Consider the following 116,152-nt stretch of genomic DNA (forward strand, 5'->3'; position numbering starts at 1 on the left):
GGGTTTGAGATCCCATGTACACCTAAATTAGCCTTATTAGGTGACATGTCTGACATCTCTCCTGATAAGAGAAGCAAGGTGCGGATCATCAAATTGTCCATGATTGCTGGTAACAAGTGTATTGCCATGATGCTGTGGAAGAGTGCTGACTCCCCCCCCTTGTCTATGTGGCTTAGTGAAATCTCTTCGTACATGGCATCAGAGAAAATAATGTTCAATATTAAGAAAATCTCTTATCTCCCAGAGGGCCTTCGACTCCAGCAGCTCCCTGGTTTGACCTTGGTCAAGGAATTTGTTTTGGCTGAACTGACTGGCAACAATTTCTCCCAGCCACGTCACTTTAAATTTGATTTGAGTAGAGTGAAATATAACTCTATTGATTTGAGTGGAGTGAGTTTTAACAACACATCTCTTTGATAAATGCTGGTCTGGGTTTAGGCAATACTTAGGACGGATTACATAGAAGGTGTGAGGGCTGATGGAACTCTGTTCGGCACTCCCCCGTTGGGAGGCCCAACAATCAGCTCACGCACCTGAGAGTGGTTGGCAATCAGCTCGTCGGGGGAGACTACTAGTACTGCTGATTGCCTTCCACTCTTTGCCAGGTCGTTCTGTATGCTACCATCTACTGCCGTTTCCTGGAGTGGGACATCGTCTTCGCTCTCTATACTTCCATGGGAGGATCCCTATGTTCTCACTCCAGATGTCGTGCCATCTATGGAGTCCTGTTCGGGGTACCCAGCAAAGCCCTGGACAGGCTCCAGTGTGTTCAGAACTCAGCTGCCAGGGTTCTCACTCACACCAAGCCCTGGCAGCACATCACCCCCACCCTCATCCACCTCCACTGGCTCCCAGTCAAGTTCCGCATCACTTTCAAACTCCTGCTCCTCACCTACAAGTCCCTCCATGACCTCGCCCCCCGATACATAGATTAGATTAGATTAGATAGGTACTTTATTGATCCCCTTGGGGAAATTCCAGTGACATACACATACAGCTCATCGTCTCATTAACAACATCATATCACAATCATTACATTTTTACAGTAACAACGGCACAACATAAATTCAAACAGGCATGTACATTTGTTGACACATGTCGACTACAGAATGCCTGAGACACCATATGCGATTGTCGGCTGCAGCAACACCGGGGTGTCGTTGTGCCAGGCGGGAGGGAGGGAGGAAAGATTGTCCAGAAACCACAGTTGCAGCAACGGGAGGGGCAGGGATTTATGACACTAACTACCATCAGCTGGGGGATAGGACTTTGGTGACGAGACAGTCTTAGGCTCCCCCGCTCCAGCACACGTACTAGTCGGCTGCCGTCATAGGCGCCAGGCGTACACACGGGAGGGGGGATTGGGTATAGGGATTGGGGGTGGGGGGGCCACTTGCCACTCTTATCTCCCAGAGGGCCTTCGACTCCAGCAGCTCCCTGGTTCGACCTTGGTCCAGGAATTTGTTTTGGCTGAACTGACTGGCAACAATTTCTCCCAGCCACGTCACTTTAAATTTGATTTGAGTAGAGTGAAATATAACTCTACATAACTATGCATTAGTCCAAGTGTCCAAGTGTCTTAATCAGTTAATTTTGGTAGGTCCTGTGCACGGTAAACAGATCCAAAATCTTCTTATTGCAGCCCAAAAGCTTCGATAATCCAAAAATGACCACGTCTTCAAGTTGATAGCCCGATTATGATGTCCCAAGAGGCAGAGAGGGTTAGCCTTATTCTGCTTTTCTTTTTTTTTTTTTTTATCCACTTTTTCTCCCATTTTCTATATTTTCTCCCATCCCAATTTCGTATCATCCAATTCAACCCTCCCCTGTCACGGACGCTGTTTCTTGCCTCCCACAAGCCGGCTGCAATGTGGACTAAGTCATACATAGCACAAGTCCCCTCCAGTACTTGAGGTAACAGCAGTCGCATCTTTTCACCTGCGCAGCTCGATCTCTCAGTGGCGAGGAGTAACGCGTGGGAGGCTCACGCTGCCCCCGACACTTCCTGATTCTACTGCGCAGGCGCACCAACCGACCTGTAGGAGTCGCTGTCCACAACGCCCGATCCCCACCCATCAGTTTCCCACCCCCTAATACGGCCAATGTGTATTAGTACGGACGACCAGCTAAACTGAAAGCAAATGTGGAGCGCTGGGCTCGAACTGACGAGCCCAGCGTCTCCAGCATTTCGTGGCGAGTGCCTTGCCCACTACGCCACGTAGCCGCCCTGCCTTATTCTGCTTCTTGATGAAAGTATGCAATCCACTGATTAGATCCATTTCGAGTTGATTTGAGTATAGTCCAGCAACCGGCACGAAACACAGAGCATAGCAGCGTCGGGCTTCATGGAGCAGTAGAGGCGGCAATAGGAACGGCCTTGAGGAGCCTGGGGAGAGGAGAGAAATGCGACTGTCTCTGGGAAGGGCTGGGAGGCTAGAAAAAGTTCTAATCTCCTCCACCAGCACACTCCATCCTGGAACCTACGGTCCTCTGATCTAGGTCTCCTCTCCATCCCTCACACCAGGTTACGGACTTTCGGGGACAGAGCCTTCAGCGTGGCGTCCCCTACCCTCTGGAACTCTCTCCCCCCCGAAATCCGCAACGCCCCAACCCTGGACACCTTCAAAACTGCTCTTAAAACACACCTCTTCACCAAGGCTTTTCCCCATCAGTTAGTTTAGATTAGATTAGGTCCATTATCCATTATCCCTTACCTGCCCTCATCCCCTTTTTTCCCCCTACTTCCATAGCCCTATTTTTTTTGTCCTGATTGTGAAGCGACCTTGGGTTCTATGAAAGGCGCTATAGAAATTTGATCTATTATTATTATTATCTACATTGCTACCATCTACTGCCGCATCTCCGGCGTGAGACGGCGTGCCATCTACATCCTACCACCTACTGCCGTGTCCCTGTGTGAGACGTCGGTGTCGTTTTCCTGCTGAGACGTTTTCATGTTCCTGTGGATACTCCCTGTGTAATTCCTGCTTCCGTGCTGTCCTCGTTTTTTTTTACTTCCCTGTCGGCACCTTTGCCTGGTGAGTCTCTTGACTACCTAGCCCTTTCCGTGGTGTCCTGGATGTTTTTCGTTCGCCCTTAAAAGGGACAGCGCTGCATTTTTGTTGTTCATGGACTCTAGTGTATTTCACCCTTAAAGGGTCAGTGTTGCTTTTTTCCCTGTGAAATAAATAATGCCCTGTTTTTGGCTAACTCTCATACCTGTCTTGTGTTGTGCTATTGGGGTCGCTATACAAACCGCAACAGTACGACCTGGCCAAGTCGACAACCCCAGCCGGCACAGACAGTGTATGAGAGAGCCCCTGCAGCTAACCAGGCTTCCACAGCTAGTCCAGCCCCGTCTGCTAGCTTAGCCCCTGCAGCTAACCAGGCTTCCACAGCTAGTCCAGCCCCGTCTGCTAGCTTAGCCCTTGCAGCTAACCAGGCTTCCACAGCTAGTCCAGCCCCGTCTGCTAGCTTAGCCCCTGCAGCTAACCCCATGGTTTCAACAGCTAGTCCAGCCCCGTCTGCTAGCTTAGCTCCGGCAGCTAGCGCAGCCTCTATGCTAATGTAGCGTTACAGCTAGCATAGGCCCTGTAGCTAGCATGCCCAGATAGCTACCCTGTTCCCCACTGCTAGGACTGCCCCTTCAGCTAGCAAGGTCAGTTTCCCTGGAGCCGCCCTGCCAGCTATTCCCTTGTTCCCCACTGCTAGGACTGCCCCTTCAGCTAGCAAGGTCAGTTTTCCTGGAGCCGCCCTGTCGGCTAATCCCTTGTTCCCCACTGCTAGGACTGCCCCTTCAGCTAGCAAGGTCAGTTTCCCTGGTGCCTCTCTGATTTCGCCAGGTGGCTCCCGTGGAGGGGGGGGTACTGTGAGGGCTGATGGAACTCTGTTCGGCACTCCCCCGTTGGGAGGCCCAACAATCAGCTCACGCACCTGAGAGTGGTTGGCAATCAGATCGTTGGGAGACTACTAGTACTACTGATTGCCTTCCACTCTTTGCCAGGTCGCTCTGTACGCTACCATCTACCGCCGTTTCCTGGAGTGGGACATCGTCTTCGCTCTCTATACTTCCACGGGAGGATCCCTATGTTCTCACCCCAGACGTCATGCAATCTACATTGCTACCATCTACTGCCGCGTCTCCGGCGTGAGACGTTGTGCCATCTACATCCTACCACCTACTGCCGTGTCTCCGGTGTGAGATGTCGGCGTCGTTTTCCTGCTGGGACGTTTTCATGTTCCTGTGGATACTCCCTGTGTAATCCCCGCTTCCGTGCGGTCCTCGTTTTTTCAAGTTCCCTGTCGGCACCTTTGCCTGGTGAGTCTCTTGACTACCTGAACATTTCCGTGGTGTCCTGGATGTTTTTCGTTCGCCCTTAAAAGTGACATCGCTCCATTTTTGTTGTTCATGGACTCTAGTGTATTTCACCCTTAAAGGTTGCTTTTTTCCCTGTGAAATAAATAATTCCCTGTTTTTGGCTAACTCTCATACCTGTCTTGTGTTGTGCTATTGGGGTTGTTGTGCTATTGCACTCGCTATACAAACCACAACAGAAGGTTGACGTGTATGTTATTAAGGATGTTCACTTTTGTTTGTCTGAGCAATGAATTGCAATGAATGATAATGTAAATGTCACTATTTGCTTTTTGACAAAAAAACATTACATGTTTATTTGTTTGGTATAGAAGTATGGGCACCTGCTCAGGGCACAGGTGTAGCTGGGCTTACTACTGTATGTACTCAAGGTGTGTAAATTTTTTTAATTTTTTGTTGAGGTCCTAGTCTGGGGGAGGGGGGGGGGCTGGTCTTTTTTTCAGGGGGGGGGGGGGTTAGAGAGGGGAGGGGGTGGTTAAATCTTTTTCAAATTTTCTGTAATTATTAATGAAGCCTTGGGGTGAAGGGGAGGGGAGTGAAAGGGGGTCAGTTTGCAGCATTTTTCTGAATTGATGTTGTCTGATCACTGAAAAAAGGTACAAATACCAATAAACATATTGTTTAAAAAAAAAAAAATTAAGATATTCCTTTATTGATCCCCTTGGATTGAAAGGTCATGCTCATGTTGGGATTCAGACCCGGCGGCATGGGCAGGCATTTGGCCCACTGAGTCAGCTGTGCCCGCCCTGGTAATTCTTTTTATTTTTATTTAATTTTTTTGCCAATCAAATTCGACTATCCAAATCCTTAGTCGGGGACAGCCCTAGTGGGCACTGATGTCAACAACAACACTACTGAAGCTAGCACGGCACTCTGTGAGAATTCGTTTTCTACCCTCAAGAAGTTGAACGTCTTTACAGAACATCGCCTTAGTATGCTTCATCGACGCAAGGCCAATTTAATTCAGTTGGCATTTGAGAAGGACTTAACAAAAAAGTTCAGGAATGAGTGGAGGGACAGTGTTTTAAGAAGATTTCACTCTGTCCCCAAACGCCGCTTGCCGCTCTACTAATGATGGTGAGTAGCCTGTGGAGGAATTTTGTTTGCTTTTTTATGCACCTTATTTTTGTCAGTTCAGTTCAGTTTGTCAGTGAATTCAGAAGTGTTGAATAAATGGAGACTTTTCAAAGATATAGAATAGAATAGAAATGTATTATCCTGAGGGAAATTTTACACTGCAAATCACTCAACATTAAACATTTAGACAGAACAAGTCACGAATAAGAATAACAAATCAAATGGCCTAAGAATAGAATAAAAGGAAATAGAATAAAAATTGAATAAAAGATACCTTAAATAAATACAGTAAAAATATACTGAAGTCTACAGTAGGTGTAATATTGCACAGTGCTGTTTAAAAAGTAAGAGACCAGGAAGATGGTAACTGTCACTCTGTGCTCAGTGATGCAGTGAGGCACAGTGATGCATTGTATAGTCTGATGGCTGTCGGAATGAAGGACTTCCTGTGCCGTTCAGTGCTGCATTTAGGTAGTGTGAGCCTGGCACTGAACATGCTCCTCCTGTCAGCCAAGTCTGTGTATAGGGGTTTTCCCTGATGGCCTGGAGCTTAGCAAGGTTCCTCCTCTCCGCCACCCTCGCTAGGAGTCCAGCTCCACCCCAACCACGCTACTGGCCTTCCTGACCATCTTATCCAGCCTGTTTGTGTCCCCTGCTCTCAGTCCGCTGCCCCAGCAGGTCTGTTATATATATCCGTTCAGTCTGTTTTTGTATAAGTGAATGTTCTTAAGATAGAGAGAAATTAGATTTTCCAATTGCCTCTCTGCTGTTTAGTTCAGCACCGTGGGCAGCGCCAAGCAAGCCACAGCGCCGCTGTCCCAGCTGAAACGTATAAAAGGGAACCTGTGTTGAAAAACCATTGTGCCCCCCCGAGAACATTTTATTCCCCCCCACTAATTTGTTTCTGCAGCCTGGTCTGTTGGGATTCCTCTGGGTGGAAAGAAATCCCAACCTGAGAATGACATAAGAGCAAAATGGCCACCGTGTGAATATGGTCAATAAAAGGGCAAGGCTTTGTACTCACTCTGGGCACATGTCTGAGTGTGATGGATGTAATCACATCGACATACCATCCATCACATCCAAACACTTTCATATTATGTTCAGAGTGAAAACCTGGAACAGTCAGGACACACTCGATCACTGCTTGCGCATAAACTAATTTTCTCACTGTCGGTAATATAATGAAGAAGTTAATGAGCGCAGTGAAGACCAATATGTCTTTCATTTCCTGCACTGACAGCCATTACAGAACATTCAATCCACGTGAAAAGAAATTGTTCTTATTGCCGGAGAAGTTGATACAAGAAATATATCTGCAGAAGGGATAGTACAAGAAAAAGTACCTCAAGAAGGTGTTTGAAGTAAAACCACCAACACATGTTGCTATCAATCTTTATTTTTAATTTTGTATCCACTTTTTCTCCTCTTTTTCAATTTTTCTCCCATCCCAATTTTTGCTGTGCCAATTCTCCCCTGTCTTGAACGTTGCTCGCATATGCCCCCCACTGGCCAGTTGTAGGGAGGATATAGCCTTGCATCACGTGTCCCCTCCGATACACAAGGAGGCAGCCTGTCACATCTTTTTACCTGCCAGCACGGACTCTCATTGGCGAGGTGTAACGTGTGGGAGGCGCACACTACCCCGCCATTTCCTGTCTCTCATGTGTTTAGGCGTCCCCCAACCGACCTGTAGGAGTCGCTGTCCACAACGGCCAGATTACCACCCATCGACTTCCACCCGCTAACTCTGCCAATTGAGTTAGTATGACGGCCGGCCCAAGCCGGAGGCAACGCCGACAGCCGGGTTTCGAACCTGATGTCTCTTGCGTTGGTGACGAGCGCAATGTCCGCTGCGCCACCCAGCCGCCCCTATGTTGCTATCAATCTGAACACATTCACACCAGGGGCGGAGCTAGGGGGTGGCTACTGGGGCTCAAGCCCCGAATGTTTTCTGAAAAGCCCCGAATCTATTTAAAAAAATATAAAAAAAAAATTAAAAACAAGGATTTTTTTTTTTTTTTTTTTTTTGACAATTCATCATTGTTACATGAAAATATGTTTGCACCAGATTTAGCAGAAGCTAATTTCCATCTGTGGTCTATCCAGCTGCTAACTGTATTTGAGTGAGTTAAGTCTTGGTGTCATGGTAGACTCAGACCTAAGCTTTAAATCACAATCAACAAGTTGACAAAAACTTAATTCTTCCACCTTAGAAACATAGCTAAAGTACGGCCATTTATAAATCAAAAGGACGCTGAAAACCAGATCCATGCCTTTATCTCAAGCCAACTCGACTACGGTAATGCACTCCTTACCGGCCTCCCGAAAAAATACGATGATAACTATTTTATTGCAATGCACTATTGCATTATTTTATTCTATTTTACTAACTATTTTATTGCACTGCACTATTTTACTTTGTATCAGTGAATCATAGACGCCTGGCCATAAGAGCATTCGGAGCATCTCTGCTCTCCCACTATTGAACTTGGGGGAGCAAAGGTATGCTCTTGCTCCACCACTTTTTGATCATATGAAAAATATGATATATCCCCCCCCAATATATAAATCTAACCATAACTACGTTATGGTTAACTGAGTTTTATAGTGAAAAGAGCAGCTTTATTGGTCAAGATTGAAGGCTCTATATTGCAGGAAATTGCACGTACAGGTTAATTAAATTTAAAAAAAAAAAGGGGGCACCTATCTGGGCTAAGCCCCGGATCTCCTATAATCCTAAATCCGCCCCTGATTCACACACTGCAAGTCATGATATACACTTTATTGTAAACAAGGGGAACTCTGAAAGGAAGCACCTTGAAAAAGTAGGCGACTGAAGAAAACCTTTTTTTGGACCGTAGTTTGAGTTCGTCTCAGCGAGGCTTGACTCCCTCAATTCACAAAAGGCTTGGAGAAACTTTCTGGGCATCGGCGTTTCTTCGCCGTAGCCACACAAAGCTCCCTGAAGGGAACACGCGGGAGATAACTGCATTGGAGCGAGAACCAACCGAAACAAAAGAACATGAGGTGGAGATTGGTAAGAGAGGGAGAAGCACCACTTCTGTCTTCCAAGGGCAACATAAAATCCCAGCGTGTCTGCTGCACAACAACGCCAACAGGGGTGCAAATTCTCCACACGCTGGAAATCAATTTCACAGAAAGTGCTGAGGACTTGAACAGAGGCGTATCGGAGAGAGACTAAAATACAGCAGCTTGTGTTATATGGATTTGGAATGCAGCAGTCAGCACTTTTTGGGTAGCATCCACAAGCTGGGGGATCCAGTCGAGAGGAGCTTCCCCCATGCCAGCCCTATAGAACCTCTGGCCAGTAGAGAGTAAAAGAGATTGTTCTGGGGTTTACCTCAGATATGCATTTGTGCCACTGTAATTGTTTTGAAAATAATAGTAATAAAAAAACTCTACTTGGTATGGTTTAGTGTGACATAAGCATACTTTATAATCTCTACGTTGACTACCCAACAATAGAAATGCAGCATATGTGCTGTAAAACCTGTGAGCCAAGAGCTATCACTGAATGGACACTGAAAGTTCTGTTTACCAAAGAAGGATATTTTTACTTTTATATTTGTTTGACTATTTCTATCAGGGATTTAGGGAGAGGTTCTGTGTGAGAGGGTATAGTAGGCCTAATTGTCCAATGAGCACTAAACAGTTTTATTAGGCTGCCCCGTGCTGCTAGGCCGAGGAGCCAAGAAACAAAGTCTAAACTGTAAAGGGGTACTATTAAGTAACTACAATTACTTAAACATCTTCTTCACAAACATAGCCACAACACTGGTAAACAAACTACCCTCCCACTCAGGGCATTATGGGGTAGAACACATAGTAGCATACTACAAAAACCTAGGGGTCCACAAAGACGACTTCAAACTTGAAATGGTAACAACCGATGAGGTACTCAAAAAATGTAGCGCCCTCCAACCTAACAAGGCCACTGGCCATGACAACATCCCCTCCAAATTCCTCAGAGACGCAGCAGCCGCCATCACCCCAGTCATCACACACATAATAAACCTCTCTATAAAACAGGGGCACGTCCCCAAGGACTTCAAAATTGCGAGAGTGACCCCTCTACACAAAAAGGGCAGCAAATTAGACCCAGGCAACTACCGCCCTGTTTCTATTCTTACCTCCATCTCGAAAGTCATGGAGAAAATAGTCTACGAACAGGTCGAAAAGTACCTGGCGGAAAAAAATCTAATCTACGAATTCCAATCTGGCTTCAGAACGTCCCACTCCACTGACACATGCCTCCTCTATTTGAACGACCACATCAAACAAGAGGTGGACGCGGGCAAATACTGCGGCATGGTCATGCTGGACCTACAAAAGGCCTTCGACACTGTCAATCACTCCATTCTAATGGACAAGCTAAAAGCAATTGGTTTTGATAGTTTATCAGTGAGCTGGATGCAATCCTACCTGGAGGGGAGAGAACAGATGGTAGAGGTAAACGGTACTCTATCCCCCCCCTCACAGTGAGCTGTGGTGTTCCACAAGGAAGCATACTAGGACCGCTACTCTTCCTAATTTATGCAAATGACATGACGTCAGCCTGTGACTGCAACTTGTTCCTGTTTGCGGACGACTCAGCCCTGCTGGTCTCTGACAAGAACAAATTGCAGGTTGAAAAAACCCTCAGCACGGAACTAGGCAAAATCTGCATAAGGCTCGCTGATAACAAACTATCATTACACATGGGCAAAACAGAGTCCATTCTCTTCAGTTCAAATAACAAACTCAGCAAGACCGACGGATTCTCAGTTACAGTGGGTGACAATATTGTCACAAGGAAAGACGAAATTACCTACCTGGGTTCCATCCTAGAGGCAAATCTTTCCTGTGACAAAATGGCATCCAATGTAATAAAAAAAGTCAACCAACGAACTAGATTCTTGTACCAGATCTCCTCTCTGGTAAACAAGAATACCCTGAAGACTCTGGCAGGAGCACTCATTCAAGGGTACTATGACTATGCGTGCACCTCATGGTACCAAAGCACCTCAAAGGCGCTTAAAACAAAATTACAAACATCACAAAACAAACTGGTCAGACTACTACTTGACAACCTAGGATGGCTTAGAGTAGACGACAGAGTACAGCAACTTGCAATGGGCCTGGTCTACAAGATACACTATACGACCGGGGTGCCCATGTACATGTCAAAATACTTCCCAAAGGTCAGTGAATACCACAACCACTACACCAGAGGAAGCTCAACAAATCATGTTAAACCCAGATTCGGCTCAAACAAGGGACTAAACACGTTTCGCAATTATGCCACAACAATGTGGAACACCCTACCCAAAGCAGTAAAGGAATGTGAATCCATGCCCACATTCAAAACCGCTCTTAAAGAGCACCTACGGGAGGCTGCAATTCGAAACTGGCCACCGTAAATGCCCAAAACCCCCACCACCTCCTAATAGACAGTCTCCTCCCCACCGCATGTATATATTCCCTCCCCGCCGTATGTATATTTCCCTCCCACCCACCCACCCCCTCCTAATGTACAGTCCCCTCCCCATCATATGTATATACTCTGTCAGGATCTAGGGGTAACAGTACTGTATATTTGAATATGTCACAAATGTATCAGTACTAAATACCTATATGTCCCTATGCCATAAATGTCATGTATGTTGTGTATGTCATAAATGTCTATATGAATTGAAAATGGGGGACCCTGATGGAAACAAGACAAACGTCTTTCTCAGGTCTGCATCCCCTTAACAATTGTATGTATTGAGCCGTACTGTATTGTACCCATTCTGCAATCTGTTAAATAAAGTTTTCATTCATTCATTCATACTGTGACAAAACTATTTTGTATTATTATTTATATATATATTATATATATATATTCAATGTAAACGTGACAGTTAGCCAAGAGGCTCATTTACATAGTCCCCCAGACAGGTCAACAACATAATTACAATACAGTTAAAACATTTATAAATAAATAAGCTAACAATAAATAAATAAAAACAGCACATTATAGAGCAACATTAATTAACAGATTGCAGAATGGGTACAATACAGTACAGCTCAATACGAAGAACTGCTAAGAGAGGATGAAGACCAGAAAAAGACTTTCGTCTTGTTTACATAACCATAAATAAGAGTCATCCATTTTCAATTCATCAGGACATTTATGACATACACAAATACGGTACTGTTGATTTGATTTGATATGCTGAAGGAGAGAGAAGTGAAGTCGATATTAATTGAGTGAGGATGATGTGGAACAGATTAATGGGCTATCTGTTGTGTTTTGTTTATTCATTTCTCGTCGGAGAGAGCGACGGCTTTATTATGGGAATGACACGCCCCCTAGTGCACGAGCCACGCTCCTCAAGTTCAATAACTTCGCCTGGCGCGCGAGAGCAACGGTGATGGAATGTGAATGTCCCTCTCTTGCCCCATAATTGTTGATGCCACTCTCACCTTCTTCCGCATGGTGATCACGGCACAACATTCTCTGACTTCTGTCCGCCTGGACTTAAAATGATAAGCACCGAAAGTGTTGTTCTTGAGACCGGAGATCAGCCCTGCATTCGGCTGGAACAGCTCAGCAACACGCACCCGCTGCCAGGCAAGGCGACGCCGACCAGTGACGGCCACTCTCTCTTCGGGGACATCGGCTCTAAAGTGACAACAGCCAACGGGGTGCATGACATTGAGGACAGGATTCTGAGGATCACTGGCTACTATGGCTATTACCCGGGATATTCCAGTCATAGAAGTAAGTACAGCATTATGAAGCCGAACGAAAGCCAAGTGGCTGTTAAAAAATGTAATTTGCTAGGTGGGAGTGTGGTAATGCATGGGCAATTATGCATTGTTCATCATGAATATGGTCTCCCTTACGAATTAATTTACTATTAATTTACTAATTATTTACTCTTTAGATAACCTTTACATTGCAAAGACTCAGCCTTTGGTTTTCAATGATAGTCATAATTGTGTGTATAATGTCTTTGACAATTATGCAGCTGACATCACTGTGGTCAGATTCTCCCTCACATCCTTACTGACATTTATTTTCTTTTTTTATTATTATTGTATTTGCCAGACACAACACCTAACAGATGCAGTAGAGGGAGAGGAGAGAGAGAGAGAGAGAGAGAGAGAGAGAGAGAGAGAGAGAGAGAGAGAGAGAGAGAGAGAGAGAGAGAGAGAGAGAGAGAGAGAGAGAGAGAGAGAGACATACATTCAATATGTACACACAAGTTAACAAAGACATGCAATTATGATGATGTTAGGTGACATGTACAAATTGTGTGGCTATCTTTCCTTGAAGTTGGGCTAATTGTTTGAACTGTGGGCTGATGTCAACTAGATGAGACTGTCCTGCTGGGAAAGTCAACACACACTCAGAGCCATTAGCCTTGTATTGAATAGTACATTGCGGATGTTCACATTTTATACAATAAATTTCATAGACTGCTAATACAGCAGCTCTGTGGAACGCCGTTTAACTGGGGTGTGTGATGCGCCGAGCTTTCTATTGACATGCATAGCTGTGAATAGATAACTGATATGTTATCAGTTTTCATAATACACTGCGTCATATTATAGCACATCATCAACTTGTTTTCAATCTCACACAGGTAATAAGGAGCTCTAGCTATGAAGATGTCATTAGCTGCCCTACGGCACTGCTTTGTCGGAGTCCCAGCTGCACGCAGAGAGAATATCTCTCATCATCATCATCATATCTCTGTATTACACTGATCTTGATTAGTATTCCACTAGTCTCATCTATGCAGACATAGAGATGATGGCTGGGGAATGGGAAATAGGAGCCAGTTCCTGTGCACCAGTCTCACAATTTTGTTAACAGGTTCAAATGCATTACAATTGGTACTTTTCACATCGTCAATATCAGTGACATTATGATGAGGAAAACAATGACCCCCTTGTCGACGGCGTCCACACATGGCTGTGTTAGTGGGGAGGAGGCGGATCTCGTTTCCCTGTAATAACGAGCTGAGGTGTACAGATCCTGTGAGAATAAGGCCTGCCCTACTACTCACACAGCAGCACTGTGGTGACCAGAGGTATTCTCCTCTGTGTTATATAATTGGGCCATTCATCGCATCGTGTCATCGTTCTTTACCAAAGGTAATACAGATCTGGCACTCTCTTTGCATAAATCACAGTAGGGGGAAAAAAAGAGAAAAAAAAATAATAAATTCAGTGGTTCCTCCCTTGGCCTGTTCTGATCCAGACAGTGATGCACCCCAAATGGATTGGACTTGTCACGCGAGCTCCCCGGCGTCTCCCTCAGGCTGTTACATAAAAGTCGGATCTTAAACAAATGACTTGTAAAGTTAATAGCCTCATCTCCAGAGCGAACAGAGCTCTCATCACATCTGGTTGAATAACAGCAGCTCTGCTGAGCTGTTCTAAATACCAAAGGTGATGTGAGGGGTGCACACCCAACCACTATTTTTAATCAAGGCTGGCTTCAGCCGGGGGTTCGTCCTGGATGGGCTGAGAGTGCCTCCCTACGTGCTTCTGTGTAAAAGCCAGAGAGAGGGGAAACAAACCTGGCTCTCATTAGCTCTGCCTTATGTATCAATAGTGTCAGTTTAGGCACTTAATCTGTTTATGTAATCAGACGTTTTGGGGTGAAAAGTATACCCACTGCCACTTGTCTTGATCGGTCTATTGAAAGAATGTTGAGTGGCACCTGGAGCTAGAGAGAGCAGTAATAGGTTCAACAGATTGACCCCAGGGTTTCTCAGCCATCTGCACCATTCATTCACTCTTTGGTGACAGTGTGTAGCAGTGGAAGATGAAGGGATACAATGTCGCCTGTAATGACATTTCAGGTATACGGAGCGAAGGGTAACGGCCACAGCTTCCTTGTTATTACCAGCCACTGTGGTTGCGGGCCTCACAGAGAGGGTTTCTCTGCTACATGGAAGTGTACCATCTGTAAGCTTATGTTTTTATGTCTAGGCATAACACGACAGCAGGAGATACTCTGAACAGCATCCATACATGTCAAAAGATGTGTACATTATGTAAGGGATAATGTATAGCTACGAGGTCAAAATAATTGACCTTCACTGCGTTTAGAACACCTCGGCGAGGCGCCTCGGTATTCTAAACTCCGTGTCGGTCAATTATTTTGCGACAATGACCGAGTATAGCTATACATTATCCCGCTTATTACATGGCTAACTTACTAACAATATACCTAATTCATTTTACACCATCGACAAGACGAGATCAAATGCAGACACAGTTGTTGTGTTCTGTGGCTCCGCGCTGTCATCGCCGGCAGCTTGCACTGATGAGTGCAGCTGTGCATATGCTGAGCAGCTTTCATGACTGCGATCTAAATGCTTGATTGCTCCGGCTGCGAACAGCGGTCATTATTGCTCGGTTGCCCCTGACAGCGGTCAGTTATCGAAAAATAACTGACCGCTGCTATGGGCAACCGAGCGCTATTGACCAATCACAATCAAGCATTTTCGCGAATGTTAAAACGCCATGTAATAATTATATACAACACAACATTGCACCCTTATGCCAGTATAAAGCAATATAAAAACACTGCTGATTAGCTAAACCATCTTCCCTTTACTTCCAGTTATCACTGTGGAGAGACATCCCATCCGGTATTAGGTTTGGGCAATATAACAATATAGATTTGTCTATCTCATGCCTGGATTACCGAATGGGCATACCGGGCAAATGCCCTGGGGCCCAAGACCATCAGGGGCCATCTGATCTGAAAATCGCAGAGAGCCCCAGGTTCATTCTCGTCAACTTCCTGTCTGTTGTTGCTAGGCAACTGCAGTGTGGGGGGAAACTGTCCCGCCTGGTACATTGTGTACGCTTCATTTAGTGGAGAAACGGATCGTTAAAGCGGCAAATTAAAGACAATCAAGCGGAATTTTCTTCAGTCCTTCACAATGCCAAAGAGCTGCTGTGTTACGCGTTGTACTAATGACAAAAAAAAATACCCAAATCTGCAGTTTTATATAATACCAGTCGAGGAATCACAGAGGAAAAAGTGGCTGGCAGCTATCAAGAGAGCACACGTAGATGCAGACGGGAGAGTCGACCAAAGCAGACCCTGGTCCCCCAAGTCAAATTCTACGTATGTCTGCTCTACCCATTTCATAACAGGTGAGAATAAGGAACAAATATGTATATAGTAAATTAAGTTGTATTGGCTGTGAGGCTGTAAACAGCAGATACATGTTAGCTGCTAGCTGATTGATTGATTAGCTAGCAGTCTCTGCTAGCTACTTCGCCATAGTCCATTATCAGTGTAGCCTACATGCCTTTTTCATTTTTACTACTAGTATACTATTTATCAATCACATTCAGTGTTGTTGTCCTTGCTCTAAGGACTTGTTATTGAATAGTCGTATTGCTTGTAATATACATTTCATATGTATATACTCTCTGTCAGGATCTATGGGTAACAGTACTGTATATTTGCATATCATATTATGTCACAAATGTAACAGTACTATATACCTGTATGTCATGTATGTCCCTAAGTATGCCATAAATGTCATGATCTCATGTATGTTGTGTATGTCATAAATGTCACTGTGAATTGAAAATGGGGGACCCTGATGTAAACAAGACAAACGTCTTTCTCTGGTCTGCATCCCCTTAACAATTGTGTGTATTGAGCCGTACTGTATTGTACCCATTCTGCAATCTGTTAATAATGTTTTCATTCATTCATTCAGGTGCAAAGGTCAATGACCAAACACACCCAGACTACATTCCATCTGTATTCCCTTCAACATCACAGTCTACACCATCTACGTCAACGAACATCAGTCGCCATGAGCGGCATGCAAAAAGGAACTCCTCTTCATACCATGGTAAGTGATCATCATCTAGTTTTCAGTTATGTACCAAAATCAATGGGTTCCTAAATTGCAGTTTCTTATTGGTATGGTTTTTATTTCATTTAAAGTGACTCCCCACAAGAGGCCTAAACGTTGCAGCCAAGACATCCAAGTTGAGGAAGCAGCCCAAGTTCAGGAAGCAGCCACACCTCCCATCACCGAGCAGTGTCTGTTTGACGAGATGCAGTCTCTCAGAGAGGAGAGGGATGCAGCCAAGGAGGATGGTGACCAACAGAGAACCAAGGTCCAGTCAAGCTCCTTGACCGCTTCATCTATGGACAGCAACGACACCAAATGCAAGATGATGACAGGTGTTACCTGGCCAGTGCTTCAGCACTTGTTTTCTTACTTGCACACAGAGAAGACAAGGACCACCATTATCTCACCCATAGATCAGCTATTTATCACCCTTGTCAAACTGCGTCACGACATGTCCTTTGACCTCATCTCCCACATCAGAGGTGTGTCAAAAACAGTCATCAAAGTGTTCTGGACCTGGATAGACATGATGCACGTCAAGCTTGACTTCTTGATTAGATGGCAGGACAGGGACCACATATCGCTGCTGTCGGGACAAAACCTCATAACTCCATTTTTTGAATTTTTTTTTTATTATATAAATCAACTCCGTAGATCATCCTCCATATGTGTGTGTGGGTTTTACAAAGTTTAAACAATGGGAAAGCATTAAACCGATCATCTGTCTAAACCTCCTAACTCTATTCACCCTCAAATCTGTGTTAGTTTTTTTCATCTGCTGAAAAGTTGGGTTTTTGGAGTTATGAGGTTTTGTCCCGACAGCAGCGATATTCTCAATCATCCCCCCAGTATTCAAAACAAAGTTTCCTCGTCTCACATCGATCATAGATTGTTTTGAAATGTTCATCGATGCACCCAGAACTCTTAAAGCTCATGCTCAGTGCTATTCCTCCTACAAACGCCACGCCACAGTGAAAGTGTTCATATCGTGCAGCCCAGTGGGTCACATTAACTTTGTGTCCCAGGCCTGGGGAGGCAGAGCCTCAGATATCCACATTGTCAGGGAGTGTGGATTTATAAACCCTGCGCTGCACATGCCCGGGGATCAGATCCTGGCAGACAGGGGTTTCACACTCAAGGATGACTTTGCATCTGTTTGCGGTGCACAACTCATTCTACCCCCATTTACGAGGAACAAGAAGCAGCTGTCTGCAGAGGAGGTGGAGAGAGCCCGGAAAATCTCATCAGTGTGGATCCACATTGAGAGGGTGATTGGACTAGTCAAGAACCGATACACAATACTAAAGGGTCCAGTTCCAATTCGCTGTGTTCAGAGTCTAGCAGGTGAAGCCAATCGTGATCAATACAGCAGCATCGACAAGATCATCCGAGTCTGTGCTGCTTTGGTGAATCTGGGAGACAGCATTGTTCTCAAGGATTAGAGAGACATTTGTGATTGACCTGTGATACAGGACTAGGATTATTATTGCAGATGTTGCAGATGTTTTGCGTTAGATTTTGAGCCAGATTACAATGATTGTGTTACAGCGTGTAGTACATGTTTTGTGTAAATATTGTTATGGTGTAGTAGACTATCTTACAACAAAAAAAACATACACAATAAAATTTAAGTGTAACTAAAATACATTTATTGTCAACATCCATCTCTTCTATGGTACAAAACAAGACAGCAAGAAGGGTACACCTCTATCAGCTGAGTAACAATGTTCATCAAAGTGTTGAGTGCTACAGTCAGGGTTCCCACACATTGCAAAATTAAATTCAAGGACTTTCAAGTACTTTCCTAAGCACAATTCTTCATTTTAAAAGGACATTTAAAAGGATACAATTAACATAAATGCTGTTTTTATAAAACCAATTTCTGACAATTAGTTACACTTTAAATAAAGACATAGAATTTCTTGATTCAGAACAATTTTATGAACAAAACTTCAAAAGCGCTAAAAACTAAATTACAAACATCACAAAACAAACTGGTCAGACTACTGCTTGACCTTACTCAGTCCTAGAACCCACCTCACCCCTGCCCACTTTGACAATCTAGGATGGCTTAGAGTAGACAACAGAGTACAGCAACTTAGTTAGGGTTAGACTTATTTTTATTTTTTCTGCACTCCGGGCAATACCACGTCTTGCTTTTCGGTAGCCTTTTGAGGTTTAGACATCTGGGATGGAACCAGTCATCACAGGTGTCACAGCCAACCATGCTCTCTGATTCTGTTGTTTTACACAAGCAGTAGACTGGAGTGCTTTTGCTGCTGTTGGGTGGGTAACACTGGTACCTGTGCCTCGAGGTTTCTCTGCAGCAGTTCAGGAAACACAAATCCTGTCCAAAGACCCTCAAGGTGCAGCACAAGTTGGTCAGTGAAGGCCTCATTGTGTGCTACTCTAATGCACACAGCATCAATGGGAGACCAGATAAGAAGATCGGCATATGTATGTCTGGTTACGTACATTTGCAGCTGTACCTGGGTGTAGTAGGGGTGTTGAGGCTTTAGTGTAAAGTCCTCAGCCACACCGTAATCTTGTTGGTCTCTGATAGCGCCCAGACCAGCTCTCAGTTTATATGGGCATTTGATCTCCAGGACACCTTGCCCACAACACTCGCAGGAGATCAGGCCATCTGGGGACGCAGCCAGGAAAGGCTTCTCCTTGTCGATGACAAGGCCCGACTTAGTGATCTTATGGCCAGAGTGTGGCCCAGGATGAGTAATAGTGAGCTCACTGGGAGAGAGAGGTGTGTGTGGAGGTGGGGATCCAGACAAAATGTGTGCTAGATACTCTTATGCGTTGTCCTCGTTATCGATGCCATATTTTATGGCTGCGATGTGGTCCAACCTCTTCCTGGTGGGGCTGCAAATGTCTCTGACCACGGACGGAGACATGGACTTTGACAGCCTGAGTTTGTGGCAGGAAGAGGCTGTGCTGCGTCCAACACGCTGCTCATACCACACATTGCTCAGGCGCTGTGTGATCGTGGCCACATTGACATAATGCCAGTCTTCCTCACTGACTGACTTGAGTCGTCTGTATTGGTCGTCACACAGACTCCTCAATCTGTCATCATCTAGAGACCTGTACTCCTCCTTGTACAAGGAGCGTAGAGTCCGTGGAACTTGTGGTTGGGTAGCAACTGGCGTCTGCGCAATGAAGCGTGCCTGGAAATCAGTGAAAGAACACAGGCCCACAGGCTTAGAGGACACTGAAGCCAAGGTGTCCATAAAGGCCTGCTGTTCTCTCTCTGTGGGATTTGGGGGCAGTGGCTTCTTCTCCTTGACGTCCTGCTTACAGGAATCCTTGTAAAAGGCAACATCACAGATCCGTGCTGGCTGGACCGACTTTGTGAAGCACTGATTCCATTGGCAGGATTCATCTGTGCCCACGGTCCTGGTGTAGCCGAGGAGGACGGCGGCCTCCACCTTGAAGAGCAAGGCTGCTACATGGCTGCATGTTTCGCCTAAGCTGAATAAATAATATGAAACCATGTAAGCTCTACGCACAAATCTCATTAAGTTAACAGTCACTCGAGACAAGGACACTAGTATTGGTGCAGCTATATAACATGTATCGATAATTCACAATTTGTGGCAACATTTCTTTTATTATTTTTTTTTTATTTAAAAAATATTATTTTGTATAACTCACCCCGCCATACAGTCACAGTGACCTGCAACCACCTTTCCCGTGCCATCTAAGGCCACCCAAGGATGATGTGGATCATCATTCACTCTGTAGGATGGTCTGACATCTGCCCGCAACAAGGTGCACCTTGTCAGTTTCCGGTGGAACACTGTTTCTACCCAACCAGAGACAAAGAAGCGGTATGCCTCTAAAGACTTATAGTTCTCCATGGCTTCTGATGAGAATACACCTGAAATAACATAAGACATAATGTAACTCTGGCCTGATCAATATTCTTCAGTTTTTTATCTTATCTTATCTCCTATCGGTACTGTTGTCATTATGAATAAAAAATGGGGGACCCTGATCAGCAGCGGAACCTATCAGACCCGGGCCGGGGGGGCGGGGTTACATGACCGGGCCCTTTAAAGCCAATAAAGCTTGACATTATATCGGGAGTCCGGGGTGCCGACGCGCGTCCGGGGTGGTAATCTGACGCTCGTGCATAAAAAGTCTAAGATTACAATTTAAAACAATGTTTGAAAGAAAACTAACCAAAGAAAAAGTGTAATATTTCTACAAAGGGTATAAACGAAATATATACAGATAATGATATAACATGACATAAAGCCAACAAACTACAAGAACAACGTAAACATAGCCTAATAAAATTACTACATTTCTGACACACCATTCACCACGGACCACGAGAGCAGCTCGTGGCGATGTCCCGACTATAGTGCTCTCCTGGGCAGCTTGGTGTAAACTCCTCATCCTTTGCTTGCAGTAGTGTGTTGGGGTGAATTGCCTCAAACATGTTCACAGTTGCATTTAAACTGGTGAATCTTTGGGACAGTTGCTGGATGATTATATCGAGACATGCATTGAAACGTTCACCCGAAAGTTTCTCTCTGCGTCAGTGAGGCGGCTGTCTTCAGAAAGTTCATCAAAGTGACGCTTAACTTTCCTGGCCCTGCGTTGTTTCAAACTGTGTTTGACTTCCCCATTTAGTAGCCAGGGCAAGAGTGGCGGACTTCGCCTCATCAAATTGTCGCCTATAGGCTACTCCACCAAAACACTGATGGCATGTTGCAGTAGAGTAGATGCTTTGAGAATATCCGCGTCTTTTGCAACAAGCGCATCATGGCAAGATGACCAGCGAGTGGGACATAAGCGCTTTAATGTGATACTACACGAAGTAACAACAACCATATCAACATTTACCACAAACTCACGTTTTCTTGTTGACAGAGTGTGTGTTTCGTGATTGTAGCCTACCTGTAAATCTGGCTCACCCCCACTAACGTTATATCTTTTTCTTTGCGTTTTGTCGCTCCACTTTTGTGTTTATAACTGCTCCCGCTCATGCTTAGGCAGTGCTCTGTTGACAAGTGATTGATGATGACGTTCATTTACGTATGATGTTGATGGACGGCTGATGACGATTTACCCAAAATACATTTGGAGATGGAGACAATAGAAGGGATTCACTTGCAATTTTTCATGTTTTAATGTTAAATGTGAGTGTGAAAATAGCAGCACAAGTTCAACTCATATTATAGGCTACGATGCTTTATACCGTAACCTAATATATGACCACAAACGTCACTGCACTCAGTGGCGCGAGGCAGCAGGGCCCGCCTGCGAATATCTCGGGGGCGGAGCCTGCTGCCTCGGCGACGGGCCCCCATTGGGTCCCGACCGTCCCGGGCCCGGGGAGCACCGCCCCTACAGCCCCCCCTGAAGCTCCGCCCCTGACCCTGATGTAAACAAGACGAAAGTCTTTCTCTGGTCTGCATCCCCTTAACAATTGTGTGTATTGAGCTGTACTGTATTGTACCCATTCTGCAATCTGTTAATAAAGTTTTCAATCAATCAATCAATCTTATCTTATCTTATCTTATCGAATCTTACGGGGATGTTTGATCAGGTAGTGGTACACATTTGGGTATTCGAGAGATGGCCAAGTGTTACAACCCCAGTATGTCTAGGGGAAGGGGTGAATAACATAAAAGATGATTGTGTTGTAATTAGTGATAAATGAACCAAAGGATAAATAATTCAATGCCCACAACAAGTTTAGTTTAAAGAAAGTAATATATTGTGCCTTTTATATATATAAACAAAACAGACTAATAGACAATGACAATGGTGGATTTGATACACATAACCAAAGGGGAAAGGGGGGGGGGGAGAAGGGAAAAGGAGCTTGAATGATGCCAAAGGAATAAACTAAGTAAAACAAAACACAACTAACTCAGTAAGGAATATCTTGTCTACCTATATACTAACACAAAGGTCAAATAAAACCTACTACTCACTACCTACACTGACTAACCAAACGTTATGTTCAAAACCTACAATGAGTGGCATCACTCTTACCTAGTGTGTCTAGACAATATTACCACTACGTGTAGCACCAAATGTGTTGGGCCCCTTACCTGCTCCAATTCCCAACCCACACACACACACATACACGTGTACCAAGTTGGCTAAATATATCAGAATCAAACATTCGACCAACAGCATATAGACAAAAAGAAGGGGGGAAACAGGAAGTGCCACATGGGTTTTAAAACAAGAGGAGGGCTTCCGATTGGTCAACTGGTGATTTGCTTGATGGCTGGGATGACTGGCTGGTTTCCAATTAGTGTCCTGATGAAGGACAGGAACCTGGATCAGAGTATAGCAGGTGGAGGGAGTGGGAGAGAGAGAGAGAGAGAGAAAGAGAGAGAAAGAGAGAGAGAGAGAGAGAGAGAGAGAGAGAGAGAAGGAGAGAGAGAGAAAGAGAGAGAAAGAGAGAGAAAGAGAGAAAGAGAGAGAAAGGGGGGGGGCACAAAAGTACAAACAACAGCCACATGCTGGAACGTAACACCCCCGTACACAAAAACAAACCCATTACCCAAAAAATAAAAAGAGTGCGGTTGGTACAACAACCACTCGGGTCGATATGACGATTCGACAGCAACCGGGAACCAGTCGACTGCTAACGAAAAAATTAGTCGACAGAAACAGAACGAGTCGACAGAAACAGGGAACGAGTCGACGGCAAACGGAACAAGTCGACAGCAACAGAGAACTAGTCAGCGGCAACAGAAAACTAGTCAGCGGCAACAGATAACGAGTCGACAACAGAAAAAGAAAGGTAACCCAAACAGTAGACACTGGAGCAAACACACTATTGTTTAGTGGTTTGTCATGAACATCATCAGTAACACCAGAAGCAATCACCTGAACTGAAGCAACTGAGGTGGTTGCTTTTCCCTCTACCTCCTCTGGCTGAGGGTTCCCGCTAAGGTGATACAACTTCAACATGTTAACATGGCAAACACGAGTCTTGCGCTTGCGGTCAGGGGTACTTATCAAAAGGCCTACAACCTTTTCACGAGTCACAGGTAACTGAGGAATACAGCCACTCTTGGTCTGGTCTGTAGAGTTTGGGTGACCTTTGGTCTCTTCCAGTGGTGGGCACCTGGAGACATCAGGGCTAACAGTTAGAATATCATCACTAACAAACAAGGATGTTACCACAGAGTCAGCCAGATTAACCACATCACCCATTTCTTCCCCTTTTCGTAACTGAGCGTGGATGTCCACGCAGGCAGGGAAGGCCTCAGGGAATAACTGACCAAGGTCTAACACAGGACACTGTTCTGGCTGATCCAATACTTCTAGCACTGGCATCACTTTTCCTCCAGCTATGTCATTACCCATAATGAAGGCAACACCTTCGATTGGCAATGCATGACGCACAGCAATATCAAAGAACCCAGAAGCCAAAGCTGACTGGACGTGGACCTTATGCAATGGCACAGGAATGAAACCCATTTCAATTCCCTGCACTATAACACTAGAGCCACAGGACGTTTGGTCAGAAAAGGGCAGAACGTTAGCAAGCAGGAAGGACTGCTTAGCACCAGTATCCCTTAGGATATGAACAGACTTCTGATCACTCGGATTTCCAGTGAGCGAAATTAACCCATCAAAAATGAATGGCTTAAAACTAGGATCTGGTTCGGTGGGCTGACCTGAGGCAGACGGCCTAATTATCTTAACAAAGCCTACCCCTTTTGTCTGGCATGAACTCTGACCTTGCTGTTGTTTACGTTTAAGAATGTGGCAGTCAGCGATGAGATGCCCAGTCTTATGGCAGTAATAACATTCACGGTCGGTTTTTGAGTGGGCAGGTGGCAGTGTCATGTGGATTGATTGCGACACAGGGCCTTCAGGAAGTGACCCTGCAAACCTATCACTACGGGATGGTGTAAAGACAGTTTTGTGAATAAGCGTGAACTCATCCGCAAACACTGCAGCCTGTGACAAAGAAGTTACCTTCTGCTCATTTAAGTAGACCACAATGCGTTCAGACACACAATTCTTAAATTCCTCCAACAGCATCAGTTCTCTAAGAGAGTTGTAGTCCGTAGACTTGTTAGCACTACACCACTTGTCAAAGAGAGTTCCCTTCTCTCTGCCGAACTCAACAAATGTCTGACTTGAGGACTTCTTGTGATTCCTGAATCGTTGCCTATAGGCCTCTGGCACCAACTCATATGCACGGAGAACAACAGACTTCACAATGTCATATTGCAATGAATCATCAATGGACAGAGAAGAAATCACCTCCTGAGCTTTTCCACTCAGTTTACACTGTAACAATAGAGGCCATGCCTCCTTCGGCCACTGAAGGGATGTAGCAATACGCTCAAATGCACTGAAGTAGGCATCTACTTCGGTCTCCCGAAAAGGTGGAACCAGAGATATATTTTTACTTATGTCAAATGACCTAGACAGAATTGATTGAGATGAAGATTGTGCCATCGGAGACTGGAAACCATCTCTTGCATTTTCCAACTCCAGCTGTCGTATTTTAACAGCCGTTTCAGCCTCGATTTCCAGCTTGCGTACTGCTAGCCTGAAATCAATTTGTCGTGCCTCAGCCTTCTCTTGAGCTTCCATGTGAAGCCGAGTCAAGCGAATTTTCATTCGTGCATCAACCACTGAACTGGTTGAGCTAGGAGAGAGCGGGTCAAAGCGTGGTAAGGTAGCATGTGGTTTCACCTCTGCCTTCGCACCCAAGCCAACTGGTGACTTTTGTTGCTCCTCCTGCAACAAAGGAGAACTAACTTCTGTAGTCCCCTCTTCCTCCAAGGCACTAGAACCAGGCTGCTCTGGCAACACAAGTATCTCCATCTCCACCAATTTGTCCAACACCATAGACCTAATCTCTTTTTTAAGCAGAGACCTTGATATCTGGAGACCATAGTGCTTGCCTATCAGTAACAAATCATCCTTTCGGCACTTAACAAAAATTTCAACAGAGGGATTCTGAATAAACTGATCTATGGTAAACTGTGCCATGTCAGCAGTGGACAGCAACAGTACACCAATTACAAAATACCAATAACAGTAGGAAAGAATTAATTATGTGGATCATCACCACAAACAATCATCAAAACCAGGAACCCTTTACAGGAGATCCCGGATGAGCCCCCATTTTATGTTACAACCCCAGTATGTCTAGGGGAAGGGGTGAATAACATAAAAGATGATTGTGTTGTAATTAGTGATAAATGAACCAAAGGATAAATAATTCAATGCCCACAACAAGTTTAGTTTAAAGAAAGTAATATATTGTGCCTTTTATATATATAAACAAAACAGACTAATAGACAATGACAATGGTGGATTTGATACACATAACCAAAGGGGAAAGGGGGGGGGGGAGAAGGGAAAAGGAGCTTGAATGATGCCAAAGGAATAAACTAAGTAAAACAAAACACAACTAACTCAGTAAGGAATATCTTGTCTACCTATATACTAACACAAAGGTCAAATAAAACCTACTACTCACTACCTACACTGACTAACCAAACGTTATGTTCAAAACCTACAATGAGTGGCATCACTCTTACCTAGTGTGTCTAGACAATATTACCACTACGTGTAGCACCAAATGTGTTGGGCCCCTTACCTGCTCCAATTCCCAACCCACACACACACACATACACGTGTACCAAGTTGGCTAAATATATCAGAATCAAACATTCGACCAACAGCATATAGACAAAAAGAAGGGGGGAAACAGGAAGTGCCACATGGGTTTTAAAACAAGAGGAGGGCTTCCGATTGGTCAACTGGTGATTTGCTTGATGGCTGGGATGACTGGCTGGTTTCCAATTAGTGTCCTGATGAAGGACAGGAACCTGGATCAGAGTATAGCAGGTGGAGGGAGTGGGAGAGAGAGAGAGAGAGAGAAAGAGAGAGAAAGAGAGAGAGAGAGAGAGAGAGAGAGAGAGAGAGAAGGAGAGAGAGAGAAAGAGAGAGAAAGAGAGAGAAAGAGAGAAAGAGAGAGAAAGGGGGGGGGCACAAAAGTACAAACAACAGCCACATGCTGGAACGTAACACCAAGTCTTTGGATTGTTCTCCCAGTGGTCTGCAGGTGTCTTGTATGGACAAGATTGTAAGTCAATCAGGGCATGCTTTGACTCATATCTCTTTTTTTCCACAAACATTACAGATCTATTTCGAGTCTAGCACCCGTGACTACATTTGGGATGTGCGTGAGTCTTTTCTACTACGTTGACTCATATCTCGCCTTAGAACTACCAGAAAGGCTTTCAAAATAGTGGAATGCCATGTTGGCCTCAATATTATCAAAACAAATTAAATGAAAGGTTATGAAATTAACAAGAGTGTGCTAAAAACATGTAATAAAAACGGAGCTCCATGCATACATTTGATCAGTTTCTTCCCCCCAAACCAAGATGGCGGTGGTCTCGTGACATCAGAGCGTCTTCGAGACCAATTTCAATTGGTGCTCATGTGCTCATGCAAGTATGATTTTATATGAAAGAGGCCCCTACTGTGTAAAGTACAATGGAACCAATTCTCCAGGCCCTAGAACTGAGTAGGCCTATTCCAGAGCTGGTTTTTGAAAATATTTCTTCCCAGGGGAGCATGCCCCCTGACCACCCTAGATTTGTTTGACCCCTGTAGAACAGAGGGGGCCATAGCATTTCCTTGCCCCAGGGCCCCCTAGTGGCATAATCCGGCTAAGGTCTAGTTTGCTGTGTTATCGTATTGTGGGATTCTTTATATTTTCAATTATGATACACAATTTTCTTGTGTACATGAATGATCAAAGACAAATATTTAGTCAGCTATTTTATCATTTTGAGTGAAAATCTCATTTCTAGTTGCCATACTCCCCATAACCATGCAGTCCAATATGATGTGCATCACTCAAAAGAGATATTTTATGTATGTGTATTAGGGCTGTCAAAATTAATGCTTTAACTTTGGAGATTAATAAAAATTATTTAAAGCATTAAAATAAATTAATCTAGATTAATCTATGGAGTGAAAAATCTTCAATTTTAGCGCTGCGGATATATTAGAAAGAGGTCTAGCTGAGTCAATGTTGATGGTTTTGTTGAACATTTGTATTTCACAGGAGAGAAACTGTATTCAAAGAAAGGTATTAAAATAGTCTTTGAATCTAAATATACTTTCTTTGTGTTGATTTTACATTAATTCAAGATTCAAGATTCAAGATTCAAGAGTTTTAATTGTCACGGCATACAGGTATACAATGAAATGCGGCTGGTCTTGCCCGCGACGATGTGCAATACAGTGGTACAACATATAATAGAATCCAATAAAAATACAGTGGTACAACATATTAATAGAATCCAATAAAACAGTGCAATAAACAGGTACATGGTGTGCCATCTCGGTATCTGTACATTAGTATTTACAGAGCATATAGGACATGCTAGTTAGCTTTAGTAGTGCAATACACTGTTCCTGATGTTATACTACTTTAAGTGGCCTTTCCTCTGGCCATAAGTGTGCGTGTGTGCGTCATGAGTGTTAAAGTGGCTGCTAGTGTGTGAGCGTGCTCAGCGTGCGTGTCGTGTATGTACTTGTGTGTGGATAGTTCAGTTTCTGTGTCTCTCAATGTTCATTGTTCAAGGCTCTGATGGCCTGGGGGAAGAACCATGATTTTACTATCTGTTACAAGCTTCGGTCTTAAGTAGAAAAATGCTATTTTTAATCTAGATTAATCTAGATTAATTACAGAAAATTGTGAGATTAATTAGTTAATTTTTTTAATCTATTGACAGCACTAATATGTATGTATAATATGTGTGTGTGTGTGTGTGTGTGTGTGTGTGTGTGTGTGTGTGTGTGTGTGTGTGCGCGCGCGTGCGTGCATGTGCGTGCGTGTGTGCACGCGTGTGTGTGCATGCATATTATGTGTGTGTGTCTATGTATATATGTGTATTAGGGCTGCACGATTAATCGTTTTTTAATCGAAATCGCGATTTGGAATGATGCAATTATCAAATCGCCAAGCCTGCAATTAAAAAAAAAAAAAAAAAAAAAAAATTATTTAACCAGGAAGTCCCATTGAGATACAAGATCTCCTTTGCAAGGTAGACCTGGCCAAGATGACAGCAATAACATTTGCAATACATCACACAGCAATAAAATGTGCGATACATCACACAAGAACATAATAAATGTGCATGTATACAATACATCACATGTAAACACAAAGCAGAATAGTCTACATGATAGTAAAAGTGTATAATACAGGGTAATACAGTAATTTTGCAGTTGGGACCCGACTACAGAAAGCAGCAACATGCTTCTTGTAAAAAAAAATTTAAAAATATGTTATAATCGCATCGCAAATCGCAATCGCAATATCTGTCAGAATAATCGCAATTAGATTATTTTCCAAAATCGTGCAGCCCTAATGTGTATATTACTTATAAAAGAAAAAGCTAAAGTAACCTACTTGTACTGCATGGTTTGGCTCTAATTCACCATGGGACACAAGAGGAGTCTTGCATGGTTCAATTGAGCACATTTTAATTCAGATATCTTGAGGTGCAGCCCAATCTCAATATGTAAATAAAGTAGGCCTATTAATCGAGCACATAAAAAAGGTACTGTACGTTATGTTATAGCCATAAGTAATATATTGATGTATTTATGAAAATGTAAAATGTACATTTATACAGTAATTAAGTACATATACATATTCAAACTGTTTTAACTTTTAACGTTTTCAGAAAACATTTGAGCTCCCCTGCTGGGGAACGAACCCGGGGAGCTTGCATGGGAGGCAAGTGCCTTTACCTCAAGACTACCAAGACATGCTTTTCTGATAGCCTCGCCCCAAACCCTAACCCTAACCTTAACATAACCATAACCCTAACTTCATATCTTAACCATAATCGTTACGAACACTAAAACTAACCTTAACTGTAACCATAATTATAGTACTGCTGTGTATGTATCTGGGTGGGTGGATTAGGTGAGAGCCCTCACCTGCAACCACAATCATTGTTGGTTCAACTCCCAGTCACAGTGTTTATATATATATATATATATATATTATTTATGGCTATAACATAATGCCTGTGCTCGATTAGTACTTTAATTATGTTTTCTGATGAGACCGTGTTGTGAGGGGAGAAGTCACAAGGGATCCTTTTGAAAATGGCCATGCCCAGGTCGTTTTCCTTCCAGCTAGCTTAAAATAGCTTAATTTGCGAGCAAAATATACCCCCTTTGCCTATGAGCTTGACAGGGCTGGTACCTTTTGATTCCTCGAGATCTCTAGTGTCATAATGATACCAGTATCTTCACGCTAGCTTAAAGAATTAGCCAGCTAGAGTCTTTTAATACGGCTAATCAACCGGCAGGATGTCATATCGATATATATCAATATTGATATATCGGTGATGAGCCAATATCCACAGATAATTTCAGCTGTCCGATATATTGGTCGGGCTCTAGTATCAGTCAAATATAAAAGAAAATCCTCCTGAATATCATGATATTTATTTTTTCCGATATTGCCAAGCTCTATCCGGTATGGAATATCGGGAACTTAATTTCTCAACCACTGACAGAGCTTGTCAACTCTGCACTAGTTTGTTCTGTTTATACACATTCATGAATTGTAAATTGAGAATTAGAAGTCCCTTGAGGCTTGAGCTGTTGCATCATTTTCCATGAAGGACTCTGCGGGATGAGACAAAAAGGGGAGCATGTAAATGGAACAGTAGTCTGATCTTGCCAAGCCTATAGGCTAATGATATATTTAGTAAGATTCTTTTGCCAATTCTGTCATTATTGCCACTTGCCATCTGTGGTGATTTGGAGGATGCCTCTGAGGAGGATCGTGGACTACATTTGGTGATGGAGTCCGAGCTGAAATACACATGGTGACCTATAAGCATTGACAAGTCAACAAGTAGAGATTTGTAACTCTGAATGTGACAAAGGCATCTCCTTATATACTGTAGGTACCACTGGTACCTGCAGTGCGGGTGATACGTGTGTACAGTACAATATACAGTAAAAAAATTGCAGAACGTGGTTAAATCTCAAATTTAAATGAAGCTGACTAAGACCTGAGGATGGGCAATACTATGCGTAGGCGTAGGATCTAGTCTGCCAGTGGCTTTCTGGCAGTAAATGCTTGCTCAGCATCTCTCAGAAGACCATTACAATAATTTGCTGTGTTCCACAGCGGGGAATAGATGATATGGAAATGGCCAATCCTTTCAAGCCCAAAGGTTCCCTACTGGGTAAATTGGTATGGCAAAGAGGAAATGACAGGTACCAGTACTGGCAGCCCCACTCAGCATGCCACCTATGTTGGTCACTGGTCATCTGTGTCACAGACACCTCAGCAACACAGCAGGAGAACAGGAGATGTGGGCTTTAAAGATCCCCTCCACACGTTTGTTTGTTGGTTTTTCCATCATAGATCATAATTTACATTGATATTTTTACATGTTATTTAGCTGACGCTTTTATCCAAAGCGACTTACAAGTTTTACTTTATTGCCAACAGCAATACAATGACAGTACAGTACAAATGACAGTACAGACTAAATAAAATAAAGTAAACATTTACAAATAACTAACCTTGAGATTGGGTCCCTCCTCCAAAACATTCCCGCCTACACAAATATAGCTACACATTTCCCTCTCTATATATACATACCCATAATACACACATGTACATTTCCCTCCATCCTGTCTCAAAGCAGTGTGTCCCAAGCCTACCCAAGATATCTAGTAATTGACCTCCATCTCCTCTCAAAGAGAGGCATCTTCAGCTGTAGCTGGGCTGTCATGTGTTCCATCGTATGTACATGTTTTAACTTTCTGTTTCCATTGAGCAGTCGTAGGTGGCTCAGGTTTCATCCAGTTAATAGTAATAATATTTTTTTTGCAATCATCAATAAGATGTGTAGTATATAGTACTGATCCGTGTCCAACACTCGTTCACTCTGTATTTCTAACAGAAACAACATTGGGTCCATGGGGATGTCTCTTTCCAATATTTTCTCTATTTCCTCTTTTATATCCTTCCAAAACGTCTGTCTTTTTGGGCAGTCCCAGAATATGTGCGTATGATCCCCAACCATACCACATTCCCTCCAGCATTTGTTGGTAGAGTCCTTTTTGAAGACACATGCTGCCAATGGAGTTCTGAAGAATCTCATTTTGACCTTCCAATCAAATTATTTCCATAACTGGCTTCCAATCCCCCTGTGACAGTTAGAACACATGACCTCCCAATCCTCATCCTCCACTATTGTATTCATCTCTAGTTCCCATTTTCTTTAATATGTAGAGTGACATGTCTAGCCTTAGATTTTGGTACATAAGGGATATTTGTTTTCTTGTCAATATCGGGCGTTCACACAGTCGTATAAAACTCCCAAAGAACAGAAGGGGAGACAGTTTCATTGTCATTGAAGGCGAGATATTCCTCCCAGCCTTTACCTATTTCCTTTTGTATTGCTTCATTATTTAATAGTGAGACATTCATTCGCCAGTATTCAAACTGTTTACTTGGTCCTATCTTTATTGTCAAGGTGACAGCTAGGGGCATGGTCTGAGATTGTAATTGGTTCTATGTTGCATGTATTAGCTCTGTATAGGTCTGTTCTTGAAATCAAAAACATGTCCAGTCTAGAGTAACTGCCGTGTACCTGTGACATGAACGTATATTCCTTCTCCCTGGGGTGGGCACAGCGCCAGATATCCATCAGTCCCAGTTCCTCCCTCATTGCCAGCATTCGTTTTTTTGGACCGGGGACCTGTTCCTGCTGGGAGTCTATCTATTCTATATTATTTCTCAAGACACAGTTAAAGTCTCCCCCTATCAAGATAGTACCCTCCGGCCTCCGCTTTATCCGCTACTATGGATGCTATTTTCTTGAAGAAATCTGCATTGTCTTCATTTGGGGCATATATGTTGAGCATTGTTATTTTGGTACCCCCAATAGACCCCATAACCTACCCTCCTCATCCTCAATAGTTTTTTCATGGTTGTAATAGACTGATTTATGGAACAGTATGGCTACTCCCCTTTTTCTCCCATTTTTATAAGAAGCACTATATACCTGATCCACCCATTCTCTTTTCAGCCTCAGATGTTCTTTTTCTGACAAATGTGTTTCTTGGATCATTGCTATAGAGCAGTGTCATTTTTTAAGTTGACTAAGTATTTTTTTTCTCTTTACTGGGCTGCTCAAACCCTTGACATTATAAGTAATACAGTTTAGATCATCCATATGGCATTATCTTCCATTTATTAGCATATATCATTATCTTTCTTATCCAAAGGTATTCAAGTAAGGCAGGGTCAGGTGTATATTTAAGTGACGGTGGCCCATTGTTTCTCTCAAGGTATATCAACAGGTAGAACACATAACATGGAACAAAATAAGTAAGTAAATAAAGTAAAATATACTTCCACATACCCAACTGTTTTTTTCTTATACGTAACATGTTTTTTATTTTTTTTTTATTGTTTATCACTTTAAACCAGTTCCGTTGTCTCTTGGGCGACTTACAAGTTCTGTACGACAAGTCAACAGGAAGGGTACAACTCTTACAGCTGAGTAACAATGTTCATCAATCAGTGCTGAAGCTTGGGTGCTACGGTGTTGAGTGCATAGTAGTAAAGACATATTAGTATAGTAGGAAGAGTGCATGATAGTATAGGTATAATTCATTTTAGATATTGATTGAAGGAGTGTGTTTTTAGTCGACAGTGAATAATATGTGACATTGACCTATTGACATATTCACACTGTTCAGAACCCAACCTGAGCATGACATAATAGCAAAATGGCCACCATGTGAATATATGGTGTACATACATTTACATTTAGTCATTTAGCTGACGCTTTTATCCAAAGCGACTTACAAGTTCTGTACGACAAGCCATCAGGAAGAGCACAACTCTATCAGCTGAGTAACAATGTTCATCAAAGTGTTGAGTGCTACAGTGTAGGTTAGTTTATTAGGACAAGTGCATGACAGTATGGTTAGTTAGGGTTAGATTTTTTTTTTTTTTTTTTTTTTAATTCAGATAATGGTTGAAGAAGTGAGTCTTTAGTCGACGGCGAAAGATTGGACGTGTTTCGGCTGTCCTAACTGGGGTGGGTAGTTCATTCCACCATTGTGGGGCAAGGACTGAGAATAGGCGACTTCTCTTTGATGACCCTCCCGGAGCTTGGATAGGAGTAGGTCTGAGGCGGCCAGAAGATGCAGAGCGTAGGGGTCTTGAGGGTGTGTAGTTAGAGACCATTGACCGGAGGTAGATGGGAGCGGTTCCCTTTGTGCACGGTATGCTAGGTCAAGGGCCTTGAAGCGGATTCGTGCAGCAATGGGGAGCCAGTGCAGGTCCCTAAGAAGTGGGGTGACATGGGCCGACTTGGTGTACTAAGTACTCTCTACCTTGAGGATTAAGTACTGTTGAAGTAGGGCTGCACTATTCTTGCTAAAATGTGAATCTCTCTAAGAATTGAGATCACGATTCTTATTTTTTCAATAAAATAATAAATGTTTCTTTCTTAAACAGACAACATAACATATATCAAAGTGCTTGACGTAAACTTAAACATAACATATATGAAAGTGCTTGACTTAAACTTAAAGGTATCTTGTAACATACAAAATAACTCAAGTCAGAATCGTCATCATTTAAAAAAGGTAAGTAAAAAGTAAAAAAAATATATATAAATAAAAAGTAAAAAAGAAAATGTTTTTATAAAAAAAAATCGTCATAATTTAGAAATGAGATCGCATAGGTCTATGAATCGACATCGCGATTTTTTTTCAATTAATCGTGCAACCCTATGTTGAAGTAATTTCCTTGATTTAATGACATATAAAAAAGAAAATACACATCTCATGACTCTCAACACACACTTAGCCTGTTATGTTATATGTTATAGGTTATATGTTATATGTTAGCAAACTGATGACTGCTAAAATGTGCATGTCTTCAATCTACAGTCTTCTAGTGCCCTCATGTGGTCCGCAGATTCATTCTCAACTTCAAGTGACCCCCTGTCCTCCAGTGAAATTACAGACAGAGAGAGAGAGAGAGAGAGAGAGAGAGAGAGAGAGAGAGAGAGAGAGAGAGAGAGAGAGAGAGAGAGAGAGAGAGAGAGAGAGAGAGAGAGAGAGAGAGAGAGAGAGAGAGAGAGAGAGAGAGACAGAGAGAGAGACAGAGAGAGAGACAGACAGAGGAAGGGAAGTGAGAGAGGGAGATAGGGGGAGGGGTGATTGGAAGTCTAAAGTACTTAACCTAATTACTAGCTCCATGTGTAAATCAAAATGGAAAGGTTTTATAACACATATACCTTGCCACTTGCCATGTCTGCTCTGGGTCACACACACAGAGAGGATCCTATGGGTCCCAAGAGAGAAACAACGACAACATTAGATGATAGTGTGTTTCATCTTTTGTGAATGTGAATCGTTATATGTGATTGGTACCACAAGGAACAAAGGTTTCATAGTCTACAGATGAAATTGCATGTGTAGATGAAATGTGGTCAGATTGAAAAAAAAGCATGTAAAGAAAGAATGGTCTTTCAATTATTGTAAAATGAATTTCCTTTCACATGTATAATGATGGCTTGGGTAATGGGTCAACACCTGTCACAACTCATGGTTCTATGATGTAATGCTTCCTATTTGCCACTAGATGTCCTCCTCTTCCAATTAGACCGACCTGATTGCAGTAAACGATAAAGTGACAACGATCTGACCATCAAAACTTCATTAACTATATTTGCCCAATCCCTTCTACACCACCAACAGCACAGCAGCAGTCTCTCTCTCTCTCTCTGTTTATCACTCCTCCTGATCCTCTCAGAGATGTGTTGATGAATGGAGAGAGAGAGAAAGAGAGAGAGAGAGGTGTATAAAGACAAAGGCATGTGCAATGGCAGAGGAATAGTGGCTAATCTGAATGACAAAAGGTCTGTATGGACCAACTGCACCAGTGTACTGTTGCTATGGAGGAGTGGAAGAGGATTTACATTTAAATTTTGTATTTATTTAAATCACTGTTTAGTGTCGTGCTCTAAGATTCAGGGGCAGGATTGTACAACATACAATATATACAATATATACAGTATATATTATATAAGCCTAGATGTACAGGTTGAGAGGTACTATCTTGGTCTCACCAGCTGGTCCATCTCAACAGCTAATGAGATAGTAAGCAAATAACACACACTGGTTAGGTTACTGTATTAAGCTACTCTCGCACCTAATGCTAAAACTATAAATAAGTGTTGTAACTATAAAGAGGTTTCTGGAGCCTATACACCAGGAACATTTTCTATACATTTGCATGAACCTGTTAATACCATGGATGACAATATTGGTGTCAGTACATGATCAAACATCTGAAAACATACGATTGTCTTGTTTTGGCTGTGTATATTTATAGTTAATGTGGTGGCAACATTGCTGTTCTAATTACATAAAACATGATAAGAGGTTACCTACGTTGCTTAGAGCAGACTTGATGAGGACAATTTGTGTATTTTTGTAAGATGTGGTAATTGCAGCATTTTATTTCTCTGTGTTTAGCTATAAAAGAACCAAAGAAAATAGGCACTGTCCCACATACAGAGAAGGGCAAGTTATAATAATTTATTTAAATGTTTACTCCAAGATATGAGCCCAGGGCATGGGCATGTTATACACATAGCTGGTTGGGGAAAATTGTAACATTGATTTTGGGGCATGATGTCGCATAGAAAACCCAATGAATGGAATGAATATTTAAAAAGTGTTTGCTGTACATATGGAATGCTTAAAAAGTGAGAATAATTCATTTTATGTGTATAAGCAGCAGCATTTATATATTGTGACAACGTGCTCCACCATGGGCCAAGTTGTCATGGTGTTTTGAACTGATAATTATTTTAGTCAGCAATAAACTATGAAAAAACGAATAGTGCCCATTTCTAGATGTGACTTCAATCTATATCACTGTAGAAATTGGATTTCGAAACACAAGCAATAATGAGAAATACACCTGTGAGTAGAAAGTGTGACAATTAGCCCTGGTATATAACTTTAGACCCAAATACACACCAAGCTGGTGTTAATTATGCTCTTATAGGGTCAAATATATATTTACATGTAAATGTGGGGAAACGATGAATAAGCCGGTTAATGTGTAGATTCCTCGTTGGTAAATGTGAGAATTACCTTCCACGCTGGCATAATAATAATAATAATAATAATAATAATAATAATAATAATGGATTCAATTTGTACCGCGCTCTACATTCGTGAGAATCTCAGAGTGCTACAGGAGATAAAGACAAAAGTTAAATGAATAAAACAATTTAAAATGAATAAAAACAATTAAAAAGACTAACAACCAGTGAAATGGTGTGGTGGGTGCACAAACGATAGGTTATGTATATAACCTAGTTATATGAGTACTGGCTAAGCGTCCCGCTCTTACGCCATACTGAGATATACCTCAGCTCATGTACCTAGTGTACTCCATCAACGAATAAAAAACAAATACACCCAGCACCTGCCAGGCCCCGCCCTAGTGACGTACTATATAGTACTAGGCATGGTCACCACTCGCTCTTCCTCGGAAAATCTTTTCCAAAGAAAAGTTTCCCCAAGGGGACTCAGGGCACGCTAAGAGCGGGACGCTTAGCCAGTACTCATATAACTAGGTTATATACATAACCTATCGTTATATACTCGTACTGGCATCGCGTCCCGCTCTTACGCCATACTGAGATATGGGGTAGAGCGGACGCGAGGCCCAACAAATGCACCCCCTGAGGACCCGTAAGCCCACATCAGGGGGGAGGGGAGTCCCGTCACCCCACTCTTCCTAATGAAGAGGGGGCGGCAGTCAACTCCACCCGAGTGCGAACAAGAGGGAACTAGAACCTCTTGAACTCACAGCACAGGCGGAACCACGTGTTACACAACACATTATGGCCCACACCCACACACTCCTGCTACCCCACCAAAGGACGGGAAGCAGGAGAGGTCACAGACCTCAGAACCGCCTGGGAGACAGAACCCCCGGTCATGTCCATGAGGTAAAACCATACGAAGGGACCCGGTGAGGACCATGAAGCCGCAGCACAGATGTCCTCCACCGAGGCCCCACCCAGTAGAGCGGCAGAGGCCGCCACCCCACGAGTGGAGTGCGCCCTGACGCCCCCAGGGGGAGCCAGCCCGGCCAACGTGTAGCAAAGGGCAATGCCCTCGCACAACCAATGGGACAGGCGCTGTTTCGACAGTGCCTTACCAGCACGAGAGCCACCGTAACAGACAAAGAGCTGATCGGTAGCCCTAAGGCCCTGAGTACGGCTGAGGTAAACCCCCAAAGCCCGGACCGGACATGACAGGTGAAGGCCCGCCTCCAACTCACTAGCGTGAGGAGGCGGATGAAACGCCTGAACCATAATATCCCTGGAGCGGAAAGAACTCCGGATATTTTTAGGCACGAAGGCAGGATTAGGCCGCAGAGTGGCACCGCAATCGGAATGAAAAGACAGGCACTCTAGCCGTACAGAGAGAGCACAAAGCTCACCCACGCGTTTAGCGGAGGTGACGGCTAGCAAGAACGCGGTCTTGAACGACAGCTGTTCCAACGGCGCTTGCTCAAGAGGCTCAAACGGGGCCAAGGACAACCGACCGAGGACCAATTGAAGATCCCAGCTCGGAGCCAAAGAGCGTTTTACCGGCTTATGCAGGAAACGCCTCACAAGAGGGTGGCTGAACAAAACAACACCCTCAAATCCCTCATGATAAGAGGATATAGCTGCTGCATATACCCTCACCGTCGAGGCCGACAGTCTATCAAGGAGAGACTGAAGGTAAATAAGGACAGCATCCAGGGGGCAGGACACCGGGTCCCTGCCCCCCGCCTTACACCACTCTTGGAACATACGCCACCTACCCGCGTAAAGCACGACAGTGGAGGGAGCATGCGCATTCCAGATGATGTCAACCACAGAAGGGTCCATCCTCTCCAGACTTACCCTCTCACCAGCCAACCCATCAGGGGTTGGCATATCACCGGGGGCTGAAACAGCGACCTGTGTGCTTGAGAGAGGGCCCCCGCCGACCAAGGAATAGGCCACGGCGGGGCTACCAGTAGCTGGATCAGGACCGGGAACCACACCGCTGTGCCCCGGTCCGGCGCAACAAGGATCACGGTCCTGCGCTCCCTCCGTATCCGCTCCAACAACTGACTCAACAGATGTGTAGGGGGAAAGGCGTATGGGGGAAAGAATCCCAGGCGCCACGGCATCGGTCCCAGACCTGCCTGACTATGTCCGGACGTAATCCCCACCCGTCAGGGTGAGGACCGCCCACGACATTACACCTGTACCCACATTCACCCTGCCGGGGATGTGGAGAGCCCTCAGGCCGCGCAGATGGAGAATGCCCATAGCCAGCCGCCCGCCGCCCGGTGCAGACGGGGGGAGCGTACTCCTCCCTGTCTGTCGATATACGACGCTGACGTCGTATTGTCCGTCCTGATCAAACACCGCTTTCAATACCAACACATTGAACGTAGCGCAGACCGGGCAGCATGGCTTGCCAGCTGCCCCCTACTGCGTTGGCCCGACGCGTCTCCAGCGAGGGATGCGTCGGTGAAAAACGTGACGTGTGACAGCCTACTGCCCATGGGGACCCCCCTGGTGAGGATCCCAGGCCCTCCCCAGGGGCGAGGTCCCCCAGTACTGACACGGGAACCTTAGCCGCTTCCACTTGCCTCTCACCGGGTCTATTTCCATACCGGAAAAGAACCACCTCCGTAACCTCCTCCTGGGGTGAAGAGGAGGCCAAGATGGACCACGGAATGAGCAGATGCCCTCATACCGAGCAGGCGTATCACAGACAGCGCCGTAACCGTCCTAGGACGGAACCTCCCGAGCGTGTCGTAACACGCTCTGAGAGGGATGCCCATAGCACTCCACCCGTTGACTGGGAAGAGGAGTACTCTACTTCCAGTCTACAGCAACCCCAGGCTGGTAGGAAACCTGCCTGGTATGAGACCTGACGATCCACCTTGACCGCCAAGGACCAGAACGTCGTCAGGGCAGAATTTCGTAACCCCTGACGACGCAGAGGCCCCAGTGCGGCCTCCACGCACTTGGTGAAGATGCGGGGAGCCAGAGAAAAGCTGAACGGCAGCCCCTGGTACTCATACGCTAACCCTGCAAGGAAGCGTAGGTAAGCCCTAGGACGGAAGATTGGGGATGCGAACACGCATCCTACAGGTCTATGGAGGAGAACCAGACCCCCACCTGACAGTGTTCAACAGGTAGGAGACGATCCAAAAAATGCTGAACCTTCCCATGGGACAGGTCCAACATGGGTCTGACACCCCCCCCTCCCGATTTCTCAGGCACCAGAGAACACCGGGAGGAAAACGCCACGACGATGGCTTGCTTCGTCCACAGAGATTGGATCTCGTCGACCAGAGCTGTCACTGCTGGTGACCCTGACAATAGGGTCTGTACCAAACCCGAAAACGGGTGGGGTTGTGTAAATACAAGTCCCCGCCTCAGCGTTCTCTCCATCCACCTCGACATATGGTACTGCTGTAGCCATGTGGCGCAGGTCCGCTAGGAACTGTAGATAGGCGGCCCGGTCCCACCGCTGTGCGTAGCCAACCCTGGACCCGTGCGAGCAGAGCGTTCCGTGTCGGGACATCTGACCCTGACACTACCCACAAGGCAATCGCACCCAAGGGGGGACTCCGACAGAAAGGGCTGGTTTGATACGGGGGAAGCTGACATCAGTCTAGGTGACAAAAGCTCCCCCACTGAACACCCCTCCAGAACATGCTGAGGAGTTGTTCTGCAGCCGGACATGCAAGGTGTGAGGCCCCCATGGGTTCCTACACACCGTAGCCCTGCAGTGATATTACTACCAAGGAATAGGACCCGGACGTCTCCTTGATAATTGTTGGATTACCCCAGGAGAGTGACGAGAGCAGCGAGGACCTGAAAACCAATATAGGGGCACTGCTGCGTGATGGCCTTGGATGTGAACCAGTACCTGACGTAGTCGCGGTGGAGCGTCTCCGAGCCAGGGGAGCTAAACCAAGGCTCGTGAAATTGGAGTTGCGGTCTCTACGTGAGAAGATAGCAGTGCTTCGCTTGAAACGCAACCTTAAGGAAAATGAAAAGTACCAGCGTGTTTACGTGTCTGCAGCGAAGTCACACACAGAACGGCTGGTTGACCTCAACTTCAGAACGCTTCTTAAAGGAATTCCAACAGGGAAGGATTACTTTCTGACGGGGAATGGACGCTTAATGAAACGGTCCCCACCTGAAGAGGACAGTTGAGAAGGGCAAGCCCAGCCCCTGGTATCTGTGAGTAAAGAATTTCGACTAGTACACTGGAATGTTAATGGGTGGACATCATCAAACCGTGAACTTAGAACTGTACTGCTAAACTCCTTAAAGCCAGATTTTATTTCCTTGAATGAGACTCATCTTTCTACAGACTTGCTTGAGTTCAATGGCTTCACCTGGTTTGGTTATAATCGGGTTGCTCACAGAAGAGCGGTTAAAGCCTCTGGCGGCGTTGGTATCTGTGTAAAGAACACTATTTTTGATACATTCTCAGTTATTATTGTGGACAAAGCCTATGATGGAATTCTCGCTCTACGCTTTGAACACCGGGAGACAAAGTATTCTTTCATTATCATTTCTTGTTATTTGTCTCCGGAAACCTCACATTGGGGACGTAATGCAGACTTTTTTTTTAACCATTTACTGACGTTATTGTATACAGTTAATGCAGATGCTATTTATTTGTGTGGTGATTTAAATAGTCGCATTGCAGATCTGAAAGATTATGTGGAGGCAGATGACATCCCGCCTAGATCCGCTTTAGATCTGACTGTAAATAAACATGGACAATCCTTCATTGAATTTTTAAAAGACTCAAAATGCTGTGTAGTAAATGGGAGATTAAACGCTGACAAAGATAATTTCACTTCAATTTCTATAAAGGGGAGAGCTGTTGTGGACTACATTGTAACTCCTCACGTTGACTTGAAATCATGCATTGAATTTAGTGTTTATACACCATCTGAACTTGTTGGCTCTGAAGGTGCAAATCTTATTGATATCCATAGTAGATTACCTGATCATTCAGTACTATGCTTACACTTTCGGGCCGGTGACTCAGTTAATATCCAGAGCATGGTTGAACCCCCGCAGCAAATCAAACCATGTAATAGACACCTGCCAGCTAATTTTCTATCCTCTGAGATTTGCCAGGGGGTTTTACTAGATGTCATGGAGCTCTTGAATAACGGTCCGAAAAACCAGGAGAATATTGATCTCGGTTACAATAACTTATGTAGTTTTCTGCATAAAGAAATTGGTCGACACTGTGCTACAAAGAAAGGCGGGTCGCCCAAAAAGTATTTTAAGACCAAACAACCTTATTGGAATAATGAATTAAATGGGCTATGGCTTAATTCAAGGGCAGCCGAAAAATCTTTTTTAAAATGCAAGGAACAGAGTGTGAGAAGAGACTTACTGAATGAGTTTAAAGCTTGTCAAACTAAATTTGATAAGAAACTCAGATTTTTCAAACGCCGTTTCAAGAGAGGACAAGCTCTCCATATAGAACAACTACAAGTCAGTAATCCCCAGCAATTCTGGAAAGAAATAAATAAACTAGGACCCAAAAAAACCCAGACAGTCCCAATGGAGATTGTATTGGATAATGGTGAATCATGTTTTGAAACTGAGCAGATTCTGAAAAAGTGGGAAACCGACTATAGTAGTCTGTATGCTTGTAGTAGTCACCCTTTATTTGATGATGGTTTCCTAACAGAAATATGTAAGTTAAAATGTGAGGCCGAACTTGGGATGAGCAATAGCCCTACAGGTTGTGAATTATTAAATAGTGACATTACGTTAGACGAGGTACAGAGTGTAGTGGACAGAGCGAAACTGAAGAAAGCTATGGGTATTGAGGAGTTGTCGAACGAGGTCCTTAAAACTCCCTATCTGCTGAATGTATTACACTGTTTATATCAAACTTGTTTTAACACAGGCACCATCCCCTCGATATGGAACAAGTCCATTATTAAGCCCATCCCCAAATCTGCAAAAGCTGACCCTAGAGTCCCACTAAATTACAGAGGTATTAGTTTGATCAGTACAGTTTATAAATTATACTCAAGTGTTCTTAATAATAGATTAAATAAATACTTAGAATATAATGAAATGTTGGTGGATGAGCAGAATGGGTTTAGGGCTAAGAGAGCTTGTATTGATCATGTTTTTGTTTTATCATCGGTGGTGAGAGCCAGATTGGACGAGGGCAAGAATACATTTGTTTGTTTTGTTGACTTTAAAAAAGCCTTTGACTGGATTAATAGAGAGCTTTTGGACTATAAATTAATCTGTTCTGGTATTGATGGACTATTTTATAAGGCTATCAAAAGCCTGTATAAGGCCCCATCTGCCTGTCTGCAGCTGAATGATGTTAGGACCGGCTGGTTCCCCACCCCATTCGGTGTAAAACAGGGAGATGTGCTTTCTCCTACTTTATTCGCCCTTTATGTTAACGACCTGGCGCAAGAAATCAAGCAAGCCAATCTTGGTATTCCAATAGATAATATAATCCTAAGTATTTTATTGTACGCTGATGATATTGTTTTGTTTGCAGAAAATGAAGCAAATTTACAAAACATGTTGAATATTATGAGTTCTTGGTGCATGAAATGGAGACTTGCGATTAACAGTGAAAAAACACAGATTATGCACTTTAGGAAAAAACACGAACAGCAGAGTAGTCATAAGTTTCAATTTGGACCAACGCCCCTGATTTACACACATTCTTATAAATATCTTGGTTTCACCTTTAATGAGTACATGTGCTTCATAGAAGGAAGGAAAATAATGTCTGAGTCAGCAGGAAGGGCGCTAGGGGGCGTGTTGAGTAAAATGAAAGTGTGCACTGACCTTGGGTTTTCAACATTTACACAATTATTTGATTCAATGGTGGGTTCTGTTTTGTTTTATGCTGCTGGAGTATGGGGTTTTGATGATGCACCTGAATGTAATGCGATCCAGAACCGGGCCATAAGATATTTTTTAGGAGTCCATAAATACACACCAAAAGGGGCTATAGAAGGGGACATGGGGTGGGATTCTTGCTTGGTCAAGCAAAAAGGTGAAATGGTGAGGTTATGGAACCGCCTGGTCCAGCTGCCAAATGGCAGGGTGACTAAAAAGATTTTTAATTGGGACAGAGCACACGGTCATCCCTGGTCAAGAGAGATGTCTATGATTTTTTCTTCTACTGACTTGAGTATGATTTTTATGAACAATTTGCAGTGTAAGGTTCACATAATTAAAACAAAATTATCAACAATCCATCAGGATAAGTGGAAGGTGGAGATTTTGAAAAAACCTAAACTTAGAAAATATATTGCAATTAAAAATGAGTATTTTACTGAACCTTATGTAATGTTAAACTTAAAGAGAAGACGGAGGTCTCTGTGTGCCCAGTTGAGGTCTGGCACCCTGCCATTGGCTGTGGAAGTGGGTAGATTCCAGGGTAAACCTGAGGAGGAGCGGTTGTGTGTTCTGTGTGATCTGGGAGTGGTGGAGGATGAATATCATTTTGTTTTTTATTGCCCTTTGTACACTACTTTGAGGAGAGCTTTATTTGCAAAAATTCAAATTATAAACCCAGATTTGTTTTGGCAGTCTGAGAGCTGTATGTTGAGTTGTTTTTTTGTGGAGGACATCTTTGGTTTTGCAGGATTTTTGGAGAAGGCATGGCACCTGAGACAAAACACACTGTATCCTATATAATTGTATTTGAATTCACCTTGTTTTTCTGTTTATTTACATTGAGTACAGCTTGTGTTATATTACGTTTTATTGTATTTTCTTGTATTTTTTTTTATGGCCATCTTGGTCTGTGACATTTGTTAAGTAATGGGTAAAGTATATTGTTATATACTTATTGTTATGTGTCTTGTAAGCCCATATGGGCTGGGCATACATCTGTATGTAAGACACGAAAATAAAAATATCAAATCAAATCAAATCAAAAAACCACCCAAATCACGCGCGCCTGCGAGACCACTGCCAATCTTTCAGGAGTGGGAGGCACCAACATGATACCCGGCCTGGCGAAGGCGAGGTCGGGGAAGCCCGCACTGTGTGCCTCAAAAAGGTTTCGAGCCCCCCTGCTGACAACACTTGTAGTTGACAGACGTAACACCAGGCTCAACCAAACACAGCTTATGGTGTGGGAGCCGCTTGACAGCACAACATTCTCACGGACAGACCCAGGCTCAGCCATCAACTGGGTGTCAGCCCCTGTCCCCATGAGAAGCGAAACGTGGGGCCGCATGCGCTTCAACGAAGGCTCGCGGCCCGCAGCCAAAGGAAACAAATCAGAGCCCCTTTTCCGCTGATGTTGGGGGAGGGAGTGATCGGAGAGCGGGCTGCTCGCGGCAGGACGGCGACGGCTTGTATACACCAAGCCGAGCTCATCCAACATGGCCGATCCCTCGGCCGCCAAGGCTGTCGGCCTTGTGGACACCTGTCGATTCAACGCCCAGGATACCTCTGGCGGGGGAAAACATGGCCGCCTGTCGAGGGCCTCGCCATAGCCGCTGACGAGGCCGTGCTCTCACCTCTGAAAAATACCGCCCGCGCTCCAGCGGAAGACCAAGATCCTCTGCGGAGAGGGGAGCCCTGAGCGGTTATAGCTTGCGGCTAGGTCAAAGCTAATAACGTCAACAACCTCGCGCTGGTGTCGACGTCGGCTGGCCCTCAAGCCCCGCCACCAGACACCATTTTTTGATAGAAAAAAACAGCAATTCGAACACAGTTACTAATCGCTGCCAATTCCATACCGTGGCGGTACAGGCTTTAGCAGCCCACCAGCCACTCGCCGGGCCGACCCACCTCATGGCGTCGGCCGGGCGGGGCACTGTTTCAACATGTCAAAAGCAAAGGACTGATGCTAACACGGAGCACCAGTGGTGGTTGCAACCAGCAACCTCCACTGTGGTGTGCACCATGAAGGGGTTAATGAATAAATGAACTAACACCACGAATATACTGTAGAATGGGCAAGCCCATGCACACAACGTTAAGGGGATGCGGACCAGAGAGAACCAGTCCCGCATTCATTCATAATATTCACAACAGCACACCAGCCCTAGACCTCAGCCCATTTACCCATGAAAACAAAGCCCCCCCGCAATACTCCCCCAGTAGACACCGATTGACCGTCAGCATGAATGGTTGAGAGGAGGGAAGACTGTAGTGTAGACAGACATTCCCGCAGCAGGGAGACAGAACAGAAACAGTAGCCCAACATAGCATAGCGTTAGCCGCGCGCTCCAGGATAACGGGGAAAACAACAACGTTTACCCAGATATTCCGCCGCTTGCGCCAATACACAACTTGGTTGTCTCCCGGGACAACTCGAGCACATCACAAACGCCAGCATTGTCATGCCTAGTGACATCCCACAGCGGGGAACAGTAGAACAGTGAGCATTTATAGCATTTAGTATTAGCAGCGCGCTCCAGGACAGCCTGGGAAACGTCCACCTCAGAGGGACGTTTACCCAAACATCCTGCCCCTGGCGCAGATATACAACTCACAACAAGCAGCATTTACTAACACCAGCGATAATGCCTAGTGGCGCAAGTCGTACCTTGTGTGAGGTAGCTTGATAGCTACACCTCACACGCCGTCCCTCTGTCTGCTGTCAACAAGACAAGGAGACTACAGACTCGACGCTGAGATGCATCGAAATGCATCCCGCTGCAGAGTCGCAGAACCCATACGAGTGCCGCCAGAACATGCCGCGAAGATTCCAGGGGTAGGCAAATCTTCGGTAAGCACTCAACCTAATTTCTCTAAACTTTTCATGACAACTAGTTGCATAGGGTGCACGCATCCGCTATGATGGAAATGAAACTAGAGGAAGAGCGAGTGGTGACCACGCCTAGTACTATATAGTACGTCACTAGGGCGGGGCCTGGCAGGTGCTGGGTGTATTTGTTTTTTATTCGTTGATGGAGTACACTAGGTACATGAGATGAGGTATATCTCAGTATGGCGTAAGAGCGGGACGCGATGCCAGTACGAGTATATAACTGCGCACACTGCTAGAACCTTCTGGACAGATTATTGTCAATTTAAATGGTGGCATGGTATGGCTACTGCTATTAGCATAATATTTAAGGCAATTTACATCGTTTACAACTTTGAAATGAAAGGTTTATATTTGTTTGAACCAAACCGAGCTGTATAGTGTGTGTGTGTATATATATGTATATATAATTAGTGCTCTGTAATATAATTAAATTTTAACGCATAAAGAATCACAAATCAAATTGAATCGTGACCGCAAAATTGAGATTTGTATCAAATCTTGTGTGTGTTTGTGTGTGTGTGCCCTTAGTGTAGTCTAGTATTGAGTTTGAACTAGGGCTTGTGATATATACAGTATATAGATATCTTTGTTGGTTTTGGTGGTATAACGGTATTTGCTGGTATTTCTTTTTAAATACTACTGCAAGACAATTCTCATTATCTAAAGTAGCCTATGTATATATATTATGGACAATGATATAGTAAAAATCCACACCTTGGTTTACATGGATCCATGACAGTATACCTTCATATTCTTCCCAGAGCTAGCTTGCACCTCCAGTAGGACCAGTACAGTCTATATGTGTGTCTCTTACACGAGCACCATTTTAAACCTTAATCCTATTGTTCTGTTAGGAGGTCATGTGATAGTCAGACATGTAACTCACCAACGTGTTCTGTGTCTCAGGAGAAATTCCTCTGGGTGACGTCACCGAGAGGAGAGGAGAGGAGACCTCTAGCGAACTGCGGACACTATTTCCTCAACTATTTTCATCTGCACTGCAGTAGGCCCAACTCGAGGAGACGTTTAAAAATGGCTGTGGAACCTCTGCAGTTCGCTAGAGCTCTGCTCTCCTCTCGGTTACGACACCCAGAGGAATTTCTCCTGAGACACAGAACACGTTGGTGAGTTACATGTCCGGATTTCACTGGTGCCGATGTGGCTGATCTCTCGAGACACAGAACACAGCGATGAGTTACATGTCCTCCTCACAACAGAACGATACGGTTGAGGTTGAAAATGTGCGGACTGCCCTTTTAAGCTGCTAGTGACTAACATCCGGCGCCCAGATCTGCTGACTGGCCTGTTTTCTCTGCCTTCTCTGTCTAGCTGTTGGCTCCACTCATCAGCAAGGCTATTTTTAAGTTGAGCCCCACTCGCCTCAAGGGATCCATAACCTCATCCCATCTCCCTGCTTACACATACCTGACCCAGCATCAGTTCTTACAACAGTCACATCTAGGCCTTAATCTTAAAGAACCCTAGCTCTATTTCCCAATTGCCAACCGGCGCTGTCCTTTCTCAGCACAATCCATGCTGTTCCTCATACTAACTCTGGCTAGTTAGCCATACACAAATGTAAAGTCAATGGGGTCAAACTCCTGTCTGTACAAACTGACTGAAACTAATTGAAATTGACTCCACAGTGCACACAAATGGACTGCATTTATATTATATTTATACAATGGCATGCACATTTCTCGATTCTGATTGGCTGAAACAGTCAAGTTAGACGTTGTTATTTATCATAACACACGCTCGTGATCCCAGAACCCACCCACAACCGAATTACAATCACTCCGCCGTGTGTGGTTTTAGGAATTAAACCAAGATGGCCGACAATAATCTTTATAAATGGATGTATTGATAGCGTCATAACGACTCATTCAAAAACGATTCTGTCACATGGAATGTGTTAGTTTCTTACACAATGTTGGATTATGTAATTGGTGAGTCATGAGTCAATGTGAAACAAAATAAAAATCGCACAAAGGACACTCATTTCACTGTTAATCAAATTTTCAATCAATCAATCAATCAATCAATCAAACCAATAACACACGCTCACTTCACTGTTAGACGGCATGCTTTGAAGCAACCTATTCAAAATATAAATCGAGGGAGATTATGTCTGTCACTGGCCATAGATGTGAGTCTTCCCTGCAATCCTATTGGACCCCAAATTTTTAACGCAGGCTCATCTGCGCAAAAGCGCATTGCAGAAGGTGCAGAAGGTTCTGAGAATTCTGTTCCAGCTAAGAGGCAAAATAACGACACAGATACTCTTTTCACAAACTGCACTATAACCGGGAATGTTACCATCAATGTAAATAAACCATAATCACCCTACAAAAACAGTACTGTATTTGTAAATCTGGTATGTCATAAATGTCTAGATGTAGCAGTACTGTCTATCTGTATGTCATGTATGTCATATTATATGTTATGATGAATTGAAAATGGGGGACCCTGATGTAAACAAGACGAAAGTCTTTCTCTGGTCTGCATCCCCTTAACAATTGTGTGTATTGAGCTGTACTGTATTGTACCCATTCTGCAATCTGGTAATAACATTTTCAATCAATCAATCAATCATTCCAATAACAACCGCTAACTTCACTGTTAGATGCCATGCTTTGAAGCATCCTAGTATTGTCAGGATCCACGCTACCAGCCTGGTTCGATTCCTGCCCAGGCTGGCCACACGATCCCTCCGCCTCAGAAGGCCTGCCCTGCAGCTCCCTCTAGCGGACTCAACACGTTACTCCCTCTATTAGTCGGTTTCCATATGTTTAATCTCCTGTTGTCCTCAATGTTTAACTCAATGTTCAATGTGTTTATTGTATTCCTGTGTGTGTTGCCCACTCTGTTTCCCGGTCTGGTTTAGTGTTGTATTTGTATGTATCATTGTTGTTCCTTACTGTCATGTTAGATATTGTTGTCATTGTTTGTTCTGTCCAGGTGTGTCTTGTTAGTGATTAGTGTCCCTATATATTCTGTCTGTTCCTCTCACTCCCCTGTCGGTTCGTAAACGTTTCTTGTCTCATCCGTTGTTATCCTTATCTGCCAGCTTATGCTGTGGTACTTATTATTTTGTTGTTGTAGTTGAAGCCAAGTAAAGCCTTTTTCCAACTACACCCCGTTGTGTCCTGCCTATCTATCTCTCTCGTTCCTGTTATTGCGATTGGGTCCACACCACCAACAACGAATCCTTACAAGTATGTATAGATGTAGCACTGTCTCTGTAATAAAATTTTCAATCAATCAATCAATCATTCCAATAACAACTGCTAACTTCACTGTTAGATGCCATGCTTTGAAGCAACCTTATAGCCACTTATACTATTCTGAGAAGATAATTCATCTGTATCATAACCGAATCACAGATTTCGTCGAGATGTGAGTCTTCCCTGCAATCCTATTGGACCCCAAATTTTTAACGCAGGCTCATCTGCGCAAAAGCGCATTGCAGAAGGTGCAGAAGGTTCTGAGAATTCTGTTCCAGCTAAGAGGCAAAATAACGACACAGATACTCTTTTCACAAACTGCACTATAACCGGGAATGTTACCATCAATGTAAATAAACCATAATCACCCTACAAAAACAGTACTGTATTTGTAAATCTGGTATGTCATAAATGTCTAGATGTAGCAGTACTGTCTATCTGTATGTCATGTATGTCATATTATATGTTATGATGAATTGAAAATGGGGGACCCTGATGTAAACAAGACGAAAGTCTTTCTCTGGTCTGCATCCCCTTAACAATTGTGTGTATTGAGCTGTACTGTATTGTACCCATTCTGCAATCTGGTAATAACATTTTCAATCAATCAATCAATCATTCCAATAACAACCGCTAACTTCACTGTTAGATGCCATGCTTTGAAGCATCCTAGTATTGTCAGGATCCACGCTACCAGCCTGGTTCGATTCCTGCCCAGGCTGGCCACACGATCCCTCCGCCTCAGAAGGCCTGCCCTGCAGCTCCCTCTAGCGGACTCAACACGTTACTCCCTCTATTAGTCGGTTTCCATATGTTTAATCTCCTGTTGTCCTCAATGTTTAACTCAATGTTCAATGTGTTTATTGTATTCCTGTGTGTGTTGCCCACTCTGTTTCCCGGTCTGGTTTAGTGTTGTATTTGTATGTATCATTGTTGTTCCTTACTGTCATGTTAGATATTGTTGTCATTGTTTGTTCTGTCCAGGTGTGTCTTGTTAGTGATTAGTGTCCCTATATATTCTGTCTGTTCCTCTCACTCCCCTGTCGGTTCGTAAACGTTTCTTGTCTCATCCGTTGTTATCCTTATCTGCCAGCTTATGCTGTGGTACTTATTATTTTGTTGTTGTAGTATCAACGAATCCTTACAAGTATGTATAGATGTAGCACTGTCTCTGTAATAAAATTTTCAATCAATCAATCAATCATTCCAATAACAACTGCTAACTTCACTGTTAGATGCCATGCTTTGAAGCAACCTTATAGCCACTTATACTATTCTGAGAAGATAATTCATCTGTATCATAACCGAATCACAGATTTCGTCGAGGCAGGTAGCATTATGTCGGGAAAAATGATGAAGGTCGGATGGCCGAAAACGTTTTGTGCCCTTTAAACAACTTGTAAAATAAAAAACAACGATATTCCGAGTGCGGTCCCTACCTCCCTTTTTTGGGAAAAATGAAATGAAATAAACAAATGTGAATTAAAGAAGTTAAAACTAAGTTTAGCCTATTAAATAGTTTGAAAAGCCTATAGCCAATGACGTATTTTAACGACTGCGAGGAGGGGGAATTGGATTGCAACCGTGTACAAGCAAAACTTTGACTGTAAACGGCGTCTAACCTGACTGCATAAAATAAATCTCCATTATGCTTCAATTAATGTGTGTTTATTGTATAGCAATAAGGTTGGATGAATTCGGCAATTGTATAATGATGTAAGCACTGTCTATCTGTAATAAAATTTTCAATCAATCAATCCCATAACACACGCCTTGAAACAGAGCTGCTTCTACACACGGAGGCAACGTCTCTCTTTTTTTGGAACTACTTTTTCTGTGGATGGTTTTGTCAATAAATCTTCAATTAATGTGTGTTTATTGTATAGCAATAAGGTTGGATGAATGCGCCAATTGTATAAAAGCCATTACACCACGCGCAGTCGTGCGTTATGAGAATTAGAGCATGCCTAGGGGGGTCTAACGACCACCCCTAGGCATGCTATAATTCTCATAACGCACTCCTGCGCGTGATGTAATGCTTAATTACATATATATTATACAGAATATATTTATTTTATATACAACTTATGTCTCACATTCACCCATTCACTCACATATTCACACACCGACATTGGAGGCAACCATGCAAGGTGCCAACCTGCTCATCGGGAGCAGTTAGGGGTTAAGTGTCTTGCTCAAGGACACTTCGACACGCTGCCGTGATGAGCCAGAATCTAACCGGGAACCTTCAGATTACCAGACCCCACAAAGTAGCTTAGTTAGCTTCAGTCAGTGTGTAGAGACAGGAGCTTGACCCCATTGACTTTGCATTCGTTTGTGGCTAACAATCAAGTGCTAGTATGTGGAACTGCATGAGGAAATGTATCAATGCATACAAAAATATCCCTTTAACACCAGCATAACTATCCCTTTAACACCAGCAGAACTATCCCTTTAACACCAGCCAGACTATCCCTTTAACACCAGCAAAAATATCCCTTTAACACCAGCATAACTATCTCTTTAACACCAGCATAACTATCCATTTAACACCAGCATAACTATCCCTTTAACACCAGCAGAACTATCCCTTTAACACCAGCCAGACTATCCCTTTAACACCAGCAAAAATATCCCTTTAACACCAGCATAACTATCTCTTTAACACCAGCATAACTATCCATTTAACACCAGCAGAACTATCCCTTTAACACCAGCAGAACTATCCATTTAACACCAGCAGAACTATCCCTTTAACACCAGCATAACTATCCCTTTAACACCAGCATAACTATCCCTTTAACACCAGCAGAACTATCCCTTTAACACCAGCTGAACTATCCATTTAACACCAGCATATATTCACACTCATTCCCATATGATTTAATGCATGCATTAGTGTTGTGCTCGTTGAGCCATACTGAGCGACCAAAGGAATCAAGCATGCAGGCGCTGTGGCTTAAATTTGCCCTGAAGAGTGGCAAGGGTTCTCTGTCTCACATAATAATGGACTCTGCATTCGGACCAACATAAATAATTAAATAAAATGCTACAGTTCTGTGGGAAGCAAAGCTCTGCGCTTTCACAGTTTTTACGAGTAATCAAACAAAAACAAGGTGCTGTAGTAAAGTGTCGTCTCCACCTCTCCTCTCTCTGTGGGACAGACAGTAAACCACTCTGATCAGCCATGCTCTCTGAAGCCATGCCAAGATTCAGAGTGATGAGCATGGGAGAGGAGAGGAGAGGGTAGGAAGGGAGGGTAGAGGGGATGGGAAGGGAGGAGGGGAGAGGAGAGGGGACGGGAGGAGGGGAAAGGAGATGGGAGAAAAGGGGCGGAGAGGGGAGGGGGGTCATGGTGACACTGATATAGTGACATAAAGACCTTAGTACACACGACTGTAAAGATGGCACTGACAGCTCATTTCCTGCTAACAGTTATCCTGGCAAACCAATTGACCTAATGTCAAACTCTGCCCTCTCTTAGCTTGACCGAGGAAAGAAACAGTTGTCATTGGGGTGTCACGAAAAGAGGGCGGAGCTTGAGATAGGTCAACTGAAGAGCAGGGACCATTGTAGTCTTGCCAGCACTGGAGAGACTAGGTCTGGCTGAACCTATTATCATTCCGCAATAGGGGGAAAAAATGCTCGGGCTTGTTTGTATTTCTTTAAACCAATCACAATCATCCTGGGCGGCGCTAAGCCCAGGATGCAACAACGGTGCCCTTGCAAAATAGTGTCACAGATAGCGGAAGGGGAGGAGAATTCCAACTGAAATAGTAATAGAAAACTGAATGGCATGCTTATACCCACAGTCTATATCCTGTGAGTCCTTTGCTTCTAATTCATGAATGTTCATATTTCTGTTAAAATGTTGCCATGTAGGGCGGTCAGGTGGCGTAGCGGAGATTGTGCTTGTCACCAATGCAAGAGGCTGCGGTCTCGACTCTGGGAGTCAGCATTGCTTGGGGCTTGGGCTGATCGCTATACTAACCCGTTTGGCTGGGTTAGGGGGAGGGCAAGTCATGGGTGGGAATCTGGCGTTGTGGACAGCGACGCCTACAGGTCAGGTCTGGGCGCCTGCTCAGCGGAGGCAGGACTTGATGAAGGCAGCGTGACCTCCCACGCGTTACACTTCACCAATGAGAGTCCTCGCTGCCAGGTGAAAAAAGAGTCACTGGCTGTCGCCGCGCGTGTCGGAGGAAGCGTGCGTTGACTTCAGGGTTCCCTTGTACCGACCAGTAGGAGGAACATGCGCACAACAAACAGGTAGGGGAGGGGGGAATTGGCACAATTACTAAATTGGGACGGGGAGAAAACAGAGAAAAATCGAAGAAAGAGAGGATTAAAAAAATAAATAATAATAATAATGTTGCCATACGCGGCATTCCTAGTATTGATCGTACTAGTGAGAGAGTGATGCAGGGTGGGGTTACATTAAGATTATATTACAGGGTGTGAAGCCTCTCGTGTGTCTGACCGCATACAGTAGACACTGCTATGCCATTGATGTACGGGTCCTGATGACAGCAAGGCCCGTTAAACCTTTGAGTTTAAAAAAACCTGCAGATAAACCGCAGATGGTCAGGGGCATTCCGTAAGATGGAAACTCCTGTAAGCTGACTGTAAGGACATGTTTCCCAACACAGTGTAGATAGAAGATGAGCTCTCAACTCGCATTACGTTTAAACGTTCAGTACTTTCAGTGTGTGAAAGCAGAATGAGAAAGACTCTTTCTACTTTATTTACTCCATAATAAATTCATGTCATAAACATCCTATGCTTCCTAACATCCTTCCTAGGCTTCCTAACATGCTTATTATAACCCTTCCCATGCTTCCTAACATGCTTCCTATGCTTCCTATCACCTTTCCTATTAGGGATGCCCCGATTGATCGGCCAGCGATCGGTATCGGCCGATATTCAGTATAAATATGAGATTGGTGAATTCCGATAATGCTTTATTTTCACCGATCGTGAAAACCGATCGAAAAACATGATCCAATTCTTAGCGGAGATCTCACTCGCTGTCTCAGACACACAGAGCTGCAAACTGCCGCTCCTCCTCCCCAGCCCCTCCCGCACCCGTGTAAACACAGAGGCTTATTGCCTCAGGCAATAGTCTGCTCTAGTCTATGGGACCGTGAGCTAACGTTAGCTACCTAGCTATCGTTACTGTTTAAACTAAATGACCCAGTCAACTATTCACTTTTAGTTTAATAAATGAGGCATTGTCTAACGTTATCTAGCTGGCTAGCTACTGATGGCTGCTGATATCAACAAATGCTCCAGCAATAGTCGAGTGCATGATAAGTTACCTCCGTTGACTCGTTAGCCAACGTTAGCTCACGTTAGCTCACGTTAGCTCTATATGGAATGTCCAGTAAACTAAATAGTTCACTGAGGCGTTGTCTTAGCGTTATCTACCCGGCTAGCAGTAGCTACAGATAGCTCCTGATATCAATGTCTTATAACATTGATTCGATGCGTATTCGAGCTGAGGGCATGCTGAATGTGATTCCAAAGCACAGTATACCAATAGGGTCCAGCTGCAGCGCCGGAGAATCCTGGCCGTAGCTGGAGGCTACTCGAGTACACACAGACAGTGGAGCTGTTTGCAGATAGCGAGCATTTTGACTTGTTGCATGGTGGCGATGTCTCGCAGATAATACAACAAGTATGATTATATAATATATATTTTTTATAAAAAAAATTAAAAAAATTCTCTATATATATATATATATTTTTTTTATACCAAAAACAATCGATATCGGATCGGTATCGGCCGATATGGCTCAAGACGATCGGTGATCGGTATCGGTGGCAAAAAACGTGATCGGGGCATCCCTATTTCCTATGCTTCCTAACATCCTTCCTATGCTTCCTAACATGTTTACTATAACCCTTCCCATGCTTCCTAACATGCTTCCTATCACCCATCCTATGCTTCCTAACATGCTTCCTATGCTTCCCACCACCCTTCTTATGCTTTCTATTACCATCTAGTGTTAGCATGTGAATGCTAATAACTATAAGGAGAGCGGTCAGTGTATTCGTGTGTTTGTCTGTCTGTGTGTCCGACGTGCCGCCCGGTGGACATTTGCGCTCTACTGAGCACACCTTTCTAGTTATGTGCAGTTTTCTTTTTTCATTATATAAAAAAATAATGCTCGTATTGCTGTTTTCATATATGGATATTGCATACTTTCAGCTACTCTCTAAATACCGGGTGCACCACTCAAACACGGGCCCAGGTGTGGGGTTGTCACGTCTTGGTGTGCAGTGTGGGCATTAGGGGCCTTCGGTATGCCCTTTTCACAGCTCAATTCATTAGTGTTGCAGTGGTGCAGACAATAGCACAGGACCTCTATAAATAATCTGAGACTCAAACAGTAGTGAAGTAGGGAACATGTGCCAAGGAGGGGGAGAGAGAGAGGAGAGTGATTGGAGGAGGGAGGAGAGAGAGAGAGAGAGAGAGAGAGAGAGAGAGAGAGAGAGAGAGAGAGAGAGAGAGAGAGAGAGAGAGAGAGAGAGAGAGAGAGAGAGAGAGAGAGAGAGAGAGAGAGAGAGAGAGAGAGAGAGAGAGAGAGAGACAGAGGGAGGGAGGGAGGGCACAGCAGCTAACACAGCATAATTAGCCCCGGCTGCTTGGTTACCTTCCAAACAAACGTGCTGATTTGTGGAGCAATGGAAGAGGAGGGGCAACGCCAGAGAGACACGGGAGAGAGAGAGAACAGAAAGAGAGAGAGAGAGAGAGAGAGAACAGACGAGGGGGGAAGGAAGAAGAAACAGATGAGAGGAGTGATTGCGCCGTGCCACACACACACACTTGAACCTCAGTCTCCCTTGGAGACAGTGGCAGCGCTGGATCACCGGCAGGACCGGTACAGCAGTAGAGTCTTACCGCAGACCAGCGCTCTTCTACTGAGACACCTCTACTGAACTCTTCTACTGAGACACCTCTACTGAACTCTTCTACTGAGACACCTCTACTGAACTCTTCTACTGAGACACCTCTACTGAACTCTTCTACTGAGACACCTCTACTGAACTCTTCTACTGAGACACCTCTACTGAACTCTTCTACTGAGACACCTCTACTGAACTCTTCTACTGAGATACCTCTACTGAACTCTTCTACTGAGACACCTCTACTGAGACACCTCTACTGAGACACCTCTACTGAACTCTTCTACTGAGACACCTCTACTGAACTCTTCTACTGAGACACCTCTACTGAACTCTTCTACTGAGACACCTCTACTGAACTCTTCTACTGAGACACCTCTACTGAACTCTTCTACTGAGACACCTCTACTGAGACACCTCTACTGAACTCTTCTACTGAGACACCTCTACTGAACTCTTCTACTGAGATACCTCTACTGAACTCTTCTACTGAGACACCTCTACTGAACTCTTCTACTGAACTATTCTACTGAGACACCTCTACTGAACTCTTCTACTGAGATTCCTCTACTGAACTCTTCTACTGAACTATTCTACTGAGATTCCTCTACTATTCTACTGAGATTCCTCTACTGAACTATTCTACGAGATGCCTCTACTGAGATACCTCTACTGAGCTGTGTCACTTCCCTAGGGGTAGAGAGAGAGAGAGAGAGAGAGAGAGAGAGAGAGAGAGCACCAGGGGCAGTGAGAGTCACATCGGAGAGAGGGACGGAGGAGAGTCAAGTTCGGAGTGTTGGGAAGAAGGCAGAAGAGTTGACAGAGATCTGAGAGGAGGAAGAGGAGTCATCGAGAGTGTGAAGAAGAAGAAGAAGAAGAAGAAGAAGAAGAAGAAGAAGAAGAAGAAGAAGAAGAAGAAGAAGAAGAAGAAGAAGAAGAAGAAGAAGAAGAAGAAGAAGAAGAAGAAGAAGAAGAAGAAGAAGAAGAAGAAGAAGAAGAAGTGGAGGGAGGAGGAGGAGGAGGAGGAGGATGCACAGAGCTTGCAGGAGGAGCTGCTGAGCGTGCAGCAGCCAAAGCACACAGACAACACACACACACGCACACACGCCTTCCAGGGAAGGACTGTGGGTTGTGCCCCTAGTGGAGGATGAAGAAGCACTCGGCCCGAGTGGCTCCTCTCAGCTCCTACAGCACACAGGTCTTGACCTGCACCGTCTCTGAAGGTAAACCAAACACACTGGAGAGGCCCAGGAGACCATGCTCTGAAAGATGTGTTTTGTGTGTGTGTGTGTGTGTGTGTGTGTGTGTGTGGCCTTGTTTTCTTACTGTCCCCACAGTGTGATGCAAATTAGATTTAGTTTTGTTGTTGGGACATTGGCCAGTCCCCACTAGTTAAATTAGTTATTTTAGGTTTAAGGTTAGGATTAAGCATGTAGTAGTTATTGATAAGGTTAGAGTAAAGATATAGGAAATTAATGGAAGTTTATGGAATGTCACCACAATGCATGAAAACGTGTGTGTGTGTGTGTGTGTGTGTGTGTGTGTGTGTGTGTGTGTGTGTGTGTGTGTGTGTGTGTGTGTGTGTGTGTGTGTGTGTGTGCGCGTGGGTGTGTGTGAGAGTGAGAGTGAGAGTGAGAATGAAATTAATAATTGGAAGCTCTGCTTATAATCTTTCCATAAGGCACTGATATGATTCTTTAAACAGCTGCGTGTATTTGTAATGACCGTAAGGGGCATCCCATGTGACATCATGCTCATAGCTGTGTCCATGGAGTGTACCGGCATTCTTACAGCGTGGGTGTTCGGATACACTCTAGATGTTGGGATGGATTGTTCATGTTAGAGCTTGTATCAAGCCACAACAATCTATTTGATCACCAATATTCAAGGGAGGTTTTACACTTCATCTTTCTATACACAGGACCGCCTGTACTGCAATGACTTGCAATACTTCCCAGAATAACACACTTTAATATGGCGGTTGAGCTATATGACGTTATTACTTAATTTTTGACAGTTTTATGAATGTTCCCAGACATCAAGATGTCAAAATCTATTTTCTCTAATTGCAAGGACTTGCAAATACTCCAATACTTCCCAGAATAACAATCAAACCCTAATATGGTGGGCTATGTACGAGCTATATGACATCATTACTTTCTTTTGGACAGTTTTACGAATGTTCCCAGACATCAATATGTCTAAATGTATTTTTTCTAATTGCATCTGTCATAATTCTTCTACACAGATGAACTTTGTTTCTGCTTCCTGTTGTTGACAGGATTACTGTAGTAGTACCAGCATACAGTTACACTGTCTCTCTCTGTCCTCTGTGCCTTCCCACTGGTGTGAACAAATAGGCTCAAGGCAGCTGCTCCACTCTCACATCTGGTCCTTTCTGCTGTCCTGTGCTGAAAATATGATTCATGTATTGGCCGAGTTATTCTTTACACTACACCCCCCCCCCCCCCCCCCAAGTTCACAGCATCCATTAACCTAGAATTGATGCCCTCTACTTTTGCAACTGAGGTTAAAGAACGGTTGTGCTCGTCTTCCTTTTACCCGTTAAGATTACCCACGCCACCTGTACTCACCTCGTTTGATATAAGGAGCTGTGTCGTGCCTGGGCCATGTAGCAAGACATCAATGTGAGCTCCATGTTGGATTCACTGCCGGTCAATCTGTCAATGTCAATGTCAGCCTGTCTCCGTGGTGGGGGATAAAGCACTTGAAATGTGAGGGTCCACATAGACCCACTGCGTCACACTGTCAGAGTGTATGCTCTCTTTAATGGATGGTGTGGATGGGGTATGGCGGTGTGTGGCATATGAAAGGGAAACACCATCGGTGCGCCTAACATATCGCTTTACAGAGTATATATTTTGTAATGAATTATGGTGATGTGTCGTCAGCGAACGGGGTGGATGTGGTCTCACGAGCAGTCCTGTGCACCGCTTACCTTTACCTCTCTAATAATCTATTCTATGGTACCTAAACAAAAGGTGCTGTGTGTATTACAGTATGCATGGGTATGTAGCTTGGCTAACCATCTGCTTGTGTGTTTTCTCATGGGCACAACAATGACTTTGTAGGTCAAGGTTTACTTGTGTTTATTTTGTCTTCAGTACAATGCACCAGAGTAACTCCAGCAGTCCGCACCGTAGTCAGTTATGAGACTGTTGTGAAAATGTAAATAGAGCCAATAAGACTACATTAATGACAACAAATACTAGCTGAGCTTTAATATAGCCTCATCCTGACACTGGATCAGTCTGTCATGCTTCTGCCTGTGTGCTTTAAAACCTCAAAACCAAAAACTGACTTAGGAAATTGTCAAATGTATACTATCATATCAAACTTGAGTGCCATATTAAGCATCCATCAGCATTTCAATAAAAAAGGTTGTTCATAACTATTGTAAAACCCAGCTCAAAAACAGCTCATTTGGCTGCTCAAACCATTTCTCAGGATTGTGGGGGGCGTGATCAGATCTTGGTTGATTGACAGCTCAAGTGCCATTATATTTTCCATTCAATCACTAAAATGTTTTACTGCCAACGACCAAATCTATCAAATGGACCCTACTTGGTTAGAAAGCTTGACTAATTGACTAACTAGCAAACTAGGTTAGACCACCCAAATCTGTGTTTTTATTTAACTATACCTCCCAGAGTATGGCGCTAATCATTTTAGCATTTTCCATTCACTTACATGAAATGGTTAGCATTAGCTTTCCTATGCGAAACTTGTGAGATTCTTATCAACTCTGTGATTAATACAGATGTTGGCGGTGTAACCCCAGTCTGCTAGTTAGCTTAACACAGTAGCTTTCAAACCATGTCAGGCTAATTTTAATTCTCAATCTAATTAAAATCAAAGAAAAGTGCAGCGTGACAATTGGAAGTGTTGTCTGCTAGGAGACATAGAGACATCAATCATCTTTCTCCTAAATATGATTGATGTAGGAGATGATGCAGAATCTAATTATGTAATAAAGATGTTGTTGGAGCCAAAATGCCCTTCTGTTTATTTAGTTTTATTTTAACTCACGGTGCAGAGGTTTGGCTTTATCAGTCACCATGGCAACCACCACAGGGGGTGGTTACCCATATATACCGATCAGTGGGTGACGAGCCCCAGGTGCGAAAGGGGAATAGCCATACAGTTTTTGACCGTGTCTTGTCGTGTTCGTGTTGATGTGCCGTATAGGTCGGCGTTCAGTGTAATTAGGAAAAGAGTTTTTTGTATTATATTATTTGGTTGATAATGGTCAATAAAAGGATTGGCATATCGAAAATGATACGAGCACTCTGGACATTGAATTCTTCAAGCACGCGTCTAACTCAAGCCAGCCCACTTGCCCCTCGCAGTAGGCTTATAGGTAAAGGAGTCTACAGATGTCTTGCTTAGCCACGCCTAACTATAACCCAGAAACAAGGGAAGGGAGAGAAACATGTGCACTATGTTCAGCCTGACTGGGGCTAGCCATGGTCTAGCATGGTATGGGTTTCTTGCAAAATTCACACTACCATAATAATAATAATGCAGGACTTCTTTATGGGGTCTTTAATCGGCATGCAACGAACTGGACATGCAATTGGAGCGGCACACACACACACGCACACATGCATTGTCTTTTTCTCAGTCGCCGATGCGATAGAGTCTCTGCGCCTAACCCATCCCGTCGTCCTTCCCCCCATGGGCAGCCGGGAGCAGATAGGGCGTCAACGTGAGCCGCGCCCCGGGGACCAATCCAAGTGCTCCTTTCCGTCTTCGTCAAGGACGCCACAGTGTTAGCGATCTGTTGTTGTGCATGTTTTTCCATTGGGTTTATCTTATCAGGGGGGAAACCCTTGCGAGCACGGGGAGAACATGCAAACTTCACACAGAGGGGCCTGGGAGATACCCCACCTGGGTACCTGGCATCATGGAAACCTGGTCCCCAAGTGGGAATCGAACCCTGGACCTTCTTGCTGTGAGGCAACAGTGTTAACCACTACACCACCGTGCCGCCGTGTGGTACACAAGCTAAACCCATGATGATACAACAGTCCAAGCCGGCTTTGGCCAGGTTGTGAAAGGTGGCTGTCTCAGCCAGGGTCCAGCCAGGTTTGGCCAGGTTCTAACTTCTAAAGACAATGGAGAAACCGGACACAGCATGGCTAAACCCTGTCTAGGGGAGGCAAGGCAATATTCTAAATAGTTACATAGTTACACATGTTCTCATACTTTTTAGGTGTTTAAAGGAACATGCCAACATTTTGGGAAATTAGCTTATCGTCTTCTCCAGAGAGAGACAAGAAGATATATACCAGTTTCCTCTCTGTGCGTTCAGTAGAAATCTATCTGGCTGCACGTTAGCCTAGCCGGTTAGAGGTGTTAGTTGGACAATGCCTAGGCTAACCGGCACTGTCCGCTTCCATTCATTGTGCTAAGCTAGGCTAACATGCAGCCAGATAGCTTTCTACTGAACGCACAGAGAGGAAACTGGTATATATCTTCTTGTCTCTCTCTGGAGAAGACGGTAAGCTAATTTCCCAAAATGTTGGCGTGTTCCTTTAAGATCCAAAATTACATAATTAGGAGCCAATCAGGAATTTACCTTGCCAGGCGCTTTAACTCAGGATAGATGTTACTATGCCTGACACAGGGAAATCTACACGATCTGTTGATGATAACAAGGACACATAGATACAAAGGGGTCTTACACAAAGTGCCATGCATGTGAGCCACCACTAGGGGCAGAGTGGCTAAGTGTGAGTGAATGAATGAATGAATGGCAGAGTGAGCGAGTGAGTGAGTTAGTGACATTGGCAGTCACTAATATCTAATATAAATGACAGTATTTACAGACTGAAGAAAATATTTTATTTGCTTCTTGCTAGGCTGCCAAAGAGTGTTTCAAAAAAAGTTTTCCAGTTGTTTTCATTTCAGAAATTAAAATGTCAAATTAGAAGCCTCATTAGCTTGATGGAGAATCCTTGCTGTGATAGAATCTGATTAGGCTTAATCCCTAGATGAGCCTTGTAGAATAGATACCCTCTTTGTCTCCAACATTTAGCTTTCACCTCCTACTGTAGATCCATGCTCCCCACTGGGGGATGATGCAGCTCTCTCTAATCTGTAGGAAACGTAATGCTACAGCACTGCTACAGTTAAATCACTACACTGTGGTACGTTCTTTGAATCTGTAAGAGTGCATGCAGGGAACAAACTTAACTTTTTGACTTACCAGCCATTTGGCTGGTAGATTTTAAAAACTACCAGCCAGGCAGATTTTTTACCAGCCAAAAATTAAAAATAGCTTTTTAGTATATCGCCTGTTATTATTACTATATAATACTCTCATATGCTATTTTCAATTAATATCATAAACAACATAAGGAATATTAGCATAATGGGCGGCTAGGTGGTGTAGTGGGCAAGGCACTCGCCACCAGTGTGGAGACGCTAGGATTCGCGTGTTCGAATCCAGCTCTCCACATTGTTTTCAGTTTAGCTGGTCGTCCGCAGTAATACACATTGGCCGTATTACGGGGAGGGAAAACTGAAGGGTGGGGATCGAACGTTGTGAACAAGCGACTCCTACAAGTCGGTTGGTGCGCCTGCGCAGTAGAATCAGGAAGTGTCGGGGGCAGCGTGAGCCTCCCACGCGTTACTCCTCGACACTGAGAGATCGAGCTGCGCAGGTGAAAAGATGCGACTGCTGTTACCTCAAGTACCGGAGGGGACTTGTGCTATGTATGACTTAGTCCACATTGCAGCCGGCTTGTGGGAGGCAAGAAACAGCGTTCGTGACAGGGGAGGGTTGAATTGGATGATACGAAATTGGGATGGGAGAAAATATAGAAAAAATGGGAGAAAAAGTGGACCAAAAAAAAAATAATTAGCATAATTTTGAGTGGACTGAAGGAATGAGTCAGCGTTAATAGTTTTAAATGCAAATAATTTATTGAAACATAGAAGTGGGGTCGGGGACACACACACTGTTTCAACTCACCACCCCCGCATCATATTGTAGTCTAGTCTGTCTTCAAACTTCCACTCCTCTCGAAACCTTTTTATATTTGAATATCAACATTATCTGTGCATCCTCAGTAATCCTGAGTTTACTACAATATGCTCCTCTCCTGAGTCCTGACTAGTGACTTCATCGTCTTTCCAAACGCACGCACACACACAGAGAAAGGGAGAGTGCCCCCCCCCCCATTTCCCTTTCCCCAGTCCACACTGTCTGCTGTTCTCTATGGCTCTGCCGCTGATCAGGATTAGCTTGTTAGCTTACGCTAACATAACGTTCATTTCGGGCGATGTGGGCATAAAGGAATGGCGACGATGCAATGCATGTTAGATGCATTTGACCCGTTGTGAGAAGAAGAAAAAACCACAGACTTATTTCGGCTCGCAAAATAGGCGCACTGCTGTGTAGCTCTGCTCTCAGGGAACAAACTTAACTTTTTGACTTACCAGCCATTTGGCTGGTAGATTTTAAAAACTACCAGCCAGGCAGATTTTTTACCAGCCATTGGCGGTTGGCTGGTACTTATTTTGTTCCCTGAGTGCATGGTGTGTATATTTGGGTAAAAGATTTCAAAGGTACTCTTAAAGTCCTAAATGAGGACTCTAGTACCTGTACACTACTCACTGACCGCATCATGCATACAGAGGAAGCGTTTCAGTAACATTGTATACTCTATAATGTGTATGTGACTAATCAACTTTGACTTTAGAGGGAAATATACACTTGATCTTTAAATTAACTGTACAACAGAACTGACTTGAGTTAATAGCTAATAACTGTAAAATTGCCATTGTTTCATTTCATTTAATTTTTATTTATTCGTACATGGAATTATTACAGTCCAACAGTACATATTAATCTGCTCCAAGGAACAGGAAGAAGAAGAAAATTCTTATTTGTGCCTGCCCCTACACACATCGTTAACATTGCAACTAATTGCAATGTTTACCAAACCAAACAAAATGTACATACTTATTTTGCAGAAATGGAAACATCCACACAATTAAATTAACATAAATAAATACATTTTGTATATCTATCAGTTAAATTGCATATTTAGGTAAAAAAATATGTTGAACATGTTGCCTCAAATCAAATGACACATTTGCTGTGGGTTATACTGGCTAGACCTGCAGTATATAGTTGTATCTATTCAGTATTGATGAGGCTCCTCCACTGAGTTGTGCCTTTTGACCCAACAACCTTGAACTATATATGCTCGATGACATCAGGGGCGACAGTGGTTCAGGAGGTAGAGTGGTCGTCTGGTAGGGATGGGTACCTTTCACATTTGAACCGATACGGTACCGGTACCTGTGAATCGATACCGGTACCCAACGGTACCTTTTTTCGGTACTTTAGTCTCAAAAATCTTTATTTACCTACCTCAGTCGTGAAAAAAATAATCCAAACTTCAAATAACTACAATTTCGACCGTTTTCGGCTTGCCATTGCTCCGACTGCTTGGTTGTTGAATCAAGTCAAATCCTAGGTAAGCATATATTGTGCGTGTGAACGTTGACATGAAAAGAAAAAAGCAAAAAAAAAAAAAAAAAATTGTATCTCACTTGAATCGATACTCGGTAGTACCGACATGTTTCGGTTCGGTACCTCAAAAGTACAGAATTCGGTACCCATCCCTATCGTCTGGTAATCAGAAGGTTCCCGGTTTGATTCTGGCTCCTCCTGGCAGCGTGTCGAAGTGTCCCGATGAGCAGGTCGGCACCTTGCATGGTTGCCTCTGCCATTGGTGTGTGAATGTTTGAGTGAATGGGTGAAAGTGTGGCATGAGTTGTAAAGCGATTTGGATAAAAGCGCTATATAAATGCAGTTAATTTACCATTGACCATCAACATGTACAACAGGCTCTAATCATATCCCAGAACGACAGTGGATATTATGGATTTACCCAGACCGACGCAGACTTTTTGTATTAACATGATAACTCAAATAGCTTTCATTCAAATATTTTAACATTTGTGGTGCACATTCATGACCGCTAGCGGAAGAAGCCTATTGATTTTGGTGCCCCCATCACCTTTCCTCTAGTGCCCTCATCAGGCCAAATGTTACATTTTCACATTAGTGTATGCACCGATCCAACTTTTTCAGTCCCGATACCGATACCTGGGTTTGGGTATTGGCCGATACCGATCCGATACCCATTGTCCAAATTTCTTTTCCAAAAAAGTTACAAAAAAAGAAAACGTATCCACGTTTTTTTTTTAATATTAAAATATATTTTGTTTTTAAGAATTGTAAAGGATCACAAGTGTGTTTTTGATTTGTTGTAAACAAAGACAGAAAATAAACTTCATTCATTCAATTAATAAACTGTATGCCTCACTGTCACTGTGTGGAAGAGACTGGGATCATTCTTTTGTGCAAGGCAACATCAGGCTTGACTTAAAACATTACTTTCCTAACTTAGTGAAACTAAATGTAACAAATGAACACATAGATATAAATGTACTGAATGGTTATCTTATTTTATTTATATATATAAAAAAAAAAATCCGATATATATATTTTTTTTTACCGATGCCCGATCCAGCTATTTTACTGATATCGGCGGCCGATACCGATACCAATATGGGATCGGTGCATCCCTACTCTTAACAGCTTTCATCCGAATCTTTTCAAATTTGCCGTGCACATTCACCCCAAGAGGAAGAATCCTATTGATTTTTACCTTTCCTCTAGCGCCACCATCAGGCCAAACGTTCAATACTCAAATAAAAAGAAGAAGTTCTGAGTCATCTTGCTATTTCCATCCAACTAAAAACATGAATTACTCCTCAACAGCTCAAATGGTCACAAAAGATGAATTGATCATTTGGGCCGTTCGGAGACATACCCGCTGTTGGTCACCGACAGCACGTGTCTAGTTTATGACCATGTTTTGTTTAACGGCTATCGTTTTGTTATTACTATGTTTTCCCCCCCTCTCTCCCATCGTATATGAAAGCTTATAGAGGGCTGGGAAATTCAGCTGCAGAGTGGGTCGACACAAGGCCAGTTCTATGCTGGCTTGATTCCCACTTCTATGACTTTTGTGAGTGAATGATACAATTTGCCACATATGACAAGCACAGCCGGCACTTTAATGCTCTCTCATCAATCGCCAGCAGTGACCTCATGTATTCATTCACGTAAAAGATAAGTTTGGCTACTTTAAATCTTTAAATCACCTTTCAATCTAACACAGGGTTTCCTGCAGGTTTTCGATAAGTTACATTTAAGACTTTTTAAGACCACTTGGAATAGAATTTAATATATTTCACGGCCATCACACAGATTGTTGGAGGCTATTACCGCACTGCTTACTTTGCAGCCCAGACACTTCCCCCGATACAAGTTATCCTGGTGGAAAGGATTTCGGATCTAAGTAGTCGTTTTATTGGATATGACAGAGGTATTAATTGTACTCATATTGCTTGGAGTCCTGCTTACAGTTCTTTGCACGTACTGAACTGATAACGCAGAGCCCTGAGTGGCTCTGGAGTAGCAGGAAGACACGTTGCCACGTGAACATTTCATTACCACAAATGTTGTTTTTTTTCTTCTTCTTTTTTTGTCACTGTGTGACATCACCCATTTGATGAATTCCCATATGACACCTATTCTGTGCCCCGGCCCGTCAATGTTTGTGAACATGCACCACCAGAGCTATATAAATTAGAGAGACAACCCGTCAAATGTGTGATCTGGGGCTGCCCCATAGACAGTGAATGAGGTTTAGGCCTACATTTAGGTTCAGACCTGTTAGCAATACTAGAATATAAATATAATTGGATGTAAATTACGTTAAAGGTAATTGGATGTGTGAACTCGTTTTATAGCATCTTAAAAAAAAATTACAGTATTTTTACATTCTTTTATCTGGGTGACTGACAGGAGAGAGTGGTGCAAGTTTGCAAATGTTAACTGAACTGCCACAGGAATAACTGTCAATTGTTTAAACGCACAACATTCCCCTTTACATTCAGGATCCTAGGGGTGTTAAAATAAGTGAGTGAGGGGGATAAGGTTGTCTTTCTCACTTTCAGAAACAGTGGACCTTTTTAACATTCATGTATGCTGATTGCTGCCCTTCCAAGCCAAGGTGTTGGACCTTTTACATCTGATTGACTCGTTTGGTCTTGCCCAGCTCGTCACTGACTCTACCCATAGGTTGGGCCATACACTAGATCTAGTGTTAACGTCTGGTTTTCCAGTGTCCAGTTTAATCATAACAAATGCATGTTCATCTGATCATCTTGCTGTTGTGTTTACCTTATCCCTGTCACTCCCCACACCCAAATCCCCTCCCCCTGTACGTTTATCTCGCAACATCAACCCCTCGACTGCCAGTAAGTTCTCCACTGCCTCCCTAGCTGCCCCTAACACCTGCACTATTGAAGTCTCTCCCTCCCATCTTAGCACTGAATAGCTTACATCCCTATTCAACACCACCTGTCTCTCCACTCTGTAGCCCCCCTTAGACAGAAAAAACCTAAGCCTAAAGGACAGCCCTGGCTCAATCAACACCAGGGCCCAGAGAAAAGAGTATAGGAAGTGAGCAGAAGTGGAAACGTGACAAACTTCAAGTTTCACTTGAAATGCTTAGGGCAGTCACATTAAATATCAGCTAACGGTCAAAGCGGCGAGAGTCATATATTTGTCTGACCTCCTCAACAACTCCCACAACCCCAGGACCCTGTTCACTACCATCAACTATCCCCCAGTACCTGCCTGGATGTGTCCCCAACTAAGTGTGAGGAATTATCAAATTCTTTCACTACCAAAGTTGAGGCTATCAGAAGGAACATCTCACCCCCCACACGTAACTTAGCTGTCCCTCTGGTCTGCTCATCCACCCTGGCCTGCTTTCAGCCCATCAGTCTACCCACCCTCACAGAGATAGTTTCTTCTATGAAACCTGCAACCTGCCCCCTTGATACTGTTCCCACTGCTCTCCTGAAACAGGTTTTTCACACAACCAGTCCCAGCATCCTCTCCATCATTAACAGCTCCCTGGCAACTGGTACTGTTCCATCCTGCTTTAAACATGCAGTAGTCCAGCCCTTATTGGAAAAAACAAACCTTGACCCCACCCAGCACAGTAATTACAGGCCTATTTCCAAGCTTCCTTTTTTGTCAAAGATACTTGAAAAGGTCGTTCTGCGCCAATTGTCTCCCTACCTGAACCAGAACAACATCCTGGAGACATTTCAGTCAGGGTTTAGGACTGGCCATAGCACAGAATCAGCCCTCCTTAAAGTTTCAAATTACCTACACCTCGTCGCTGACAATCGTGACTGCTCTGTTTTGATGCTGCAGAGTGCAGGTTTCGACACTGTTGATCATGACATTCTATTAGATCGTCTACAACATGGGGTTGGTGTCAGTGGCACTGCATTAACATGGTTCTCCTCCTATCTCACAAATAGAAGCTTTGCTGTCAACATTGCCAACTGCTCCTCCCCCCCAGCCTCTCTCTCCTGTGGGGTCCCGCAAGGGTCCATCCTTGGCCCGATTTTGTTCTCTCTCTACATGCTACCCCTTGGTTTAATCATTCAGAAGCACAACATCTCCTTTCATTGTTATGCTGACAACACACAGCTTTATGTCTCTCTGACACCCAATAACCAGTCTTTACTCAACAATCTCATATCCTGCCTTGATGAAATTAAATGTTGTAAATGGCGCAAAACATTTGACAACTCAATGAAAACAAATGTGAAATAATCCTCTTTGGTCCCCCAGACACTGTCACCACCCTTACCAACAGTCTAGGCAAGCTGTCCGCCCTGGTCAAGCCCTATGTCAAGAACCTAGGTGTCATTTTCTATCCCAAATTTAAGTTTGACAGACAAGTAAATTCAGTGGTGAAGGCATGTTTTCTCCAATTACGCACCATTGCTAAGCTCAAAGCCCTTCTCTCCCCTGCAGACCTTCAGAGAGTTATCCACGCTTCCATCTCAGCTAGATTAGACTACTGCAACTCTCTCTATATAGGTATCAACCAGTCTTCCCTGTCCCGCCTACAGCTAGTACAAAACGCTGCTGCCAGACTGTTGACCGGAACCCGCAAGAGAGACCACATCACCCCTGTCCTTGCCTCCCTTCATTGGCTTCCAGTACGCTACAGAATACATTTTAAGGTTCTCCTGTTCGTTTTTAAAGCCCTTAATGGTCAGCCCCCCTCCTACATCTCAGACCTCCTATCCCCCTATTCCAACACCAGGTCCCTCAGGTCAGCCGATCAGAGGCTCCTGACAGTCCGGAGGTCTAACCTTAAGCTCCGTGCCTTTGCTGTCGCAGCCCCTGAACTGTGGAACAGCATCCCCACCTCCATTAGGCTTGCCCCCTCGACAGATGCCTTCAAGTCTAGACTCAAAACCCACTTCTACTCATTAGCATTTCCCGATTCACACTGACTCATGCCCTGTTGGCTTGTGTGTCTGTATAACTGAGATGTGATTGTTTTCTATATGTTGTCTAGATGCATCTATGTGTATCTACCCTCTGTACAGCACTTTGGTTGACATGTGTCATGTTTAAATGTGCTCTATAAATAAATCTGATTGATTGATTGATTGATTGATTGATTGATTGATTTGTTTGATTGCTTGATTGATTGATTGATTGATTGATTGATTGATTGATTGATTGATTGATTGATTGGAAAATACAACACAACGTTTTTTCAAGCCAACACATAGCGACATATAGTGTTCATTTTGTGTCGTGTGTAGAGAGTCTACAGCCATGGTGGAAATGGCAGGGCTGAGCGTCAAGTGCTGAGCCAGCAAACTGAGACCAAGCAGCAGCAAACACCCAGCACATGTCATCTTTTATTCCTGGCCTGGTGTAAAATGATCACACTGTTGAGAGCCATAGAACGGATCTGGGCTCTCTCACTCCGGAACCACCCTCACATCATCCAAGCAACACACACAGGCATGCACACATGCATGCACGCACGCGCACACACACACACACACACACACACACACACACACACACACACACACACACACACACACACACACACACACACACACACACACACACATTTACACATTCTGTGTTTGCTGAGTTATTAAGGGCCAAACGCCTTTCAGTCCTACAGTCCATTAAGGCAATGCACCATTCTCAGTTCTGCTTTGATGGCAAAAGGAGCGCTGCAATGAGTACGATTCAGAATAAATCCTTAGCATCTCCCTTCCCTATCCCAGGTTGCCAGTGGTGAGTCTGATGTGTGTGGTGTGTTACAGTAGGGTGGCCCATGCTCCCTACGCACTGCAGCAGTCTAGCTTTCTGCTCTCAGATCACTGACTATAGGAATGCATATTCAGAGCTGTGGTAGGCTAATAGTTTCTATCTATCTATCTATCTATCTATCTATCTATCTATCTATCTATCTATCTATCTATCTATCTATCTATCTATCTATCTATCTATCTATCTATCTATCTATCTATCTATCTATCTATCTATCTATCTATCTATCTATCTATCTATCTATCTATCTATCTATCTATCTGTATCTGCCTGCTTGCCTGCCTGCCTGCCTGCCTGCCTGCCTGCCTGCCTGCCTGCCTGCATGTCTGTCTGACTACCAGTACCTGTATAGAGATAATGTACAATAGGTCTATCTAGGTTGCTCTATAAATATTAAAATGTTCACTGTTCTCAGAGATCCCAAAGTTAATTTAATCACTGCAGCTTTCACTGCAGCTTTGTGGTATCAGTCAAGAAGATGGAGGAGGCTGTCACGAGCGACAACGTTGGCCCTATGCCTTTATTGTGGAATGTCAGGCTGTTGTCAGTCTGACTCTAACTTGTCTGGGCATCTGGTTTCTGTGCACGTCTGAATATAATGAGTCCATATACTATGCTGTTGTGTATCGTGACCCTTTGATGCTATTCGTGACATACATTAGGTAACCATCCTCATGCTAAGCTAAGCCAACACATTTTAACAGAGCCTCGCCTTAGTGCCTGTACAGCAGGTAATGTAAACTTTGGGAGTGCTAACAAAGGTACTATTTATCAATACTTTATTTGTTGTACTTTAGTTTGTATATTGTATTGTATATATTTTATATTGTATAGTGTTATTCCTATTTTACTTACTTTTTTACTGTATGAAGCACATTCCCAGGGGCTCATACAGAACCATGCATTTCACTGTAATGTACATGTACCTTATACGTGACAAATAAAAACAAACTTGAAACTTGAATACATGCTTACCTGCTGTACCCCTCAGTAAGGGATGTCACATGCTAGGCTACATCATACATAGGGCCTACACAGGGCATACATCATACCCCTTTTGGGGAAACTCAGCCTGGAAGATCAATGGGTCTCATTCTCCAACATTTCCCAAAGAATTCTCTTAGGGCAACCATCTTGGAACCGACTGAGACAGAATCAATGACAAGTACAGCCTGATTCCCCAACGCGTGGGGAAGCTGTCTTAAGTGGCCCAAACAATCCCAGCTGGGATGCCGGCGATGAGGAATGTCACTATGAACGCGCGTTCCCGTCTAGGTCATTTGCATACAAGACACGCCTCCGAGAGCTCCTTATAAGCCAGGCTATGTGCCGTGTGCAAATGAAATCGCAAAAAGTCGAGAGTTTAGACACACCTGTCCAGCTCATTAAATGCAACTGATGCGATGCAGCCGTGTAAAAATGGTGGCGGAAGCGCTTTGCGACCGATCAAAATGAGATTAGATTAATGTATTGTCATCATATATACAGGCTACTACAGCTCGTGACCACCTGCCGCAGCGCGCGCACACACACACACACACACTCGCAGTACTGTATAGTCTACGTGCGTAATGAATGAATGCAGTAGGCTTATATTCTAATGACTTGTTTTATTAGGAAATCACAGATAATGCACTGATAATAGTACAGTCCACCAGTCCGCTGCCCGACTCTGGCGGCCTTAATATGTGTACTGTACTTACTGTACATATAGGGCAGAGCATATATATAGTATCTACTAAATCCTAATTAAACAAGTAATTAGAATAATATAAGCCTACTGTTCATTCATTAGACACGTAGGCTAGCTACATAGTGTATTCCAATATCTGTTTTATTGATTAATTATATATTTGAAAGAATGCAGGTTATAGCTATATAAAACAAATGTCTGTCCCATTGTACCAATCAATGGGATATATTGAATGTTGGCTATAACCTGCATTATTTCAAATGTATAATAATTAATCAATAAAACAGATATTTAACAAATAAGGAATACAAATTCCACAGAAGGCATTAAATAATTATTATTTTCAATCATTTCACAATAATTGCATAATTGTGTTTGAATATCTGAGTAATTAAGTCATTATACATTTGTCCAAAATAGCTGGTTCAGATATGGTTAATCCAGCTGCCCTGTGATCAGATGAATCCATATTATTTATTTTTCCGACATCAAATGCGTAACTTTTTATCGTACAAATATTGTCATATTTATTTTAATTATGATTAATTAATTAATTCCAAGGAGGCCTGTAGGGTTGACATGAAGGAATAACTATGATTCCTCCCAAATAAAGCCCTTAAGAACACGGAGCACACCAGTCTGTCAAGTTAAGTGTGCTCCTCAGCACTCCTAAATCCTGCTCTCAGTCACGGCCGAATCCAAGCTTAGGGACAGTTGGGGAATCCCACAACCGGCCCTAAGATGTCTCAAATGGCCCTGAGAGCAAATTTCTTGTCGTAAGTCCGTTGGAGAATGAGACCCATTGTCTTAGGCTGCTTTAAATATATTACAAAGTAAAATGTTTCATGGTCGTTCATATATTTATTTTTCTATCTGTTTAAAAATGGAAAGTTGAGCATTCATTTTAAATCTAGGGCTTGTCGGCGTGGCTCCGTCCTAATAGCAGCCCCCTTGCATGGGACACCTCTGTAACACTCCCTCTGCTTTGTATTGTGTTGGTTCCCCCGCTAGGAGAGGAAGGTTCTGAGTCCCACGCCGAGACTCCCGGCAGCGAGACCAGCGGGAACGGCCCGTCCTACAAGAGATGTGCCCACACGGCCCTGAAGGTGCTGGGCGGTCTCCTGGTGGTCCTGTGCGTCTCCTCCTCCTGGGTGGGCACCACTCAGGTGGTCAAACTGACCTTCCAGTCTTTCTCCTGTCCCTTCTTCGTCTCCTGGTTCAGCAGCAACTGGAACATACTCTTCTTCCCCATCTACTACTCGGGACACCTGGCGACCACACGGGACAAGCAGACCCCCATCCAGAAATTCAGGTGAACCGCCCACAGAATTGTCTTTCAATGGGAAACTGAATTGAATGTGTTATTTTTTTGTCCCTAATGTTTAGGGTTTGTTCATTCAGTTCTCCTATTCTACCACCACAATGCAAATTTTGCAAACAGTAGTTACAGTAGCGTTGGCTGTAACAGTTGGTAGCTGACGTTACACCAGAGACACAGAAGCGTTGCGAAGCCCCAGAAAAATCTGCCAGTTTCCTTTTCGGAGCTGCATGGAGCTCCGTGACCGGCTCACGATCTTCAGCGATAGTGTCGGTGTCTGGTATATTTTCTCTATTGAAGCCGGTATTAAAATTGAAAAAATAGACGGGAGGCAGAATACTGTTTAACCCCATAGGGTGTTTATTAATGTGTAGGGGGGGGGGGGGGGGGGTACGGTGAGCGTGGGTGTTTTAGCCTGGTGGGCTGGCGGTAGTGGCTGGTGGGGGTCGCTGGAGGTAGTGGGCTGTGGAGGACACAGAGAAAAAAATAAGTTTTCATGATAGAATTGTATACGGGAAAATACAATGTCAAAAAATCACGAGAGAATTGTATACCGGAAAATACAATGTCAAAAAATCACGAGAGAATTGTATACCGGAAAATACAATGTCAAAAAATCACGAGAGAATTGTACACGGGAAACTACAGCGTCAAAAACACGAACACAGACAGCATAACGTGTAAATAACTTGGAGGATACTTGCCAGGCCATTCTTATGGAAGATCTGACGCTGAATGAATGGAGATCCATGCTTCTTGTAGGCAGAGGGGTAGAGTGGGAGCAGGTGTGGAGTCTCCATCCATCAGTGCAACTTGTTTCACCTGTGCCTATTAGCTGAAGTGCAGGGGGTGTGTGAGGCAGGTATGGAGGGTTGAGCTGAAGTGCAGGGGGTGTGTGAGGCAGGTATGGAGGGTTGAGCTGAAGTGCAGGGGGTGTGTGAGGCAGGTATGGAGGGTTGAGCTGAAGTGCAGGGGGTGTGTGAGGCAGGTATGGAGGGTTGAGCTGAAGTGCAGGGGGTGTGTGAGGCAGGTATGGAGGGTTGAGCTGAAGTGCAGGGGGTATGTGAGGCAGTTATGGAGGGTTGAGCTGAAGTGCAGGGGTTGTGTGAGGCAGGTATGGAGGGTTGAGCTGAAGTGCAGGGGGTGTGTGAGGCAGGTATGGAGGGTTGAGCTGAAGTGCAGGGGGTGTGTGAGGCAGGTATGGAGGGTTGTGGAGGTGAAGCCGTAACACTTTAGCTAGTTAACAACCTGTTTAAATGAGGAGATTGTGATCCCATTCAACTTAATGGACCTCATTCTCAAACTGAATTACAAACTCGATTTACGAACTTTTTGGACATTCTTGAACGGCTTATTTTCGTAATTTTGTGTCGTAGCTACGAACAGGATTTACGAACTCGAAAAGGCACTCGTAAGTCGGACAGACTGGTGTGCGGCTGTGTTTTTAACGGCTTCATTTGGGGGAAATCCTTGGGGATTGTGTTCACTTTGATTCTACAGAGATCCTTGGAATTAAATAATTATAATGATAATAAATACGATTATATCTGGATGTATTAGTGTGCGCCCAAGTTTTTAACAGCTTATTTTGGGACAAATCCTTGGGGATTGTGTTCACTTCAATTCTACAGACATCCTCGGAATTAAATAATTACAATAATAATAAATACAACAATATTTGTATCATTAACAATTACGTTTTACATTTATAGTCATGACTCAACAAACCATGTCAGAAAAATTAAATAAAAAATAAGAACTAAACCTAATCGTGTGGATGTAGCTATAGTGGAATACACTGTATTAATATTCCATATACCGTTTTGTTCTCTATGATATTATGGCTCTTACGATGTGCACACTAAGCAATGTAAGAAATAAATATCGATAGAATAGAAATACTTTTATTATCCCGAGGGAAATTTGACCAATAACAATTACAAATAAAACCAACAATAAATAATAACAATATAGAACAAGACGGTATATGGAATATTGGAGTCTATTCCACTATCCGGGTGATTGGGTTTAGTTCTCATTTGCAGTGTTCGTGTAGTGCTCATGATGCCTATTTGAGTCATATGTAAAACTTATTTTTTAATGATACAAATATTGTCATATTTATTATTATTATAATTATTTAATTCCGAGGATGACTAATTCGACGTGAACGCAATCACCAACTATTTATCCCAAATGAAGCCTGTTTAACCAGTTTCATCACCTGTGCATTCATTGTATGTTACTATTCCACTTTACTGTTACATTTGCACTCTGGTTGGATGTCAAACTTATTTTTGTTGTATTGTACTTACCGTAATTCCTCTAATAGTGACCGGTATTCAATTACAAACCGGGTCTCTATTAATGGCCGGTGCGCTCTTGAGCTAAGCAATTATAAGCCGACCTCCTAATACAAGCCGGGTTACTAATATACTGAGCTGCACACTGAGCTCCTACGGTAAAGTTACTGGATTTCACTTTGAAAACGTTGAAATGACCAGTGACCACCTGTAATTGCACTGTTTACTATTTCATACAGTACTTTGTTTCAATAAATGAACCCAGTACATTTTACTGGGTTCAAACTGACACAAAATGTTGATTTATTCATTATGATCTGTTTGAAAATGATAAATATAGGCCTCTCTCTTATACATGCCTCCTCCTAATAAAAGCCTGGTACCCGCTACAGTTTAAGCAAATACAAGCCCGGGTCACTATTAGAGGAATTACGGTACTTGTGCTGTATAATGACAATACATTTGAATCTAATAATCTAATAAAATTTTGATCAGTCGCAAATTGCTTTCACGCTACCTGTTGAATATTTCCCCCATAAGGGTCAACACTAACCAGATGCAATGGTTAGCCTCTTTATATTTCTATTCTATAGTCAAGTCAAGTCAAGAGTTTTATTTGTCACGGCATACAAGTATACAATGAAATGCGGGTGGTCTTGCCAGCAACGATGTGCAATACAGTGGTACAACATATAATAGAAAAACAACATTGTGCAATAACAGGTAACAGGTAACATGGTGTGACATCTCGGTATCTGTACATAGTTATTTACAGAGCATATAGGACATGCTAGGTAGCTTTGGTAGTGCAATACACTGTTACTGTTGCTATACTAATTTAAAGTGGCCTTTCCTTTTGGCAATAAGTGTGGGTGAGTGGGGCATGAGTGTGTGCCCGCTCATGTTAAAGTGTTAAAGTGGCTGCTAGTGCACAGCGTGCGTGTCGTGTGTGTGCTCATGTGTGCTTGTGTGTGGATAGTTCAGTGTTCTGTGGCACTCAATGTTCATTGTTCAAGGCTCTGATGGCCTGGGGGAAGAAGCTGAGCCTAAGCCTCTCTGTCCTAGTAGCTGGGGTTCGCAGGCGTCTGCCTGACCTCAGCAGCTGGAACAGGCTGTTATTGGGGTGGTGGGGGTCTTTCATTATTCTGCAGGCTCTGGATTTGCACCTCTTGTTGTATAGAACCTGCAGGGGAGGTAGTGCAATACCCGTGGTACGCTCGGCTGAGCGCACCACTCTCTGTAGGGCCTTCTTGTCCTGTGCCGTGCTGTTTCCATACCAGGCAGTGATGTTTCCGGTCAAGATGCTCTCTACAGCTCCTGAGTAGAAGAACTGGAGTATCTTCCCCGATACTCTGAACTTCCTTAACTGTCTCAGGTGGTAGAGGCGCTGCTTCGCCTTCTTTACTACTGTGTCTATGTGTGTTGACCATGTCAGATCCTCTGAGATGTGGATCCCCAGGTACTTAAAGCTGCTCACCCTGTCCACGGTAGCCCCGTTAATCCTCAGTGGTGTGTGTGTCTCCTGCTGTCCTCTCCTATAATCCACGATCAGCTCCTTGGTTTTACCAATGTTCAGGAGCAGGCTGTTGTCCTGGCACCAGCGTTCCAGTACCTCAACCTCCTCCCGGTAGGCCTTCTCGTCGTTGTCCGAGATCAGCCCCACCACCACCGTGTCGTCTGCGAACTTCACTATGGAGTTGGAGCTGAACTTGGCCACACAATCGTGTGTGTAGAGTGAGTACAGCAGGGGGCTCAGAACACAGCCCTGGGGGGACCCGATGCTCAGGGTGATGGTGTTGGAGGTCTGACCCCCCACCCTGACCGCCTGGGGTCTTTCGCTCAGAAAGTCCAGTACCCAGGCGCTCAGGGCGGAGCTCAGACCCAGCTCGATCAGCTTGTCCACCAGTCTGGTGGGGACTATGGTGTTGAACGCTGAGCTGTAGTCAATGAACAACAGTCTCACATAGCCCCCCTTCTGACGGTCAAGGTGAGAGAGGGTGCTGTGCAGTACCTGGGAGACCGCGTCGTCAGTGGACCTGTTTGTCCTGTATGCAAATTGCATAGGGTCCATATCACTGGGGAGGGAGGCACAAATGTGGTCCTTGACCAGCCTCTCGAAACATTTCATGACCACAGAGGTGAGTGCCACCGGTCTGTAGTCATTTGGACATGTTGGGGAGGGTTTCTTCGGCAGGCAGGGACCACTGACTCCGCCAGGGATTGATTAAATATGGCGGTGAACACCGGGGCTAGCTGGTTGGCACAGGACTTAAGTATGCATCCTGTTATACCATCTGGGCCAGCAGCCTTCCTGGTGTTCACCTGCATAAATGCTCTTCTCACACTGTGTTCCGACAACGAGAGAGCGTCCCCGCCCCCCCCCCGCGGTTGCCCCCCCCCCCTCCACAACAGCCGGCGCGCCGGTGACGTCACTAGCCGGAGAGCTAGCAGCGCCACTGTCTACACCAAACCGAGCGTAGAAAGAGTTGAGAATGTCCGCGAGGGAGGCGTCGTCGCTCCCCATTGAGGGGGCGCTGACTTTGTAATCACTTATTGTCTTCAGTCCCCGCCATAAGCCTCTTGTCGTTTTGTGCCATTTGTGTCTCCAGTTTGTCAGCATATGTCCTCTTAGCAAGTTTAACAGCCTTGCGTAGAGTATAGACTGAAGCCTTATACTCCTCCATGTTCCCTGACTCTCTGCCCAGGTTGTAAGCGGTGGCGAGAGTTCAGAGCTGCTCTAATAGTACTGTCCACCCACGGTTTCTGGTTTGGGAAAACCTGCACCTTTTTCGTGGGGACAATACCATCAGCTATTGTTGTTATATAGCTCACCACTGTGTCTGCGAGCTCGCTGACGTCACTGGCGCTGCCTTGGAACATATCCCAATCCGTGTCTGCTAACGGGGAGCTGATGGGGCATTTCTGTATGCAAATTCAGGCGTACGAGAACGCGCTTCCAGTTTAAGAATGAGTGACGTTCTTCATTCATGGAACCCAGCTGTGATGATTTTGGCCACTTACCAAGACCGTTTCACGTGTTCAGGAATCCGGAGGAGGATTTCCATAAAATGTGTTAGTATAAACTTTTTACGAAGATAGTTCATATGAAGATATTTACAAACATGTTCGAGAATGAGGTCCAATGTCGGCCGAACTGAAATGTTCCACACGTGACGCGATGACCCTTCCTTCTTTTATAGTTTCCTTGGTGGGAACAAGGTGGAAAGGAATCCCAACCAGACATGAGAGCAAAAGCCTACATTTCCTAGAACCACTTTAAGCTGGTTAATTAGCTGGTTAATGAGCTGCAGCAAACTTGATGCTGTTTACTTTGCATCAAGTGAGGCGGAATTGGAATGGTGCCTCCCTCCTTTAATTGACCAGCAGCCATGCGTACCATGAAAATATTGACCACAATGGTAAGTGAAGCAGGCAGGTAGTAATTTGTATGAACTAATACAACAATTCCACAGAAATATTGCCCCTCAGGACAGAACAAGAAACGAGACAAATCTCAAACAAAAGTTCTACTAGTATCAAAACTATATATAGCTAGAAAATAAGACCTGGAAACGTCATTTGACCATCTAATTTTGGGGTTGACTTGTAGATGGGCGGGGGGGTCATTTAATTTCATAACCCATTATGATTCAGTACAGGTCTGTTTTACATCAACATTTACAAAGATTTAAGAGACGACAAACAGAGAGGATAATAATAATAATAATAATAATAATAATAATAATAATAATAATAATAATAATAATAATAATAATAATAATAATAATAATAATAATAATAATAATAATAATAATAATAATAATAATAATAATAATAATAATAATAATAATAATAATAATAATAATAATAATAATAATAATAATAATAATAATATTATTATTATTATTATTATTATTATTATTATTATTATTATTATTATTATTATTATTATTATTATTATTATTATTATTATTATTATTATTATTATTATTATTATTATTATTATTATTATTATTATTATTATTATTATTATTATTATTATTAATAATAATAATAATAATAATAATAATAATAATAATAATAATAATAATAATAATAATAATAATAATAATAATAATAATAATAATAATAAAGTTAATTTGTATAGCATCTTCCATACAGGAATTGCAGCCCAAAGTGCTTTACAGCAGTAAAATAGACATATAATTATCATAATAGACATAATAAAAACAATGCAGAAAATAAGAAAAAGGGTAAAAGCAATGCAGACAATAACAATACAACAAAATCATCAGAAATAGCATAACAATAGAATACAGAATAAAGCATAGAATAAAATAGCTCTCATTTACAATACAATAATCACAGTGTGGATGGAGTGCAAAGTGGCAGAATGCATTAAAAGGCTATGGTGAAGAGATACGTTTTTAGCTTACATTTGAAAATGTGTAGTGAGCTAGCCTCCCTAATATCCATAGGTAAAGTGTTCCATAGCTTTGGTGTGTAATTAGCAAAGGCAGCATGATTTTCTTTTGGCTGTTGCTGGGAACAGCAATAAATCAGTAGTAGATGATCATAGTGTTATTGGGGGTACATAGTTTGCAAGAGAATTGGCAATGTAGTCCTGTTCTATTTAGAGCTTTGTATATTAGGAGGAGGACCTTAAAATCAATTCTAAATGTTACTGGAAGCCAGTGCAGAGTAGCACTGGACTAATGTGCTCTCTCCTCTTGGTTTTAGTTAATAGTCTAGCTGCAGAATTTTTAATGAGTTGAAGTCTATCTCTGTTTTTTTTGGGAGGTCAGTAAAGAATTCAAAGAATAAAAAAAATCAAGCTTGAAATAAAGGCATGGATCAGTTTTTTTTATTTTATATATATGTGAATGGTCATACTTTAGCTATGTTTCTATGGTGGAAGAATAATGTTTTTGTTAATGCTTTTAGATCTGAGTCTATGGTAACACCAAGATTTGTAACCTCAGGTTTCATTTGGTTCAGCAATGATGTACAGTTGTGTGTCATCCACGTAGCTATGGAAACATGCATTGTGTTCTCTAATGATGTCCCCAAGTGGCAGCATGTATAAAGAGAATAATAGTGGACCAAGGCAACTCCCTTGTGGTACTCCAAAGTAGGTGTCATGTATCTCAGACGCATGATCTCCAAGCCTGACATAATACTTTCTTCCTTTGATTACTATGTTCTGAACCTGTTTAGAATACACAGTCAGAAAGACCAACTAACTTTTCCAGATGATTAATTAAGATATCATGGTCAATCGTGTTGAATGCCTTTGTTAGGTCAAGAGGACTGAGACATTATTTGCATCATCATCATTTAGTCTGAGGTCACTAATTGTTTTAGTAAGTGCAGTTTCAGTGCTGTGGCATCTTCTGAAGCCTGATTTAAATTCCTCCAATATGTTGTTTTCTGAAAAGAGTTTATTTGGTTATAGCCAGTTATGTTGTAGCCATAAGTAATTATTATTATTATTTACATATTGTTTCGACAATGTACAATGTGTACCTATTACAAATAAGTACATATATTACATGTTCAAACAATATCTTTACATTTTCAGAAAATGTATAAGTTCACCTGCTGGGGATTGAACCCAGGGCACTACGTTGGCAGGCAAGTGCTTTTACCTTGACACTACCAAGACACTTTTCCAACCCAAACCATAACCCTAACCTTAACCACACTGTTACCTTAAACTAACCATAACCATTTAGCTAACCTTAAAACTAACCTTAATCCTAACCATAACCATAACAGTTAACCTAACCTTATTAAAACCTAATATTATACCCTAACCATTATGCTAATGCTAACCTTAACTCTAACCATAACCATAGCATGGTTGTGTGAGTAGTGTAGTGTAGTGTAGTGTAGTAGTGTAGTGTAGTGTAGTGTAGTGGTGAACGCACTCACCACTGATTGTTGGTTTGACTAACATAACGTACATTGTGTAAATTCTTTCATGAGGTCGATAGTAGTACTTTATTTACATTTTCTTTTTTGTATTTAATTTTTTTATTATTTTTTAAACAAACACATAAACAAACATGACAACACACGATAAGATATACAAGCATTAGTTGACAGTGCACATCCAATGAAATCACATTTTAGTTAATTGTCTTATATAGGATATACCCTTAATACCTGTTATCTAAAAACCTACACACATATGCTCCAGCTCGTACCCCCCCCCTCCCTTATTTACATTTTCTGATGAGACTGCTTTTGTTTTTACTGGGTGGTGTACTGTGCTTCAACAGGGAGTGTGGCAAGCTGTTTGGGGAAGATGGGATGACCCTCAAGTTGTTCCTGAAGAGGACCGCCCCCTTCTCCATCCTGTGGACCCTGACCAACTACCTGTACCTGCTGGCCCTGAGGAAGCTGACCGCCACTGACGTCTCTGCCCTCTATTGCTGCCACAAGGCCTTCGTCTTTCTCCTGTCTTGGATTGTCCTCAAGGACCGCTTCATGGGTGTTCGGGTAAGTGTCAAAGCATCCAGATCTTCCTTCAAAACTCTGTGTGTGTGTTTGTGGTAGGGGACGTACATTTTTTGCCTGTCTCCTTGATTCATCCTTTATTCATGTCTACCGGTAGATTGTGGCTGCCATAATGGCCATCACAGGGATCGTCATGATGGCTTATGCTGATGGTTTCCATGGAGACTCCATCGTAGGTGTGGCCTTAGCCGTGGGCTGCGCCTCTACATCAGCTCTCTACAAGGTTAGCTTACCAGTTGTTTTTAATCTGCGTGATTACTATAGCAGGCTGAATCCTTTGTGTGATTGGCTTACTGTATATGCACTTAAATTTTTTTCGTAGATATCAGCATGGCTTTAGGCTTTAACGCAATGATTTTCAAACTATGGATCGGGATCCACTGTCGACTGCAGGGGGCCAGGTGAGAAACATTTAAAAAAAAGAAAAAAGCCTACCATTCATAATAATAATAATAATATTATATATTATTATTAGTGCTGTCAAACGATTAAAATATTTAACTCGATTAATCGCATGATTGTCCATAGTTAACTCGCGATTAATCGCAAATTAATCGCATTTTTTTTTTTTACCTTAAACAGATCTTTTTCAAGTTCCAAGTTTTAATACTTTTATCAACATGCAAGTCAACAAATGCTTGCTTTGTGCAGCCATTTAACACAAAAGGATGACCCTCATGCATTGCAAATTTGCATCAAATTCAAAACAGAGTGATGCACAAAATAACTTAAAAGAAAATAATAATTTAAAACAATGAATAAAGTGTGCATGAAATAATAGGGGAAAGAAAACGTTAGGAACTTGTTACATTCACACACACAAGGGCTGATTAATCACACACCCCCCTCTCTCCCTCACACACACACTCTCCCAGCTCTTTTTCTCTTTTGCCCCTTCCTCATCTCTCTCACCCCCCTCTCTCTCTATATCTCACACACACACACACACACACACACACACTCACACACACACACACACACACACACACACACACACACACACACACACACACACACACACACACACACACACACACACACACACACACTTCAGAAACAAACATAGTATCAATGAGAGCATCAATAATACACCTGAGTGAAGTCTAGTAAAAAAAAAAAAAAATTTTTTTTTTTTTTTTTTTTTTTTAGTTAATCTTGAGTTAAAAAAAATTAGTGGCATTAATATAATCGGGAGTTAACGCGATATTAACGCGATATATTTGACAGCCTTAATTATTATATATATATCAGATTTATATAGCGCTTTTCCTAATGCTCAAAGACACTTTACAAAACAAACAATATAATACAATACAGTTTTAGTAGATAAAATAAAAAATATATATATAAAAAGGTAAGAGAGGAAGGAGTTCATGGGTTGAAAGTATTGGTCAATTGCCCCCAAATACCCCCAAATACGACTTTATAAACCCAGAACTTTTCAATAATTATTATTATATTATAACTTATTGCGTACGTTCTGCTTCTGAAATGGATTATATTGCTGTTAGAACAGTTAGATTGATTGATTGATTGATTGAAAAGTTTATTAACAGATTGCAGAATGGGTACAGTACAGTACAGCTCAATACATACAATTGTTAAGGGGATGCAGACCAGAGAAAGACTTTCGTCTTGTTTACATCAGGGTCCCCCATTTTCAATTCATCATAACATATATGACATACATGACATACAGATAGACAGTACTGCTACATCTATACATTTATGACATATCAGATTTGCAAATACAGTACTGTTTGTGATACAAAAAGTGTCCAGAAAAAGAGTGTATATTTGACGTAGAAACTGTACATTGGAGGAGGTTGGGTGGGTGGGGTTGGGTTGGGTGGGTGGGGGCTGTACATTGGAGGTGGGGGGGGGGGGGGGTTGGGTAGGGGGGGGGACAATGTACACTGTACATTGGAATACTGACAACGCCATACTTGGTCATTTACTGTACAACTGGGTTAGGACATTTGTAGGGGCCAGTTTCTAATTGCAGTCTCCCGTAGGTGTTCTTTGAGACTGTTTTTGAAAGTGGGTAGTGATTCACATTCCTTTACAGCTTTGGGTAGGGCGTTCCACATTGATGTGGCATAATTGCGAAACGTGTTTAGTCCCTTGTTTGAGTTGAATCTGGGTTTAACATGATTTGTGGAGCTCCCTCTGGTGTTGTGATCGTGGTATTCACTGACCTTTGGGAAATATTTTGACATGTACATGGGTACCTTGGTCGCGTAGTGTATCTTATAGACCAGGCCCATTGCAAGATGCTGGCTGCCCAGGCCGTACGCATAGAACGCATATTTACAACCTCTCCTCCCCTCTCTCCTTTCCTCCCCTCTCTCCTCCCCTCTCTCCTCTCCTCTCCTCTCCTCTCTTCTCTTCTCTTCTCTGCTCCACACCTACAAGTTCTGAGCGCACTCGGGGGTTTAGCCACAGGGACCTTTCAGAGAGAGATGACAGGTGACAGATCCGGTATTTCCGAACCTACTGTGCGATTGGTTCTTGACAAGCGCGCAGTCGTTCAGTATTGACAAAGCCTACTTTGCTGGAACGATTTATTTCGCACTATACAGTACGTATACGTATAATTACAAGTATATGTCTTTATTTGTCATCAGATTAACACACACACACATGCGATGAGCGACCCACAGGAACACACACACACATGCACTGAGTCGCGAGTCGTGAGACGTGTGTGTGTGTGTCATTTAGAGATCAGTCGCAAATCGTTTCCTGTTGAATGGATCAGACAGGGATCAGATGCCGAACCATGGCTGTTTTACACACGCCTCATTCGCCTTATAAGGAGATGGCGGGCGTGTTTGTATGCAAATTAATTGAGCGCGAATGCGCATTTGAGTTTAAGAATGAGTGGGATTCATCATGCAAGACACCTGGGTAAGCACATATTTGGACGTTAACACATTGAGTGCCACGCCCCTTCCGGGAAGTGCATCTGGCCTTGCCGTCCATTAACCCCATGTAATCGCTCACCTTGTTTGTAGAGCTAAACCTATATTTTATATTATAGCTATGGGTCTAATAACGCTGTCGATTGTCAGTGTTCCAGTCAACGTGCAAAAAAACTGATTATTTTTTCATCCGTACATTTCCGTTTTATACCGTTTTGAATATGAATATAGTTTCGGTGCTTCTGAGTAATTCCAGGAAAAAGACGCGATAATAGCGTTTTAGTGGAATGCACTTATCACGTTGTCATTTTTCGCCTGATTATCGAATCTTCCTGAAATCAACGCTAGATTATCATTATTATGTCTCCTCGTGCATACATGAAATGGGCCCTGGAGCGCGGCGCTCCCCCCCTCCCCTCCTGCACCCAACGGTAAACAGACACACACAGCACACACAGATAGCTTCAATCGCGGGAGAAAGAAATATCAGATCAACGCAAGATTGGATATATAGAGTCCTTACCTGGTCTCTGATGTAATGCAAAAAAAATTATCCAATTATCTGATCGCCATTCCAGTTATCCACAGCGATCCTGTCTCCGACATTATTGGGCATTGCACATGAACGGGCGGGCAGGGTCAGTTGTCCAAGCCATCCCTACAAGCGCGTGTTTTGCCGGAGTGTTTAGGACCTGCCCCCACGCCGCAGCTCGGTAGAGAAAAGAAACGTAGTTCTACGTGAACGCCACCCAAAGGGTTAAGAACGGCTTGATGAATGTGGCGGTGGCTTTTCTTATTGTTCTCTTAACAGACAGGTAAGCAAGAATATAAGAAAAATAATAAGAGAGTATTGTTGAATGAGGCCCAATGTGTGAACAGATGTCATCTTCACAAATGATTTAGTAGGGACGGCTAGGTGGCGCAGTGGGAAAGGCGCTCGCCACCAACGCAGGAGACGCTGGGTTCGAGCCCAGCTCTCGGCGTTGCTACCAGCTTGGCTGGTCGTTCATACTAATACAATTGGCAGTATTAGGGGGTGGGAAGCTGGTGGGTGGGGATCGGACGTTGTGGACAGCGCCTCCTACAGGTCGGTTGATGCGCCTGCGGAGTAGAATCAGGAAGCGACGGGGGCAGCGTGAGCCTCCCACGCAGACCCTCGCCGCCGAGAGATCGCGCTGTGCAGGTGAAAAGATGCGACGGCTGCTTCCTCGAGTACCGGAGGGGACACGTGATGCAAGGCTTCGTCCACATTGCAGCCGGCTTGTGGGAGGCATGGCCTAACAACGTTCGAGACAGGGGAGGGGTAGAATTGGACAATACGAAATTAGGGAAGGGAGAAAAATAGAAAAATGGGGAGAAAAAGTAGATTTAGTAGCCGACTTTTGAGGTAAAACTAATCATATCAGGGTTGATTCTTGGTACTGTAGGTCGCCAGCAAAATATCCTCTCACGTTCTGTCCAGAATCATTCAGTGAGAGCAGTTTGAACTGAGTTGGTCTCCATTGATTATTAACTTTGATTTGGGTTAGAAACAACAAGTAACATCATTAAAGAACAAGACCTGGTTGTTAGAGAGACTGCCCCGTAACTGGAAGGTCAGGGGTTCGATCCCTTACTGAATTTGTCCAACCTTTGAGCAAGACATTGAACCCTTACAGGGGCATCTCAAAACAGCGAACTCCGCAACGTGGCTCCATTTGGTGAAATGTGTGCATTCATGTGTATCTCAGATGTGTAATGTATCAATCATAGGGCCGCTCTGAATCTAAATTCAGATGCAGGTCAACCAGAGAATAGCGGGGTGTAAGCATCTTGCGAGACCTACTTTCCAACACGGTTCTCTGACTCAACGCTGCAAAATAGCAACACAATTAATACACATCACTGGAAGTTTCACGCTGTATCTCTCGCTCGCTCTCTCCCTGCTTCAGGTGCTGTTCAAGATGTTCCTGGGCAGTGCCAACCTGGGCGAGGTGGCTCACTTCCTCTCCACCATGGGCTTCTTCAACCTCATCTTCATCTCCTGCGTGCCCCTCATCCTCTACTTTACCAAGGTAGAGCACTGGGGCTCTCTCTCCTCTCTGCCCTGGGGCTACCTGTGTGGGCTGGCTGGACTGTGGCTGGGTAAGCGCACATGCACACACATATACTGTTATACACTTTATGTTCCTCCAATGTCTCTCAGGTCCTCTGATCAGCTCCTCTGGGCTGTTCCCAAGTCCAGGCTGATGCTTAGGGGGGACCGTGCTTTTGCAGTGGCAGCCCCAAAGCTCTGGAATGAGCTGCCTCTGCATGTTAGGCAGGCCCCCACTCTGCAGGTGTTTAAATCACGCCTCAAAACACATTTATTTCCGTTGGCTTTTGGTTTTCACACAATTTGAGAGACCTGTCTTTTTTGTGACATACCGGTATTGTATATGTTTTATTGTGTGCTTTTATCTTTTTTATCCTTTTATTTTATGTAAATAATAAATATTTGTTGTGGGACTTGTACAGCACTTTGGTCAACTTTGTTGTTTTTAAATGTGCTTTATAAATAAAGTGGATTGGATTGGATTGGATGTACTGTACACGTACACACATATGCATGTGTCTGTTGTGCACACACACACAAAAGACATGCATGTCTCCTCGCACACACACACACACACACACACACACACACACACACACACACACACACACACACACACACACACATACACACAAACACACAGAGCTACAAACACCCACACACACAGCTACAAACACACACACACACACACACACACACACACACACACACACACACACACACACACACACACACACACACACACACACACACACACACACACACACACACATTGAAGATGATCGTTTCACCTATTAGACACACTCACTATAAACACCTACAGAGCAACTTACTTCTCTTTGTACTACAGCACTGTTAACCCTTTCCTGTCCTCCCCAGTGTTCAACATCCTGGTGAATGTGGGTGTGGTGCTCACCTACCCCATCCTCATCTCCATAGGAACACTCCTCAGTGTCCCAGGCAATGCAGGTAGGCTCACTACTCAAACTGGTTAGCACTAGCCGTAAGACTGTTGGAATACGTTGGAGAAAATCACATTCATTTTCAAGGTAATCGCGCAATAAATCATGGTTTAGGAGTCAGGATGGAGTGTTACAGTAAGTCGGGCCCAACTGGAAAAAAAATTTCAATGGTGCTGCTTTATTTATTTTGTTTTATTTGTTTATTCGGATCACCATTAGCTGTCACCTACTGTAGGTAACAGCTATTCTTCCTGGGGTCCACATATAACAAAAGAAAAACATACATACTCTACAGTACATAATATACAGTACCTATATTTCCAAAAAGTCAACACAAGAAAAGAAAAATTTACTAACAGACACGTTGACTTTTTCTTCTTGATGAACCTCTTCTCCACAATGTGTGAAAGTTTGTGAAAGAGTATCACGCTTACTCTGACATCTTTGCTACACTAGTGGAATCCTGTGTTACATCGATCTCTTCTTCTGTCATGCTGACACATCTCCTTGTATTATAATAACGTCTAGTCAACTTCATATAGGTCAAGTGGGTCATTGACTCCTTGAAATAACATAGATATTTATTATGATACTAAGTTATCACTGTCTGAGAGAATGGGAAGTAAGCGGGTGCCTCACATCGCTGCATCCAGAGAGGTCAGCAATTTAACGGCCACTGAAGCAAACAGATTACCCAGCAAGTATGCCCTCCTGGCCCTCGGAAACCCAATCATGAATGTGTCTCGGTAGACGTTTTAACTATCCCTTCACTGAGGGAGGATCGGGTTGCTAAGGCGACACTAAATGCCTGCGGACGAGTTATTTTTCCTTGACCACAGTGGAGTGTATGAAGGTCAGTGGGTTATGGCAGCTTGGCGCAGGGCTCCACACACACACACACACACACACACCACAGACGACAGATTGGCCCACTTGTGCTGATTGTAAGCTGCATCGCTAAGCTACGTTTACCCCCCCACTCGCCCCCACGGTTTGGCTTACTTTATGTAATTAATCTCAATCTGTTTTTGTTTCTCTCACTCCATCCTTGTCAACTCTCTATCTCGCTTTTCCTCTTCCTCTCTCTCCCCAACCATCTCTCTCCCTGTCTCTCCCCCTCCCTCCCTCCCTCCATCTCTCTCTCTCTATTGCTCCAATCCTCTCTCTATCACCTCCTCCTCTCTCCCCCGCCCCCCTGTAGCGGTGGACCTGTTGAAACACGAGGTGATCTTCAGCATGGTGCGTCTGGCCGCCACCTGCATCATCTGCCTGGGCTTCCTGCTGCTGCTGCTGCCCGAGGAGTGGGACTCCGTCACGCTGCGCTTCCTGGCCAACATCGCCGACAAGAAGACGGAGGAGCGCGGTGAGGAGCTGACCGAGTCCAGCAGCCAGAGCACCCGCAGCCGCAGCCGGGCCAACGGCGCCGTCTCCATCCCCCTGGCGTGACCTCTCTCTCTCTCTCTGTCCGACCCCATCTCCATCCCCCTGGCGTGACCTCTCTCTCTCTCTCTCTCTCTCTGTCCGACCCCGTCTCCATCCCCCTGGCGTGATCTCTCTCTCTCTCTCTCTCTGTCCGACCCCCCGCTCCTGGCTGCTTCGCGGGTGATCTCTCTCTCTCTCGCTCTCTCTCTGTCCGACCCCCCGCTCCTGGCTGCTTCGCGGGTGATCTCTGACCCCGACCACCAAGCACTCCTTCCTCGCACGTTTTTTTTCTTCCCCGTCACCCATCGCCGCGAGAGCCGCTGCGGGATGACTGGTCTACCGCTATCCGGACAGGGAGTCCTCTGGCCAGACAAACAGGAAGTATGGTCTTGAACTGTGGGGGTAAAAATAGAAAATTTAAATGTTTTTGTTTTGTTTTGTTGGGAGATGCATTTCCTCTCTGTAACTTCCTTTGAGGAGGGGGGGGGGTAACTTTTGCAGATTCTGCTAATTGGAAAGTGTTATTTACTTTCTTGAACTCTTTGCCACGTGACGTCCCCAGTCCTGTCCTCTACCCAGTCCTGCCCTCTACCCAGTCCTGCCCTCTACCCAGTCCTGCCCTCTACCCAGTCCTGCCCTCTACCCAGTCCTGCCCTCTACCCAGTCCTGCCCTCTACCCAGTCCTGCCCTCTACCCAGTCCTCTCTCTACCCAGTCCTGTCCTCTACCCAGTCCTACCCTCTACCCAGTCCTACCCTCTACCCAGTCCTGCCCTCTACCCAGTCCTGCCCTCTACCCAGTCCTGCCCTCTACCCAGTCCTCTCTCTACCCAGTCCTACCCTCTACCCAGTCCTACCCTCTACCCAGTCCTGCCCTCTACCCAGTCCTACCCTCTACCCAGTCCTGCCCTCTACCCAGTCCTGCCCTCTACCCAGTCCTGCCCTCTACCCAGTCCTGCCCTCTATCCAGTCCTGCCCTCTATCCAGTCCTGTCCTTCTCTCAGTCCTGCCCTTCTCTCAGTCCTGTCCTTCTCTCAGTCCTGCCCTTCTCTCAGTCCTGTCCTTCTCTCAGTCCTGCCCTTCTCTCAGTCCTGTCCTTCTCTCACTCCTGTCCTTTTCTCAGTCCTGTCCTTCTCTCAGTCCTACCCTTCTCTCAGTCCTGCCCTTCTCTCAGTCCTGCCCTTCTCTCAGTCCTGCCCTTCTCTCAGTCCTACCCTTCTCTCAGTCCTACCCTTCTCTCAGTCCTACCCTTCTCTCAGTCCTGCCCTTCTCTCAGTCCTACCCTTCTCTCAGTCCTACCCTTCTCTCAGTCCTGCCCTTCTCTCAGTCCTGCCCTTCTCTCAGTCCTGCCCTTCTCTCAGTCCTGTCCTTCTCTCAGTCCTGTCCTTCTCTCACTCCTGTCCTTCTCTCACTCCTGCCCTTCTCTCAGTCCTGTCCTTCTCTCAGTCCTGTCCTTCTCTCAGTCCTGTCCTTCTCTCAGTCCTGCCCTTCTCTCAGTCCTGTCCTTCTCTCAGTCCTGTCCTCTGCCCAGCCCTTCGCACGCCACCACACAGAGCCGCCTGGCCTCCCCCTTCCCCAGCCTGCTCCACGGACTGTATTCTGTGAATATAAATATTGCCGGGGCCAGTTTGGCTCAATCTTATCTGTATTTATTGAATTTATTCAGAGCAGTATCAATAAGACAAGAGTATTTACATTTTCCGTCTTATTAAATAGTATTATATACAAGAATGAGAATTATAGTATATGTAATGTACAGGCTCTTTTTTCTTTTCTAATAAAAGACTTAAGAACCACCTTTTATTGATGTAGGCAAAGCCCCTGGATCATTATAGAATCATATTGTACCGTTATAGAATCATATTGTGCCTTTCTGTCTCTTCGGTTCAGCTCATTCCACTACAGTCCACACAGTCCAGTGATCAATGGCCATCAAGGTGGATCCATATGAACACCGGTGCTCTTGGCAAAGCTTCAGAGGGTTCTCTCACCATACAGCGAGCCAAGCCTTCAGACCTTCCCATCAATACTCTGTTTCGGTGGACCACGTGAGAGAGAGAGAGATAAAAGAGATTGGAAGAGAGAGAGTTTAAGAGAGCGAGAGAGCAAAGAATATGCGCTAGTGCAGCGGTTCTCAACCCGTTTTATTTGTGGCCCTTAAAGACAGAAATATGCATATTTGTAACCCCCATTTAAAATGAAGGCTATTTCATTTGAATAATTTCAATAATTCAATAATTGCAGGGGCACTATAAAAAAAAAGTTGTTCCCACAATAAATAAGAATTGAGCAAATATCATCTTGTGCAACACCCTGGAGGGTCCCAAGCCACAGGCTGAAAACCACTGTGTTCATTTGACAGGATATTGTCACCTAATCTAAGTCCTTTATTCCATTTTATAGACCACTCTAGAAGATTGCGTTTCCTACGGTATATCCCTTGCAAACCAATGCAAACATGCAGAAACAAGCTCTTTGGATCTAGTGTTTTTTAAAGACTTACCATTCGGAAGATCAACAAAAGATGGCGGTGGTTTGAGATTAATTAAGAGCGGCCGGCCCACAGGAGACTGTATGAGATGTAGTCGGTGTGTTTCAACCACACATGCATATTATATAAGAGACCATAAAAGCCACTGTGGTGACTGCTGCTTTTAGGCACTGACTGACACCGTGTGCTCCATCTTGTCTGTCGAGGTCATTTAGAATAGAATAGAATAGAATAGAATAGAATAGAATAGAATAGAATAGAATAGAATAGAATAGAATATACTTTATTGTCATTATACTTGCGTACAACGAGATTAGGGACTCGAACGTAAGGTGCTGGTAATAGAAAATAAGCATAAGATCACACAAGGAATAAAAAATAAACATTGTCACAATACTATATAATATACAGAATATACAACAATCACAGTGTCAGACAGTAGTGGGATGACACTGAGTCTCCTGTGTTCTGCTGTACTGTACTAAGCAGTGTCAGTTGTGTACACACACACTATAACACATCTGTGTGGTAATTACCGTATGTACAGTAATAACAGCTCTCAGATCTGCCCCCCTGGGTGAACAGATCATATTTATTTGGTCTACGGAGCAGAACATTTAGTGACAGGGTCCCTGTCAAAACGTCTCTTGGTGTCACACAAGATGGCAGCTGAAACGAGCACCCAAATGGTCCTGTTGTCAAGATGTGAAGAGTGTTGGCAGTAAGATAAGAGTGTCTCATCTGAGGTCTCTATATCACACACACACACACACACACACACACACACACACACACACACACACGCACACGCACACGCACACACACACACACACGCATTCCCAGGAGTCCCTCACCACAGTGGTGTGATGGTCACCGGATTCCAGGCTTCTAATGAAGCATTTGCTGAAGTGACAGTTTCGGGGGATATAGACTTGTTGTGGCTGGCATATTAAAACCAATGAGCGAGAAGAGGAATGTTGAAATCCTCTACGCCTGATGATTATTTCACAACCCAGGTGGGCGTTGAGAGATAAGAGACCTTAATTAGATGCCCCTGTGTGGTTTAGATTTATAATTCGGCCTTAGTTGCAATAAAGGATGTACGTTCCTCTCTGTACAGAAGAATGTGTGTATGCAGAGTTCACTGAACACAATATGTGGATCTCTAGGCTACAGTATTCATCTTGGATTCTGTCATCTATTAACCTCCCAAAGAACCTCCCGCTCTCTTTACCTACGCGGGCACGTTATGAGAGGGACGGGGCGCAAAACAGCTTCTTTCAAGCATTAACTTTATGAGTTACAAAGTAACCTATGGGGAGAGTTGCCATAGAAACCAAGCTCATTATAATGAGAAAGTGAACTATGAAGGCAGGGATGGAGCACGCACGCACACACACACACACGCACACACACACACGCACACACACACCTAATCATTTAACCACAACCACAAATATTTACTGCATTCATACAGCAGCATCAGACAGAGAAAGGGGGTTCAGGACGGAAGTCAGTTTACCAGTGGGCGGGACTTGAAAGCCACTGGGTTTGATTGGCAGCAGTTAGAGCAAACAGACAGAGCTGGAACAGCAGAGGGTAAAGTAGTTATTCTGTAACTTATTATGTCACACATGCAAGGCAAGAGGGGCATACTCATCCGTCCTCTAAAGAAACGCTAACAACAGCATATCAACTGGCGGATCTACAGTGAAGCGTATGGACATAATAACAATGTGACGGAAGAGAAGAGACACTGTAACAAGTGAGGTGAGACATCTGTGACTCAGATTGAAACTCTTAGGAAGTAATTTCTACCTTCCAGACATCAGCGAAAGACAACATTACAAATACGGTGGTATAATAGCATTTATGATCAAAGCACATCCAGGCTGTTAGCCATCCGGACAGGTGGCGAGACAATGGGCTCCACAGGCTCCCGGCCCAGGCCGAGTCAGGTGGCCCCGTGTCAGGGAGAGGGGGGCCCGGAGCTCGCCCATCCCATGCTGCAGTGGACCCTCGCCGTTCTACCCACCACTATGGAGATGGGACAGAGGAGGACAATCCTGCCTCCACTGAAACGGGAAGCAGCCCTGTCCACTCTCTCAGGTCAGTGGGAGTCTTTGGTCTCTTGCATGTAATTTCTGTTCTGGCTATTTTCTTTATTATTCTGTGGACATTACTCTGTAGCCGTGCCTTAACCAGAAAGACGCACTGAAGATAAAGTTGTGGTACGCCAAGAAGTAGAAGTTAGATGTGTGTGTGTGTGTGTGTGTGTGTGTGTGTGTGTGTGTGTGTGTGTGTGTGTGTGTGTGTGTGTGTGTGTGTGTGTGTGTGTGTGTGTGTGTGTGTGTGCACTGTGCATGTGTGTTTACCAGAGTCACGCTTCACAGGCAGCCTCCCAGCAACTCAGAGCAACAATCCCAGCATCATTTATTCCCACCCGCCTCGGAGACTCCAGGTGAGCATTGTTTTAATCATGAGCGACGGAAATGTTCTAGTTTGAGTTGCCTCTATTCTATCTATATTATCTATTCAACCCTGTGTCAGAGATTCTGAGAGGACAGAATGCTGTTGATGCTGCGTCTTGACTGCGGTTGTTGATTTGTCCCCATCTTTATCTCTTCTCTCAGGCATTGCAACCACTGGCCCTTCAAATTGGCCAGGCAGGCGCCGGCAGACAAGCTGCCCTGGTAAAACACGGATTCGTCCCGTCGTCCATCACACTGTCACCATCGTCGCCATGTCGGTCTCAGGCTGCATCGTGTGTTGGAATGATAATAAGGATGTGTTTTTTTGTGTGAATGGTTTGTTGCAGGCCAGGGACTGCAGAGACGGGGACGTCCACCGATTTTCTACTCCCAGCCAGACGGGGAACTCTGGCGCCGGCAGACTGATGCAGGTACAGTATATTGATGTAATTTAGGGAAACGCTGAGTCCGTTTTACAGTATGGCATCAATTATTCAGGTATTGTTTTAGATTAAGGGGGAAAAATGTGTTGTTATTGCGGCAAGATGGTGCTGTTTGAGAGAGAGTGTGAGAGAGAGAGAGAGAGAGAGAGAGAGAGAGAGAGAGAGAGAGAGAGAGAGAGAGAGAGAGAGAGAGAGAGAGAGAGAGAGAGAGAGAGAGAGAGAGACAGCTGGTGAGCTGTGTGCTTGGGCCCCTCCTGTCCCAGCGGGTCTGATTACAGCGCTGGCGGAGTGGAAAGTGGGGTGGGCTACAGCCATGACTGGCCCTCAATGGGATCCACTTTAGGGTACAAGGAACAGGAAAAAACCCACAATTAGACACAGGCTAATTCCCAAGAGTTACACAATTTGTACAATTCTCTGTGTGTTTGAATTTCCCAAGTGAAATATTTATATAAATCAGAATTTCAACAAAAAAAGAGAATGTCAAGGAGCATTTTGTGACGCAGTATGAAGTATATCCCTCAGCTACAAACCAAAATCCATTTGTGTGTAAGTCCACGGTGTGTAAGTGAGATGTGTTGTTGTGGTTGTGCCTGCTGTCCAGGGAGGGTTTCTGGAGGCTCAGATGGCCCTCAGTCAGCAGGTTCATCGACACCGACGGACCCACCACCACCGGCAAGCCCAAAAGCAGAGAAAACAGAAGATTGTCTACACAGCTAATGGTAAGACTGAAAACACCCGCTATGCGTCTGTGACACCGTCAAACCGCTCTATTGATGCATTCTATTGTATTCTAAGGAATAGAAATGGACGTATGGAATTATTGCTAATGATAATGTAATGCCATGTAAATCCCGAAATAGTGTATAGCAAAGAAAAAAGTAATGGTCCTCATTCTCAAACATGTTCCTAAGTACCTTTGTAAATATCTTGTTAAAAGGTTTGTACTAAAAAATTTACAAAAATCCTACTCCGGGTTCCTGAACGCGTGAAACGGTCTCCGTAAGTGGCCAAAATCATTGCAGCTGGGTTCCCATGAATGATAAACGTCACTCATTCTTAAACTGAAAGCGCGTTCTCATACACCTTCATTTGCATACAGAAATGCCCCGGCAGCTCCTTATAAGGAGAGGCTATCCATTGCGTCTGCTTTGTGTTGACCCTTATGGGGGAAATATTCAACAAGTAGCGCGGAAGCGATTTGCAAAATGAGATTAGATTCAGATGTATTGTCATTATACAGCACAAGTTCAAACGTTCGTTTTTTTAATCAAATTTTTATTTTCACTTTTTCAAAAAAAAACACAACATCGACAACCACAATAATTACAATACTGACAAGGCAACAAAAATAACAAAAATATCAAACAGATCCATAACCTGACAAAAAAACTAAAAGTAAATATAAATAATAAATGTTATATATAAATCTAAGCTAATAATACTAAATAAAAATAAATAACAACAGGTAAAAAATTTAAATAGCAATAACAAGGGCGGCTGATTGGCGCAGTGGGCAAGGAGGGGACACGTGATGCAAGACTTCTGTCCTCACTACAACCGACCTGTGGGAGGCATAGTCTAGCAACGATCAAGACAGGGGAGGGAAGAATTGGATACACGAAATTGGGATGGGAGAAAAATAGAAAATGGGGAGAAAAAGCGGATAAAAAAAAATTGGCAATAACAAATAAAAATGTGGGCGGCCGGGTAGCGCAGCGGACTAAGTGTCTGTCTACCACCACAGAGACAGTGGGATCGAATCCAGCTGTGGTGCTTCCGGGTTGGCCGACCGTCCATACTAACACAATTGGCAGTGTTAGCGGGTGGGGAACCCGGCAAGGGTGGGTCCTGGTCGTTGTAAACAGCGACTCCTACAGTTCAGTCGGGGCGCCTGCACAGCAAGGTGTTAGATTCTGATCAATCGGCCAGTATCACGTCTTCGTCTGTTTGGCTTGTGTTATCATCTCTCCATCCACTCCCTCTGCGTTGTGTAATTTTATCTCTCCGGCGTCTCATATACTGGCTGTACAATCGTTATCATTCCCCGTTAGTGCAACCCGCAACCATAATAATTCTCCACCTTGACAGCATGATACCTTTCTTGAAAGAGCGTTGTTTATTAAATAAACAGAACCTCATAATCAGATGTTATCAAATTGTATTGTCCTTGCTATCGTCCTTCTGCTATTCAGTCCAATAGTGGTCAGGCCTGGTCGTTAGCCAGAACCCTCCTCGTGTTAGCCAAAGCTAATGATGATGTGGCCTCCTTCCTCCCCCCCCCCCCTCTCTGTGATGAGAGGAGGGAGTCTCTTCTGTGTGATCTCAGTCCTAGTCAGATTGTAGTCTGCCCTTAGTCTCAGTCTGCCTTACACCCGGAAACACTGTTCGATTTATAGGACCTCCGTCATAGCAACGATGGCCCGCCCCTCTTCTGGTTGTCATGTGCCGCTGCCATTACAACAGCTTCAACCTTTAAACACATTAAAACGTTTCATTACTGTCAAACCCCCCCATAACTCTGCTCTCTGTCTCCTGTGCCCGCCGTTATCTTGTTGATGTTCTTGATCGGAATGTCAACACCCCGCTCGCTGGCAGTGTGCCGCTCACACTGACTGCCTCCTGCCTCCGAACCACCGTCTCCTGCTTCCACCACCGTCAGCATGCACATTTCGACCTCTCTGACCCCGGCCCCTTTAGATGCGGTCATCTCCCCCCCAATCTATACATCACATACATTGAAAACCACCACGATTTCTTTCAAAGGGAAGGATCTAGGAGGCGTGTATCCTTTCGGCAACTTGCTTTTCCTTCCGCGTTGCTCTGATTGGCCAGCGATCTACGCTAGCTTCGCCCCTACGCCGGTAGCGCGTGCATGCGCATATTTTTTTTGCCCCCACACGCCCACACGCTCACACACGCAGGTTTTAATAATAATAATAATGCAGGTTTTGCCCCCACGCCGGTAGATAATAATAATAATAATAATACTTAGAATAATAATACTTAGACAAACGCACGCAATTGGCACAAGTGTAAATTATGCACTCAGTTTTAACATCGACGCACTTAGCTCAACTCGTTTGTCAGCTCGCTGTGGAGCCTATGGTCACAAGTTACATGTACACATGTGTCGGAGGAAGCATGTGATAGTCTCCGCCCTCCCGGACCGACGGTAGGGGGTAGAGTGCGCAACGACCAGGAAGGGAATTGGCATAACGACTAACATTGGGATGGGAGAAAAATGGAAAAAGAAGGGGGAAAAAAAGATTTAAAAAAATAAATAATAATAATAATAATAAAGACCTCACAAACAATACATAAGACATTACACACTAGACAGACAGACATTCCTCCACCCCTCCCTAGACCGCCGGACTCCCCAGGACCGACATGCCACCCCAACTCCGCCATTACATGGAGTTCTTGACTAACTCGGTCGCAGTAGTCCACAACTCTATGCCCGCCTGTCCAACCCCAACCATCCGAGCAGTAGAAATCTCCAGATATATAACGTCCAGGAATGTCAAGGACCAAATTATTACCTTGAGATTCTCAGGCTCTTTCCATCTCATGGCAACAAGCTTTTTAGCTGCTGTGATGCCTGCCAGGATGATCCGTTTCTGTTGTATGGTTGTTGGTAATAAAGATACATCGTTTAGCAGTAATGTTGTTGCCGTGAGTGGAATCGATATATTACAGATGCCCGAGAGTTTAGCTGTTATAGCTTTCCAAAAAGGGGCCACTGGTGGGCACTCCCAGAACATATGCCTATACGTGCCGGTGGCTCTTAGAGAACACAGAGTGCACCGGGAGGCGGCCACCAGTCCCATAGCAAACAGTTTCCTAGATGTGAGATATGTCCTATGAATATAATTAAAATGTATTTGTTGGTGATTAGGGTTGCGAGAGGCTAATATGGCATTTGTCCAAATGTCTTCCCAGTCAAACTCAGGGTCTAACTCCGGGATTTGATTAACCGTATATAGAAATCTGAGACAAACCCTCTTGTGGATATCCTGTCACAGATAAGGCAGACAGACTGGTGTGGGTACAACGCCTGGGCCCACGGTACACCATGGGCCCTGAGCGCCGACCTTAGTTGAAGGTAAAGGAAGAATGATTCGCCAGGTATGTCATAAAACTCTTTTAGGTCCTGAAACGCTCAAAGACCGTTCTTATCATATATGTCTTCCAGAGTATTAATTCCCCTCTTTTCCCATTTGGGTATATTAGGTTTGTGCCCAATGAGTAGCTGCTGGTTATGAAAAACTGGAGAGTTAAGGTGCCATGGGCATTTAACCACACAGGACCTCTCTAAATTACGCCACGTTTGAATCACATGGGATATGATTGATCCACATCTTAGCTGGCATTTTGATATAGGCATAGTGGTGTATACTACATCCTGTAGTCTTTGTGGTGAGACCGCTGCTGCTTCTAGGGAGTGTTATGACACAGCCATTTCAGGGTCCAGCCAGTTTATCAAGGGCCTCTATATAACTTGAAATCTGGGATTGCCAAGCCCCCATCCTGTTTTCTACATTGAGTGGTAGTTCTTTTGATTCTCGGGCATTTATTATTCCAAATGAATTTGGATATCATAGTTTGAGTCTTACGCCAGTGGTCTATTGGAGGAGGAAGGGGAAGCATTGAGCTGATCAAATTTATCCTAGGTAGTATATTCATTTAAATTATGGATGCCTGGGCCTGTAACGAGTTAGGGAGGCTCGACCATGTATCTAGGTCCTGATGTATTTTATTATATGTGCCTGTGAAGTTAAATTTAGTTGTCTGATTCAGTGTGGGAAATATCTCTATGCCTATACTTACAATTTTCAACTATGGGGATGTCTGCTGGTAGCACTGCTTTGGCCAACTCATTGAGAGGTAGACAAGCTGATTTGGGTCAATTAGTGTTGACGCCAGACAGTTTGCCGAAGTCATCGATTATATTAAGTAACTTTGGGGCTGATTGGGAGGGGTCTTCCATGAAAATTAATAAATCGTCTGCATATAGAGCAATTTTGTGCAGTGTCTCATTGATCATTATAGGGCTATTTCTTCTGATTGTCTAATGAATTGGGCTAACGGTTCAAGGGAAAGCACGAATAGACTGGGGCTCAGAGGACAACCCTGTCTGGAAGATCTAGACACCAGGAAGAGTGTGGAGCATAATTTGCCTGTCATTATCATTGCTGACGGTGAAGCATAGAACCTTGATCATATGTATAAATTCCTTTCCAAGTCCTATGGCCTCCAGTACCGTCCAAAGATATGACCATTCCAGTCTGTCGAAATCCTTCATGGCATCCAAAGATAGAACCGTGGCCGGAGTTGCATTACTTTTACTGTTGTCAAATACGTGTAGTAGTCTCCTAAGATTATCTGCAGCTAGTCGACCTTGGATAAATCCAGTCTGATCACAGTGTACAAGCACCGTCATACACTTCTGCAGACGATGGAGCACAAGTTCAAATGTATTGTCATTATACAGCACAAGTACAATATAACATCCAACCAGAGTGCAAATGTAACAGTAAAGTGCAATAGTAACATACAATGCACAGGTGATTAAACTGGGTATAAAATATATAAATACTACTGAGTAATTGTGCGTTTTATTTGGCCCAGGGTGGCCGCGAGCGCTTTCCCTCTCCACCGCGGTCCTCTCCTGGCTGATAGCAAACCTCTCCAGGCTGTTGGCGACCCTCTCCTGGCTGTTAGCGATCCTCTCCTGACTGTCCAGCATTGCCTGGACCGTGTTGCCACGGGCACCGCTGGTGGACAGGGGGCAGCGGTTTACTTGTGCTGTATGATGACGATACATTTGAATCTAATACAATTTGCTGTCCCCCATCCACCAGCGCTGCCCCCCCCCCCCCCCCCCCCGCATCGACCAGCGCTGCCACGTGTATTCTCTGACATATTACTGAATATAATTAATGTGTTTAGTTCTTAAGAGAAATTGTAAACTGTATCTAATAATAGTAACAACATCAAGTAAATCAAATGTTGTTTAAAGGCTTTATTCATCTTACATCCGTGCAATTAATCGCTGTCGGACTTGGACAGTTTCTTCACTGGCTCTTACAATGTATACAATAAGAAATGTAAGAAAATACTAATAAAACCAACAATAAATAATATCATGGAGAACAAGATGGTAAATGGAATATTAAGTCTAGTCCAGCGGTTCTCAAACTACGGGTCGCGACCCAAAGTGGGGTAGTGGGGTCGCCAAAAAATCCTAACTAAAATGGGGTCGTGGTATAAAAAAGTTTGAGAACCCCTGGTCTAGTCCATTATAGCTACATCCACGCGATTGGGTTCAGTTCTTTTTTTTTATGTTCTTTAAAAAAAAAAATCCACTTTTTCTCCTTATTTTCTATTTTTCCCCCATCCCAATTTCGCTGTTTCCAATTCTCCCCTCCCCTGTCTTGAACGTTGCTTGCATATGCCCCCCACAGGTCGGTCGTAGGGAGGATAGAAGCCTTGCATCACGTGTCCCCTCCGGTACACAAGGAGGCAGCCTGTCACATCTTTTCACCTGCCAGCGGGGACTCTCATTGGCGAGGTGTAACGTGTGGGAGGCTCACACTACCCCAGCTATTTCCTGTCTCTGCTGTGCAGGCGTCCCCCAACCGACCTGTAGGAGTCGCTGTCCACAACGTCCAGATTACCACCCATCGACTTCCACCCGCTGACTCTGCCAATTGAGCCAGTATGACGGCCGGCCCAAGCCAGAGGCAACGCCGTTCATGAGTCATGACTATATGTAAAACGTGATTGTTAATGATACAAATATTGTTGTATTTATTATCATTATAATTATTTAGTTCCGCGGTTGTCTGTAGTATCGAAGTGACGACAATCCCCAAGGACTTCTCCCACAGACAGCTGTTATAAACAAGTTCGTAATTCCTACATGAATCCTACAACAAATTTACAATACGAAGCCATTCGAGAATGCAGAATAAGTTAGAAAATCGAGTTACGAAGGAATTCCTCTGTAACTTTAACGTATGTCCGTTCGAGAATGAGGACCAATGTTCCTTTGCTTGTGTATGAAATCCTGTCCCTTAGGGTTAATTTTCATAATAATAGATTATTCATACATTAAACCTTCTGGCTGCCATGTTATCACCTTGTTTGTTTCGCTGGCTTCTTCAGTTGGAGGTCCAAGCCAGGAGGTGAACAGGAGGGTGCATCTGGTGAGAAGGCCCACAGAGAGAGATATATTCTGGGACGAGTCGAGAGGAGAGAGTCTGGACCTCAGGAGCCTCCTACAGCCAAGCCCTCTACCTCCCTTGGGCTAGGAGAGAAAACGGGACCAGAATCATTCTAAATGCAGGGGGTTGGGGATCATCTGACCTGGAGAGATCCAGTACAACATGTTCTCCAAGTCTCCAAAGACAGAGAGGAAGGAACTGCACAGGAAAGTGGACACAGACTCTCCAGGGACAAGCCGTTAGCATGGAGGCTGGATAGGGCACAGAGAGAATAGGCGGTAGAGGGGAAATACCTAGGGGCTAGATCCACAAAGAATGGATTGCACGGTGCAAGTTGCACCCTTACTTACAATTCATTATGAATTGAAAATGGGGGACCCTGATGTAAACAAGACGAAAGTCTTTGTCTGGTCTGCATCCCCTTAACAATTATGTGTATTGAGCCGTACTGTATTGTACCCATTCTGCAATCTGTTAATACAATTTTCATATGAATTGTATTATGAACATATATAATTGTTAAGGGGATGCAGACCAGAGAAAGACTTTTGTCTTGTTTACATCAGGGTCCCCCATTTTCAATTGATAATGAATTGTAAGTAAGGGTGAAACTAGCACCGTGCAATCCATTCTTTGTGGATCTAGCCCTAGCTGGATGTGGCTTGAGCCTGCGAGGCATGCAGAGAGGAAGGATAAGAGGTGCGTATCATGGAGTGAGAGGGATTTGGGACATTGAGCCGGAGTAAGAGCACATGTTGAGTGGTTTTGTAATCTGGATTACGGTGGATCTGAAACCTGAGGTCAGGTAATGCTAATTAATTACAATAAACAAACAGCTATTAAAGCATGGCAAGCATTATCAATGCTTTGAAAAGTTTCCACACCTTTGTTTGTTAAAATCCATGAGCCAACACTTAAAATAACCCTAACCCTAATAATACTAAGCACACTAGTATTCTTGCTACTTTACCTTCATGAGGGGGAAAGACGTTTCAGTGAACAGACCATCAGGGCATTTTAGAGAATGATTAAATACAGTATACAGTTAAATACCGATAAATACAGTTAAATACATTTAAATAACGTTAAATACAGCACAGAATGAATCAGGAATAGGTGAGAATGCACCTCCCATTTCGCATCAAATATACTTCTCTATATTAAGTATTGCACTTGTAGTAAGTGCACACATTATGTGCACTACAATACATAGTGGTATGTTTGTGTGATTCTTTTCAAGCATCTCAATTCAATTCAACACAACTTTATTAATCCACAAAAGCTATTTGATATTGTAAGTATAAACAGACAGGAAACAGACACATGCACAGACACAGACAATTAAAAGCAAACTAATAAAATAAATAATAATAATAATACAAATAAAAATAAGAATATATAGATATGGACATATAGTCCACATGTCAGATAATATGCATTCAGGTATGTCATGTGCCAAGCTGCTGTACTGTACTCAGAGCGCTGGCCTTCAGCACCGACCAGCTTGATCCACCAGACACAGCCTTCTATCACCCCATCCACTGTGAATGGGATAATATACTCTCTCCACTGAAGGTATGATTCAATGTGTGACCTGTCTGACCTGAGCTATGATAGCTATAAATTACAGTGCTACCGTCGCTCTGTGGTTTAATAGGCTACCTGACAGTTAGCTGATACAGAATGGAGCCAGTAGAAGCCATTCTCATGCCCGGTTACCTTCTCTAGACATGACACAGAGGTCAATCACCTCGCTCCACACTATTTTCTCTCTGGGATGTGGTTTGAATTAGTGGTTACTCACTAATTTATTATAATTTCCATGGCATTACGCTGTCTTTCTGTGTCTGGCTTGGATTGGAGAGCAAGTTCTCTGATTCTGGTGATGATCATTTAATAGGAGTTAAATGTTTATACTACTGAATTATCGTCAGTCTCTCTTGAATGGAGGGCCTACCCTATGTGTTGTATATTAACGATACAGTCCATACTGCACTGCACACTTTTTAGAACTGTATATAGTCATCTTTATTTTAGTCATTTTATCTTATTTAATTCTTATTCTATGCTAATTGTATTGTATTTATATTATTGGAAGCTGCTATGGTCGAGGGACCACAACAAATTGAATGTCACTCTTCTTGCTGTAAGGTACTGAAATACGTGACGATAATTTGAATATTATAGCTTCTGCAATGCAATATAACGGGTCACTCTCTTGGAAGTTTGATGGCAGCTCAGCACATGAGTGTGAGGGATGGGGACCAGCAGATGAAGAAAGACTGGACATATTGACATTGTAGAAAATGGTACCAAGATACTTACAGTAGACACTGGTCCACAACATCCACCGCATCACTGTGTATGACCACCAGGTCTGTCCTACAGGGGGCTCCCTCCTGAAATCAATGACCCATCTCCTTGGTCTCTGTGACGTCCAACTCTGGCAGAGCACTGTCACACAGCTCTATGACATCATAGAGGGCAGGGCTACGTGTCTGCTCTGCAGACCCTGAGAGGAGTGAGAGGAGGACGCTTGAAGCCTTTTTACAACGCATCGCAGTTTCCGGGTTCCCGTTATGCGCTCTGATTGGTCAGGTCATGTGACATGAGCGCCAATCGTGGGACGGCAAGTTTCTACACTGGTTAAGCTTAGGCACTCTTCGAAGTTGGTTAAGGTTAGAGTTTGTCTTAGAGCGTGACGGCAAGTTCTTTCGCCAGTTAAGCTTAGGCACTAATTTAGAAGTTGGTTAAGGTTAGAGTTTGTCTTAGAGCATGGCAATAGAACGCCAGGTAGTTTGCAGGCTGTTCGACGCGGAAATGGGCAAACACGCTATTGGGCGCACATGTTACATGACCTGGCCAATCAGAGCGCCGGAAACGCGGATGCGTTGTAAAAAGGCTACACGCGAGGAGGACAGTGTCGTCAGCAGATTTTATGGGATGAATGCTCTTACAATCATTAAATGGTAAATGGACTGCATTTATATAGTGCTGTTACCCAAAGCGCTTTACAACTTGTAACTCACATTCACATCATTCACTCACTCACACACACCAATGGCGGAGGCAACCATATGTACAAGGTACCAACCTGTTCATCTGAAGGAGTTAGGGGTTAAGTGTCTTGCTCAAGGACACTTAGACACACTGCCTGGAGGAGCTGGAATCTAACCGGGAACCTTCTGATTACCAGACAACTGCTCCACCTCCTGAGCCAATGCAATGTCATTAGTGTGAGAATTATTATTAAATACCCTTGTGGTGAGCATGTGCTGGTGTGCAGTGTGTCACAACATTTTACATTTTCTGTCATATAATTGTTGCAAAAAACATTCAGAATTAAATTCTCATTTTATAATGTTTGTTGCATATTCAATTAATTTGTTATTTAGGAGTTTGTCTTCATTATTGTTCAATTAAACTGTTTAAAGGTGTTGATGATGTGAGGGTGTGGTGCCCTCTAGTGGTGACAATGATACTTTAAAGCAGAGTGTGTGGTGCCCTCTAGTGGTGACAATGATACTTTAAAGCAGAGTGTGTGGTGCCTTCTAGTGGTGACAATGATACTTTAAAGCAGAGTGTGTGGTGCCCTCTAGTGGTGACAATGATACTTTAAAGCAGAGTGCGTGGTGCCTTCTAGTGGTGACAATGATACTTTAAAGCAGAGTGCGTGGTGCCCTCTAGTGGTGACAATGATACTTTAAAGCAGAGTGTGTGGTGCCTTCTAGTGGTGACAATGATACTTTAAAGCAGAGTGTGTGGTGCCCTCTAGTGGTGACAATGATACTTTAAAGCAGTGTGTGGTGCCCTCTAGTGGTGACAATGATATTTTAAAGGAGGGAAAACACATTCAGCCACAGGCCCACAGCTGAGCCAAAAATAAGGTTTTCAAAAATTTTGCTCGCACAATGATCATCCAAGTCTGCCATCTTTTGAAGACAAGTATCATCAAATCCATCTACAAGATTTCGATCTATTATTGGGTGAGAGGGAGGTGTATAGATGTGGAGAATAAAAAAGAATGCAAAAGGAATCCTTCAAGTATCTTAAGATTTCCCATTATTTGAAAAGAGCTGTGGCTCTTGAGGAATAATCAGCGTGCAAACAGGAAATTACTAATTGCTGCATGACTCTCCAAGTGGCATCAATGAGGCTGGCTCTTAGCAGACCTGGAGAGACGAGAGTGGAACTGGCCAATTACCAAACACCTGGGGCCTGGAGCACTGTCTTGAAGATTTGGGAATAAAAAAAAGGGAGACTTTGAAATACATAAAGGAATTTGGGAAGTAATGTAATTTTAACAATGTATTTGCCCAATAAGGGATAGAGAGAGACCTGACCATTTAGCTAGGTCCTGTTGTGCCTGATCAAGGAAAGTAGATACGTTGAATTTAAATAGAAATCATGCATTTACATTTATACATTTCTTCAAGCAAGGTAACCTTTGATGGATTTCACAGCAGTAGTCATTCCCCCTCACTACTTTTAAGGACTCCATCACAGAGTTGTTTACACACACACCTGCAGCTGTCACCCAGCCTTTCAACTGTACATGTTCTGATCTGCTTCATGTCTCATGGTACGAAAGCACCTCAAAGGCGCTAAAAACAAGATTACAAACATCACAAAACAAACTGGTCAGACTACTGCTTGACCTTACTCCTAAAACCCACCTCACCCCTGCCCATTTAGTGGCTTAGAGTAGACGACAGAGTACAGCAACTTGCAATGGGCCTGGTCTACAAGATACACTATACGACTAAGGTACCCATGTACATGTCAAAATACTTCCCAAAGGTCAGTGAATACCACGACCACAACACCAGAGGGAGCTCCACAAATCATGTTAAACCCTGATTCGGCTCAAACAAGGGACTAAACACGTTTCGCAATTATGCCACATCAATGTGGAACGCCCTACCCACAGCCGTAAAATAATGTGAATCCCTACCCACCTTCAAAACCGCTCTCAAAGAGCCCCTACGGGAGGCTGCAATTAGAAACTGATCCCTGTAAATGTCCAACCCCCCCCCCCCCCAATCCCCTCCAATGTACAGTTACTTCCCCCTCAAATGTATATACTCTCTTTTAAAAACTCTGTCTCTTAAACAGTACTGTATATTTGTATATCTTGTATGTCATAAATGTCTGGATGTAACAGTACTGTTTATCTGTATGTCGTGTATGTCATAAATGTTATGATGAATTAAAAATGGGGGACCCTGATGTAAACAAGACGAAAGTCTTTCTCTGGTCTGCATCCCCTTAACAATTGTGTGTATTGAGCCGTACTGTATTGTACCCATTCTGCAATCTGTTAATAAAGTTTTCAATCAATCAATCAGTCTTATATACCTTGTCATTTTATTGGGTTGTCTGTTAGGTGTGTTTTTAAATGATTTCCCTTACCTCTGTGATGTATGTATCATATGTGTCCAATAGTCTTATCTGGATTGTTCTTTTTGGTTTATTTATTTAATAACAAAAAAAATTCCCCTTTCCCCATTACCCTTCGAGAGGCCTTTTTTTCCTCTCGCCAGACCATCATTGTAAATAAGAATTTTTTCTTAATAGACCTGCCTGGTTAAATAAATGTTCAATAAATCAAATAAATGTTGACGAGAAGAGCTCACATGGGCAATTTCACTGCATCGCTTTTTGGAGAGTTTTCTCTCTCTTTTTTTTTTTAGCTCAACTCTGTCCAACTTTTAGCTAACTGAGACAGTTTACTATTGAAACATTTTGATGGACGCTACACAACTGTCTCTACGCTGCCTTCTCTTCTGTGTGGAAGTCGATGCTTACCGAATCTTAGCCTATAGGTCTTTCCAGCAGTAGTCCTTCATTGCAGTGAAGGCGCTCAAATTGCCCCTAGATATTGTAAAATCCCACTCAGTATTCCCCACTTTGCCATTACTTTCACATGCAATATTTTGGTACATGACCCAAAATCCACTGGGTTCTTCCTCATCAATATTCACACCAAGTTTTATGGCAATCCAGCCACGTGTAGTCTTTTACCAATGGAGTTGCAGTTTTCCGCGATCTGATTGGCCACTGACGTTTCTCTCAGCGCCAATCGCGTGATGCCTAGTTCTATCACTGGTTAAGCTTGGCGACTCTTTCGAAGTTGGTTAAGGTTAAAGTTTGTCTTAGAGCAGGGCGATAGACCACCAGCCCTGATTCCAAACTCTAACCTTAACCAACTTCGAAAGAGTCGCCAAGCTTAACCAGTGATAGAACTAGGCGTTAGCTAGCTAGCAGGCTGTTAAGAGGCAGAAATAGGTGTAACGCGATTGGCGCAGAGAGAAACGTCAGTGGCCAATCAGATCGCCGAAACGCGGAACTGCAACTCCGTTGGTAAAAGACTACACGCCCCCCCCAGGGGCGGACCTAGCACATTTGGCGCCCTAGGCGAGATTCACCACTTTTTTTTTTTTTATGGCTTTTGCCTCTTCATAGTTCTCTAACGTTAGTCTTTCTTTCCGCAACGCTCAATTCTATAAACACTTGACCGATACCCATCAATGCACAGCGCTCTAGCATGTTCTGACTGTGAACACCTAAAGCTGAGGCTCAGACCGACCGACCGTTTTAGATTTTTGGCTCATTTTCCCTTATGTTAGAATTTTTTTTATGTAAAAATAATGGTTGCAGATATAGAGGGGGCGCCAAAACTGCACAGAGAAAAAAAATTAAATAATTTTTTTTAAATAAACGTTTTTTTTTTAATTAAAAAAAATATTTTTTTTTAATTTTTATTTATATTTGTGGAATTTGTTTTCAGTGCAGTTACATCATTGTTCCAACATAGAACATATAGCCTAACATCACTTACAATACATACATACTACATGCAGTTAAATACATTGATACATAATTACAAAGACCACAATATCACAGTTTATGTCCATGTCCATAGCAAGAGGTAGGGGGGTTGCTACAGGGAGTTCAGTGTCCGTATGGCAGTGGGGAAGAAGCTGTTTTTAAAGCGGGATGTTTTGGTGGTCAGGGATCTGTAGCGCCTCCCGGAGGGCTGCAGCTGGAAGATAACCTGATCAATTAAAACACTGGCAACTCTAAGCAGCTTTTCTCCACCATAAATCACCTACTGAAGCCACAACCATCCTCATCCACTAAAGCGATGTAATAACTTTATAGATTTCTTCAGATCTAAAGTAAACAACATCCGCTCTCTGATGCCAAGTTCTTCCTCTCTGTTTCTCCCTGCCTCTAACCCGTCACACCTAAGAGAGCTTACCATCTCTCCCATGTTTCACTGAGGTTCAGCAGCCACATTGAAATAACTCAGAGGAATGAAACCATCCACCTGCACCCTGGATCCCATTCTAACTGCCCTGCTCAAGTCATGCATCCCCAGCATCAGCCCAACCATCACCCAGAAAGAATAGTAAGTGAACAGATTAAATGCTACTTTTCTTTGACCACTGATTTTCAACATGCATATCGTGAAGGACATTCAACAGCGACTGCTTTAACCCAAATGACGGATGATTGGCTGAAAGAGATAGATAAAAAGAAAATGGTTGGCGCTGTCTTGCTTGATTTTACTGCAGCATTCGACATCATAGATCACAAATTCTTACTTAAAAAACTTGAATGTTATGGTTTCTCCTTATCTGCATTATCTTGGATTCAAACTTATTTAGCAAACCGGAAACAAATAGTTTTTTTTAATGGGAGTTACTCAGAAGTTAAAACGGTAAGGTGTGGAGTACCCCAAGGAAGTTGCCTTGGGCCTTTGCTCTACACCATATTTACAAATGACATGCCTCTTGTCCTAAATAAGTCCTATATTTCTATGTATGCGGATGATTCAACGATTTACACATCAGCCTCTACAGCCAATGAATTAAATACGGTCCTAAAGGCAGAGTTGCAATCAGTGATGGAATGGATAAAGAATAACAAACTAGTTCTAAACATATCAAAGACAAGTAGCATCATTTTCGGTTCAAACCATACTCTAAGAACGAACCCAGGCTTGAAACTTTTGATAAGTGATGTGGTAATTAATCAAGTCCAGGAGACTAAACTCCTAGGAGTAACATTAGACAGTAAATTGTCATGGTCACACCATATAAACAATATAGTAGTGAAAATGGGAAGAGGGATTTCTGTTGTTAAAAGATGTGCTCAATTGTTACCACTAAATTCTATCAAACAGGTAATTCAAGCTCTGGTTTAGTCAAATCTTGACTATTGTCCTGCAGTATGGTCGAATGTAACGACGAATAAACTGAAAAAATTGCAAATGGTACCAAACAAAGCAGCACGTATAGCGCTTCACTGTGAGTACAGACCTAATGTTGCAGCGATGCACAGTTGTTTAACTTGGTTTCTTGTCAAACATAAGTTACTCTGCTCACTCATTGTATTCACTAGGAATATTCTTGTTACAAAGATCCCCTCAATTTTATATAACAATTTATCTATAAGTCTTGACAGACACAACCATTCCACCAGACATGCTTCTGCACAAGGTTTTACACTTCCAAAGGTGAGGTCGAATGCAATGAAGCGAACTGTCCTGTTCCGTGGTATGCAGGAATGGAACTCTCTTCCCAGACATGTTAAGCAGGAAAATAGTAAATGTAATTTAAAATCGTGGTAAAACAACATTTTCAACCAAAGAAATTGACATTCCCTAATAGATAGTGTGTACGTAAATGAAAATGTATGTGTCTGATAAACAGATAATAATAATAATAATAATAATAATAATAATAATAATAATAATAATAATAATAATAATAATAATAATAATAATAATAATAATAATAATAATAATAATACATCTATTTTATATAGCGCTTTTCCAGGTGCTCAAAGACGCTTTACATGGGCAGGAGAGACAAACTATGGCAAAACAAAAAACAGAACAAAACAGAACAAAATAATACATGACAAAATAAAATAAAATAAAACCGACAGAATTAGAGGTCAAAAGCAAGATTGAAAAGATAGGTATATACGTAGATGAAAAGGCATGTGTCTGATAGGGATATATTATTAAAAGATTGTATAATTGGCTGATATGAACATAGATATGTATGTAAAAGCTAAATAGTAGCAGACTACAAAGAGTGACACGTTCAGCCGAACGCACAATTGGAGGGGGGCTTCCCACCCTCCAGAACATTTACAACAAGCGGTGCAGGGGGAAAGCGAAGAGAATCATCAAGGACTCCAGCCACCCGAACAACTGCCTCTTTGAACTGCTGCGGTCAGGCAAGCGATACCGGAGTCTTAAGGCGAGCACAGAAAGACTCAGAAGAAGCTTCTATCCCCAGGCCATCAGGCTGCTCAACGAACAATAAACACTATGCAACAACCATCAATTGCACATAGCACACACACCCACACACTCACTTAAACAAACAACACACTGCAGCACCCACTCTCCACACTTTAGATCACACAAACACACTTTATATTTATTGATAAAGGATTTGCACTACAACTCGTACACCTACTGTAAATTGTACCTAAATTGTACCTCATCCCATTTCTGCTTTGCACTATATAGTATTGTATATTAGTACACTGCATAGTATATTGTTATATGGTAACTCAGTTACGTCTATTATGCATCGAACATTGTACATATGTCTATACTGAACACTGTGACCTCATTTTTTACTTCTAATTTACATGCTATACTATGTTATTTTATTTCATACTTATCTTGTCTTGCACAGTCTCTGGAGCGTAACAGTAAGAAGCATTTTGTATAAAAGTATTCTGTACTTCTGTATGACAACTATTAAAGAAACTTGAAACTTGAACTAGTATATATATTATGCTGTATTGTATTATGAATTAATTATGAGTAGGTATTATGGGAGTTTTTATTGTTGTTTTAATTGTCTATATGACATGTGAATGTTGTGAGTGTATAAGTCTGTAACTGTATTTTACGTGTTATGGACCCCAGGAAGAATAGCCCCAGCACTGCTGTGGCTAATGGGGATCCAAATAAACTTAAACCCAGGCTGTTAACCTCTCCCTTCAAACCGGCCATATCCCATCTGCCCTCAAAGTTGCCATCATCCGTCCCCTCCTCAAGAAGCACACCCTGGACCCAGAGGTTCTTGCCAACTACAGGCCAATCTCAAACCTTGCCTTCCTGTCCAAGGTTTTGGAAAAGGTAGTTGTCTCCCAACTCCAGGACCACCTTAAAAATAACACCCTATTTGAAAAATGTCAGTCAGGCTATCGCTCATCCCATAGCATGGAAACAGCTCTGCTCAGGGTGACGAATGACCTGCTAATGACCGCTGACGCAGGATCACCAGCCCTCCTCATCCTCCTCTATCTGACAGGGGCGTGACCTCTTAGGCAGGACTGAATATGTCTCACTGGGAGGACACAAGTCCAGGCTGCTCGCTGTCACCTGTGGTGTTCTGCAGGGGTCGGTTCTTGGTCCCATCCTATTCATCACCTACATGCTCCCCCTCGGTCGTGTCATCGGCAGACATGGAATGTCCTTCCATTGTTATGCCGATGACACACAACTCTACATAAAAACTGCCCCAAACCCCTCTGTCATGCCTCACCACCTGTCTTGAGGAGATAAAGGCATGGATGAAGAGCAACTTCCTCCAACTAAACAGCAAAAAAACCGAGGCACTTCTCATTGGCACCCCACACCAGGTTCAGTCTTCACCCATACCCCATCTCACCTTTGATGGCCAGGTCATCCCCCTCTCCCCCTCAGTCACCAATCTGGGGGTTCGATTTGACCCCCACCTGACCTTCAACATCCACATAAAACACCTCTGCAAGACCTCATTCTATCACCTAAAAAATATATCCAAACTCCGTCCCACTTTAACCCTGTCAGACGCAGAGAAGCTTGTCCATGCCTTTGTCTCCTCAAGACTGGACTACTGTAACGGACTCTTCATCGGGATTCCTGGCAAGAGAATCCAAAAGCTGCAATACATCCAGAACAGCGCTGCCAGGATCCTGATGAGAGTCCGTAAACACAAGCACATAACCCCCATCCTCCACTCACTACATCCCGGATCAACTACAAAATCCTGCTGCTCACCCATAACTGCATAAACGGACATGCACCCCTCTACCTACAGGAACTCATCACTCCACAATCCTCCACCCATACCCTCAGATCTGCAGGTAGCCTGCTCCTGCGGGTCCCCAGTACCCGGCTCTGCACCTATTTATTTCAAAAGGCCTTTGATTGCTAGCTTTTTCTTTTTTTTCTTGTGATTTTTTTCCTTCTTGTGTTGTTGTCTTTAATTTTCTGTGTATAGGCCTACTATGTTTTTAACTATGTTCTATATTTTTTTTACATTTTTATTCTGTATTTTATTCTATTATTATTAATAATAATTTTTTTTTAACTATGTTTTAACCCTGTAGCACTTTGGGATCCTAGTGAAAGAAAAGTGCAATACAAATACAATTTATTATTATTATTAGATATGGTGTGCTGGGTGAGTGGGGTCAGAGATGATTTTTCTTGCTCTTCTTATTGTACTTTGGCGGTTGAGTGATTCGAGTGATGGGAGGGGGGTGCGGATTATTTTGGAGGATTTATTGATTATTCTTTGCAGTTTGTTTTTGGAGTGAATGTCCAGACTGCTGTACCAAACTGTTATGGAGAAGGTGAGGATGCTTTGAATGATGGCCTGGTAAAAACAGAGCAGGAGATTTTTTCTGATTCTGTATTTTTTGAGCTGGCGGAGAAAGAAGAGTCTTTGATTGGCTTTTTTGTGGATGTGGTCTGTGTTGGTTTTCCATTTGAGGTTGTTGCTTGCCAAGTGGGTGCCAAGAAATTTGAAGGAGTCTGTGGTGATTATGGGTTTGTTTGTCGGAGATGGATACAGGGGTTTTGGGGTTTGGCTGGCCGATGATGAGTTCTTGGGTTTTTGATTTTGAAGTTTATTTGGATCCCCATTAGCCACAGCAGTGCTGGGGCTATTCTTCCTGGGGTCCATAACACATAAAATACAGTTACAGACTTATACACTCACAACATTTACATGTCATACAGACAATTAAAACAACAATAAAAACCCTTATACACTCATAACATTTACATGTCATACAGACAATTAAAACAACAATAAAAACCCCTATACACTCACAACATTTACATGTCATACAGACAATTAAAACAATAAAACCCTAATCAAATTCATAATACAATATAAAAATATATACTCCTTATGAATGAATTCATAATACAATAATACCTACTCATAATTAATTCATAATACAATACAGCATAATATACTATTTAGCTTTTACATACATTATCTATGTTCATATCAGCCAATTATACAATATTTTAATAATATATCCCTATCAGACACATGCCTTTTAATCCATATATACCTATCTCTTTATCAGACACATACATTTTAATTTACGTACACACCATCTATTAGGGAATGTCAATTTCTTTGGTTGAAAATGTTGTTTTACCACGATTTTGAAACGACATTTACTATTCTCCTGCTTAACATGTCTGGGAAGAGAGTTCCATTCCTGCATACCACGGAACATGACAGTTGAGGAGGTTATTGTCTGTGCACCAGGTGACTGTATGGTTTATCTGTGTACGGTATTCTGTTTCATTGTTGTCTGTGAGGAGGCCTATGATGGTTGTGTCGTCTGCATATTTGTAGATTTTGATGGCGTTGTGGAGGGATATGAGCAGGTTGGTGTATAGGGAGAAAAGCCAGGGTGAAAGGACGCAGCCTTGGGGGGCTCCTGTGCTGAGATATAGAGGGTGGGATGTGATGTTGTTGATTTTGACCTTCTGTTGTGTTAGAGAGGAAGCTGTGGATCCAGTGACAGATGCAGGGGTCAATGTTCATGTCCATGACCTGTTGGTTCTGTAAGCAAATTGATGTGGGTCCATGAGGGGGGGGGTGCTGGTTTTGAGGTGGGTGAGAATGATGTGTTCAAATGATTTCATTGCTACGGATGTGAGGGATATTGGTCTGTAGTCGTTGAGGCAGGAGATATTGTTTTGATATTGATGGTGGACTGTTAGAAACACTGGGGGACTGAACAATTACGGAGGGAGGTGTTAACATTTTTGGTGAAGCCGGGGGCCAGTTCTGCAGCACAGTGATGGAGGACAGATGGGCTGATGTTATCTGGGCCTGCTGCTTTATTTTTCTTTAGCCTCTTGAAGTTTGGGCTGATGGTGGCGCTTATGACCAAACATGAACTTTGGTTGGTTTAGCAATAACCATTTAGAAACTATGCCTCAATTCCTGTGATGAAGATTGGATTAACTTTGTAGGAGAGGCAAACTAATTTTGAACGAATGAAAATATCTCAAAAGCTATGACAGAAATTGTATTGCATGAGATTCATCTTGAAGAAAATGTGTATTATAGCGCCACCATCTGGACATTCACTGTAATTCTTGTGGCCTACGTAGTGCAAACTCACCCCACAATTTTGTTGCTCTGGGACTTGTGGCTTGATCTAATTGACCTATCGCAAGGGAAGCAATAGTTGTGATTGGAGGATCAAGAAAAGAGGGCAGGGTTTGAGAGGTAAATTCCAGCCACTACAAC

At 43.5% G+C, this 116,152-nt stretch overlaps 1 protein-coding gene across 2 annotated transcripts; it reads left to right on the forward strand.

Annotated features, from left to right (window-relative positions):
• Positions 1–11,983: 11,983 nt before the first annotated feature.
• On the forward strand, positions 11,984–90,175 carry slc35f4 (solute carrier family 35 member F4; the record flags this gene model as incomplete). Of its 2 annotated transcripts, none has more annotated exons than XM_084309749.1 (7): positions 11,984–12,221; positions 73,415–73,715; positions 82,309–82,528; positions 82,644–82,769; positions 87,402–87,594; positions 88,424–88,513; positions 89,708–90,175. In XM_084309749.1, the coding sequence occupies 7 exons, from the start codon at positions 11,984–11,986 to the stop codon at positions 89,950–89,952; spliced, it is 1,413 nt and encodes a 470-aa protein (XP_084165875.1). In that variant the 3' UTR covers positions 89,953–90,175. The 2 variants fall into 2 exon arrangements, with proteins under 2 accessions (XP_084165875.1, XP_084165876.1); XM_084309750.1 differs by lacking the exon at positions 11,984–12,221 and adding an exon at positions 57,540–57,643.
• Between the last annotated feature and the right edge of the window lie 25,977 nt (positions 90,176–116,152).

This window comes from Notolepis coatsorum (assembly GCF_963971535.1).
Source record: "Notolepis coatsorum genome assembly, chromosome: 3".
In the NCBI taxonomy this organism is placed as follows: domain Eukaryota; kingdom Metazoa; phylum Chordata; class Actinopteri; order Aulopiformes; family Paralepididae; genus Notolepis; species Notolepis coatsorum.